General features: G+C 43.9%; 1 protein-coding gene across 1 annotated transcript; it reads left to right on the forward strand.

The window, feature by feature from the left end:
- Positions 1-23,822: 23,822 nt before the first annotated feature.
- RYBP (RING1 and YY1 binding protein) lies at positions 23,823-91,049 on the forward strand. The gene is made up of 5 exons (XM_065407894.1): positions 23,823-23,896; positions 25,000-25,125; positions 87,070-87,246; positions 87,389-87,487; positions 90,765-91,049. The coding sequence occupies exons 1-5, from the start codon at positions 23,865-23,867 to the stop codon at positions 91,015-91,017; spliced, it is 687 nt and encodes a 228-aa protein (XP_065263966.1). The 5' UTR covers positions 23,823-23,864; the 3' UTR covers positions 91,018-91,049.
- The last annotated feature ends 53,130 nt before the right edge of the window (positions 91,050-144,179 follow it).

A 144,179-nucleotide genomic window follows, 5' to 3' on the forward strand; every position in this document is an offset into this window, starting at 1 on the left:
TTAGAGCAGCTGGGGATAGATAAGATAGATGCAGATCTTGTATGGAATGTGTATATGCCTCATGCTCTGTAAACTCGCAGTGCTTCTCTCCCTTCTTAGTCATAGCTACAGGGCACAAAATCTTCAGAATCACAGTGTAAAGAGCAAGAGGACGAAGGAGGAGGAACCGGGTAAAGGACCTACAGCAGGAACTTGAATTGGTTGGTTTCTGTTTCTTTGTGCATTTATTCTATAACCTTGACATGGCAACAGCTGCTGCCTCCTCTTACTTCCCCTCCACTAGCCTACAGTTGGTTGGTTGGTACAGAGGGATTTCCTGTGTCTGCTGGAGGATGAATAGGGCATTAAATGAGGGTATCTGTGTGTGTCTAACGGGCACTCCCATATATGCTTGAAAGAAAGAACATTTTAAGAGGCCCACTTTTGGTTAATGCAACTACCAGGAATGCCACATTTCTGTAAAAGAACTTCTGCCTTGGAACATGAGTTGAAGGACTCTATGGAACATCAAAAGGCAATGACTGAGTTCTTACACCAAGAAAGGAACCTCTTCCAGCAGAACCTGTACAAAGAAAGCACTAAATTAGACATGTTCTCTTCTGCCAGGTAGACTTGACTGAGATAGATGCTAGAATGAGAAATCTAAACATCTCCTTATGAGCCATAAAAAGTCTTTACTGGTATCAGACTCTATCATGAACTCTCTCTACCTACTGTTGATGACTTAGAAAAAGCTATCTTCTTTGTAGGGTGACCAGATAGCAACTGTGAAAAAATGGAATGGGGGTGGGGGTAATAGTTGCCTATATAAGAAAAAGCCCCCCAAAACGGGACTGTCCCTTTAAAAACAGAACATCTGGTCACCCTATCTTCTTTGAGGATGTTGCGCAGGATGGGTTTGTGAACAAAGATAGTTGATATTCACCTCTCTTTACACTGGATGGTGGAGATATTCATGGACCTCCTATCAAATGGAGATGTAAATTTGCAAATTTAAGAGCAAACACTCAGACACTTTATGGACCATCCCAATTAAGTCTCCAGGAATTTCTGCAGATGCCAGTTTGAGACCTTTTCTTATAGACCCTCTTTATGTAGGAGGTAACAGTACCAAGTAGGATTCAGTAAATATGGGCTCTCTTAGCAATAAAAGAAAGGTGAGAGAGTTCTTTACATACACTAAAGGAAACACAAGAATTTAATCTTTACTTTAGAAACTTTAGAAACAACTTTCTACCCCCATAATATTACATGGTGTGAAAAAGCTATAGCTCAAGGCCTAGACTGGTGGATATAGCTCTATTGCACACTTACTCTTCATTTTAGTCCCATGCAATGAAGCTGTCTCAGACATATATTCAATCCTGCATCCATGTCTATTATAATATAAGGCCATGTCTGCACTAGAGAGATTATAGTGGCACAGCTGTAAGCTTGCTCGTGTAGCTGCTCTATGCCGACGGGAGAGAGCTCTCCTGTCGACATCATAAAACCACCTCCACGCGTGGCGGTAGCTGTGTTGGTGGGAGAAGCTCTCCCGCTGACATAGCGCTGTGCATACTACCACTTATGCTGATGAAACTTCTGTTGCTCAGGGGTGTGGTTTTTCACACTTCTGAGGCTACGTCTACACTATGGGGGGGGGATCGATTTCAGATACGCAAATTCAGCTACGGGAATAGCATAGCTGAATTCGATGCATCTGATCCGACTTACCTCGCTGTGAGGACGGCGGCAAATCGACCGCTGCGGCTCCCCCGTCGACGGCGCTTAGTCCTACCTGGGCTGGTGGAGTACGCGCGTCGATTCGGGGATCGATTATCGCGTCCCGACGAGACGCGATAAATCGATCCCCGAGAGATCGATTTTCTACCGCCGATCCGGGCGGGTAGTGAAGACCAGCCCTGAGCGACATAAGTTTTGCCGAAATAAGTGGTAGTGCAGACATGGCCTTAGTCTATCAATTCTTCTTTGATACTGGTATATGTAGCTACTCATGTAGCTGCCGTACTTTCTTTGACACATCAGAGATAGATGGAATATTCAGATAAGGCCTAAATATTTACACGGCCCATAAATGTGGGTTCACTCTTAGAAGTGAGATAGTCCGTGAAATTACTTTCTCTATATCTTGCCAGTTTTTGTTTTCTGCTATTGTCCATCACCTTCCTTTGCAGTTTTGAATAGTATCTTAATTATCTGCTGATCATTAGGAATCCAACTATCTTGAGTAACTGGATGGAAAATCATTAATCTCAACCAAGCCTTTATAAAATCATGTCGCCACACTAATTCTCTACACTTATCAAACCCCACTATGGTGTGAAAAATTGATATTTCTACTCTGGAGTGTCAACACCTGGCCTGTGCTCCATTTACTGTCCATCGGGGTTTGAACTGAGATGCTGAGCTAGGAAATGCTGCTTGGTTCTGAGCCCTCAAAATGAAATAGCTGCCACCCGGGCCCTCGAGCACCAAGCATAACAGGTGGATTATCTGCTCTCTATTACCTGATTAACCTTCAACAACTTGAAGTAAGTGGCCTGAATCCTGAGATTCTTACTCAGCCTTTATTCAGGCAAACTCATTGAACCAAGTGAAAACAGAATCAGGACCTCTGGTTTCTGCACCAGTGTATAAAATCTTCCTGTTAGCTGTGATCTCATTCTGTCTCACAGATGTAGGCTACTCAGGGTTGGGCTTGGTTAGTGCTTAGACTGCAGATGTCTAAGGAAAGCAGAGATGCTGCAAGAAATGTTTCCATAGGTGACGTGCTCGCTTCTAATTCACTAATGCCTCAGTATTGGGCTTGTGGGCAACATCTTTCTGGAGAAACTATCTGACGCCTGCATCCCAGACAAGGGGAAAATATTCATAGGGAAGGGTTGAAGACTAAGCAGGATGAACAAGCATCTCAAAGAGGTGATTAAGAGAAAGCAAAAAGCCTACAAGAAATGGAAGATGGGAAGGATCAGCAAGGAAAGCTACCTCTTGGAGGTCGGAAGGTGTAGGGAGAACGTGAGAACTGCTAAAAGTCAAGCAGAGTTGGACCTTGCAAAGGGAATTAAACCCAATAGTAAAAGATTCTATAGCCATATAAATTAGAAGAAAATAAGGAAAGAAGAAGAAGTGGGACCGCTAAGCACTGAGGATGGGGTGGAAATTAAAGATTATCTAGGCATGGCCCAAAACCTAAACAAATACTTAGCCTCATTAAAAACTGAGGCTAACAAAGAGTTTAGGGGTAGTGGCAGGGTGGCTAATAGGAACGAGGATATGGAGGTAGAAATTACCGCATCCAAAGTGGAAATCAAACTCCAACAGCTTAATGGGACTAAATTGGGGGGGCCCAGATAATCTCCATCCAAGAATATTAAAAGAACTGGTGCATGCAATTGCAAGCCCAATAGCAAGGATTTTTAATAAATCTGTAAACTCAGGAGTTGTACCCTGTGACTGGAGACAGACTAATATAGTACCTATTTTTAAGAAAGGGAAAAAATGTGATCTGGGAAATTACAGGCCTGTTAGTTTGACCTCAATTGCATATAAGGTCTTGGAACAAATGTTGAAAGAGAAAGTAGTTAAGGAGATAGAGGTGAATGGTAATTGGGATAAACTACATCATGGTTTATAAAAGGTAGATTGTGCCAGACCAACCTGATCTCCTCTGAGAAGATCACTGATTTTTCAGACAAAGGAAATGCAGATCTGATCTACCTGGATTTCAGTAAAGCATTTGATACAGTTCCACATGGGAAATTATTAGTTAAACTGAAGAAGTTGGGGATTAATATGAGAACTGAACGTGGATAAGGAACTGGTTGAAGGGGAGACTACAAGGGATTAAACAGAAAGGTGAACTGTCAGGCTGGAGGGAGGTTACTAGTGAACTTCCTGAGGGATCGGTCTTGGGACCAATCTTACTTAACATTTTTTTTACTAACCTTGGCACAAAAAGTGGGAGTGTGTGAATAACATTTGCGGATGATACAAAGTTAGGAGGCATTACCAATATAGAAGAGGGCAAAAATATCATACAACAAAATCTGGAGGTCCTTGTAAACTGGAGTAATAAAAATGGGATGAAATTTAATAGTGCAAAGTGCAAGATCATGCATTTAGGGACTAACAACAAGAATTTTTGCTATAAGCTGGGGACTTATCACTTGGAAGTGACAGAGGAGGAGAAAGACCTGGGTGTATTGGTTGATCACAGGATGACTGAGTCGCCAATGTGATGCAGCCATGAAAAAGGCTAATGCAGTCGTAGGATGCATCAGGCAAGGTATTTCCAGTAGAGACAGGGAAGCATTAGTATCATTATACAAGGCACTGGTGAGACTTCATCTGGAATACTATACGCAATTCTGGTCTCCCTTGTTTAAAAAAGATGAATTCAAACTGGAACAGGTGCTTGTGTAGCCTAACCAAAAGAAGGCTGAGGGGAGATATGATTGTTTTCTATAAATACATCAGAGGGATAAATACCAGGGAGGGAGAGGAATTATTTAAGTTAAGCGCCAATGTGGAGACAGGTTTCAGAGTAGCAGCCGTGTTAGTCTGTATCCGCAAAAAGAACAGGAGTACTTCTGGCACCCTAGAGACTAACAAATTTATTTGAGCATAAGCTTTCGTGGGCTACAGCCCACTTCATCGGATGCATAGACTGGAACATACAGCAAGAAGATATTTATACATACAGAGAACATGAAAAGGTGGTAGTAGCCATACCAACTGTAAGAGGCCAATCAATTGAACTTCCACCTTTTCATGTTCTCTGTATGTATAAATATCTTCTTGCTGTATGTTCCAGTCTATGCATCCGATGAAGTGGGCTGTAGCCCACGAAAGCTTATGCTCAAATAAATTTGTTAGTCTCTAATGTGAGACAAGAACAAATGGATATAAACTGCCTGTCAACAAATTTAGGCTTGAAAACTAGGCAAAGGTCTCTAACCATCAGTGGAGTGAGGGTCTGGAGCAGCCTTCCAAGGGGAGCAGTGGTGGCAAAACACCTAACTGGCTTCAAGACTGAGCTTGATAAGGTTATGGAGGGGATGGTATGATGAGACTGCCTACAATGGCATGACAGTATTTGGTCTAGACAGTATTTGGTCCTGCCATGCGGGCAGGGGACTGGACTCGATGACCTCTCGAGGTCCCTTCCAGTCCTAGAATCTATGAATCTATGAATGGCATGTAGTGCTCTGAGTCTGCTAGCAGCAAATATCTCCAAGGGACAGTGATGGGACAGTGGATGGGGGAGGGCTTTGTTCTCTCTCTCTCTCTCGTGTGTCCTGCTCCTTGCATTTTGTGTGTCTCACCCAGAGAGAAAAACAGCTCCACCAATCCAAGCCCTAGCCACTGCCTTTCAAACCCCTTGAGCCACATGGTCCAACTTCTACTCAAGCTTTTTCATGTGCATGTGTTTTGGGTGCTGTTGTTTCAGCCACTTTACATTTATCCTGAATGAAAGGCAGTGGTTCTGCCCAACCCATCACGTGCATAATCAGCACATGGTTGTGCACTTCAGCCTCCCACTGAAGACAAACGGAGGTGGGGTGGCACAAAGAACTCAGTGTGGGATGCCAGGGAGTAGAATTCTGAATGCAGGGATGTTCAGTGTTACTTACTACAAGTGTTTGCACGTGTCAGCACCGGAAATATTGCCATGCAGTCTGTCCAGGCCAACCCTCTGTTGTATTTTTATTGAGCCTGAATTCTGGATGTTCTTTGGCACAAGGTGATTTAATGGAGATAAATTTGAGGTGGGAATTCCTTTTTAATTAAATTTTTAATAATTTAACAAGCATCCTGGAGGACGACGACCAAGGTAAATATATATGGAGACCCGGGGACTTGTTGAACTATTAAAGAAATCAATATAAATCAGGAAGTAACCTTGACCGGGTATCTTTCTTATCACCTCTGAGACTCTATCTGCCTTTGTCTAACAACAATCTCAGTTAATTAGGTAATTAATCTAATTACTAATTAGGTGGAATTGCTATTGCTAATTAGGCCAGTTCTCTCTCTTTTGGCTAACCCTCCACCTTATCCCATGATTGAAACCAGACAGTGACAGAATTCATCACTCTTTGCTGCTTTAACCAAAACCACCTGGAAACACATTTCCACTCAGGCTTTCTTTGAATGAAAGCAAGGCGGCCAGTTGGAAAGTAGAAAGGGAGGCTCTCAGCACCAGATTAATTGTTAGCTCTGAATGCTGCAACCTGTTAGTTTTTAATTCATCCTCTTGGCATGAGATTAATTTTAGCTCTGAATGCGGCAATCTGTTATGTCTGAATTGATCCTAAGGAAACATTTTACTCATAGCCTAGAGAAAAAATCCACTAACTTTTTTGTCTGGACAAGTTTAACTAAATCATGACTTCAGCCCCGAAAGTAGATTCCTCTTCTAAAGAGGAAAGTATTATTGCCTGATTGTGACTATCCAGTCAGCTGTGTGGAAGAGTTGTGTGTAGCTGCACCACTGCAGAAGCAGACCAGAGACTGGACTATGACTCAGAGTCAGACTTCCTCTCCTGTTCCCCCAGCTAGTTCACCCCTTTCTGTGGAGTGTTTTCCTCCTTCCTGTGCCCCCGGCCCGGGATTAAGTGCTACAGCAGCAGGGCTTTTAGTCCTGCCACTTTCCACCCATCTCCACGCCTGCCATTTCCAATTGCTTGCGGCAGGGAGTACCAGGCCAGGGGCCCCTGCTTTCCCCATCACAGTTGGAGTCACTCCCAGTCTGAGCAAGGCTGGTGTGGGGCAGTAAGTGCTGTGATGTTCTAGCGTTTTCTAAATTAGCCCCCTGTAATTTGTGTTTGAAAATGGGGATGGGATTTGTGAACCCAATGTGCATGTTTAAGGAAAACTTCTATCCACCAAAGAAAATTAATAGAAGTAAAGTCTAAAGTAAAGATTTTTTTCAGGCACTCTTTGTCTCTCGGGGTCTTGGAAAAGGTGCTGCACTCTGTCCGTTAATTGTCTTTCTTTTCTGCCTCGTGATTGCTGCGGGACTCCGTGACTCTTAGGTTATCCTCCGCCCGTGCATGTTGGCCACCTCTGACTCTGTTGCCATGGTCGTGCTGTGATCCCAGGGCCTGCAGAATCACTGTGGATGGCTCAGCAGAGACAGTTATCCCTTCAGGATACGAAGCAGGCAGCTACCATGTCCTGGATAGACAGATTTTAAAAGGTGCCTATTTGGGACTCTAGGGTGCCTTTGACATGAGTTTCAAACCCAAACAAACTAGCAGTGGTCCCCACAACAGACAAAATTTGACCACCAAGGAATTCCCCACCTGCCACACAAATCTGAGTCCCATCAAACCCCACCCTCTTCAAAGGCCCAGATAAATAGAGAAGCGCTTCTCCAATATGCCTTGAAGGCCAACAAAGCTGGGCTATTTCAGATCAAAGCCGTGAATTGATTCCAAAGCTGAGGGCCCCTCATGGGGAATGCTATGCCACCAGCCATCTCTTTTTAACTCACAGGCCATCTGGTTCCAGTGCCTCCACTGATCACTGTTGTGGTACACAGTAATTGTTATTGTGCTAGAGGAAGTTAGGTATTACACCCCAGAAATCAGCATTACGTGCCACAGAATCGACGGAGCTGGCAGCAGGAGCAGATTTTAAAACACTGTGGAGCCTGGTTGTAGTTCACAGAAGGCAAAAATCCCTGCTCCTGCCAGGGTCCACCTGCAGGATCAGGACCACAGTCAACAGATGAATCTCATGGTGTTTTGTATATTACCTTTTCTCTTCTCTTTTTATTTATTTATTTTTTTAACCAAAGGGTTGTAAAACAACCCCTAAGCTTACCTGATGATTTTCCTCTGTAAAAAAATACTTTTGTTTTGTTTTTTTGGGGGGGCTGCTGGGAGCAAAGTTCCCGACCCCCAGTTTGAGAACCCCTACAGTAGAGGCTCATGCACTAAGTTCCAGAGGTCCCAGGTTCAATCCTGCCTGCCAACGACTGGGGTCTGTCGGCGTTACACTGGGTCACCTGCCACCTCTTGGGAAGGTGGAGTACCTACACTGATGGCACGTAGGTTGTGTCTTCACTGAAGTACTAGAGCAGCTGCAGCATTTTAAGTGTAGACAAGCCCAAAATAAACTACATTGAATTGAGGCCATTTAATTCTGAATAAGAGCATCCACACAGGGTTTTAATGAATGCACTAAAGTTAATTTGGATTAATTTTCCTGAGTGTCCCCATGTAGACAAGCCCTATTGTTTCTGGTGCAGCAGTGAAGTGCCTCCACTCCTCTGGGGCAGCAGAAAGCTTATCTGCAAAGATCATGTGCTCAAATCCTAGTGCCAGGAGAAGCTTCCCTTTGGACTTTCAGAGCCCTGCCTGGGGCACTCCCATTAAAGTCAATAGGAGTTCCATGAGTGGGGCTCCTGCAGGAACATTGTTCCATTGCTCTTGTTTCCAGGGCAGCAGGGACTGAATGTACTGCAGGGGACGGGCTTTAGACCTGGTCTACGCTTACAGTTCACACCCCTGAGCAGCGTAGTTAACCCAACCTACCCCCAGTGTAGATGGGGTTAGGTCAATGGAAGAATCCTTCCCTCAACCTAGCTATCCCCACTCAGGGAGGTGGATGACCTACATCCATGGAAAAACCCCTTCTGTCGATGCAGGAAGCGTTCATGCTATTGTGCTACCGTGGCACAGTTGCAGTAACGCTTGTCCTGTAGACATAGCCTCAGCCTTTGGTTAGAGGGAGGTGTCTTATGTTACACAGCGGCAGCTCCTTGGGCCAATTATTAAGGCTCAACTTTCTTCAGCCTGAAAGATTGTGCCATTGAAATGGGACTTAACGGGGTTGCCAACTCGCCAACAGAAATATTAAGGACAGCAGTAGTGCCAACTCCAAGCATTCAAAAATCATGCATTTGGCTTAAATTATTAGATTTTTTTTTTAAGTCTGAGGTTCTTTTTATTTGCCATTTGGTTATTGCGCTTGGGTTCACGTTTTCAAGCTCTGCAGCCATGAGAACTAGCAACTTATTTTATTTTATTTTTAAAATGAGGGTTGCCAGTTTTGGTTGGACATATTCCTGGAGGTTTCATCACATGACAAAATCGTTGATTAAAGATTCATCTTTAAGTCCTGGAGACTCCAGGACAATCCCGGACAGTTGGCAACCATAGCTCAGATTCTCACCTAGTAATAAGATTCCAAGAGCTGGGGCTTTAAGAACACCAAATATCATGAGACTCATGATAAAATCATGAGCGTTGGCAATACCAGGGCAGGTTGTAAGAATTCAAGTGCAAGGTGTTAAATGTAAATGAACAGTGATAGGATCCAGCCAGTTCCTATTTATCCCCACCCCCCTTGAATTACACTGCCCGCCCTGCCTTAACTTTAAAATGTAAAGCCCTCTAAAATTTGCAAAAATACATACAAGACTCAAAACACCTCTTTGCAGTTTGGTTTTAGGCTCATGCACAGGCTCATTGTTTTGGCTATGACCTGATGCTACTTTTTCAGGGGATTGTTTCATATGCCTATTAGTCACAAGACACTAGTGTTGACTGGGTCTGGAAATGCGCAAATTGGTTCCAAGAAAGCCAGACCCCTACCTCCACCACAGACCTTTTCTAGAACTGCACACCAATGGAATCTTTTGGTAAGATTCTGAAACCCATGGATAAGGCTTTTTCACTTCCACTTCTGGTCATAGCTTGAAATCTTGTAAGCACATCAGTCCTCACGAGCTCAAGCTTGCACACACAGGAAGTTTTGATAGTTCAGATAAGCATCCGTCATTTTGGTTGCTTTTCCGAACCAAACCTGAACCCCAGTGCTCGATGACACAGACCTTTGCAAAGATAGATTCCCCCTTTAGTTTGATCTCCATTTTCAAGGGGATTTCTGGCTCTCCGTTAGAAAGCTGAGAGCAAATCCTGCTGGCTTCAGTGCCACTGCTGATAAGAGTAGAACAAGCAGGATTTGACCTCTGATAAGAAGGCCATGTCATTGGTATTGTCTGATTGTGCTATAAAAGGGTATTTGCTGTTCATGCACCACAAGTCTGTAGCCAAGGTTGTAGATTCTAGATTTGCATTTATTAGCCCAGACAACCCTGCAAACAATTACTCCATCTTGAAAACATCCTTACTGATCCTATTGAAATCCTGACTACAGGATTGGCTCCATGTCACTAGCACGTCAACCTGTTAGCAGCATTTTGTACTGTGAACCTGGAGGTTTCGTGGGAATACTTCAGAATCCTGAAAATACATGAGACTTAGCTAGTGTGCATTCAGTTCTGTCTGCACTAGTGCTGTCAATTTGTTTCCACCAAACATATTTTGCTCAGCTGGTTGAATTGCAATGTTGGGTTCCCGAGGGCTCCATCATGCTCCCCTGCTTTTCAGTGTTTTAATATGGTATTTATTGTTTTCCAGCATTTTGCTGCTAGGTATCATTGCTATGCAGATGTTACACAGATCTATTTATCATTTTCCACTTATCCTGTTGTGGTAATCTCTTCCGTGCCTTAGTGTCTTTCCATATTGCAAGCTTGTATATTCAACAAATTGTTTAGAGCTGGTAGACAAAGGTGCTTTTTTGTGGGTTGCCAGTGTCTGGTGAGAGGGGGAAGATTCTGAGCGGTTGGGTTTTTCTATGGATAACAATCAATAAGACCCATTAGAAAGACAACTACATACATCACTAAACTTTGACCTATGCTCCCCAGAGCGGTCCCAAGATGCCTATTCATTCGCTAGTGACATCTAGATTATACTGTTGCAAAAAACCTCTTTGGTAGGGAAGGGATTAGAGATTTAAATTGCACGGACATCAGCCTCTGCAGAATACAGCAAGCAGGACGCTTTACCAGTGTCCCTGGTTTTAGCTGGCTTTCTCTTCAGTTCTACTCAGGTGAGATTCATATTTGACTCTGCCACACAAAGTATTTCAAGCATCTTTTTACCTATTCAGATTTTTTTTCTACTCCATTCTCTGTCTGTCAGTGGTTGGCAGCTTAAGGGTACGTAGACACTGTTTGTAGATTCATGGCACTGACTGGCTTGCATGTTACACCTCATCTTTCAGATCTCTTTTACATGGTGGTGTGCTTGCTGTAGGGTGTTTCTGATGGAAAGTTTTTGGCTCATTAATTTAAATTATTGATAGCAGGGATTTGATCATTTGCTAATTTGGTGCTAATTAGCTATTTTATTTATTGTTCCTAAAGAATCATGAAAGATAATCTAGAAATAGATTATTAAAAACTATTTTGTTTTTCTGGAAGACTTCAAATTAAGAAACTGAATTTAAAAAGAAGCCAAAAGCTTTGGGGCATTTCAATGTGCAAACTGCTTTTGTATCTAGGTACATATCACCATGAGGTCTCTCTTCCCTGCCCTCTAAATCCCTGTGCCTTGACACATAAATTGCAAATACCTATCAGTAGGAGCATCCCCTGAATCCCATTCACTAGGACTAAGTCCGAGAAATGTATTCAGTGAGGGAAAAGAAGGCTAGGGTTATAAAATAACATATATTGTTGCCCCCTTTCTGATTTGAGTGGCTAGTCAAAGTTCAGGGCCCAGGGGATGTTCCATTTGGGAGTAGAAATTGATGGAGTCTGGTATTTTGTTTGATGCAATCTTGTTTATTTACAAGGAATGTACGAAGTCCTGCTTCTCTGAACACAGGAGGAAGCAAGAACAAAAGGATGAGTTTCTTAACTTATAGCCCCAAGTCTCTTTAGCCAACAGACCCAAAGATCTGTCTAGTTTTTTCTAGGGTCACAGTGTGTTCAGTGGCTACTGCTTGGCTTTTTGCCTCTGCTTCCCTCTGTTCTGTCTATTCTCGGTTTCTGTGTGTTCTCCCTACACACACATAGGCTCGGGAACTTTGGGTGCGGGGGGTGCTGCAGCACCCCTGGGCTCCCAGCTGCCAGCCCTGCACCCAGGGTCCCACCTGCTGCCCTGCACACCCAGGACTCTGCTGCCACTCAGCGCCCGGGGCTTTGCTCCCAGCCTCAGCTCTGGGGGGAGGGAGGGGTGTGGACAGGGGCAAGGGGGCTGGCTTTCAGCACCCCCACTACTAAAAGTGTTCCAGCGCCACAGTAGACATACACACATTGCTCAGCAACACCGCCCACTCACTCCACACTCTGGGCAGGTTCACAACCTGCTTTTGTCTTAGGTGAGGGGCTTCTGATTAACTCATCCTGACAGTTATGTTAACTGAATTATGTGTTCACACCCAATCTCGGTGAGGTTTTTGATCAGTGCAGTCACCACTACCTCTCAGCATAACAATATTTAGGCCAGGTCTTCTACACTACAAATTTACATCGGTATAACTACCTTGCTCAGGGGTGTGAAAAATCCATGCTGCCGCCTCTCATGGAGGTGGATTAACTACGCCGAAGGGAGAAGCGCTCTCATTGGTGTAGTAACATTAAAGCGCTTCAGCAATGTGGGGCCGCTGAAGTACTGTATGTGTGGAAAAGCCCTGGACAAAAGAGGGGCCAGAGAGAGCAATTCAAAACTACAGCCCTTCCTACAAGTTAGAGAGACTCAAGAGCACTTTTGTCATTCATGATGAATTTCTCAGTCTGTTCTTCCTTTGCCACTTACTGTGCATTCATAGTTTCTATGAATGCTTCATCAACTATTTCCTGCTTCTCTCCTCAAGGGTTCTTTCTTGTGATTGTCACTACAGTTTCTTCAGGTCCCCTGCCCCAGCCCTGAGCTCCATCCCGCACCTCAAACCCCTCATCACCAGCCACACGCCAGAGCCCGCACCCCCAGCTGGAGCCCTCACCCTCCCGCATGCCAACCCTCAACCCCTGGCCCCAGCCCTGAGCCCGTACCCCGTCCTGCAACTCAAACCCCTGCCCCAGCCCGGTGAAAATGAGCGAGTGAGGGTGGGGGAGAGCGAGCGACAGAGGGAGGGGGAATGGAGTGAGTGAGGTTGGGGTCTCGGAGAAGGGGCAGGACCTCAGGGAAGGGGCAGGGCAAGGGTGTTCGGTTTTCTGCAATCAGAAAGTTGGCAACCCTACCAGATCCTCAAAGGTGTTTAGGCATCAATCTCAATGGGAGTTATGCTTTCTCTACACTACACAGCTTTTAGCGACATGGCTGTGTCACCACAGCCGTGCCGCTAAAACTCGTGCAGTGTAGCCACTGTATGTTGGCTCTCCTGCTGATAAAAAATTTCCACCCCCAATGAGCGGCATTTTGGTTGTCAGCAGGAGAGCACTCCTGCTGACAAGGTGCTGTTGGCACTGACATTTGTCGGGCCAAAACTTTTGTCTTTCGGGGGAGGGGGAAGGGTTTAACACCGCTGAAAGACAAAAGTTTTGACGTTCGATTGACTGTGTAGACATAGCCTTAGACTCATGTATACCTTTTAGGATCTGGGATCACGTGCCTAACTCTCACTGAAATCAACACCTGACAGCCAGTGTGGTTTAGTGCTATTTTTTAAGAGTATGTGACCATAAAAGAAGGTGAGGTCAGTTGGACAAACTTAACACATACTTTCTGTTCTGGTATTTGCTCTTGAGGTGGAGACTCTCAGGTTTCTGAGCATGTCTTCCTCACGGCCCCGGCCAAGGGAGTGATCACACAGCTACAGTATATGATGTTGGTCTGTGTGAGGTCCACAGGCTGTTACCAAACCATCCTCTTTTTTTCTAGAGGCGTGGCTGGGGTCATTTAGTGCACTGGATGAGGTACTCCACATGTTGTGATAGACGTGTAGGACCCAGCGATCTTGAAAGTAAACCCCCACACTCACCAAGAAATCTGTTATGTTCAGCCAGGCACTCAGATACCACAGGATATGCTCCAAGGATAAAGTCCAGAATATGTACCTTCACACACTCAAAACTGCCTTCCCCAAACAAGGATACTCCGCCAGAGAAGGAGATCTCATGATGTAACGGGCCACCCAAATACCCCGAGAGAACCTGCTCGCCATCCTGAAAGAAATCTTTCCCTAATCGCCTCTTCTGGCCTTCAAACAACCCCCAATCTCTCCAAGCTCATCATCAGAAGCAGGCTTCCCACAGACCAGGACACACCAACTCAAAGTGGCACCAGACCCTGACAGAACAACAGATGCAAAACCTGCAGATATAGCTTCACTGCTACAATGATCAACGCCCTCCACAACACAGCTTTGAAGATCCATGGGTCCTACACATGCCTATCACAACATATGGTGTACCTTATCAAATGCAATAAATCCCCCAATAACAACTAAGTGGATGAAACCAGACAATCACTACAATCTCAAATGAACTCTCACAGGAAAATGATAAAAGACAAAAACACTGTATTACCTGTGGGTGACTCCATATCTAACCTATCAGTCCTTATCCTCAAAGGAAACCTGCACAACACTTTCAAAAGACAAGCCTGGGAGCTTAAATTCATAACTTTGCTAGACACTAAAAATCCTAGTCTTAATAAAGACACTGGATTTATGGTTTATTACAACAGTCCCTAACCCACTGAGTCCCGCCCCACCCCTCCTTTTGTCCTATGACTACAGGGATGCTAACGGGCCACTTCACTTTGTATGGTCTCTTAGAATATGGGCTAACTACTTATGCTAAACTATCTGTTCAATCTTGTATTTAGCTGTGACACTCTGAGTACCTTTCCCAGATGTGAGGAAGAGCTCTGGGTAGCTCAAAAGCTTGTCTTTTTCTACAACAGAAGCTTGTCCAAAAAAAGATATTCCCTCACACACCTTGTCTCTGCTGTAGTATAGACATATCTTAATACAGACCCCCAAGTTCTGAGTTTGTTCCCAAATCCAGTGTAACAAATTATTTACTAAAATAAACCCACCACCAATAAACAAACAAATAAAAACAGCCATTTACAAGTGGTTAGGAACCAGGCTGCCATGCACAACAAATCTATTCTCAGAAATTGCACATATCTGACGTAAAATTTAAAAAATGCATATTTACCACATTGGTGGCTATTAAACTCGAGTTAATATTTATATTTGGCATCAAACCCTATACACAAATACTGACTTTGGCTCCTTGTGTTTCACACCAGTTTATTATTAAAACAGTTGATACTGACAGACTAGGTGCAGGAAAATAATCTCAGGATCTCTGCTCCCTGGGTTGGGGAAATCCACCCACGTTGCAGAAGCAATTAACTGGGTGCTGAGTTGGAGGGTGCAAATTGTTGGTGTGTTCACAGAGCATCCCTTGCCAGCTGCTCCATGGAGAAGCCTGGACAGTAGACTTGGACCATATCCCACTTTCTCAGCTGAAGCAAAGAAGCCAGCGCAGCTGCAGTTGCTTGCTACTGGGGATAAGAGATCATTCAATCAGGAGTTAAGTGGCTGCAGGGAGAGGGTTGGGAAGACAGAGTTAGGTGCATTGCTTAGATTTCTCTAGGGGGGATTCTTATATACTGGGGGTTGGGGGGCAATGCCCTTGCTAGCATTCCTCTCTCACATGGTCAACATGACCTTTGTGAACAAAAGTGCACAGAAAGTGGTTATCATTTGTTAAACCTATCTGCCCATTTGGCATTTCTAATGTGCTCATCACCTGGGTATCTAGGTTCTTCATCCAATGATTACCATAGAACAAAGATGGATCATTACTAACTGCAAACTGTTGGATCTTCCCAGATTAAGATGGTAATTTATGATTTGCATGTATTTATCTATATTTTGCATGTATGTATATCAATATTTTAGTAGCACTTTCTCCCCCCCACACATGACCCAAGAAATGACCTAATCCAGGGGTGGGCAAACTACGGCCCTCCAGCCGTTTTAATCCAGCCCTCAAGCTGCTGGGGAGTGGGGTCTGGGGCTTGCCCCACTCCAGTGCTCTAGCCGGGGAGCAGGGTCGGGGGCCACTCTACATGGCTCCCAGAAGCAGTGGCATAGTCCCCCTCCGGCTCCTATGCGTAGGGGCAGCCACTCTGCACACTGCCCGGACCCAAGTGCTGCCCCCACAGCTCCCATTAGCTGGGAACTGCGGCCAATGGGAGCTGCAGGGGCGGCACCTGCGGACTGGGTAGCGCTCAGAGCCACCTGGCCGCAGCTCCACGTAGGAGCCGGAGGGGGGACATGGCCTCTGCTTCCGGGAGCAACTTGAGGTAAGTGCCACCCGGAGCCTGCACCCCTGAGCCTCTTCCCACACCCCAAACACCTGCCCCAGCCCTGATCCCCCTCCCGCCCTCTGAACCCCTTGATCCCAGCCTGGGGAACCCTCCTACACCCCAAACTTATCATCCCCAACCCCACACCAGAGCCTGCACCCCCAGCCGGAGCCCTCACCCCCCCCCTCTCCTACCCCAGCCCAGAGCCCCCTCCTGCACCCTAAACTCCTTATTTCTGGCCCCACCCTGGAGCCCGCACCCCCAACCAGAGCCCTCACCTCCTCCTGCACCCCAATCCTAATTTCGTGAGCATTCATGGCCTGCCATACCATTTCTATTCCCAGATGTGGCCCTTGGGCCAAAAAGTTTGCCCCCCCCCCCCCGACCTAATCAGTGCTTTATTAACTACCAGGAATGCAAAGATCTGGTGTATTGTACAGCTATTTAGTGGACACTGATTTGGACATGAAGCCAGGCATGGGGGTGGACAGCCAGGAAAGCAAAAAGAGTTAGGATCACTAGGAATGGAGCAGCCAATGGAGTGGCTGGCTGAATTTGAATGGCACAAGTTTAACAATAACAACTGCAGTTGTACCCAGAGGGCCCTGGATGTGTGCAATAGGGAAGTGGCAAGCTGGCTAGTTGGGGAAGAGGGGTATAAAGACAGATCCAGGGGGAGGGAGAACAAGCTACAGAGGAGTCTTTCAAAGAAATGATACTAACATGGCAGAGGGCTGCAACTGTTTGATCTCAGAGCTGTTCCTAATATGCGGCTTTAATTACACAACAGAGCTACAGGTTAGAAATTCAGAGTGGGTGTGTCCCAAATTTTAGGGTCTGTGGGTGACTGCTGGGCAAAGCCACCCTAGATCTAACTGGCATTGTTTGGTTTTGAAATGGGTGCCATAGATTTCACATGTGAGCTAAGCAATCTACCGCTTTAGCTCTAAACATCGGTAGTGCTGGAGTTCATAAAAAGAAGATGCTAAGTGACTTGTCCAAGGCCACATAGTGAGTCAATAACAGAACCTGGACTACAATACAGGTCTCCTCATGCGCAGTCCTGTGCTCTAGCCACTGTTGCATTTCAGTGAATTCGGAGGCAGGCTTTAGGATAACTTTTTATTAAACTAATTTAAACAATTTATGAAATAAATACTGCACTAATGCTGACTATAGTCACAGTCTTATTCTCCACACCTGGTTCTTGTCTCTCTCTTTCTCTGTGTGTCAGAGGGTCTGTGTGGGTCAGCAGGAAATAGTGTCCTGTAAGATGTGGCAACATCAAGCTTCCCGCTGAAGAGTAACTATAGCACAACTACTAGACTATGCTGCTTCTCAGTGAACCATTGCAGCCTTTCCATCCAGTCTAGGAAGCTAGAATCTACTAATTGCCACTTGAAGAGCATTTAATAAACTGGGAATAATTACCTCCTGTTGTATATACATGATTAAATGAAGTCACACTATGGTTAGGTTGCCAAGCTTTCAACATGTGACTATGAAAACATTATTTGCTAAGCAAGGAAGGTTTCCAGGGCAATTTACATAACGGATGTTGTAGGTTTTAGAAAGAAAACAATTTTCGCTAAGAAAAAAAAAAACTTTTTGAGGAGATAAATTGCTTCCTATGATGTGCCATGGCTCCTTAATACCTCTCAACAATAACTTATTCTTTGTTTGCAAGAGACTGTCTTTTAGTATAGTACAGGCCCTCTGAATTAAATCTTTAGCAAAAAACTCAAGCAAACATGAGATTTTTCTGGTATTTCAGAATGTGAGCGTCAAATTCTGCTCCAATCAACAATTGAATCAAAGTTCTGAAGCTTTTCAATTCAGTGTATTCATTTCTGATTATCCACTGATGTTCCTCAAAGTACTCAATCACACACACAAAACCTTTGGTATGATAGTGTTCTGGTTGCAGTCACCCTTGGCCCAGATTCACTGAAATCAATGGAAGTTAGGTGTCTAAGGGTACATCTACACTACCCGGATCGGCGAGTAGTGATCGATCTATCGGGGATCGATTTATCGCGTCCGCTCTGCTGTCGACTCCGGAACTCCACCATGGCGAGAGGTGGAAGCGGAGTCGATGGGGGAGCAGCGGCCGTCAATCCTGCACCGCGAGGAGGCGAAGTAAGTGATTCTAAGTCGATCTAAAATACGTTGACTTCAGCTACGCTAATCTCGTAGCTGAAGTTGCATATCTTAGATCGATTCTCTCCCCCCCCAGTGTAGACCAGGCCTAAGGGTTTGTCTACACTTGAAATGCTACAGCAGCACAGAGGCAGAGCTTCAGCTGTGCTGCATAGTACTTTAGTGTAGACAGTACAGAACCCTTCCAATCAGTGTAGGTAATCCACCTCCCTGAAAGGTGGTAGCTAGGTTGACAGAATTCTTCCATTGACCTAGCACTGACAACACCGAGGGTTGGGTCGGCTTACTACGTCACTCAGTGAGGATTTTGCACAGCCCTGAATGCCGTAGCTGGGTCGACCTAACTTTTTAGTGTAGATCAGGCCTCTATATCTTTGAGGATCTGTGCCATTGCTATTACTGGCCAGGTCTACTCTACAGACCTATGGTGCTCAGGGGTGTGAAAAATCCACACCTGAGCGACATAGTTATACCAGTCTAACTCCCCATGTAGAGTGCGCTATGTTGACAGGAGAGTTTCTCCTACCAACATAGCTACCGCCTTTGGGGGAGGTGGATTAACTACGCCAATGGGAGAAGCTCTCCTGTTGGCGTAGTAGTGTCTTCACTAAGGTGCTACAGTGGCCCAGTTGCACTGGTGCAACTGCACTGCTGTAGTACTGTACGTGAAGACAACCTCACCATGTCCTTAGTGAATGTTGCAGTTACTGTTTCAACATAAATCCCTCACAAGAACATTAGCACTATGATATAGAGCAAACAGCAAATATTAGGAAAACAGGAATTAAGGTGACATTTTTCACATATAGCCACATAACCTTAACTTTGTCCTGGTAGGGATGTGAGCCTCCTGTTGTCTCAGTCCTTGGGGCTGGATGAACAGGGAATCGGTGATCTGTATAAAGTACAAGAAAGCAATTTTCGGAAATCCCCTAGTGTATTGTTAGCCTCTTTAATTGTAATTGCACAGCTGGAAACAAGGAGGAGTGGTAGCAGTCTGTCAATCAGTAGCAATTACTGTGCAGATCACTGCTACTACACAGGCTGTACAAATAGGAATCTTAATTTGAAGTTATGGTAGGTCCAGATAACATGGAACTTTTCAGTGTTGCTATCTCCACTGATTTTATCACAAATCTCATATCTGGTGGTTTTCTTTAAAGCCACAGCTCCTGGAGTCATGTGGTTACATGAGAATCCTAGCTTTCATTATTTTTTTTTAAAGTAATTTTCTAACCCTAAGGGTTGTGGAAAAAAACTTGAAAACATAATGCCTAAAGTCTCAAAAGCCAAATAAAAAGAACCCAACATTTATTACTTTGTAAAATTATCATGATTTTTAGGGGCCTGACTCATGGTTTTTGAACCCCTGGGGTTGGTAATTCTGCTTTGTGTTAAGGATAGGTAGGATACTGTGGTGTTCTGAGTTTCTCTTGACATCCCTGTGGGCAAAGGGTTTAGGTTGTGAAATTCTCATGTGTGGGAAGGGCTAACTTCTCCAGCCCTGCCTTCCTTTGTCACCCCCAAGCCCTGCCTTCTTGTTGACTGATCTTTTTCCCTTTGTATTGCTGGGTATGGCTCAGTGCGTGCCACTTAAACTCCCCTAGGTTAACACTACAGGCTGTATAGTGGCACAGGCATGGCACTGCCATTGTGTCGCTGTAGCGTCATAGTGTAGCTGTGTCCTACATCAACAGAAGGGGATTTTTCATTGCTATAGTTAATCCACTTCTCCGAGCGGCAAGAGCTAGGGCGATGGAAGAATGTTTCTGTCAATCTACTTGGTTAGGTCAGCTTAACTAAGTTGCTCAGGGTTAGTAGAGTAGACCCAACCCTCTAGACTATGTTGCATCCTGCGGTCTTGTCTGCACTACCAAATTTGGCAGCTGTAATTCTCCAGCAGTGGAGGCTGTTAATGTAGACATACATTTTTGCCAGTGCATCATCTAACCCTGGTAATGTGGTAAAAACACCTGTGTACACTACACAGCTTCCACTATTCAGCTATGTCAGTGCAGAAATATGGTTGTGGCTAATACCACTATAGATGCACTCGTTTGCGTGTGCATTAGGGGAAAGGGAGAGGATGCACAGCTCGTGCTGAATATACTACTCCCTATTTCCTTTTTGTTTTTAAAAAATGTCAAATGGTTCATGAGTCAATCATGAACAAATGTGAATGTCACTTTTGAAAAGCTAAGAAATTACAAATATGCCATAAAGGCAATAGTCAAGTATCTGTGTGGGTCTATGATTCACCACGAAGAGCAATGGAGAGAAGAAAGAAAGTAGGTAAAGTCTGGACATCTTCAGAGGTGGCTCATGTACTCTGAGGAGGGGGAAGTGGAGACTTGGGGCTCAAGTATGGATGCCTCTCCTAAGGAACTCACTACACTCTTTGCTTCTCTTTCCATGCTAAATTCCGCACTCCATTACATCAGGGAAAATTCCATTGAAGTCAGTGAAGTTGCATATGTGTGTGAGGACAGAGATTGGCCTCCTCTCTCCCCCGAGCTGGCTATGATGATACCCTTTGCAGGGTCTGAGGGAATGCGTGGCAGGGGAATGGGGATATACCTGCTTGGCTTTCCTCTTAATGTCCCTTGCCTCTGAGATACTCAACTTTGCTCCCATGGGAGTAGACTCTCCTTCCCTTGCCCTGGGACTTATTGCATCGTCCTTTGGGTGGGTACCTCCCCTCTCTCCTCCGGGCTCACTGAACCCTCCTTTTGGTGGATGGGAGACTGAGCAAATCTCCCACTGCCCTGGTGCACAAGTCCCCTTTTCACTGGGCTGACTGGGGGTGATGCTGGTCTTTCCTCAGTGCCCTCTCCCAAGATCTCCCATCGCTGGTCCCTATAGGGAAGGAATGGGAGTAGATATCCTCCATTTCTTGATCAGGACTCCTGTCTGCCTCTTTCCCCTGGGCTAGCTCTTGGCTTTCTGTGTGGGCTAGATATGGACACAGTCCCCCTTGCTTTCTCCCCATACTCTCTCTCCACTTGGCTGGACTCTTGGCTTTGGGGAAGGGGAGAGCTGTTAGAGGACACAGCGTTTCACTCTTCCCTGGACTCACTGTGGTCCCCTCTGGTTGCATTGGATGGAGGGGGGTTTGTGACCTTACTCTCTCTCAGGAAGCCCCTATCCTCCCGGCCATGGGCTGTAAAATCTCTTTGGGTTCAGTGGGGGAGGCCAACCCTTTCCTTCCCCTGGGCTGTTTTGTGCCCCTGATAGCGGAACTGGGTGGGGCATATTCACAGGTCTCTTCTCACAGGGGCTGAGATGGCTGTTGGGTGGTGTAGGCTGCTGGCCTGTTTCCCAGCCCAGGAAGGAGAGACTGCTGCACCTGTGACTTTCAGGGCCTTGCCCCAGGGCTTAGTTTTATTCTTTCAACAGAAAAATTTTAGGCAAAACCATCACAACACAGCAGTTGCAAAAAGAAGATACAGCCTTTCCTTCAACCCCCCTGCTTTAGGGCCTACTGCAGAGCCCCTCACCTTCTGGAGCTGCCCCCAACTAACCTCTCTGTCCTTTATAGAGAACAGAGCTGGCTGGCCCCAGGCATCCCGGCTCCTTAAAGGGGCAGGCCACCGTGTTACAGCTGGAAACAAGCTGCCGTGCTGTCCCCCACCATTCCCATGAGGTGGCTCTACCCTGCTTTGGGTCAAGTATCAGGGGGTAGCAGTGTTAGTCTGTATCTACAAAAAAAACAAGGAGTCTGGTGGCACCTTAAAGACTAACAGATTTATTTGGGCATAAGCTTTCGTGGGTAAAAACCTCACTTCTTCAGATGCATCTGAAGAAGTGAGGTTTTTACCCACGAAAGCTTATGCCCAAATAAATCTGTTAGTCTTTAAGGTGCCACCAGACTCCTTCCTGCTTTGGGTAGGTACAGACCCCATTGCACTGTCTTTCAAGAGCACCCCCTTCCCTGTTGGTTGGTTTAGCTTGTTGTTCTGTACCTGGTCTCAGGAGCTCCCTTTCTCCTCTTCCCTCTGCTGGGTTACCAGGGCTCACCTCTGGGGAGGTCGGGGCTGGCTGCGGGACACAGTTCCCTCTCTCCTGTGGGTGGTGACTGACTGGCTGGGGTGGGGAACACTTTCCCCTCTTCCCTGTGGCTGGCTGGCTGGCTGGCTGGTTGGGGGGGGAGCACATTACCCTCTCTCCTATGGGTGGGCAGCTGGCTGGGCTGGGGGGGGGGGTTGTTGGCTGGCTACATTCCCCTTTCCCCTTCAGGTGGGTGGGGGGCTGGTTGTGGGGTGGGGGCACATTCCCCCCTCCCCTGTGGGTGACTGGCTGGTGAAACATGTTCCTCTCTCCCCTGAGGGCAGGGAGGGACATTCCTCCACCCCCTGTGTGTGGGTGGCTGAGTGGTTGTCAGGGGCACGTTTCCCTCTGCCCTGTGGGTGAGTGGCTGGTTGTGGCTGTGGAGGCAGGTTCCCCTCTCCCCAGTGGGTGGCTGGTTGAGGGGGGGCACGTTCTCTGGGGGGGAGTGGCCGGTTCCTTTCTCCCCAGTGGGTGGCTGGTTGGGGTGGGGGGCACGTTCCCGGGGGGGTGGCTGGGGAGGCAGGTTCCTCTCTCCCTAGTGGGTGGCTGGTTGAGGGGGGGCACGTTCTCTGGGGGGGAGTGGCCGGTTCCTTTCTCCCCAGTGGGTGGCTGGTTGGGGTGGGGGGCACGTTCCCGGGGGGGTGGCTGGGGAGGCAGGTTCCTCTCTCCCTAGTGGGTGGCTGGTTGGGGGGGCACGTTCCCGGGGGGGGCAGGTTCCCCTCTCCCCAGTGGGTGGCTGGCTGGTTGGGGGGGTGGCACGTTCCCGGTGGGGGGCTGGGGTGGCAGGTTCCTCTCTCCCTAGTGGGTGGCTGGTTGGGGGGGCACGTTCCCCGGGGGGGGGGCTGGGGAGGCAGGTTCCCCTCTCCCCAGTGGGTTGCTGGCTGGTTGGGGGGGTGGCACGTTCCCGGTGGGGGGCTGGGGTGGCAGGTTCCTCTCTCCCTAGTGGGTGGCTGGTTGGGGGGGCACGTTCCCCGGGGGGGGGGCTGGGGAGGCAGGTTCCTCTCTCCCTAGTGGGTGGCTGGTTGGGGGGGCACGTTCCCCGGGGGGGGGGCAGGTTCCCCTCTCCCCAGTGGGTGGCTGGCTGGTTGGGGGGGGCACGTTCCCGGGGGGGGGCAGGTTCCTCTCTCCCCAGTGGGTGGCTGGTTGTGGAGGGGGGGCTGGCTACATTCCCCTCCGGGGGCACGTTCCTCTCTCCCCTGCCGGTGGGTGCTGCGGGGGGGGGGGCACATTCCCCTCCCCCCTGCGGGTGGTTAGCTGGGGGCGCATTCCCGTCCCTTCTCCCCTCCCCGGCGGAGCCCAAGGCCGGGCCGCCCGGATTGGCCGGGCCGGGTGGCGAGCTCCGCCCGCTGTCGCCGTGCTGTGGGTGGGAGGGAGCCGGGCTGCGCTGCTAGTCTGGAGCGGAGCCTGGCAGCGGCTGGAGCGTCGGCGGCGGCTGAGGAGCAGCCGGAGCCCGCTGGACCGAGTCAGCCCGGACCCGTCTCCTCTCCCTTCGCGCGCAGGGCAGGGGGGCCCCGATCCATGACCATGGGCGACAAGAAGAGCCCGACCAGGTACAGAACGAGCGGGCTCCCGGAGGTCCGGCCAGGGGAGGCCCAGGGGGTCGGCGGAGAGAGGCTCCTAAGATGGAGGGAGGGTGGCCGGCCGGGGTAGGGGAGGAGTGTGGGGCCTCCCCCAGCGGGCAGCTCCCCTCTTGTCTGGGTGCTGGGGGCGCCTAGGCCCTTGTGTGGCGCGGGGGGGGAGTGTGTGTGTGTGTGGGGGGGGGGGCTCCTAAGATGGAGGGAGGGGGGTGTTTGTGCCCCTCCAGCCAGGTACAGAAACTCCAGGTTCTCCGCGGTGTGCGAGGGGCTGTTGGCGAGCAGCGAGGCGCCTAAGATGGAGGGAGTGTGCGAGGGCAAGAGGAGGAGGGAGAAGGGCTTGTGTCTCCTTGCTGCTGGTGCCAGGGCTAAGCTGGTGTGAGAGCAGCTATGGCGGCTCCTCTCCCTCACACAACACACTCTCCTCCGCTCCTCACTTCTCCCAGACAAAGGGAGATTTAACAAGGTGGAGGAGACAGACAGACATGGGGGTGGGGGGAACACGCCTCCCAGCTTTTCAAGTCTCACCACCCACCCCTCTCCAAAAAAGGAGGGTGAGGGGGAGACGGGCTCCTCTTGTCTCTCCCCTCCCCTGCCCAAGTCTCGCCCTCCCAGGTTCACTGGGTAACCGCTGTTGTTTGTGTGAAAATCGATTGTCTGGGTTTAAAGATTGAGGGGAAACGCGCCCCCCCTCCCCAGTTTCTTTCCTTCCAGGGTGTGTGTGGGGTGGTGGTTAGGTAATGCAGGGTGTGTAGTGTGTGTGTGGGGGGGGGGGCGGGGGGAGTTGGGTAAAGCAGGGTGTGTGGACGGGGGTGGGGGCGCAGGCTAGTATAAGGCAAAGTGTGGGATTACTGCTTTATAATAGTGCCCCCCATAGCAGATATTTGATGACTCTTTAGGCAAGGAAGAGAAACGGAGTCTGGCGATGCAAGTTGAGAATTACAGAATGCACTGGATTTCACCGCTTGATAATATGGTTTCTAATGTGTGTGTTTTTCTTTTTCTCCTCCTCTCTTCCTCCTCCTCCTTTTTTCCTCCTCCCCATACACACATACGCACACGCACACTCTCTCCTCAAGGCCAAAAAGGCAAGCAAAACCTGCAGCAGACGAAGGCTTTTGGGATTGTAGTGTCTGCACCTTTAGGAACAGTGCTGAAGCCTTCAAATGCAGCATCTGCGATGTCAGGAAAGGCACCTCCACAAGGTATATATATACATTAAAATATGTAGCTTTGCTTTTTATTTCTTTGATCCATAATTATTCTGTTTTGTTGATTTTACCTGCTATCTTGAAGTGGGTTCTGTATTTTATTTCCTTTAGAGGAAATAATCTCCCCTGTCCTCCTCTTAATACTGTATGTTGTTTTAAATTCTGTTTCAATGCTTAAGTATACCTTGGACACAACTGTTTTGTAGGCATGGTACTGACATGATGTTTGTTTCTATATGTTCCATTTGATGATGTAAAAAAGGCTCACTTTTTTTTAACCTTTCAATTCTGATTTGGGTGGACATTTCTCTCTGCCATTTGGGGAAACAATTTTTGTTCTGTTGGAAATATTGTTATGCATTTTGGGGGATAAGGGAAGTGAAGAGAAATAGTTGAAACTAAAGATGCCACAGAAACAACTTTTTTTTTTTTTATTCCTCTTGTCTTGTTGATCTTTGAATTCCTATTGTCATTTGAAATTAGTTGGTTTTCCGCAGAATTTAATGTGGAAATTATGTGGATTTCTGAAATCTTTAACTGTTGGTTCTTTCTGCATGATGGAAGTTTTTTCAAGATGGTGAGACTGCCATACTCTAGTTAAATGAGTACACATAATCACCCTCCCGACCCCCACCCCTCCCACACACACACTTGGTTTTAGAAAGTTACTCTTGACAGTGTGAGTTAGGACTAGACTATGAACATGGAACTGCTTTTTTGTTTGCAAATCTCCTTTCAAATGCCTTTGACTCATTTTAATGTTTTTATATTTTGTACAAGTACATTCCTAAATTTGAGGAGTTCATATTTTTGTCTCTTTCTATTAAGGAAATATTATATTCTTATTTTTTTCAAAGTTTAGGACAGTGTTTTAAGTAAAGCTCTTTGCATGCTGAGAGACATTTTCGTGAGCAGACTGTTTCTTGAAGCCTTCTAGTGCTTTGAGTTGATTGACAAAGGAGGCTAAAAATGTATTCAATTAGTTTGTTTGTACAGTGCTTTGAACAAAAAAAAAATTCCTTATAAGTGCTAAGTATTTTTTTTAAATTTAGACCATGCTTTTGGGCCATTGAGCCTGTGGGTGACATGACCACTACAGCTATGTGTAGTATTATAGTACTCCACTAGGTAACTAGCATATTTTAATTATATTGCATGTTGATTAAAGTGTGTGTATGCTTTACAGTAGGGTATTCTGAAAAGTGTTGAGCTAAATTGTCTTATCTGAAATTGGCATATCATTAATTTAGATATAATATGAAGAATATAAAGCCATTTGCATGTGGACCTAAATCTTGTTCTGTTAGGCTCCAGTCCTGCAATTTAACCTGCACAGGTGGATCTCTGAGTTTGGGCAAAGTGCTATGGGCTTCTGTGGGATATCTTAATGGATCCATCTGCAGGGTTAAGGCCTGACTTTACTCCTATAAGTAGTCCTGTTTAAATCAGTGAGTGTAATCATGGTCATAAAGTCATAAAGTTGAGCATGTGTATAAGTGCTTGCAGGATGGGGGTCTAAATGAGACAAGGAATCCAAGTGTGGGTGGTGCATGGACTAACTTGGTGTATCTTATGAGATCTTTTCAATTTGAGCACAGTACTGATGTCCTTTTTGAGAAATGAAAATCCATATAAAACTTTTTTGAAAAGGATACATTTGAAAATATTTGTTCAGCCAGAACAATTACTCTTCCAGTTAAGAATGAAAAATTATTTTGTAAGAGACAACTTTAGGTTAAGAAATGCTACATAAATTTGCAAATGTGATCATTGGGTCTAGAACATCATAGAGCATTTTCCCATTAGCACTTTTTCTGGACTGCTTATTTTAATTTAGAATATATTAAGTTTTTGTGCATTTGAGTGCATTAAGTTTGTGTGCCACTGTTTGATTTATGTTGTAGAATTTGAAAGTATGTATGGTACAGGATACTCCCTAAAAAACCATAAAGTTTTGCTTCAATGTCATTTACGAATAGTCAACTGAAAGTAGTAGTCACTGTCTGTTGTGAGTGCACTTTTGTTTGTGTGCGTATGTACAAGACCTCAGAGGTCAGAGTTCTTTATTGTGGTTTGGCTTTGAGTGTTACTGTATGTGACGTATAAGTCAATAGCTGGGAAACTCTTCAGAATCTTTTTCATAAGTGACTAAGGAAATGTAGTGGTTTATGGCTGACGATCTATTACTCAGAATACTTCTGTTTGATGACGAAATCTGTTTGAGTGATTTTATATAAATTTTATCCAGATAAAACTGTGGTTAACCTGAGATATTGGATCAGAAATTTAAGATATAATTTGACAAATTGATGTCATTTAGCCATACTTAAAGTTAGTGAGTTTCATTAAAGTTTGAAGTATTTTGCTTTATATTTAAAAGTAATTTGGACAGATTTGTAATATTTTTCAGACATGAAGAGAAGCAAATGTCTTTCATCTTTAATTCTGTGCAGTTGAAGTGTGCCCAGTTTCAAAAGATTTACATGGACCCAAAGTGACATTTTTGTTATTTTTTAACCCCACAGTGAAGTCAGTGATTTGCTGTAGAATTTATTTTGGCAGATTAATGTTTTCTGATTTGTGAACTAGTTTAGACTTTAGCTAACTCTCATTGTGTACGTTTTTACAGACTTGATATAATCCTTGTCTGCTGTGTGGGAGGGGTGACTGGCTTCAGTGAGAAGTTTCACTTATTTTCTGATTTAATGTCCCTTCCCTAAAAAGGGAATTTTACATACAGATACAGTGACTTCCAAATTTGCTAATGAACAGGAAGAACCAAGATAGACTATTAATCTGTACCTGAACAGAGTTTTTTTTCAGTGGACCCCATGTAAATATTTAAGTTACAAAATAATATTTTTAAAATGTGTGGGGCCACATTCAGCCCGGGAGAATTCATAAATTTTATGGTTGGTTTAAACACATAACGATGTAAATTCTAGGGGGGTAGTCATAATATGCAACCATTTACTTTCACAACTTATCTTCTCACTTTTTAACTTCTAAAATTTTATCTCCCTCTACTTCAGTAAATTTATCTAGTATTGAGTGTTCTAAGGAATTTTCCGATAAACAGTAAAAGAAACAAAGGTGCAAATTACATACAATCCAACATTCATTTCAGTGAGGTGAAAACTTCAAAGCTGACTTGAGACTGAACAATAGTAACATCAAGCCAAGTAGGCTGAGGCTTTGTCTAAACTGGGGTTTTTGTACTGGTATAGCCACATCAATGTGAACTGCTAGTGTAGGTGTGGTGCACATGTGTAAACTTATGCTTATCTTGGTTTCAAACCAGGGAAAGTTGCACTAGGGCAAGTCTACTTGCATCTACTAAGGGGTTTGTGCTGGTATAGCTACATGGTACCTAAAAAGAGATTAGGGCTTAAATTAAAACTTCTACTATTGGGGAGGTTTGCTCAACACACACTACCCTTCCAGTATCCAATACTGCTTCAAAATGTAGAAGGAATATTTAATCTGGACATTTTAGGGCCAAATTTTGCCCCCATTGATATTAATATGAGTTGTTTATTTGAGGGCAGAGTTTAGTCCATTGTTTCCACCGAGTTCTCTTAAAGGTCCAGGCAGTCCTCTCCCTTTGTTTCTATTTTGGTGTGTGCACGCGTTGCATTCTCACCCAGCCCTCCCCTTCTCCTGGTCACTTCCTCCTCCAGCTGAGTGATCATACCTGAGAATCCTGCCTCTGTTCATAATTAGTTTCACACTGCTACTGGTACTCCCAGAAAAGTGGTATTTAGCAACAATATTGATCATTCTCTGGGATTTTCCTGCTCAGGTGACTGGGGAAAATGTGGGAGGGTGATGGAGAAAACACAGAATGTCTGATTGTTTTCCTAGCTTAACCCTTTAGGATAGGCTCCTTCTTTGCTTCTCTGCTCCCAAAGCAGGGCTTTTCCTATCAAGTTACAGAGATTGGAGTCTTCTCTGTACATGTGAAAAATGTGAGAGTGGAAATTTGCCATCTTATTCTTGAGAGTAAGTGACTTTTGAATAAAAGAGCAACAATTTGCCCCATAAATACCCTGAAGAGGGTATGTGGGTTATCACGAGTATTTGTAGACACAAGGTATGCACTTGGAGAGCTGATTGGATATCTTTGTTGTACTTGGGGTAATACATGTCTGATATTAGAATCTTGATCTTATCTCTCATTTCAGTATAGTATATTCATAAACCACAGATTTACAATGCTTCCCCTACATCCTTATTTGGAAACAACTGGTTATGGATCATACATAAAAGCATTTGATACAAAATTAATAATCTGTAGTTTGGGACAAAAATCTAAATTACCAGCCTCCCTCCTTTTCTCTCCCCCCCCCCCCCCCCGCGACTATTCCCCCCCCCCCCCTTTAGAATGCATGTGGCTTCCAAGCCATTTTTGAAGGACACAAATCTCCAGCCTACCTCATTTAAAAAAACGTTTCCCTCGTTCTGTATCCAGTACAAACACATGCATCACTGTGTGGCTCTTCTTATTGTCAGTCCTGAGCTCATCGTAATAGTTGCTAGGTAGCCCAGGTCTGTTCTGGGAACGAGGGACTGAACTCTAATTGCGTCCCATTCTTTTGACTTAACTGCTGGACCGTCCTTTCCTGAAGATTTTTGTTTCACTCTATAGTCATGAGGTAGTTAGAAGCAAGCTGCTTTCATTTAGCTCTAAGTTAAGTGTCTTTCACATGTATTAAAATTCATTTGATTTTTCTACATAAGTATACTTCTATACTCTTAATATGCTACAGCTGTACCCCTGTAAAAAGGTTCTTCCTATTTTTAGCTCCCCAACAACACTGGAGTTGGCAAACCCAGTGTGATTGGGGAGCTAAAATAGGAAGAACCTTCCACAGATCTGGCATTGTAAAGCAGAAAATATTGGATGTTCACAAACATGGCCTGAACCGCTCAGGGTTTTTCCCAGAGCTAAAAATCCAGCATCTCTGGGAAATAACTCTGAACAGGAAGTGTGTCTTAGTTATTGACATACAAATAAGCACACCAGGAGACACCCCACGCCCCCTCCCTGGATCTTTTTAGCTCCAAGCCTTGGGCATCTGCAATGCTACAGGTGATTAATACAGCAGGTGCCATCTGACTGGCAGAGATGTTTGTTTTCTACCTCCATTCCCTACTCCTCTCTTCCCATTTCTGAACACCTTATTCAAACAAAATAAATAGAGCTTTTGGGGTACATCTCCACTGGGAAAATGTTGAAGTTTTTTACTGTTAGCTGACATGGTAAAATCCTATTTTGGACATAGCAGTCTGTTTCACGTGTTAGCAGGATGAGGTAAACACTAGGGGGAAGCTTAAGGTGTAAAAGACATAACATTATTCCTAGTGAAAACAAGACCTTAGTGGCCCCCACGGGTTAGCCCCTGCCTCCTGCTACTCCAGCGTCAGATATACACACTATAGATGGCCCCCCTTCATCTTGGTTTGTCTCTCAAGCCCAAGTACTGAAACCAAAGCGTGCAAATAAATATATAGCTATATATAGATATCTATATATCTTTCCTCTCTTGTAAACAGGGCCTGCATCAGCTGGACACCAGCTCCCTCTGTGTGTCTATAGAGTCTTGTGCTGGAACTACGTGAAGGCAGAGGAATGCAAAGTCCCTTTCCGGGCATGCTTTCCTTAAACTGACTTGATTGTTTCACTTTCCTATGGGTTGGTCAAAAAACTGGAAAGCTGAGCAGATTTGAGAGTGACTTCTATGCAGTGCACCCTGAAAGATCTCTTATGTGGGCCCTTTAAATTACTGGAACCCAATCTCACGTGGACCTGAAATAGGCAGCAAGTGTACACTATACCAAGTAGTTAGGAAACTGCCAGATCCCGTCACCTCCTTAGAGCATGTCTTTTCTGCAGAATTAGCTTGGGCTCATACTTGATACTCATGCTGATAGTCCTCCAGTGCCTTCCCACAATTCCACCCTGTGTGCCCAGAAGGACAGACAAGTTCTACAATTCAGTAGGAAAGAATCCTAGAGCGGCTCAGCATATTGCAGCGCAAAGAATCACGGGATGTGCCATAGTGACACACACACACAGCTGAGTACAGCATCAGTGAGGACCTGGTAATGGGTATAGCTTTTCAATGTGGCTGCTTACACCCAGGTTAGGCTAACCTGGGTGCTTAGACCTTAGTGCCGAACACTTGAGTTAATTTCATAGTGAAGACCTACCCTAACTGTTCTCATTTGGTAATTTGCTCCTCTGCATGAAACACATAAATGTGTCACTACATATATGTTGTCAGTCATGTCACTTTCACAATGATTAAATACTCTTTTTTAAAGAGAGGAACCCAATGACCTACTTTGTGGGCATTCAGCTAGTTCTGTAGGTCAGTAGGTTTCCATTCCACAATGTAGGTCACCTGGAAGGTGTGCAGCGCTTCTATAATGAGTAGCTTTTGACCTGGAACAAAATTTACCCAGGCTATGCATGCAACTTTTTTTGTAGCAGTACTAGGTATAGCTTGGTATCTGTCTTTGTCCTGTTGTTCCTTTTCCTAAGGTACAGTAAAGAATTTGGGCTTTCCTGTATGGAAGCATTTTTACAAGAGGACTTGTGTGGATTTTTAAATTTTATTTTAAGTATGCATATTTTAGACAGATAGGGACAACCTGTACTTATTGCTGCCTGGTTTCTATTTAGTGCTCAGCAAAATCACAGAAACATCTATTTAATATTCTTTATATAATACACTAAGCAAATCTTCCGTATTCCAGAGGAAGGAGAAAATTGTGAAATTTTTGGCTTATCTCATCTACCTAAGTCCACTCTATGGCTGTATGTGCTTACTACATCTGTCAACCTTTTGTGCAAACAAAATATTTCTGTGAACACACAACCAGTGCTCTATTCACACATCTTTAGTGCATCTATAAGCACAGCCAATCCTTTCAGTTTATTTCCTAAACACAGCATCACCCCTTCCATAAAACAGGTGCCAATTAGAAGCACATTCTGGATATTGACATGCTAATAAGCTTGTCAACCATGTCAGTTTGCATTAGAATTCTTATATTCCCAATGTTCAATTAAGGACTGAGAAAGTGGGTCTGTTTTTCCTTGTTTTCACTTTGGACTCAGCAGTGGTATCTTCAGAAAATTCTGATAAATTTTGCTCCAGCCAGAGAAATCAGAACTGACAGAAACATGATAGAATTGGTTAAATACCTGCGTGCAACTCCCATTGTATCGTGGGGCATTTCCCTTTTGTCATGGGAGGTGTTGCCTATGTTTCTGAGGCAGTGTACACACTACAATGCTCCTTTTGCCAACAAAACTCTCCTGCTTTGCAGACAAGCGGCATAGAGCTTTTTGCGGCAAAGATATATCCACAAAGTGTCAGCGTAGACACTGCGCTTGGTTATGTTGCTGTAAAATGGCCCCCAGGAGGAGTCCCACAGTGCCCATTCTGGCCGCTCTGGTCAGCCGTTCGAACTCCCCTGGCCTGCAGCCAGGTACACAGGCATTTGCCCTCCCGCTTTAAAGGCCCATGAATTTTTGAAATTCCACATCCTGTTTGCTCGGTATGGAGAGCTCACGTTGCATCTTCCCAGCTGAGCATGGCGGCTCCATGTGGCAAACACTATTCCGCTTGAAGCACACCTGAGTCATTGGATTTACTGACACTGTGGGGAGAGGAGGCTGTGCAATCCCAGCTTCACTCCAGCCATAGGAACTTTGAAGTCTACGGGCAGGTTTCTCATGGCCTGTTGGATAAGGGCTATGAACATGACACGCAGCAGTGCTGTGAAAAGATAAAGGAGCTCAGGCAGGCGTACCAGATGGCAAGGGAGGCCAACCGTTGCTCTTGTGCTGCGCCGAAGACCTCCCACTTTTATAAGGAATTGGATGCCATCCCCTGTGGCAACTCCACTTCCACTGCAAAGAGCCCTGTGGATATTTTGGTGAGGCTGGAGGTGGTGGACAGTGAACCTAACCCCGAGGACAAAGTCATGGACGAGGAGGTCAAGTTAGAGGACGATGTGGATCACATGGCAGGGTCGTCTGGTGGCACGGCGAATCAGGAGCTCTTTTCCACTCTGGAGGGTCTAGCTAGTCCCAACCGTCTATCTCTGGCACGCATGATGCAGGAGAGGAGAACCCTGGTAAGTGATCTTTTTGAGCTGATGCTCGATTATATGAGATAGAACTGTCCTTTATATTCTAGAAGTGGGTGAAGGGACTGAAATGTACAAGACTAGCTGTGTTTGAGTGTGCTCCACATTCCTTTGTGCAACTAAGCAGCGCGGCAGAACAGCAGTCTGTTAATGCACACTGAGATTTCATGGGACTCCTCCAGAGAGATCTCTAGGAAACTTTCCTGGAGATACTCGCCAATCCTCTCCCGTAGGTTCCTTGGAAGAGCTGCTTTGTTCCTTTCCTCCATTGTAGGAAACTTTCTTGCGCCACTCAGCAATCACTTGTGCAGGGACCAAAGCAGCACACAGGCGAGCAGCATAGGGTCTGAAGCGGAAAGCGTGCAGGAGATGCATCCTTGCTTACCCTCAGGAGTGAGATATCGGCTTCAATGACTCCTGCATGTGGAAAATGGTGGCAGAATTTACAATATTGTCCCTAGTCGCCTGCACTGATGACCTTAAAAAAAACACCTAGACCCTTTGTCCCATCTTAAATGTCCAACTCCCACGCGAGCCGAACTCACCATGTTTAGGGCATTCATAGAGATGTGTGCTTGCAAAGGGACAGTGAGAAAGTGATTTGTATGTAAAAATATGTGTATTTTACTATAATGATTCAATGCTGTGCGTGAACTAACAATCATGCTTCTGTGTATTGTTTCTTGTGCTTCTGCAGATGTATAGGGTAGGGGTTCTCAAACTTCATTGCGCCACAACTCCCTTTTGATAATAAAAATTACTAGACAACCCCAGGAGGGGGGACCAAAGCCTTAGCCCCATCGCTCCGGGGGGCCAAAATCCGAGCCCAGCTGCCCTGGCAGGGAGGGCCAAAGCCCGAGCCCCATGACCCCGGGTTGGGGTGGGGGGCCCAAAGCCCAAGGGCTTCAGCCCTAGGAGAGGGGCTGTAACCTGAGCCCTGCCACCCAGAGCTGAAGGGCTTTGGCCCCAGGTCCCAGCAAGTCTAACACCAGCCGTGGTGACCCTATTAAAATGGGGTTGTGACCCACTTTGTGGTCCCAATCCACAGTTTAAGAACCACGTGTGTAGGGGGTTCAAAGGCCACACCGGCAGAACACCTCTGCCAGATAAGGAAATGACCAAAGCGGTGCAAGGAGGACATGTTCCGAGAGGTGTTCCAATCCTCAGAGGCCGAAAAAAGAGAATGCAGGGAGGAAAGACAGGACAGAAAGGAGAGAGAAGCGCATTGTTAAGGGCCGGGAGTGGATGATAAAAGTGATGGAGAAGCAAACAGAGATGTTGAAGTCCCTAATCATGCTCCACGGAGAACACATGTGCCCCCAATCCCCCTGGGGGCGATACCGAACTGCTTTCCATGCCCTTCCCAAACTCCTCCTTGCAACTTCCTGGACCATGTCAGTACTCCATTCACTCCACCCCTTCGGACAGTTTCCAAAATGATAGCTGGACTTACACACAGCTATGAGAGCCTATACTGCCCCTGACTGTTATCTCCCTTCCCATCAAACCTTGTGTGTGTGTGTGTGTGTGTGTGTGTTGTTAATTGTTATTTAATAAAAACAAACTCTGAAATATAACCAATCTTTGTCTCCTACACATGGTGATTTCTGATGGTAGTAATACATAGTATCAGTTCGATCATTTTCTGACTATAAATCCCGGTCAGGAATCCTCACAATTTTCATGCAAGGTGGCAAGTTAACAAAGCATGGCAGAGTGCTGTATAGAAAGATATGTTACTGGTGGTCATTATAAAAATGTTGTTTCAAAGCCTCCCTGATTCAAATTCAGCAGCCAGGCGATCCGCCTCCATGCTCCACAGCAGAGGAAACTTTTCACCCTTAGCCTCACAAATATTATGGAGCATGCAGCAGGCTGCTATGACGATGGGAATGTTTTCCTCATTTAGATCTAACCTGCCATAAAGGCAGCGCGAGCACGCTTTTAATCTTCCACTATCATTCTGCACCTACTCAGCCTATTGTTGAAGCGCTCCTTGCTGCTGTCCAGGTTTCCCATGTAAAACTTCATGAGCCATGGGAGTAATGGGTACTCTGGATCTCCCAGGATCACTATGGGCATTTCAACATCCTCCACAGGAATCTTCTGGTCTGGAAAGAAAGTCCCTGCTTGGAGCTTTCAGTAACAGCCAGTGTTCCTGAAGATGCGTGCATCATGCATCTTTCTGGACCACCCTGCGTTGATATCAGTGAAATGACCCCGGTGATCCACCAGTGCCTGCAGTACCATAGAGAAGTAGCCCTTTCTGTTGACGTATTCCATTGCAAGATGGTCTGGGGCCAAAATTGGGATATGTGTGCCATCTATCGCCCCTCTGCAGTTAGGGAATCCCACTGCTGCAAAGCCATCCTCTATTTCACGCACATTGCCCAGAGTCACTGTCCCTCATAGCAGGATGCCCTGCACACTTGCGTTACCGCAGCCCCAGCAGTTGATTTCCTGACTCCAAACTGATTTGTGACAGACCGGTAGCAGTCTGGAGTCGCCAGGTTCCACACAGTGATAACCACGCGCTTCTTCACTGCTAGGGGAATCTCTGTTTTTGGTGTCTTTGCACCGCAGTGCTGGGGCTAGGTCTGAACACAGTTCTAGGGAGGTGGCTTTCTGCATCCGGAAGTCCTGCAACCACTGCTTGTCATTCCAGACCTGCATAACAGTGCAATCCCACCGCTCAGTGTTTGTTTCCTGAGCCCAAAAGCAATGGTCCACTGTGTTCAGTTGCTCCATGAATGCCAAAAGTAATCTGGTGATGTTTTTTCCATGGCCGCAGCAGGTCAGGAACTCTGATTCCTGTTCAGATTGGGAACTCATGATATACTGCATGACCAACCGGGATGTTTTTGTAACTGTGACCACAACAGTAGAGAGCCGTGTGGATCCATCTTTTCAGACAGAGATGGCGAGCGCACAGTAAACAGGAGCCATTGAAAAATGCCGTGAAACATAGTTGGAAAACCATAGAATGCTGGGACAGAAAGAACTACATCATCGGATGTTGAACCTACACCCATGATGCACTATGATCCACTCTGCCTTCCCACAACTCCTAGCTGCAGAAGGTGGCAAGCAGCACAGTGGGATAGCTACCCACAGTGCACTGCTCTCACTGTCCGTGGTAGAGCACCAAGAGTAGATGTGCACCACCGACAGAAGGAGCATAGTGTGACCATGCACAAGTGGTGTAATTATACCGGTTTTTGATTGTCGGTTTAACTTGCGTCAACAAAACTCTGTAGTGTAGATAAGGCCTGAAAGTAGAAGTGGGCCCGGTGTGTCCATGGTCAGCATTCTTTTCACAAATGATTGTTGCTAGGAATACTTGAGATAAGGATATATCTACCGTAAAGGCAAGGAACTTGTGGTACTCAGGAGATGACCTGGGTTTGATCCCTGATTCTGCTAGGGCTTGTCTTCACATAAAGCGCTATAGCCGTGCAACTGCACCAGTGCAGCCACGCTGCTGTAGCACTTCGGTGAAGACGCTCCTACACCAACGGGATAGCTTCTCTTGTCGGCATAGTTAATCCCCCCCCGAGATAGCGCTGATTGAACCCCCTGAGTAGATGGTATAACTGTGTCGCTCAGGGGTGTGGATCTTTCACACCCCTGAGTGACGTAGTTATACTGATACAGGTCTGTAGTGTAGACCTGGCCCTAGTCTTCCTTCCTGCCTTTGCCTCTGTACAATGGTGATAACTGTCTGTGTTACGAGGGTGTTGAGGCTTAATATTTGTAATGCACTTTGAGATTCCCAGCTTGGAATTGCAATAGAAGCACAGGATTTTTTTAAATTTTTGAGCTGGTCACATTTCTGACAGATATGAATTTAGATTACTATGTATCTGATCAAAGTTTATAATTTATGGTGTTTTGATGGGAAGCCTCCACTTTTAGGTAAATGTAGCAATGTATTTTCTTTATCTCCTTTACTGCCATTCTTAATTTGAGATTATTGAAATCCCCAAGAATCCTTTTTACAACTTGGGTTCAAATATGCACACAAGTTTTAGCTGCTTTAAAGCCCATAGTATCCTTTTGGACTATCTTTTTTTTTTTTTTTTTTTTTTTTTTTTAAGCTTGCTCCATTTCTTGTAATGCACATAAGGTAGTTTGCATTCTACTTAGGGACAAACAATGAATAAATGCTTAGACTTGTGGGTCTTTCACCAAGCGGGACTATATTCTTCAGTATTTAAGAGTTATGATAGATTTCTTTGTAGCATGCAAAAGTGCTCAATGACGTGTATTATCTTGCCTATGATAAAACTGTCATCTTCAGATTTATAGTGGGTAAACATGTGACTGAGTAGAATCCGAAATACTGTTTATTTTCTGAACTAAGTTGGTGGCTTCATTTGTCTGGGGTTGACCTATATTGGGAGATGTTACATACAATATTCAGACATAACAGGCAGAGTAATTTAACCATTATTCATTCTAACAGATTTGGTTAGGAGATGTAGATGGACCAGGATTAATTTGTTTGAATTATTTTACAAAAGTTCTGCAGGTTTGGAAGTTGGGACCATCAGCTGCTCTATGTTGAGGGCAGACTAGAGGTCTAATCCTGCTCCTTGTTAAACCCGTGACAAAATTTGCAATGACTTTAGTGAGTGTAGGGTGGAGGACTACATGAATATAAAAATGTTCTATATGTGGTTAATAGTAAAGTAATATAAATTCTCCTACTTTTATATTTCCCTCTCAGTCCTATCTTTAGTGGCCATCAAGGTAATGTAATATCCAGTGCATTCTGAGCCTACGTGAAAAGAGCAGTTTAAAAATGTCAGGGGATCAACTAGTCTTTTCTTAATTATCCCCAATTTACCATTTGCTAATTAGTTGAGATCAGATGGGAAGGGTGAATATAATTCTATATAGATTAATTTATGTACAAAGAGTTTTACTCCCTGTTTGTAGCTGTGTAAAATCCAGATGCATGTGAGGGCACATAACTTTATTTATTCTTAGTTGAACAGTGCATTCACGTATGCTCAAGCTCTTGAAGCTGTGTTCTGAGATTCTGCTCAAATATTTGGATCTAATTATTTGAGCTGCTGTATCTGGCATTCGTATTCTGAAAATACATGCACTGTTTTTTTTTCTGAAGCAGCACTGAACACTTTCTCTTCCTGAGATTTCAACAGAAGAGGCAATATGTTGATGGATGATGGCCCTGTGATGGAGTCAATCAGCCAGCGTAGTCATTTGTCTCCTGGGGATACTGGGATGGAGCATGGCATTTGCTGTTGCGGGGAGGGGTGTTCCTCTGTGATGTTAATATAGTGTAGAAACTTTGCTATCCCTTTGCTGCTATTATGTGTTTCTGTAGGCCCTTTGGAAAAAAGTTTCATTTTCCTATTTTCATTTTTTAAATATAGTAAGAGTGGGTGTAGTGCTCAGTTTAATAACATATTTAATGAATCTTATTGAAATGCTCTTAAGTAGAGGCAAGACTATGTCACAAACAAATATTTCTAACAAATGCTTAAGTCCAAAAGTTGCAAACCTTCCTTTGTTTGTGACATGTGATGTCCAGGTTTTAAACTGCTTTTATACACTTAATTTAAGAATAAATTTGAGGATTCCAGACCGTTTTATATCAGAGGTAGAATGTAGAAGGAGGAAGGCTATTTTTAAAAATACTTTCAATATTTTATTTCAAGTATTAGCAGTTTTAGAATTTTTGGCCAGGTATTGCTATAAACGTAGAAAATAAAGCAGGAGTATTTGTCTCTTTAAAATATGTGACTACAGCTAACGGCTTGTCAATAAGTTGTATTTAACGTTTCAATGAAACATGCATTCTGCTTATATAGTAAAGTTATAGTATTCAAATTGTAAACATCCATATCAGAGAACAGCTGAGTCCCCATAAAGCTTTATTGTGTCACTAAGAATTGTTGACATGTAATGCTAGTAATCTAGTCCAGTAAGGAATTATTTTTAAACTGAGCATACTCAGATTGGTGGAAACTGAAACAGAAAAGAAATGGAATAAGGTCATATCTTTTAAAACTTCTCTCCCTCCCAACCTGCACCCACCCAAAAATGTATAATGTAAATTGCTTATTTAAAGCTTTTGAATATTCAGGTTTTTTTTCTTTATAAACCCAGCGTGGTTTATAAGCAACATTTTCCAAAGCAGTTTTACTGGCAAGTTAATTACAAATAGCTTAACGTTGGGTGTTGGACGTAAGGAAGGACATCACAAATTAACTGCACATTTTCCCGTTGAGACAAATCATATCAGTTTCATGGCGTGACAAAACTTTCTTCAAAGAACAAATAGGGGCATACAGCTGATGATTAAATCAGCCTTCTAGGTCAAAGAACTGCTATTATAATGGAGCCTGACAGAACTCGTTTTCAATCATGGTGGGTTAGAGCTGGAGAGTTTTCGTGGTGGATTCAGCTTATCACCCAAACTATTTACTGTCAGGTTCACATTTGCTGTAACAAAGCATACTAGAAAGCTTTGTAAGATGTGAGCTTGACTTATTGATTCATGACATTGCATTTATTTGTTTAAACTTCGTTGTTGTTTTATTTTCAAATCTTGTTTATCAACCTCTTGCACCTTGTACCATTACAAGATATTAGAGACTTGCTATGATTAAAGGTCTTGAGAACATGACCTGTGAAGGAAGGCTGAAAGCATTGGGTTTGTTTAGTTTGGAAAAGAGAAGACTGAGAGGGGACATGATAGCAGTTTTCAGGTATCTAAAAGGGTGTCATAAGGAGGAGGGAGAAAACTTGTTCACCTTAGCCTCTAAGGATAGAACAAGAAGCAATGGGCTTAAACTGCAGCAAGGGAGGTTTAGGTTGGACATTAGGAAAAAGTTCCTAACTGTCAGGGTGGTTAAATACTGGAATAAATTGCCTAGGGAGGTTGTGGAATCTCCATCTCTGGAGATATTTAAGAGTAGGTTAGATAAATGTCTATCAGGGATGGTCTAGACAGTATTTGGTCCTGCCATGCGGGCAGGGGACTGGACTCGATGACCTCTCGAGGTCCCTTCCAGTCCTAGAATCTATGAATATATTTTGGGTATATTCTGTTGGATATCATTCATCGGGGATTAGTGTAAAGGTAAACCCAACTGCCTCAAATGAAGAGCAGACCAAGGGGAGGAGTTTGTTTCCAAAGTATCTTGATGTCTTGGGGGAAGTCCTGCCTAAAAAGACAAGGGCTGAAAATTTTGCATGTGTGAGAAGGCCAACTATCCAAAGACCTCTGATTTTTGTGTATGTGCTTCCCTCCCCCCGTTTCTTCCTCCCCTGCTCTCCCTCCCCTACAGCAGGAGAGTATAAACACTGGCAAAAGAAGATAGGAGAGTTTAACAAGAGTATTAGTCGGATTAGTTGCTTGGTCTTAATGTTAATGAGCTACAGCTTGGGAGGCTCAAGAGCGGGATTGGTCAGAGCGAAGAGCTTGAAAGTAGGAGTCAAGAATGAATATTTCTGGATCTTCTATTAACTTGCTTTGACATTAGTCGATTGCCTAACTTCTTTTGTGCTTCAGTTTATCCATCTGCAAAACAAGTCACAAATGGCTGCTGTGTGGTTTGTTTAATGTTTGTAAAGTGCTTTGAGATCCTCGGTCTCCCCCCTCCTTCCCCCTGCCCCCCTCCCCATCCAAAATAAATGCAAGTAGGCCTAGACTTAGAAGCAACTTTTGGACCTTCCATTCCCCAACCTATACAAATACGCCTTTAAAGTTACTGGGACACCACCTAGGCTGCAAGAGGACTGGGGATGATCACCTACTAAATTATTCTTGGTGTGGCATGGCTAATAGTTTAAAGTGCGAGCTGGATTTATCCACTAGAATTTTGCTGTTGTATGGACTGCAGTGAAATTTCTCCAACATGTTACAGGAGTTTAAATTCAGACTCATTTGTATCATACTTACTTTTAAATAGGGATATGATTGGTAGGTGGAGGCTGTATGTTTTATGTCTTGGAGAGTGGAGTACACTTGCTTAAAGATGGTACTACAGTGTGTTATACTGGGAACAGTTAAGGATCATGACTTACAAATACAAATCATAAAATCACGTCTGGAAATAGATGGGGGAAGCCACACTTCATTCCTTTTAGAGCACCAAAAAACCTTAGACACATCAGCCCTGATTCTGTAAGCTGTTTCATGCAGGCAGACCCCTGCACCTTTAAGGTGCCTCAGCATCAGTGGGGTTCTGGGTGAGTGTAAGAGTCCATCCTTATGGTCCAGTTGGCAAGACCAGAGTCTGAACTATAGCCTTAATCCTGAGGTTCTGTTAGATAACTTTCTGCACAGTTACTTGACATGCACACTGGTAAGCAACAATACATTATCCAGACAGAGGTGCAACCTGATTAGCGCAAAGTAAAATTTCAAACAAAGCATGGCACTCTTCATATATTTGAAAGCTTTTTCTACATGGTTTCTGCAAATTAAAGAACTAGAGTACTTAAAAATGCCCCGAAACAGATTTCTTATTGCTGTATACTGTGACCAAAATTTTTAGGTTTGGGTGTCTTAACTGAAGAACTGATATCTGTATTTAGACATTTCCATTGACTTCAGTTGGAGTTGCAGATTCTTGGCATCTCTGAAAATCAGGCTAAGTATTTAAGTTCAAGAGTTTTGTTCTGAGTCTTATTTTGAATTCACAGCTAAAATATCTACAGTACTGTAAGAAATGTGTAAATGGGAGCCAGGCAGTGTTTTGTTGTGTAAATTGGTTTCTCCATATTCAAGAAATCAAATAAACTTATCCTTTAATGTTAAAAAATAGAAAGATTCAATATTGGTTCAAAGCTTCATTATGCTCCACTGAATGGCTGTTGAATAATAGTGATGGTCAGCACACAGGTTAGGATCTTGAGTCCATATGTCATGGCAGTCTCAAGAGTAGCTATTAAATGTATGAGGTCGCACCCTATAATTTTAATACATGGGGGAACATACTAATTCCCAAAGGTCTTGAATTTTGGTACACCCCTCACCATCTGTGCTTTAACAGCACCCCCTCACCAACTGTCAAGGTAAATCATAGAAAATGAACCATAACCAGGTATTTCTGGTAATTCTATACCAATAATTAAAATTCTGTGACTTACCTTGTACATGCAGTGGAAAAAAACACCTAGCTGTAGTTCCTTTTTCTCTTTGCTTCCATTCATTGCTAAGCCATTGCCTATCAGTTTCTCTTGTGTTGTAAATATGAAGTTTTCCCTTTGGTTTGTTGGTAACTTCTGATTCTTACCTAGAGGGTATTTGAAATATAATGATCCGACAGGCATTTCACAGATATAGAAAAACTACTTATTTTTCTTTTATAGCCATTTGGGTAATCTCCTGTGGACCTTGTCCAAAGTCCACTGAAGTCAGTGGAAGCCTTTCAGTTGTCATTGATGGATATTGGATCAGGCCCTTGATGGGTTTCTGCCACAAAAAAATAAAATAAAATTGAGTTTAATGCCAGTTTAATCTCCTCATTTTAAAGAGATACCTCTGACTGTTAATTCTAGGCCTGCTCTCTTTGCTTTAAAATAATTCAGTCTGTTGAATAAAAGTTTGTTTATTGTAACAATGGGATAAAAAGGTATGGGAATTTTTAATGTCGTATTAGTCTGGAGAAAGAATACTACTGCTGTTGTCTACCGAGGGCTGAAATTGATGTGAAATCGGGCATATAGCACTTCTACCAGTCTTGATGGTACTCTTCTTGTGTTTGCAAATCCTTAATAATGCAGACCATCTTGTACAAAATTATTTCTGTAGCAATCTTATAGATGGTGACATTTCATAGTTAAAATGCAGGAAAAATCTTTTTTGTTCCTTAAAAAAAAAAAAAAAGAAAAAAAAAGAGTAAAAGTGTAATTTTCATTCATTTTTGCATAGCTATAATTCTCTGATGAAGGGTGTAGACTTTGAACATTATCTTTTCTCTTAATCACTTTTCTGTGTAATATTCCATGTTTTTATTGCATTCAGTGAAGAACATGCTGGCCCTCCTTTGACTGACTAAATACCTGTATGTTATCTTGGGTCATAAGTAAGGCTGCGATTTAGTCACGGAGGTCACAGATGTCACGGAATCTGTGACTTCCAAAGACCTCCATGACTTCAGCCAGCACCGGCTGGGAGCTGCAGGGTCCCTTGCCGCCTGTCGAAGCAGGGAGCTGCAGGGTACCCCCGCCACCCCAGGCGGTGGGAGCCCCCTGCAGTTCCCGGCCACAGCAGGCAGACCCCCCTGTACCTTCCTGCCAGCGGGCAGCACGAGGCACCCCTGCAGTTTCCCACTGCTGCGGGTGACACAGGGCACCCCCGGAACTCCTTGCCGCTGCGGGTGGCACGGGGGACGCAGCGGGGGACCCCCACCTGCTCCCCGTTGTTATAGCGGCGGGGGGACCCCGCATCTGGGAGCCACTGTAGGAGGGGGACCCTGTAGCTCCAAGCCCCCATGCGTGGTGGGGGCCCCTGGAGTTCCCAGCCCACGGCAGATGCCCAGGCTCCCCATTTTGTAATGGATATTTTTAGTAAAAGTCAGGGCCCGGTCAGGAGCTTCTGTGAAGTTTTCATTATTGACCTGTCCGTGACTTTTCCAAAAATATCTATGACAAAATCTTAGCCTTAATCATAGGCAAAAGCTCCCAGCTGCAGAGAATCATGCCTGTGCAATCATGAGAGTGGGACAGAATAGAGTAGAAGTCTGAGTTCCATGCTACTGCCCCTGCCTGGTCAACTAAGAAGCACTGTATGCAGTAGCAGCAAAGCAATGATCTTCCTGTACAGAAAAATTTCTGGCTTGGGGCAAAGCGGGATATCCGTGTTCCCTTACCAAATTTGATCTCCTGGCTTTTGTTTTTAAATTCATATAGTTTGATATATAAAACTTCTAATGGAAAACACTAATTTTCTTTATCTTCATCTCATCACTATGTAGCAGGAAAGAGTATTCCTGGGGAAAGGAGACGGCTAACTTTTAAAATTGCATTTTTAAAAAATCATTGGGCTGTTTTAGAATGCAACTTCCATCACGTTAAGTTCTTGGATGAGACTGAATTTACTGGTTGATTAGAAGAGCACTTATTGTAGTCAACTGAATATTTGTCCTAGTAAAATATGCTGTTAAAGCAAGGATATATGCCTTGATTTTATTTATTCTTTGCTAATCAATAGAAATTTTATAGATATCTCACCTTTAACATATTTCAGTATTATGCTACATGAAGCCCTGTAAATCACAAAGAAGAATTTCATAACTTTCCTAACATTTCATTAGATGTTTTCAGGGTGGATTTGATTTAAATCAATCTATGATTTGATTTTAAACAATCATGATTTAAATCACTAGTCAGGAAGACTCAATTTAATCATGGTTTTCTACATAAAAGTGCATTCTTGTTGGTTGTTATAACCTTAATACTTATTCTTCACAACTCAGAGATAGATGTAGGTTTCATTTTTAGAAGGTACACATTATACATTTTTAACAGTGATTTATTTTGAAAAATTTTCAGATTAGTTTTACAGATATATTTACATTTATGTTTGTTTGGTTATTTCATTTACCAAAGGTAATTGAAGCCGATATTTATGAAGTCACTGGGAGGTGAACTATCTCCAGTTCAACAGGTTAATCATTAATATTTGGAGGATTTTCTTGCCAGCCTGTATTAGGAGGAGAACATCACCAGACAGACATTTAAATTGTTTTATTTAACTAAAACAACAATGTTACGTATTCTGGATTTTTTTCTTCAACAGCAAACATATAATATTTTAACAAAACAGGCATATGTCCCTCACTTCTCACATTTATCTCCAGACTTCTTCTCCTTGTCCAGATCTATTCTGCCCCCAACAATCTTCTATTCATTGAACTTTTTGAAACTTTGCAGTTTTAGAGAGAGGTAAGGGATTGACTCTGTGTACACAAATCTGTAGAGGGACAACAGGGTTGAGGTCTGTTATTTCTCACCTCTATATATTTATTTAAAAACATTTTTGCTGTTAACAAGCCATGTTACCTCTGGAGAGAAATCCACAGTTTGAGAACTGCAAAACTAAGCATCTCTGATGGTATCTTCTAGACTGAGCACTGAGTCCCACTGGGTAGATAGAAGGATTAACCTAAATAATCTATCCAGAAGCTTGTGGAACCCCATAAGATTGGGTCTCTAATCCATGAACTATTGGAACTCATTTACAAAACTTTTCTTAAACATTACATGAATATATTGTATACCATAGAATTAGAATTTATAATCCCTATTCCATGATAAGATATCTTTGAGCTATAATGTATCTTAATTAAACCTATCTTTAGATAGGTTTTTTCCTCAAAAAGCATTTTATCAAAAAAATCCGATTTAAATAAAAATAAATAAATCCAATTTTATTTATTTATTTATTTATTTATTGTAAACCATTGGTTTTTTTATCCACCCTGGATGTTTTGCAAAACCAGCTCATGCTCAGTGGTTATTGGTAGATGTGAAAATCTAAATAATGCATTAATTTTGGCTTTATTAAAAATACCATCTTTCATATTGGTATCCTCTTTTTAAAATTCACTTCTAACACTCTACTCCTAAACAAAGCATTTTAAATTTAACATTTTTTAAATATGATGGGGAAAAATACATTTTCTGTGCTCAAACTATGCATCAAAAGCAGTCCCAAGAAAATCGGGTAGAATAATAGAGCACACAAAATCTAATACAACTATTGCAAAGTATCACTGCAATATTTAAATAATTATCCCACTGCATGACTTAGCAGAACCAATAAATAATGCATATAGAATTGTGTTGGCGCTTGCAAGGGAAGACACATGCTGGCAGAGTGGATGAAAGAGAAAGGAAGATAGGGAGAAGGTACAGCGTGCACAGCCGGACACATCAGATCCTTTTCTTGGAAGCCACTGACTCAATTCAGTGCTTATGTTAAGTAAGATGCATTTTTCTATTACTTTTATTGGCTGTGAGGTAGCTTCCTTCCTAAAGGTTATCATTGCCATGTTAGCAAACCAATTGTCGTTGGTAGCACTACCATACTCTAAAAGTTGGCCTCACTTCGTTTTCACCAATACATTATTAAAACATAAATACATTAAAAAAATAAAACCTAGTCTGAGGTTTTGTTTGTAGCTGGCTTGTTGTTTAATTTCAGATTATATTGAGGATTTGTCCAGCCCTGCCTCTACTTTATTGTTGGAGAGCTCCTTCTGTCTGGGGCAGGGAGCTGACGAGACAGCACATGCTGAACTAGCTACTGTGCTGGGATGTTGGCAAGAGTGCTTCTCCCTAAAGAGCTCAGCTAGTTTTGGTGGGGATCCAGTTTTGGGGCTGGGCTGTGACGTGAATTATGCGGGAGGGAATGGGTTGATGGTAGTTTGGGAAGCTGATGTCCAGGAGTCATAGGAGAATAGGCAACCAAGTGGAGTTATCTGCAGCAGCTCTGCCTCCTTCTCCTGAGTCATGAGAGATCAGAGAGCTTGAGTAGGGAGCAACCCCTTCGTCCCCTGCATTGGCTCTGCTCTCAGGAGCAAATTCCTTCCTCTGCCTCTTGCCTCCAGATTGCAGGCTCCCCAAAACCTCCCCCACAGCCTATAGGACGTATGACTGAGGGTGTCTGCTGCTGTGGAACTCTTCAGGCTCTCTGCTTCCCCTTTGGCTCTATCTGGCCAGTTGCTTTTTCTCACAGCAGCTCCATCAGTTTCTATACACTTCACCTGCATTCTTTGTCTGCCATTCAGTTGGATTCATCCTTGTCTGCTGTTGTCTGGGCCTTTTGAGAGCAAAGAAGAGAGTGAAAATCATACACAGGCTTTGTCTATACTTCACAGTTTTGTCGACAAAAGTCAGATTTTGTTGATAAGAGTGGTGTATACACAACAATGCTCCCCCCGCCGATTTAATTCTCCTGCTACACCGACATAATACAACTATCTCGACGAGCGGCATAGAGCTTTTTGCAACAAAGTTAGAGTGACATAGTGTCAGTGTAGACACTGCTTACTTCTGTCACCCTAAGTGGCTCCAGGACATGTCCCACAATGCCTATCATGACTGCTCTGGTAAGCAGTTTCTACTCCACTGCCCTGCAGCCAGGTACACAGGCATTCGCTCCTCCCCCTTTAAAACCCTGGGAATTTTTGAAATTCTACTTCCTGTTTGCTCAGTGTGGACAGCTCACATTGCATCTTCCTAGCTGACCATGCCAGCTGTCCGCAGCAAACGTCTGTTGATGGAGTCTGGTGTTGCCGTATCTTTTTGGGTCTGTGGAGAGAGGGAGAAGGTGGTGATTCGTGTAGTGGGACCCACGGTGCACTGCTCTCTGTCAGTACTAATGCACCAACTGTGGATGTGGTCTACTGACACAAGGAGCGTTGTGTGAACATGCACAAGTGATGTAATTACAGCGGTTTATGATTGTGGATGTAACTTAACTCTGTAGTGTAGACGTGGCCTCAGAACACTTGCACAGCACTTTGCTCTCATCTTCTGCTCTGAATTCCATCAGAAGAGAATTTTTTCAAGCACATTTGAATGGCAAAATTAGGACTGCTATTTAATACTTTTAAAGATAGAAAAAACAAATACTCTTGGTCTGTAAAGAGAGAGAGAGGGAGCAACCCATGCATTCTGGATTAATGGAGGACTGGCAACGGTTTATGAATCTGTCACACTGTAAATGACTTTGAAAAATAGTATGAACTAATTACTAGTATGGGATGTACCAAAACTTCAGCATCATGAATAAGCACAGGAAAATAGAATACAGTTTGAAAAGCAGCTCACCTCTTCAAGGAAATTGTCTCAAAGCTGTGTGTAACTCTTATGTGTTAAAACCCATTGTCGCAGTGCAAGTACACCCTGTCCCCCTTTGGGGTGGGGAAAAGGCCTTTATAGCCCGTGGCTGAGCCCATGTGACCACCCTTAGTTTCATAGCAATATGGCCTAGTGTCCAGAGTCAATATGACTGCCCTCTTTAGTGGGGCTGCGTGTCTTAATGCCAGAGTCAATACAGTTGCCCTCCCTCACAAGGCTATGTGGCTTAGTGGCCAAAGTCAGTACAGCTGCCCTCTTTAGCAGGGCTGTGTAGCCTGAGGCCAGAGGGGGGTAGTGGCCGGGGCAGGGGGACCCGGTCTCTCCCTACTTCACCAGGTCACAGCCCAGGGCCCTGTCAGTGGCGAGTATATTCACCACTGGGTCAGTGGGGATCCAACTGAAACATGCTGATTTATTGTTCAGTTCTACAACCGGACCAATGGCTAGTTCCCTTGGGCTGCTTCCTACCCTGTCTTCCAGGGACATGGTCCATAGGTCTCCGGGGTCTTCGGCCTAGGAAGCTCCCGACAGTTCCGACGGGTCTCAGGCACCTGCAGGTAGCTGGGTACCTGCCTGGGTCTCGGCATGGCTGGCCTCCACAATCTGGGGCTCTGGCAGCTCGCGGATGGGAGATGCAATATGCGTCTTCTCTCCTCGGGGGTCAGCCCTGAGTGAGCTGGGCTGCTCCCTTTTATATTGCTGCTCCAGTTGGAGCATGCCCAGCAAGGGAGAGGGGGTGTGGCTTCTGCCCAGAGTATGGAATTAACCTCTCCTTGTCCAGTGCGGGGCAAGGACACTCTGTTGCACGTATATGTTTAAAAGAGCTATGCAAGAGCATTCCCAAGAATCATGCTTTCCTAGAAGGATGTGGTCCTACCAACATGATCTTTAGTCTCTGCAAACTCCAGGAATAGGCATGTGAACAAGACCAACCACTAGCCATGGCTTTTTACTGAGTTAACAGAGGCCTTTGGTGGTATTCATAGAGGCACTGTGGTAGCTCTTCAGGACACTCAGCTGCTTGGATAAGTTTGTACCATCATCTCTTATTCCACCAGGATAAATCTGGAAGAATCTTTTACAATTGTCTTTTAAAATGCCTTTCCAGTCGAAACAGGTGTCAAGCAGGGATGGATATTCTCACCTTGCTTGTTAAATCTGCTTTTTTGCTGATGCTATTGCTACAATTTCTAATTGCTGCCCCCACAAGCAGGATTCTGCATCCTCTTTGCAGAAAGTAAACCCTTCAGTTCATTACAATATGATCTACTTTTTCCTGCTGCTACTTGTGTTGCCTGTGTTGTTTAGGAGTTTTGAAGAAATTGTACAGCACCGTTCTTTAATGGAGCATTAATAAAATTTGGTCAACATTTTATCTACCTTGTGAATAATCTACTTTGTTCAGAGGTGCTGAAAATTAGCAAAGAAATGTCCGCCGTTTGACAAGCTCTAATGTCTGGAAAGACCATAGCCTCCATAGAGACACCAAGCTTTTGGTAGGTAGTGCTAACCATTCTGTATAGTTCTCAGATCTGAATTCTTAATAGGCATCAAACAAGTGGGTGGATGCCATCCATGTGTGTTCTCAAAGATTATTGTTGGTCAACAAAAATTATCAGATGTAGCTGTAGTTCTGAGGGAAGGGAGGAAAAGTAATTGAATGAGGTTAAACAGCTGCTTGAATGCCTCTGAACATCATCTTCTAAAGAGTCTTCTTCTGTAGTCAACTGAAGGAAGGTTTGTGCTGGCATACAAGCCCAATGCCTCTCTTTCAAAGGTGGATATTAATATATTTAATATTGCAGCTGATACTTGGTTTGATTAGATTTCAGAATTTTCCAACTGGAAGATCATTAGAAAAGGAATTGCTACGTTTCAAAAGAACTAACTTGAGAAACTTATACAGCTTTTTTCGGTGCTATGGCTTCAGGCAAACTAGTGTAATCCACTGTTCAGTGTGTGTTGCATGGACCTCTGTGCGTCCATAAGTGGGGGCTTGTCCAGGATTCAAACTGCTACGTGCCTTGGATGGTGAAGACGAAGTTTTTCTGTCTAGAGGAAATGTATAACCCTCTGGTCTGTGCGCGGTACATGTCTCTATTTGTGCTTGAGACATAGATGATACGAGTTATGTAACAGCCCCTCGTTGTTTTTAGCTCATGGTTGAAGCTGCGAGTCGGTCACGGAAGTCCCGGATTCTGTGACTTTCTGGGACCTCCATGACTTCCACAGCCGCACCGGGCAGCTGCTGGCCCTGGAGCTGCCTGAGCAGCAGCAGTCCCGAGGACAGCCCCAGAGCAGCGGCGCCTCAGGCAGCCCCCCACCCCCTCTGTCTGGAGCAACAGCGGACCCCTCCTTCCCTGGGGCAGCAGTGGTGCCGTGGGGCCCCAGGAGGAGCTAAGATTTAGTTGTGGTATTTATGGTAAAAGTCATGATAGGTCATGGGCAATAAACAAAAATTCATGGCCCGTGACGTATCCATGACTTTTACTAAAAATACCCATGACTAAATCTTAGCCTTACTCATGGTTTTAGCTCTGTAGGTCCCTAATGTTGGCCAGGATATCAGACATCACATCGCATCCCGCTTCCATTATTTGGTGCTCTATGATCTTGATAGAAGAAATTTTTCAATTTCACACCTTTATTTATTTGATTCACCTTAAATTTTCTGAATTCGTGTGTAGACAGTCCCTTAAATTGGAAGCTCTTCTGGGCGAGGACTGTATATTCTATTTGTTGGTAAAGCACTTAACACAGTGTAGCACTGATTATGGTTGGCATCCTTGGGTACTGCTACAGTGCAAGTAATTAATAGGTACGGTCTTTATTACTGAACCTGAAGTACAAACCGTAAACACAAAAATATGGGGTGTCCTTGGGGTGCCACCCAAGTTTTACAAACTTCTGAAACCAACACTTATTGACTGCAGACTTTGAAAAGCTTTGGGGGACAGGTTGTTTATTTTAGCCTTTTTGATAGGATCTCAGTTATTTGAAATGATGCATAGTCTTTGTTATTGAAATTATCACTGTCTATCTACTGTAGGTTTCACAACTTGTGTAATTGGTTTAATATAAAAATGTTAAATAGATTTTAAAAAAAAGTCAGGCAGCGACTGTCACTGACATTAAAGTTCTGCAGGGGAAAAACGTTGAACGGGGAAGGGCTTTAATGAAAGTGGTTCTTGATTTGCAGTGAGTGACACAGAACAGAGTGTGATATCAACTCTTTGAATTGTTCATGAAAAGGGGTGTAAACTCTTCTATTTCCCACCCTGTATCCTGCATTCTGAGAAACAAGTGAGGGGAAAGATGGTATTTAGAGTGGAAAACTTAACATAATCCTACTAAATGCTCAGTATATATTTTCTTATCTTTTTATGAAATTATGTGTGTATGTGTGTGTGTGTGTGTGTATATATATTTATATATATATTGTTTTGATTACTTATAGCATTTTAGGAATTAAATTATTTTCTTAAACTAGCATGGATCCCATCTTTATTCTTTTCAAAATGATGCATAATCTCAATCTTTCGGTTTTTATGAGATTGATGGCAAAAATGGAATACTTATTAAAGAACATTTCAAGCACCAAAAAAGGACTCTCTGAGCCACTTGTTCCCTTTGTGCTTTCCTGTTTGTGTATCTTAGCAAGAACCTGACCATGCCTATATATTCTCCGGTAAAAGAGAGAGCACTAAAAGTGATCAATATAATTTGTTCTGGCTGTTGAATTCACAAGTAGCTTGTTGGCTGAACTCAGCAGTTGAGTTGGCAGCTGTTGATCATCAGCTTTGCTCTGCCAGTAGAGTCTGGAGATCTTTTCAGGAGATGGTGATGGATAATCCACAGCAATACATGGGGCCACTACTTAGAATAAAATTAAACTGATGATACCTCTATAAAGTTAAACTGAAAATTGGATGCACATCTAAATTCTGGTTGTTAGGAAACAGATGTATTAGGAAGATTTGTTGCATGTTGTGTGGTTAAGAGTAAAAGATTTTTTGTTTCCAGACTAGAAAAGGATTAAAGTGAAGATATTTCTTGTCACAACTAGTACTTCCCAGGGGTGATTTATTTTCCCTCCTACATTTTGCTGCCACTTGAGAGCATTTTATACTTTGCCTCCCACATATGATAAGAGACACACCCTAATCTGTGCCTTCCTGAGTAAGGAAAACAATTGGATTACTGTTTTAAATAATTGACTCACTTCATGAAGAAGACAGGCACGCCTGATATTCATAGACTCTTCTGTCCTTCCATTGGTTTCCTGGAAGTACTTCACTCAAAATGACATGTACCCAAAGGACTGTTAGTTTGTGTACAGATTACTTAATATTACCAATATCTATCACAAGCGTTTAGAAAAGCCAGGGTTTTCCCCTTTCATTTCCCATGTAAGTAAATGTATTACTGTCCTTTTATGTGTTCACAACAGAGATTAGAAATGAAATGTGGTATAAAACAAGAAATATTAACAAGAGCCTAGAATCACTTATCAGTACAAGTACATCCACTCAAAGTGGATCCAGACTTCAGCGGAACTAAAAGATGGAACATTCCTCCGTCAATTTATATTCCAACTTTAAAAGCATGTGCTCCAGCATTGTTAACAGGTTGTTGTAACCCAAGTATTTTTAATGCCCCCAGCATTGTTTATATGTGAGCATCAGGTCCTGAGTAACCAAATAAAACATGGGGATACAAGGGTCCATCCAGCTCTCATTAAAGTCAAAGGAAAGACTAAAGGAGGAGTTAAATCAAGCACTTGGAGCCACATGTGACAGACTAACAATATTCTGAATGAACTTTATTGAATTAAGTTAAACCTTCTGAATTAGTTTTAACATCTTTGGAGTTCATTGTATTAAAATGCAAATATTTATGCACTATTGTGAAATTATATGGAATTTCTTTAGCAAGAAGCCAAGATTAATGCAATCTCTGGAAAGGATTGTAAGGATCTTCAAAGGACCTTTTGAAACAATGCGAATTTTTAAGATTAAGGGAGTTTCTCAAGGGGGAGGGGTTGTATGCTAATGTAGTTCTTCCAGTTGTCACCCTTTTAAGCCTTCTCCCCCCCCACCCCCCATCAACGGGGAGGTTTGCATATAGTAGTTCAAACAGGATTCTTTAGAAATCAACAGAAGAAAAGACTTTGGGATAAATAGCCTGAGACTCAGGGCCGCCTTCCTGAATCCCCATATCCCCCACCCCCACACACATTTGATAGATCCTCTAGTAGTCCACAGAGTGCCTCAATCCATAGGGACGGATTGGTGGGTTTTGACCTAATGGGGCACCATAAGACTGGGTGCCTGTTCTGAGCTGAAGCTGTGGTGTATTTGTAGCCACAAGGAAAACCCTAGGGTAGAGTGTTGAAAGACTGCTTTTGCCAGAAACGATGTTAGAGCTGGCATGAACTCTGGTAAGCTTATTAAGCACATGTGTAGGTTCTTATTATTGTTTTTAATGTTTTCTCTATAGTGCTTTTTATCTTAAGAATAAAATAGGCTTGCTTAGAAAGAACTGTGTGATGATTTATATCTGTAGCAATCACTCGATCACTCTGTTATCAGTCTCTGAAGAGAAAGCAAGTTGGTCTGTTTAGGCAGACTGTCTTTGCTGGGACTGACACAGTGAAGGCAGGGAACTGCTCAGCATGGACGTATCCTGGTCAGAAGGGAGTGAGATGTGCCTCCACCCAAGAGAGGCAACAGCTGGGGAGTTGAAAGCCAGAGACTGGGTTCCCTTGCTGAACCACTGGGGGGGAAATACTGGTACAATTGCCCTGAACTTGACACCACATTCTTTGTTCACTTTCTTAAAATCCATGATTAAAATTGGGGCCTGCCTAAGCAGTTGGATTGTCATAATTAGGACATAATGAGAGCTAAAAATCAGAGCTTAAAACTTTAAGATGGAGAACATACATCATTTTAAGTGGTTTTTGGCAAAGATTTGTGTTAGGACTATAACAGCATTTAAAAGAGAACTGGATAAATTCATGGAGGTTAAATCCATTAATGGCTATTAGCCAGGATGGGTAAGGAATGGTGTCCCTAGACTCTGTCAGAGGGTGGAAATGGATGGCAGGAGAGAGATCCCTTGATCATTACCTGTTAGGTTCACTCCCCCTGGGGCACCTGGCATCAGCCACTGTTGGTAGACAGGATACTGGGCTAGATGGACCTTTGGTCTGACCCAGTATGGCCGTTCTTATGTTCTTAACCATTTTAAACTGACTTAGAAATATCTTGTGAATATACACATTCACAAATTTCTGAATGCCACTTTGATAGCAAAGGTCTCCATCTTCAGCATGTATTACTTTGATAGAAAAATCCCCAGTCTTTATCTAAAACATACGTACAGGTTAACTTCCGTATGGTTTGTAAATCATTGCTGAGCAATCTCTTCCCAGTGAGCAGAATTGTTTGTGTATCTATTTAGTCTATTGGAGTGTATGGATACAGGGTTAAAATAGTTTAATCACACTGAGGAATTTGGCACATTGTTCCTTTAAGATCTGAAAAAACCCAACGCCATGATAATAGGAATAACTGTCTCACTGGAATGAGCTAAAAGAGAATAAATGATCCAAAGTTTTCAAGTTTGTAGCAAAGTTTTCAACTATCATTAATACACGATAGTAGTAATCAACTAATGTCCTTTGGGTATGTGTCATTTTGAGTGAAATACTTCTAGGGAATGAATGGAAGGATGGAAGAGTCTATGCATATTAGATGTTCCGGTCTGTCTCGTGAAGTACACCAGTTATTTAAAACAGTAATCCAATTGTTTTCCTTACTGGGGGAGGCATCGATTAGGGTGTATGTCTTCTCAAATCTGTGAGGCAAGCATCGGACAAACATGAATAAATTCTTAAAACTGGGAACCCAGTGTGATGCTTGTTGTTATGAAGTGGTGGATAACAGTGACTTTGTGAAAGACTTAGGTGCTGATCGTGCAATGAGCTCCATGTGGGCAGACTTCAGTTGTCCCGTGGAGTTAATTACAGTATTATTGAGGCATTTTGTAAAGGTGATCTCTAAAGTTTGTTCTTGCTATAAGTGTACTGTTTTAACTTTCAGATATTTCATGAAAATGCATAAGTCATTTGAAATTACCTTTAAGTTACACACCTATCTGACACCTTTCCCCCCCCCCCCCCAATCACTTATTCTGAGTAACACCCAAGATTTAGGCTACTTTATTGTGGATTTTGACTGCACTTGTATATACAGTAACTCCTCACTTAACGTAGTTATATTCCTGAAAAATGTGACTTTAAGTGAAACGATGTTAAGCGAATCCAATTTCCCCATAAGAATGAATGTAAATGGGGGGGGGGGGGGGAGGTTCCAGGGAAATTTTTTTTTGACGTACAATACAGTACTATAGTTGGGAGGTGCCCCTGCCTTACCCCACACAGGCACAGCCCACTGGCACTGGAGACAATGAGGCAGGTAAGGAGACTAAAGGTGCTGTAGGCTAGGAGAAGCATGTTGTGCAGCAGCAGCGGCAGCTTCCCCTACTCTTCAAGCACCAGGGACGGGGGGGTGGGGGGACTCAACCCTCGGCCCGCCCATGCCACCCCTTCCCCCACGCCCCCCATCCTCAACCCACCTCTTCTTCCTCCCCCTTTACTCCGCACGCCGCGTCCTCCCTCCTGCCCGCGGCAATCAGCTGGCTTACGGCGTTCAGGAGGCAGGCGGGAGGGGGAGCCTGTGTGCTGAGTCCTCGCTCCTCCCCCCTGCCTCCTGAACGCCGCAAGCCATCTGGAAGGTGCTGATCTGCGGGGTCTGCCAGTGGGCAGGAGGCGCTGTGGGGGCGTGTAGGGGAGCTGATAGGGGGGCTGCCAGCTGTGAACAAAGCAGACAGCCAAACGACGTTATAGCGAAGCATTGCACAACTTTAAATGGAGTATGTTCTGTAATTGAGCAGGGACGTAAGATTGAAACAACATTAAGCGAGAAGATGTTAAGTGGGGAGTTACTGTAGTCTGCTGCACTCTGCTGCTGCATGAAAGACTCACAAATTAGGGAGAGAGAAGCATCCAAGAATGTGGAATATATGATGGTAAAAGCACAAAAAACAGCATGGAGGACTCTGGTAGGTGTAACATGGAAAACTACTTTAACTAATTCTTTAAAATTGACTAGATTTCAAGTTACCTCTGTCCCTCCAATGCAGTGTTACTTCACTAATCCTTTTTTTTAGAATCCCCATGTGTTAATTCTGGCTTAGGCCAGAGGGGAACATGAGTTTGAGCTGCAACTATTTCAGCTTGTAATGGAATTGAAGCTGCTCTGAAATAATTTGAGCATAGCATGATGAGGGAAAAAATTTTTCCGCTTGCGGCGTTATTGTGATGTTTACTGTGTGCATGTTAGTTTAGTAATAGGGGGTTGTCAGGAATAACAAGCAGAAAGGGAAACAATGGCTCAAGGTATGCCATCCCTCAGTAAACACTTACAGGTTGTTAAGAGAGAATGCCCAAAATGTTGTTTTTGAAGATTCTACCACCTAGATCCAGCCCATTTACAGAACTGGTCTTGACAAGCAGGGTCAACGTGTGAGAACTTGAAAGTTTAAAGGAACTTTTGCTGGGTTAAAAGTAACTCTCTCAAGAGAGTGGAGAAGTTCTTCAGTAGAACTAAACTGACACACAGGCACTAGCTGGGGATATCTGAAGAAGATAGGCCTGCCTACATCTTCAACTCAGAATGGTAGGGCTTTAGGTAGAATAGGTGTGGGTTTGTTCCTACTTTTAAAATAAACAATAGTTTGGTTTTAAAAGCGGTCTAGTTACTGCATCTATCACTGCTCACAGATTCCCAAAGGGAAAAATTGCAGGTGCTGAGCTGAGTTGGATCTGCTGGGTAAGCGTGGCTGATACACAAGGTACTGTAGCTGAGGGCTCAATCTAAGAGTGGGAAACTGTGGAATTCTGCCCTAGGATAGGTAAAGCCGCAAGGCCTGACACCTGAGGGGATGCACTTAAAGTTGTTCTACAATAATGATCATCTGTGCATGGAAAGGCTACAGCATTAGAATAGCAATGATGTTGCATATTAGGAGTAATGCTCATTAGCCAAGCTACATCCGGACAAATTTGCAGTAACTGTTTTGGCTCTACCTAGCTTTTTTTTTACCTTACTCTCAATGTAAGCCCTGATCCTGCGAACACACAATTGTTTAAATATGAATAGCCCCACTGAAGTCAGTGGACCTACTCATGAATCAAGTTAAGTATATGGGTAAGTGTGTGCAGGATCGGGGTGTTACTGAGCACACACAACACATCACTGAGGTGTACTTTTCAATATCTGAAGAAATACAATTCATATCCAACATTTAGTTCATCTGAGAGCGAATAAAGGATCTCTGGGAAAATGTTTGCCAATGGTGTAAGGTTTTGTAATACTTAGAAGTCTTTTCCTGCTTTAAGTCTTGAATGCAGATTCAACTTCCTAAGTAGTATTTAAAGTTTAAATTCTATAGGTACAAGACTAATTCAGACTAAGCGCCGTGTGTGTCAGGGGAACGAAATTAAACAGAAGCTGTTAAAAAAAAATTTTTAGTTTGTATAATTGCACATTTTGAATTGAAAATAATTTGCCCTCTTCTCCTTAAAAAAACATTTGAACCTGTGAACATGGTCAAAGGGGAGTAGCTGCCTGAGTTTTAAAGCGTCTTGTGTGAGGTGAGCCCAATGGTATGGAGTGATCAATCCATTGAGAGTAGTACTTGTTTTTGGATAAAGCAATCTGCCTTGTGTTTCAGCTAGCAGTGTGGCTTCTTACTGCAACAGGGGAGGAAAGAGGCTGAATAAAAAGTGAAACTATGGAATAAACAGAAACAAAGTAAAACTTTGCTCCTACCTAGAGTGTGTTTATAAAATGCTTTGTTGTTTTTTATTAGGAATGATGTACAGAAAAAAGGATTTGAACTCTTGCATTTGTACCATAATATTGTTCATTTCCAGGCATTTTGCTTGTGTAGCTATATCACTTGCAGACTATTTTTCTCTTGAGGAAACTCATACGGAAAGTAAACTTTCCAATTGTACTTGAAAATTGGGCAATAATTACTAATTTACTTAAAGGGGTGCCACTAGCATGAAAATCACATTTGTATGAAAAAATTGTACCTGCAATTGTTAAAAAGGGCACCCAGATCATTAAAACTAAGAAGTTAGTGAGAACATGTTTTTCTAGTCTTTTCAGTTTATTTACTTTATGAATTTGTATGTTTATCCTGAAACTAGGACGAGACATGTAAATTGCTAAGAACTCCCCAATCTACCTGATGTTAGTACGAGCTAGGGCATGCAGTACCTCTTGGGAGGCGCTTAGTAGGTCACTGGATCAGATCCAATGTGATTCATTAATAAATAATACAGCAAGAACTTGTTACTGTTTCTAGACCATCACAATTTCCAGGAAGTTAGTAAAAATTAAGTGATTTGCTATCCAATCCCAGGAAGCAATTAATATAGGAAGCAACGTAAATAAGTTAAAAGAACAGGAGTAATTGTGGCACCTTAGAGACTATCAAATTTATTTGAACATAAGCTTTCGTGGGCTATAGCCCACTTCATCAGATGCATAGACTGGACATCTAGTAAGGATATATATGTATGTGTGTATGTGTATATATATATACACATACACACACATACAGAGAACATGAAAAGGTGTGAGTTGCCCTACCAACTCTAAGAGGCTAATTAATTAAGATGAGCAGTTATCAGCAAGAGGAAAAAAAACTTTTGTAGTGATAATCAAGATGGCCCATTTCAGACAGTTTGATAAGAAGGTGTGAGGATACTTAACATGGGGAAATAGATTCAATGTGTGTAATGGCTCAGCCATTCCCAGTCTCTATTCAAGCCTAAATTGATGGTATCTAGTTTGCATATTAATTCAAGTTCAGCAGTTTCTTGTTGGAGTCTGTTTTTGAAGCTTTTCTGTTGCAAGATTGCCATCTTTAAGTCTGTTACTGAGTGACCAGAGAGGTTAAAGTGTTCTCCTACTGGTTTTTGAATGTTATGATTCCTGATGTCAGATTTGTGTCCATTTATTCTTTTGCGTAGAGACTGTCCAGTTTGGCCAATGTACATGGCAGAGGGGCATTGCTGGCACATGATGGCATATATCACATTGGTAGATGTGCAGGTGAACGAGCCCCTGATGGCATGGCTGATGTGATTAGGTTCTATGATGATGTCACTTGAATAGATATGTGGACAGAGTTGGCATCGGGCTTTGTTGCAAGGATAGGTTCCTGGGTTAGTGTTTTTGTTCTGTGGTGTGTGGTTGCTGGTGAGTATTTGCTTCAGGTTGGGGAGGCTGTCTGTAAGCGAGGACAGGTCTGTCTCTGAAGATCTGTGAGAGTGAGGGATCATCTTTCAGAATAGGTTGTAGATCTTTGATGATGCGCTGGATGGAGAGTTTTAGTTGGGGGCTGAAGGTGATGGCTAGTGGCGTTCTGTTATTTTCTTTGTTGGGCCTGTCCTGTAGTAGGTGACTTCTCGGTATTCTTCTGGCTTGTCAATCTGTTTTTTCACTTCAGCAGGTGGGTATTGTAGTTTTAAGAATGCTTGATAGAGATCTTGTAGGTGCTTGTCTTGGACAGTTCAATTTAGAAAGAGATGACAAAGAAGGGGTTATGATAGAGGTTCATAAAATCATGAAAGGCGGAGAAAGTGAATAGGGAAGTATTATTCACTCCTTCACATAACACAAGAATCAGGGGGTCACCCAATGAAATTAATATGCAGCAGGTTTAAAACCAACAAAAGGATGCACTTCTTCACAAAACACACAGTTAACATGTGGAACGCCTTGCCAGGGGATGTTGTGAAGGCCAAAACTATAACTGGGCTAAAAAAAGAATTAGATTAATTCATGGAGGATAGATCCACCAGTGGCTACTAGCCAAGATGGTCAGGGATGTAAACCTATGCGCTGGGCATCCCTAAACCTCTGACTGCTAGAACCTGGGACTGGATAGATCATTCAAAATTGCCCTGTTCTCTTCATTCCTTCTGAAGCGTCTGGCACTGGCAGCTGTCAGAAGACAGGATAATGGGCTAAATGGACCATTGGTCTGACCTAGTATGGCTGTTCTTTTCAATTGTAAACTCTTAATGGCAGGGACCATGCCTATACTCAGAATTTTTGTGTCTGATTTCCGTCTCCTTCAGCCCCCAGTCAAATCATGAAGAACTTTTTAAAATAGCTACATCTTAATCCTGTTAGTGATAACTATTTCAGTCAGAATTCATTTTTGAGATCATCCCATTGAATCTTTTCTATAATTATACAATTAAGAAGATGAGTTGCATACAAAGTAATTTTAAAACAGAATTCTTACTTCCAAATTTTGAATCCTTTTCGCTGTTGGAAAGGAAATAAACAAATGAAAGTTGAATGCAGTATATTTGTGTTTACACGCTTTAAGTTACAGCAATATAAGGCTCAATGTTGTTCTTGATCTTATCAATCTATTTCATCTGTCCCATAAAACAAAGGGGAGAAAAAACCCAAATATTGATGCCCCTACCAGTATTTGAAACTTTAATAGTTGGAAGTTTTGGAAGCCTGAGGCTGTTACTAATCAGGCGTTGTTTAGTTCTACTTCAGTCTGAGACTCTCCAGATGACACATTGTATTGGGCTGACAATTCCACACGTGTTGTGGGTCAGGCACACTGCCAAGTGTTCAGCATTTAGCTAGCAGGGGAAAAAAGCATTAGGAATCCCAATAATCCACACATCAGTCTCTGTATACTCCTTGGTCAGTGGAGACTGAACAAGTGATCTGTGGAGAGATTGCGGGTATTAAGTGGGATGGGTAATGAAAGGCTATACTGGCATTGATGTGAGACTCTTTAAATGGAAAATGACTTTAAATGATGGTGCCAGAATGGTTGGAGTGATTTACAGCTGGCACAAGTTCACAGTTTAACTGTTAGTTCTCAACAAGTCTATCCACTTCAGAATGTAGCACCAGAAATGTACTTTTAGAATTAAAAAGAAAACAAACCTTCAATCTGAAATTTGCTGGCTTCCCCTCTTCTTTAGTGCGTGCACCAGAATGAAGGAGATTAAAAATGCTATACATTCATGTGCCATATGTATTTAAAATATTTGGCATACTAAGAGTGGCAAAGTAGTGGTGATAAGTAAAATATGCAAATATTTAATCTGCTGGACAAATACAACAGAATTAATGTTATACTTCTTAGGCTCACTTTAAGCAAGCAGTTTTTCCTAAAGATGATAATTTTGCATCTTGGACAAATACCTTGAATATAAGTCAGGAGTTGACTTCTGAGAGTGCTCAAAAATGCTGATACTTAAATTAATTATTCCTGGCTTTCTGTTGTGTAGGACTGTTCTTTGTTGTGCTAATTTTGTTTATAAAGTTATTTATAATTATGAAGATAGTTGTTTTTCCTTATTGGACAGTTTGTTTGGTACATGTGGACAATCAGGATTAGGACTCTGTACGTGAGGAATTGATTGTTTATGAAGTAAATCTCTTCTGATGTTCCCTAGTTAAAGGGCAGGAAGAGAGAAAGAGGAATGTTTTCAGCTGAGCATAGCAATGCGCTCTGTAGCTCCCTGTAAACTTTCAGCAAACATTGGGCCACATCCTCAAGCCCATTAAGAATAAAATTAGCAAGTAGGAATGCACGGTGTCCTGTATTTCTAATAGCTGTTCTAGCAGCACCTATATTGATAGTACTTAAATGTGTTGGTGCAAATTTGAAAATACAGGATACATAGGTATGCTATGCATTGTCTTCTGCTGATAAAGATAATTACAGGAATTCTTAATCTCACATTTCATTTTTGAAAGAAGCAAACTGACGTCTTGAGTGGTAAATTTTCCTCTTAAATTAACCATTGACAAACCAAATTTCCTTACAAATTGTGCCAGAAGTATGAGACATAAATTGCCTTTGTACTATAAACTGGAACTTTGTTCATAAAATTACTGTTATGTGAAGGACTGAAGCTTTGTTTTCATATCAAATGAAATCTATCGTTGATCCTCTCTTAAATAGATTTTCACTTGCTCTAAAGTCAAAACGCCCTTCATTTGAGTAAAACTTGTAGCATATGAAGTGGCTGGAGAAAACATCTTATTTATAGCTGGATTCTTACTTAGTTTTCAAATGGAATCCTAAGAGATGTAGGAAGTATAATAGGAAAACATGGTTTGGTGTATCTGTTTTTGAACAGATAGACATTCCAGTTTTACTTGTTTATGATAAATTCAGTGCTTAACAAGGAATGATAGGTTGAAGGCAGTGCTCCTTTGCATATCTATATGTGTAAGGTGTCCCAATATTTTGTGAGTGTAAAACTTTACTGTGATCTGCCAGTGCATCCCAGCTTGCCGTGTAGTATTACAGCACAAATCAATCTCCATGCTCATTTCTCTGTCATTTTAAGCAAGACCTACCCATTATTGAAGCAGGTGTATCTGTAGTGACATAATGATTTAAATATCTACATTGGAAGCAGAAATGTAAATATTTGAAATATCCATGCTTCTCCAAAGGGGGTGTGTGTGTGTGTGTGTGTGTATATAGATAGATAGATAGATAGATAGTAGAACGTCAGAGTTATGAACACCTTGGGAATTGAGGTTGTTTGTAACTCTGAAATGTTCGTAATTCTGAACAAAATGTTATGGTTGTTCTTTCACAAGTCTATGCAGAAGGAAAATGCTGCTTTTTAACCATCTACAGCAGGGGTCGGCAATGTTCGGCACGCGGCTCACCAGGGTAAGCACCCTAGCGGGCCGGGCCCGCTGACGCGGCAGGTTCGGCCAATCGCGACCCCCCACTCGCCGCGGTTCGCTGTCCTGGGCCAATGGGGGTGGTGGGAAGCGGCACGGGCCGAGGGATGTGCTGGCCGCGGCTTCCCGCTGCCCCCATTGGCCCGGGACGGCGAACCGCGGCCAGTGGGGGCCGCGATCGGCCGAACCTGCCGCGTCAGCAGGTAAATAAACTGGCCCGGCCCGCTAGGGTGCTTACCCTGGCAAGCCGCGTGCCGAGCGTTGCCGACCCCTGATCTACAGGTTCCTTACTTTGTCAAATCTTTTTTAAATTTTCCCTTTATTTTTTTTAGTAGTTCATGTTTAACACAGTACTATATTGTACAGTGTTTGCTTTTTTGGGTCTCTGTCTGAGTGCATAATTCCAGTTCCAAATGAGGTGTGTGGTTGACCGGTCAGTTCGTAACTCTGACGTTCTACTGTTATGTGTCCCTTTAACCATGGATCTCCCAAGAGTGACTGACCTGGATGGAACAGCCAGTTAATATTCCTGCCAGGGACCACCACTGACCGATTCAAAAGCTGTTTCAGACACAACTGACAGCATTGACTTCAGGCCAATATTTAAGAATGTGGATATGGGGAGAATTTAAAAAGTGGTCCCTTGGGTCAGGGTTGAGGCACATGGTTAGGGAAGTATGTGGGGAAGTTTGAGTTAATGTTGTACTTGACTTCATTGATCAAAAAGATTTCATTGTCTAGGAAAATAAATTCACCACATTTCGTAATTTGAATCCATCCTTAAATTTAGTAATAAAAGTGATGCATATCTGGAAAACATGTATATTATCAAAAGTGTCAAATTGTGGACCTAGTAACCTTGATAAAGTAATTTTGAAGGGATCATTCTAACTCCTTTAGAATCCCATCCAACATTTGTTATATTTATCCGGGCATGGTTGTCATGCTTTATTGCTTATCTGTTGGTTTTATAGACTATATCCTGTTAAATTGTCTTCACATCTTTTTTTGGGTAGGAGTAGTTCTCAAGGATCACAGCAGTACTACTTAATATGTTAAACACTGAAACTTGTATGTCATGTCATGTATGTTTTGACATGAGTAACCCAGGACCATACTTCTAAAACTTTTAAAAACACGGATTTTGTTTTGTGACATGTTTAATACAGGCTATGGAAATAAGGAAACATTTATGATGGGGAGTTTAGGGAAGAACACATCTTGCCCAAAAGTTGCTGTAACAAAACAATGTTTGCCATTCCCAACGTCCCTTCTCACTGCGCTCTGGCACAGTTATCAGCATTTATTCTTTTTCTCTCAGTAGTCTCTCTCTCCTCTGACCTTTTTCTTTTTCCCGTACAGTTTTTTCCTTTGGATGATAGTGTTGCCATCTTTTCCCTCTATTTCTCTTCCTCCTTCCTATCCCTTCAGCAGACAGCAACATGCTGTTTGTAGTGGGGACTTGGTACCATTCATTCATGGCTGGGCTGCATGTGCTCTAATGACTGAGATGAGCGCCGTGGGAGCAGAGAAAAGTTTGGCAGGCTGCTGCTGTCAGAGCCTGCAGCTTACATGTGAAATTCTTCAGCAGCCCACTGTAATAGGGACAGCTGTGGGATCATGGAGGGAAGCCAGGCAGCTTTCAAGCAGCCATCCACCGCTATACCCGAAGCCATGGGAGCACATTTGCAGTAGGAGATAAACATGAGAGCATGCAGCTTTTCCCATTCCTCTTTGGCATATGCTCCTCTCCCTGAACAAGTATGGGTCGCCCCTACCTCCAAAAGGGACAATCTGTCACCTTCCGAGGCTAGGCTGGCGAAACACTGAGCTGAAGCATTTTAAATTAGCTTGAACCTTCTTGTTTGAAGTGGCAGAAATCCTTGAGACAAATGCTTCCAGATGGGACAACTGTCCCGATAAATTAAGGTGTGATATAACCTTGACAATATCCCTTTGAAAACTTGAATTCGGAGTATAAAACATATTAGAAGTTGTTTTAAAGTATTTGTGTAAATCATGTTAATTCAAATATTACTCTACTTCAGATATGGTTAATGTTGTAACGGATCCCATCGGTACTTCAGTTCTGAGTTTGAGTTAAAACAATGACATATGGTGTTAGCCATTAGCAGTAGTTCTGCAAACTTCCATGAAACCTGTGTGATAAGGCAAGCTTGGTTTTGGACCCATTTGTACTCCATATTGTGGAATGCACACTGCTATAATTAGCATGTTCCGATTCTTGATTCAGAAGGTTCACTTAGCTTAACAAACAGTCATAAATTTGAGGAAATATTTAAAATAAATCTGTTACGTATTTGTATTGTAAATCTGAACATTTGATTATGGTCATCCCAGTTGCTGGTAGCTCCTCATTCTTTCACAGCCTTGCTGAATTCCACTGGCAAGAGCAACTTTTTTTTTTCTTTTAAACGGGCAAGTAAAATCTCATTAGTTTTGCATAATCATGGCAATAGCAGGCAAGTGAAATTTGTGTCCAGGCTAGTAAATTTTCATAGTGATTTTTTGAAAGACGACATAAATTATGAGCCTGCAGTAAAGTGCTGTGTTTTTGGGGGGGCTGTTAAATAATTCTCACCATTTACTTAATTGGAAGGCTTAAACAAAGTGAAAATAACCCAAGAAACCTCATCCTAATGTTTCCCCGTTCTTATGCAAAGTACCAATTTGGAGTTTCAGTACTAGATTTATAGCCCAAATAGTAGCTTATTGATTACATGATTGAGTTGAAGACGGTGGCAGAGAGTTTCAGATCCATTTTTGGAGTCTTGTATTCTTGTCTCTTCTTTTGAATATCACTCAAAGGGTTAGTTGAGCATGATGAGTGTGCAGGTGGGATATCAGTTAGCTCCTGCAGAATGGTAAATGATTCCTGACATACGGCTTAACATTTACCAATCCACTCATGTAAAACACATTTATACAAGAACCAAATAATTCTTACTCTTTTATACTTAAACGTTTCTGTGGAATGTTCCTGTGCTGCCTCATGAGTCTGAGCCTGTGCAAAGATTGCAGTTGTGCAGTTATTTCCTTGCGTTATGGGCAAAGTGCAGGCTGTTTTTAAATTACTATCTTTATTACAGAGAAATGTAAGTAATCCTGTAGTTGTGACACAAAAGTTTCTTAAAATATCAGTTTCTAAAAGAATGTTGTGTGCTTAATAAAACGATAGTGGTTCAGTATTTTAATTCTGGTGATGCTTTACAGGTGGTTTCATTTTCTATTGTGTTTTTCATCTGAGAAATCTAAAATAGCCCGTTTATTTATATATTTATTTATTGTTCAGTTCAGACATCATTTTTGGGGTTTATATTGAAGCCACTTGTCTTATCCCTCATCTTTCCCAAAAGACTTGGGTGTGGAACATATATGTTTGCACTTGTAAGACTTGTCTGTGTTGTAAGAAAACTCTTCTCTCTTTAGATACAATATAGAAGTTCTAGTCAACGGTATTTTCAATTCCTTTAAATCCTCAAGACTAATACTTTGACATGGGACTAATAATTAGAAGTAATACGGGAACACTTGTTACATGAAAAAAAACTCTGTAAAGTTTTTTTTTCTTGCCTAATCAAAACTTTCCTTAATTGCATGACCCGTTGGATGTTTCGAGGACATTGCAATATGAAATTAATACAGTCTGTAAATTACCGCACATTGCAGATTTAGGAGCCACATAAGGAAGGTGATTCTTTCCTTGTTACCTAGTTAGTTTCTGAATTCCTCTTTAACCCTGTTCGTATCCTAACCTGGATAGAGCATTTCTGTTTGTTTAAAACAGCAGAAAAAAATGTAAGTAACACTTCTGGAAAACTGATATCCTATTTGATTATAAACTACGATGTATCTTTTCATTTAGTTTTCATGTAGTGTGTGAACCACAGTAGTTTTGATATGAAGACTGCATTTTTAATGACATCACCAAGGGTTTCAGATCCCTTCTGTGTCTTTGGTTTTCTTTTAAGAGGTGAAAGACTGCGTTCAGTCTTTCTTCATTGAGAAGAGGATGGATATATTTGTGCTGTTATCTGATGCCCTAATTTAAATTTTTTTAAACTAAGTCAGTCTCTCTCTCTCTCTCTCTCTCTCTCTCTCCCCCCCCCCTTACTCTCAAGACCTGTGTAATTTTTGTATAGTGTACCAATTTCTTCTTACTGATTTCTTACACTTTATGCTCAGCAGTGTCCTAGTGGAGTATTCTAAGCTGTTACATAGGGAAAAGTGCTTTATCCTATATGTTTAACTAAAGATGAAATAGAAAGTGCTGATTTTTAACTATTCTTTCTGTCCTGTAGTAGATGTACTTAATTAACTGGAGGAAGTGTGAGTTAACTGTGAAATAATAAGAATAAGACTGAGACTTTTCAGCTTGGAAAAGAGAGGACTAAGGGGGGATATGATAAAGATCTATGAAATCATGACTGGTGTGGAGAAAGTAAATAAGGAAATGTTATTTACTCCTCATAATTCAGGAACTAGGGGTCACCAAATGAAATTAATAGGCAGCAGGTTTAAAACAAACAAAAGGAAGTATTTCTTCACAGAATGCACAGTCAACTTATGGAACTCTTTGCCAGAGGATGTTGTGAAAGCCAAGACTATAACAGGATTCAAAAAAGAACTACATAAGTTCATGGAGGATTGGTCCATCAATGGCTATTAGCCAGGATGGGCAGGGATGCAAACCCATGCTCTGAAGTGCCCCTAGTCTCTGTTTGCCAGAAACTGGGAATGGGTGATAGGGGATGGATCACCTGTTCTGTTCATTCCCTCTGAAGCACCTGGCATTGGCTACTGTCAGAAAACAGGGTATTGGGCTAGATGGACCATTGGTCTGACCCAGTCTAGCCGTTCTGATATTCTTATGAAATAATCTTGCACTGTATGTATATATCCTCATTCCGAAAGCATTCCGTACTTTACAAACTTTATATACAGGAGTTACTGAACTGGTCACAGAGAATTCTATTGCCGCACGTAAGCAACTCCCTACACAACCGCTTAGGACAAGAAGCGAAGACTGTTGAATAGAATTGCAACTGCGGGGGGAGGATGGGATATAGGTAGGCAGAATACAGTTCAATTGCTCAAATTGGAATTTGGCCAGGACACTAGACATGGCAAAGAAGGTGGATGCTTCTCCCTGCAATTGTTGAACAGTCACTTGGGCTTCCCCCAGCACTTTTGTTAGCAACTAGCGATTACATTTGGAAGTACAGCAGAACCTCAGAGTTACGAACACCTTGGGAATGGAGGTTGTTCGGAACTCTGTACAAAATGTTACGGTTCTTTCAAAAGATTACAACTGAACATTGACTTCACACAGCTTTGAAACTTACTATGCAGAAGAAAAATGCTAATCCTAACCCACTACCTAACTATCCTTCCCCCATTTCCACTGCCCTACCCCACCTCACTTGCCCTGCCCCACCGCTGGCATTCAGCGTTGTACAGGAAATAGGATGGTAGCCATGCAAGGCGCCCAGCACACACAGAAGGGGAAGATGATCCGCACTAGGATCCAGGAGGCAGTGTCCAGCTGCAGAGGCAGTGAGCCGGAGCAGCCACCCTCCCTCACCCAGCAGAAGAGGCTCTGTCCCACCCCCTCTGCTCCCCACCCGGGTGAACTGGAATCATGCCGGGGGGGTGAGGGAGGTGCAGCGTGGGAACAACAGGGCCCCCTTCCCCGGCAGGCTGAGTAGAGCAAACCCTGGGCAGCTCAGTGCTTGCAAAAATAAAGGGTGGGGGCAGTGACTCACGACCCCGCGTGACCCCCACACACACACCTTGCCTCCGCTTGGTCGGGCAGTGCCCCCCCCCCCCAGCCTCCCCAACTTACATCCATGTCAGTTCATAACTCTAGTGTTCGTATCTCTGAGGTTCTTCTGTATTCTCTTTGTGATCTGCTGTGCCCATCTCTCTAATGCTACAGAGTTGTCAGTCTCTCTGAGGGCTTAACCAGGAAAAAGTGCTGGGTGTTGCCTTTTTCAAAAACATGATGGCTAATATTTTAAAATCCTAATGTAGATGTGGGAAGTTGTAATTTCAATGTGTTAGATAGTTGAGGTGATCCTTGGTCTCCCCTATTTTTTTTTTTTAATCTATCATGGTTTTATTTTTTGAAAAGCAGAACTTCTCCTCCCCTCCCCCCCCCCCATATGTATTGGCATAGAACAGTGGTGGAGAATAACTATTGATTAACTATTGTTTCTAACCACGTTGAGCTGCTATGTGAAATATTTCATGAATGAAAGAAAATTTGGCTGCTCCTAGCCTTAAACCATGCTATTCTGAAAACAGACTTTGTAGTGCCTTTTGCTCTTGCCTTATGAGAATAATTGAAGCTCTCATTCCAATACAGGTAAGGCAGTGTGCAGTATTGTGAATTTTATTCACACTGATGAAAGGACTTCTGGAGAAAATTATGTGTAAGAATGTATAGAAGGTAAGCATAGTGAAAACTCCATATGACTTTCAGTCATGATTTAGAAGGGCAGATTTGTCATGGAATTTATCAAAATCATGGTAAATTTAGTAAAAGTCCCTATGGGGGAAAGTGACATGTAATCTCATGGGAGTGCCATTTAAAGTGGTGGAGCTATGCGGGAGGGGAGATACTGAGTCCTGACCCGGAGGTGGGAGACTCTGGGAGGGGCTGGAAAATGAGCCTGCCCTGCAGCGGCAGCTCCTGTCATGGTGGAGGAGTGGCTGGGCCAAACCTGAGCAGCGCTGCGACCCTCGGTGCCAGGTCGCAATACCTGGAATGGGAATCCAGGCACAGCCCCACAGGCCAGAAGCCAACACTGAAGGGTGAGTTTATTAAAATCATAGACACAAGAAAAAGGCACGGACAAACGTATGGTATCCGTGAGTTTTTTAATGCCGTGACAAACCTGCAGCCCTACTCGTGACTGTTTGGGGGTGGGGAGGTGGAATTAAAAGCACAAACTCATTTTAACGAACAGTTTACAACTTGCCTCATTTAACCTTTGTTGGTCTGTTGCCATTTCTTGCTCAAAATGGGAAAACGGACTCCTTTCATTTTGGATATGTACTGTAGCAGGTTTGTTCCTTTGAGGATAGATGATTCAGGTTTTTGAAAGTTTTCTTTTGGTTTGGAGACCATCTCAAATGAACAGACTGATTTGGTAAGGAGCAGTCTCTCCAGAGGCATGTCTGTTATGTCTTGCTTGATTTAATCCTTCTCTTAATTTAGTATTTGCATCTGGAATACACTCTGTATTGGAATTGCCTGCTGTTCGCTGACATAATTCATAGCCCCTGGATCCTGTTGGGATCCATCACTCCTCGTAGGAAGTAGCGGTGGTGCATAGTGCCTTTTTCCATTTGTGACTACCAAGAGGTTATGACCTTACTTCTTTAATGCAAGCCTCAGAATGGCATCCATGTCTTTGTTACCTCCAGCCATGATTACTGTAACATCCTTCTGTTAGGGCTACCCTTAAAGACTCCCTATTTGCATTTAAAGGTTGGCAGTGAATGCTGTGGGACCCAGCTATTTAAGGCCCTGAAAAGATTATGTTCATGTGCTTAACTTAGGTGTGGGTAGTTGTATTGAGTTTAGCAGATCCTCCTGGTCTACACTGAAAACTTATATTGGCATAGCTATGTGTCTCAGGGGTGTGAAACACACACACACTGTGTAGATGGGTCAATGGAAGGATTCTAGTTACCACATCTCGGTGAAGTGGATTAAGTGTAGGCATATACCCTAAGTGAGTGCCTCACACTAGTTATGCCATAAAGATAAAATCAACTGGGATGCTCTGACTCTGGGTCCTGGTGTCGAACTTTCCAGGACTGGCACTTGGGCTTTCTCAGTACAGGGCCTGAACTTTGGAACTCATTCCGATTGGCAGTCTACCAGAGCCTCAGTTTGGCAGCTTACTGAGGACGATGTAAGATGTTGTTTGTTTGATTTGGTTCTTACTTAATTGTTCTGCTTTGCTTTTATATTTAGACTTGTGAAAGTGCCTGTGCTACCAGTTGTGTACATGGTTTTGATTTGGTATCACAGTTTTAGGTGGGTTGTTTGTCTTGGCAAAATATCTCAATATTCATGGTATTATCTGATAATTTTAGTTTAAAGAAAAGTCATGTCACACAATCCTCTAATAAGCTGTTTTGATAGAAATTGTAAGAAGTCAAGTACTCATTCTTTAATATTATAAAAACTACAATATTGTATAAGAAAAACAAGGTTGAATGGGTAATATCTTTCCTAGACCTGAAGAACTCTTGTGTAGCTCAAAAACTTGTGTTTTTCCCCAACAGGATTTGGTCCAGTAAAATATATTACCTCACCCACCTTCTCTTTCTAATACCCTGAGACCAGTGTGCCTACACTGCAAACAACAATGTTGTGTAACATTTTTAAAAGGTATAAAAACATGAAATTTTACTATACTGAAAGGAGACCACATAGAGACAGATTTGTTAATTAATCATGGAATCTTGCTCAGTAGTAGGTTCGCTGAGTAGGATGACAAAGACTATGACTTTTAGGTCATTTCATAAAACATAAAAGACCCTAAGCATTGGTCATGAAAGTCATGTTACAAATATAGAGCCGTAATCCTGATACTTCGATACTGTGGTTATAAGTAAGGCTACATTTTAGTCATGGGTATTTTTAGTAAAAGTCACGGACAGGTTGCGCTGCAGAAGTCATGGAATCGGTGACTGCCGTGACAAATGCATCCTTAGTTATAAGCCTTAAATAAAACAAATGTGGATCCGTGGTGGCATGATGGTGTCCTGGATTCCTTAGGACACTCAGTACACTAATTATAAATAAATAGGCAGAATATGGCTAGCCCATTACCAGCAGATGCTTCCTTCCCTAATGCCTATGTTATATTGATTTAAATAGAGAAATGAAACCTTGCCCTTCATAATCGCTCTCCTACTGTCCTCGTTTAAAAAATCCTCTTATGAGGGGGAAAAAGCAGAGTTTTTACCCCTAAATGGAGGAGAGGCAGAGACTCTGTGAAGTCTAGTAGGAACTTCACTATTGCTATTGATTTTATAAGGAAGATGCTCATACTAGGGTGATGGGCAGCAATATAAAATTCTTCGATAGGAGTGAAGTTCAAAATATCATCTTCCTTTCTAAATCAGCTTTGTCATCCCAGCTGGGGATACCTGTTTGAAAACTGAAGACCCAATCCCTCCACGCACTCTTGAAAATGGTCCCTCCATGGCCTGGGAATTAAAAGCTGGTGTATTTTGTAAAAGGGAAGGAAAGGACTGAGAAAGGTGGGTGAACATGGAGAAGGAGGTTGGGTATCCAAGGAGCTTTGGTGGGTAAGGGACACAGATCAGGGAATGAAATGTAGAATCCAGAGTTGAGATTTCAAAACTGAATGATTCCTGTGGCACCAAGGGTCTACCAGGCTGTGAAGATGCTCGTGGGGAGGAGCCTGGGAGACCCTAGTCTTTCTGCCTGGTCTTTTCTAGAGGTGCTGCTGAGAGAAGAGAGGGAGCACCATGGAATGAGGTCTTAGGTCTCCTTCTGGCTCTTCCTCACTGACGCAGGGCCTCCATATGGAAAGGGGGAGGTCAGGTTGTTGGTCTCAATGTCAAAGGCAGCCTGTGCTAGATCTGAGGAAGAGAGAGGGGCCGGGGACGCCTTAGAATACGCCCCTTCTGCCATTAAGTTTTTGATTTATTGTGCCCAAATCTTTTAAGAGGCTCTGGATGCATATTGAACCTTTCATTAAATATACAGTACCTTCAAAATTAGCTGTCTGAATATGCAGTATTCATTGTGGATCTCTCCAGTCCACAGTATAAGGAAAATAAATTAAAATTTCTTCAGCAACTTCTTTGTAGGAGAAAGCTACTTCTGAAGAAAAACCTGCATGCTTATGTAGCTTAAATTTGGATGTTTTAAGAGAAGGTTTTGATTGTAACAGTTCTAGATCCTAGGCTTGAGATCATTTGAAAATCAGTTTTTGTGTTTCTTTTTTTAAATAGTTTTTTCCCTTAATTACTCTGCAGCCTGTTTGGGATTTAACTCCTATTTTAATATTTTCTGCTACCTAGTATAAATTATGCCTTAACTTCTTAGAAACATTGTTAGGTGGCCTCAAACTGTGCAAAGGTTTAAAAATTCTTGTGAACAGATTTCACTCAGTTTCTCAAGAATTCCTCCTGTAGTACAGATTTTCATCCAGTCCTGCAGCATACAGTTTTCAGGAACCAAGCACTTATGAGAACTATTATTTCCTTAATGCTGAAGCTTTGACCTGCATGCTGAAAAATTCCTACGGTCTTTAATTACATCACATACAGTATCTCTGCTGTATTCTAATGTTCTATCTCAAAATCAGAAGGAACTCTTAGATTTGGAAAGTGACTTCTTTTTATGTAATATTCCTTATGGAACAGAGTTAGGATTTTTAGTGAGTATATTAATGTAACTTGCTTCTTGTACCTCCTTAATGCTGGTAGGTTCATTCTCATAATGGTGAATCTACAGTTGTTTTCCCCTGTAATGCATATTTTGGTTGTAAACTATTTCTTCTGAGTTCTGTCAAGTTAAAAGTTTTATTGAATAAGCTCCTCAGTTGATCCATTAATACAACTTGGTGTATACATGTAACTATGAATGTGGTGATTTTATAATTTACTAAAAGGAACAGATGAGACAACATAAAAAAATTGAGGCCAGGGGAGTTGATTTCACAAAATCAGGTGTTCCAACTTAGTTGGTAGCAAAGAGTTAAAAGTTCCAATCAGTAAGTGGTGTATTGAAACCTTTCAGTAGTTTGTGTATGTTTAAATTTACCGTATATACTCGATCATAAGCCGGTTTGTTTATAAGCCGACTCTCTTACCCCCCACCCCCCACTCCCAGATGGATAAGCAAAAATGGAAAAAATTTATAACCCGTTCATAAGCCGACCCTATAATTCAGGGGTCAGCAAACTTTGGCTTCCAGACCATCAGGATAAGCCGCTGGTGGGCCGAGATGGTTTGTTTACCTTGAGCGTCCGCAGGCACGGAGGTAAACCTAAGTAAACAAAGTGTCCCGGCGCACCAGCTGCTTACCCTGACGGGCCGGGACAGCAGCTGGTGGGGAAATTTTTTTGGGGGGAGAAGCTGGGAGTCAGGGGAGTAACCTCTGTTATCCCCCCCCTCCCCCATGACCCCACCCCTAGCCCAGGACCCCCACACTCCCCATCCCATCCCTTCCCACCTTATCTGGGGAGGGCCGGGGAGGATGTCTCTGACCTGGCTGCAGCCTGCTCCGGCGGGCCAGACCAGGCGGCGCGACCGCAGCCTGCTCCGGCGGGCCAGACCGGGCAGCGCGACCGCAGCTGCTTCGGAGGTTGGGGGGAGAGCAGCGTGGCCAGCAGTGGAGAGACTCTGGCCCCGCCTCTTCCCTTCTGTCTCTGCTGGCTGTACTGCCTCTCCTTGCTCCCTCTGTTGGGGGTGGGGCTGTGTCCCATCTCTCCCTCTCTATACCTGTTCAAAGCCGACCCCCTTCTCTGGTGCTTCCCTTTTTTACTAAAAATATTGGGCTTATGAACGAGTATATATGTACTTAAGTTTGTTGGGGTTTTTTTTGTTTGAGGAGCAAAATTGCATATCTTGGCTTTTTGTCAAATGGATGATGATTTTCCTCTTTCACATTTCGTTAAATTTAGAAAATGTTATCAGTGATACTTAATCTTATATGCAGCTTTCCTCAGATAACTTTCCTGTATTTCCTTACATATTGCATCTTAGATTAATATCAATTCACTTTTTATTTTTTCACTTCTAAAGGATGCTCCATACTGATAGTATAAAGAACAACTAAAGCCCCATTTACACTGTGGTTATAATTTGTCAACTGGCTACAAGATAGTGAATGTCCCGTGGTCTTGTTAGTTTCATTAAAAACTGACGTATGGGTGAGACCACAACTGTTAAGTCCAATTATGGAACATTGTTATGGTTCCCATCTACGCTGCAAAGCGGAACTGTGCTTGAGCCAGATTCTATGTCTTGGTTATTACTGTAATGTAGACAGGGCCTTGGAGGTGGCTGTGTATACTGATGCACAGTATATTTCTTCACTTGAGAAGTCTATACTGTTCGAATTACTTAGATTAATTAACTATTTCTGGTTACTTGTCATCTAAGAGTAAAAGTCATTCATAGTAGTTTTTGTTTTACTTTTGGCTAATCGCATTTGAAACAATACTTCGGAAGAGTTTGGATTTTCTTGAAGTAATGGTTTGTGTGCTTTGATTTAATCACTCATGCTCTTTCTATTCCTGTTGGTGTGTTCTGTATTATCTTTTAGTGCTCTGTAGTCATCCAGTTGCCTTGTCCTTTTGGTGTATTGCTTAACATATACACTTGGGACTAAAATCTCCCCTCAGATGCATCTGAGCAACTTCCACTGAAGTCGTTAATGTTGTGCATGTTTATACAAGGAGAGTTTGTCCATTAATCTACACTCTTTCTGATCTCTGAAAATGACAGTGGGCTCACAACAAGTGAGTTTCATAATATGTATAAAAGCATGAATACTCTGATTCAGCAACCACATAGCTGGCTTAATATTTTCTAAAACTTTTACTGCTTTTAGATTTGAAAAAACCAAGGTTTTTTGAGAAAATAGAACTTGGTATTTGAAGTAATGTTTTGAAGGGTTATTGTCTACCCCTCTTCTTGCAGTGCATCTGTCTCAGAAGGGTGCTCCTTATTGTATTATGATCTTGGAACAGATTGTTTTATAAACAACTCTCACAAACTGCTTTGGACTCTTTCTTTGTTTAATGTGTAGTTGAACACTTGAGGATTCTTAAACTATTTGTGTACTTAGACTTCATGCTGCATTGCATATGAGACATATTTGCTTTCTTCGAAGAAATGGTGAGACCCCACTCGGAGGTTGGCATATTGCACCACTGTGTGAAATTATTCAAATCATCAGTACTTCATGTTATCATGAGGTTTTTTACTTGGTAAAATACCACTTGATGCTACTTTCACTCCTGCGGTAACATAGTTAGTGTAAAGGTAAAAGCAATTATAATTAGATCCACACTCCTGGGAATCGCACGAGTCCCCTAAGACTTTCTGTGCTTCCATGGGTGTTGAGCAGGCCATTGAGTCTACTCTGGAGGAGTCCATCGCCTCTGTCTTCAGGAGGTGGATGGCTTATGCCTTTCAAATCCTAGAGAAAGGGTCAAGGACTCTTGCGCAGGTACAGAATTTGGGAGCACATAGAAAATATTCTGTACCATGCGGTAAAGTGATTTTGCAAAATAATTTTACTTTATTTCCCAGTAAATAACTTGCACCAAGAGTATGCTGCTGGCTATTATTCCAATTAATTTGGCATTAACAGTAGTTGTGAATAAAAGGGCAGAACTAATGGATTTTAATACCCTGGACCTGATTCCAAAGGACAGATAATACTTTGGCAGGGAAACATTTTGTTGGAGAAAAGGAAGGAAATGTGTGTGAGGTATCTACAGAGACTTATCAGAGTCCCAAGAATGTGGATCAGTTACCACTCTTGGAAATTAGAGACATGTGCAATGAGACCCCTGTTGAGGGATCTTGTGCTACTGTGTCATTAAAATCAAACCAAACCAAACCCAAACTCCTCAACTCTCTATTTGGAGTTGGTGTGACCACTGCTGGAATATCGTTTCCAGTTCCGGTGCCCACAGTTCAAGAAGGATGTTGGTAAATTGGAGAGGGCTCAGGGAAGAGCCATGAGACTGATTAAAGGATTAGAAAACATTCCTTACAGTGATAGACTTAAACATGTCAATCTGTCTAGTTTAACAAGGAAAATATTTAGGGGTGACATAATTATGCTATATGTACCTACATGGGGAACAAATACTTAATAATGGGCTGTTCATTGTATCAGAGAAAGGTATAAAGTATCCAATGGCTAGACAAATTCAGACTGGAAGTAAGGGGTAAATTTTTAACAGTGAGAGTCATTGGCGATCCCTTGAGGACGAGGAAGATCTTTTACAGGTTTTATTTTTCATGGGTCCTTTGGTGACTGAGGAGTCTGATCGTTAAGCCGCAGGCTCGTTGGCAGACATTACAGGTGGTGTTGGAAGACAGGCTGGGATGCGATTGCTGCATGACAGTTGTCTTTCCTTTCTTTTCTGGCGTTTTTCTGCAACCAGGGCAAGGCAATTTTCCTCAAAAGTGGATGTTCCCTCTCTGATGAGTCTTCGCCAGTTATCCCTATTCTGGGCTGCAGTCTCCCAGTGTGTGGTGTCGATGCCACATCTCTTGATGTTTACCTTGAGAGTGTCTTTAAAGCGTTTCTTTTGGCCTCCCCGTTTCCTTTCTCCTTTGGTGAGTTGGGCATACAGCAGTTGTTTTGGTAAGCGTACATCAGACATGTGCACACAGTTTTTAACAGTGAGAGTAATTAACCATTGGAACAATTTACCAAGGGTCATGGTAGTTTCTCCATCACTAATCTTTAAATCAAGATTGGATGTTTTTCTAAAAGATATGCTCTAAGAATTACTTGGAAGAAATTGTATGGCCATACAGGAGGTCAGACTAGATAATTGTAAAGATCCTTTCTGGCCTTAGAATCTATGAATGTATGAAACTCAACTATTGCAGTGATTGGGTATCACTTTTTGGTAATAAAAATTTCAATTTGTAAGACCTAGGTGCCAAAACTGCTTTCTGGAGAGGTGTATGTATTTCAGCCTGTCGGTTCATGCCTCAATGTTGTCTTCCTACAAAGATTACTAATTGTATTTTATTTTGCAAATATCTGCTTTTGTGACATGAACTACAGCTTCCCAGAGACTGTCAAACTAATTTTAATTGGACTATTTTACCGCTCTCCAGTGATAATTTTCAAAACACAGATCGATTTGGTTTTGTTTTGTGACTTGTCTTAGAGGACAAAGGTAGGTATTATTTCTCTAGTTTACTTGCTTCTGAAATCATCTTGTATGTTGTTAGTCACATCAGGGTCAAATTTAATAGCTGAGCCCTTACCCAGGAAAACTGTCTCTTAAATAAGAGGGCATTTGGCCAAGTAAGGAATGACTAATTTTGGCAATTAATTGATCTTTGCCTATTAGCGGTAAATATGCCCAATGGCTTCTGATGGGATGTTAGATGGGGTGGGATCCGAGTTACTACAGAGAATTCTTTCCTGGGTGTCTGGCTGATGAGTCTTGCCCACATGCTCAGGGTTTAGCTGATCGCCATATTTGGGGTCGGGAAGAAATTTCCCCCCAGGGCAGATTGGCAGAGGCCGTGGGGGTTTTTTGCCTTTCTCTGTAGCGTGGGGCACGGGTCACTTGCTTGAGGATTCTCTGCACTTTGAAGTCTTTAAACCATGATTTGAGGACTTCAATGGCTCAGACATAGGTTAGGGGTTTGTTTCAGGAGTGGGTGGGTGAGATTCTGTGGCCTGCGTTGTGCAGGAGGTCAGACTAGATGATCATAATGGTCCCTTCTGACCTTAAAGTCTATGAGGCTGAGGCTGCCTAACTAGGCACCAGCTGAATCTCCTCTCGTATTCCAGAAATAATCATGGCACCAAGGTGATCCAAAGGAGAGAGGTGCAGACAGTCAGAACATAGGACGGCTCATACTTGTAGTGTAGCTCTTCGTAATCATTCGTAAAGATGAAAGTGAGGCTTCACCGCACAAAGTAGCGTCCGCATGCATCAGCCTTTCTGTTTGTACCACTTTGTGCTATTGCATTTTGTAACCTTCCTGCTTCGGCAGTTTAAACTCTCGTTATTGAGTTACTTTTAGTCTTAAGGAACTGTTCAGTTGAAGAGTGAAAGTGTAACAGCCTCCTTTTTTTTTTTTTTTATACAGGTAGGAACATATTTCCTATCTGTCTTTAGTTCAGTTTCCTTTGCTAGCCTAGTATAGTATTTACCGTCTCATTCCCATTGCTCTAAATAATCCCAGAGATAAAAAACCTGCTCTGTTTACTCCTCCTTTTCCTCTGGGCCTGAGTTTGCTAATCATTGTTCCAACCTGGGGTGTAACTTCTTGACTAAGACTTTTGCCTAGCATAAGACCTGGATTTGTGCCAGCTTGCTGCCTCTCTGGATTTCTGGCCATTATATTTGCCTTGCTCCAAGTCCACATGAATCAAGGATCTAAGTGTGGCTTGCTAGGCTGAGGAGAATGTCCCTGCCACATTAACTCTCTCCATAGCTGTAAGAATTGTCATATAATACTTAGCAGTTTCTTTGCCTTCACTTCCAATCACTTGTCTCACTAACATCAGACACCTTTAAAACATACTTGCCAAGCAAAGCCGGCTGCTGACATGTAGCAAATACCAGTTCACAGGAATCCAGACTCTGGCCAGATCCATTGGAATGATGTTGTGACCCAGAGATCCAGATTCTTGGGAACGATATTGACTGGCAGGCTGTTGTGTGAATATCCTTTGGATTTTACTCAGCTGTTTGAACATTAGTAAAACTTGGCTCTCACTTTTTTGTTTTTGGTCTGGTCTGTTACATCTCAGCGATCCTGGTCTGAAAACCACTAAACAGTGACTACAAATTAGAACCCATATTGGCCAATTATTTCTCACTGCCAGCTACTTGAAATAATATTTTTTGTAAAAAGTCACATCCATAAAAGTTGGGCTAATCTGTTGCAGGTGTCTGTCCCATAGGTAAACTTGGCAAAATTCAATTTTTATTTTTTTAGTATTTTGATGGATAATGATGTTTATTTTTAAGCATTTTTTCAATGTTTATTGATTTAAATTTTCACAGTGCAGGAAAAAATGAGGGGCCAGACTATCATTATTTAATGACCGATGTTGATATGCAAAAAGTTAAGCTTTATAACTGTTAAAACACAAATTGTCAACATCATATATGTAAAAATATATAAAATAAATAGCCTTAAATCAAACTCTAAGAAATTCTCAAGCAGCATTGTTCTTACTTAGTAAATTTTGATTATTATTGATGGAAATATTTCTTATTGGTTTGTGTATATGTGGTCAAGTTGATGTTTATCAACATTTACCAGTAAAAATCTAATCCTTCCAAGCCTACCCATAGTATTGAGAATTCGGTCACGTGGCGTTTACTGTCAAGCCTTCTTTGAGTGACCAAATTGCAATAGCCCTCAGCATGAATTCAAGTTGAGTGAAGAGATCCACTTCCTAACTAAACACGTCCCACTCTCTCAAATGGTCACCCAATGCTCTCTAAGGAGTATGGTCATCTGCTCCAAATGTCTACCAGCTTTTCTGCAAGAATCATCTTCAACTTGGATCCAGTGAAAGCAGGATGGAAAAGACCCCCTAGGAATCCTAAAACATGATGGCTGGGCAGTGCCAACAGACACCAGTTCCCCACCCCATAACACACCAGATTTGGCACAGGACAGAACATCATGGAGGCCCATAACACATTTGGTGACCTCTGTGTTGTCCAAGTGACAACATGAGAACTAACCAAACTACTAAGCTCACCACTGCTGAGGGGAAAATCCTCTGCAACAGATTGGTAGATGTTATTTAAAATGCATATCTTCTTGCTTGGGTGCTTTGGGAGGACTCTGATTAGGTTGCAAAAACAGGTAGGACATTGTAGTTACCACCATATTTAATGTGTGGCAGTTTCGTGTGAATGTAGCTTCATGAATTCCTGAAATGTCACTTCTGTTTAAAAGTTTTTCAGGGGGATATTGCGATTCATTAACTAACTCTGGCTCATGTATAGTGCTTGTTAATCTTAACATTCTTGCTAGTTCATGCAGTCTGTATTCATGCATTCATTGATGCAAGTGAGAAGCTTGTCTGAGGGCTTGTCTACACTTGCAACACTTCAGCTGCAGTGCTGCAGCTCCCCTCTGCATTTGTAATACACGTCCCTGAGAGGCAGTAGCTAAGTGAACGGAAGAATTATTTTATCAACCCAACACTGTCTACCCCCAGGGGTTAGGTCGGCTTAAATATGTCACTGGATGGGTGGATTTTTCACACCTCTGAGCGACCAGAGCTGGGTAACTTTTTAGTATAGATCAGGACTGAGTAAAAGACACTAAAATCACAATACAGTGACAGTCGAGCGGTTTCCTTGAGCACCTCTGTTTGACAGAAAGCTTAGAGTGCAGACTGCCTTGTGTTTTCGTTTTGGCACCCAAACAGGATCTCGGTATTTGAAATGCATTAAAGTTCAATTTCCTTTCTGTCTCAGCAGGATTTGGGCACAAAGCAGTTAATCTTCATTTTCGAGGTAATTTTTTTTTTCTTGCAACAAGTGTATGTTGGAGACAAGTTTCTGCTCAGGTCCCTCTGCTCTCATGCTAACTTGTTTAAAAAATGGGATATTTTTGTTTAAAGCAGTAGTCTGTTTTTTGCCAGCTCTCCAGTCATAAAATGGCAGATGAGAGCAAAATTGTGGCCAGAAATACTCAAGTGCAGTGTGGTGTTAAACTAGCACAGAGAGATCCTTCTATACTTTTAGTGACTCAGAACTCTGGAACAGATGCCTGAGCAGGTTAATTCATTCTATTCCAAATGGAAACGAGGCTTCAAATCACCATCTCCTTTTCATTTTAAAATATGAGCAGGAATTGTATCCCCCTGAATATACTGACTTTGTCTTACTTCTACCTTTCTGGAAAGCAAAGTAAGCTATTTTGTAGCCACAGCCAGTGAAGGATTCATGAGATTGTTATAGTGACGTCTTGTAACAAGTCCTGCTCCACCCTAAAATTGGAAAAACCTAAGCTATAAAATAGAGAAATATAGAAAAAAGGTTTCCATATCTCAGGAAAAGAATGGGATGTTTAAAAAAATAGTTGAGATGAAGGACGCTGTATGTGGACACATAATCAAAGGGATACCACACATTTTTATGTTGAGAGGGATTATTAACCATTTTAAAAAATTGAGTTTTCTCTGTGGAAAAGATCTCCTGTTTGAGAGAGAGTATGGCCCAGAGGCCAGGCAAGCAACTTACATATCTGGACACAGCAAAAGCATTACTTCTGCATCATGCCCTGTGGTTAAAAATGCATTGTGGTAGGTGCATGCTCGCTTGGCTTTTCTCCATGCAAAGGTCTTCTATCCAGTATAGTTTAATAATCATAGTTTTGTAAACTAGATCCTAAAATTGTGTTTTTTCTTTGATTTTCAGGGACTTGGGGTCCCCATAACTCACCCAGGCATTGTTTACTTTTCTCCTAAGTTTGATAGATATCTGAAGTAGATGACTAAATGTTTATTGAGGCCTTGTCTACGTGAACATTTAGTTCAGAGTGAGATATGAATCTATCCCACACTAGCTTCCCACACACTAACTGTCCATGTGGATCCTGGAAAATTGTAAAAGTTGCAAAATTTATTTAAAGTTTAAAAGATCAATAGGTTGCATTTCACAATCTCTGCTATTTAAGTAAGACTTTTGTGAGAATGGATTCATTAATCAGGTAAAATCTTCCTTCTACGTGCATAACCAAACTGTTCTGTTTGTCATGTTTATATCCACTAGCTGTTATGCAGTCACAGCTGTAGAATCCTTATTTAAAATGCAAGGATGCAAAACTGTCCCCAGTATTCCATTAAAAAAATCAGTAGATAGTCTCTTACCCTTAAATCCCCCCCAGAGGAATACTATTGATAAGATAAGTAGTCTGTTGATGTAATGGTATTTAGAATTGTTCATAACTTGGGCCTTGTGCATACTATAGGTCATATGAGCAATAATTGTACCAAAAAAGCTTTCTAGGATACATTTTTCAGTTTTACTGTTTAGTGAGGCCCTCTGTATGCACACTCTTGAGAAGTGTAAGCAAACCACATTATAAACTGAATTGGGCTGTGACTGTGTTGAAGATTCTAAATGCAACATGGGTGTTTCAGAACCTGGTTACAAATATTATTCCAATTTGTTGTGCAGACTGGACCATAATAGTATATTGTAATAAAGCTAAAGCCTTGTACAAACAGGACCATGTTTGTAGTACAGATATGGTCTTAATGGAAGCAGCTTTGGACCCACAAAACAACTGCCAGCAAAATCCCTTCTGTTGATATTGAGAGAAGTTTTTCGTTACATAGGCCTTCACATAATGGTGGCAGAAACTTTTGGGGATACTTCCATTGTTTTCATGGGAGACTTAAATGTTACATTTTTATCAACAAATAGTATTGTTCACCTTCATTTAAAAAAACATGAAACCGCTAAGCAGGTTTTAAACAAGCTCTCTCATCTAAATTTTGGTGTTTCTTATAACAGAAATGTCACAGGCAGTTCTTAGTGTGGTACTTCCTGTTAAAATAAGTTTATACAGCAGACTTCTTAGTCTGGAAAAGCAACTACCATCTATTTACAGTAGGTATCTTTAGCTGCCTTGTTTTTACTACTTGGTAATATCTAACATATATCTAACAGGCCCACAGAACTGTCATTCTGAAGAGCTGGCTAATCAGTGGTTCCGAATTTGGTGATCTCCAACGGTGATTTACATATTGCTAACTTGCAGAGAGAGGTTCATTTTGATCTTGTCACAGAGCCCTAACTTTTACAATTTAAATTATTGGGCTTACAAACTCCATCAACAGTCATAGAAAGACAAAAATACTGACACATGACCCAAAAAAAGTGAAAAATTGCTCCTATATTGCATGTGTGTATATCTAAGAAAGCAGATCCCAAACGAGTGAAGTATAGGATAGTGTTATGCAGAGTTGTTTTCACACTATTTCAGACACACGGCCTCCTACTAGTTTCTCCTATGTGACGACGTGGAACCAGAGGCCTTGTCTGCACTAACTAGGCAAATCTGTTTTTCAGAACCAGTGTAGATGCAGGAGTCCTGTTAATGGTCTGTTGGGTATAGGTGCTGACTCCATGGGTGCTCCGGGGCTGGAGCACCTACGGGGAAAAAATTGGTGCTCCCCGCCCCCCCGCCCCAGCTCACCTCCGCCTCTGTTCTACCTCCTCCCCTGAGCGTGCTGCGTCCCCTAGCTCCCAGCGCTTGCGCCATGAAGCAGGTGTTTTGCGTGGCAAGCGCTGGGAGGGAGGGTGGAGGAGGGGGAATGCAGCGCGCTCCGGGAAGAGACGGGGCTGGAGCAGGGATTTGGTGAAGGGGTCCAATAGGGGCAGGGAGGGGGTGGAGTTGGGGCGGGGACTTGGAGAAGGGGTTGGAATGGGGGCGGGACCAGGGGCGGCGGGTGCGAGCACCCACTGGCGCTGGGTAAAGTTGGTGCCTATGATGTTGGGCACATTTTTAACACTGTGTTATCTAACCATAGCATCATAGGGTTTTTTATTATTATTTTTTTAAAAGCCTGTGATGAGTCTACACTATACAACTGGTAGCACTGATGCAATTGCATTGCTGCTGAAAAATGACTGCAGATTTTTCTAGTGTAGAGGTAAATAGGACCTAATCCAAAGCCTGTGAAGTTGTGGGAGTATCTTTCCATTTAATTAATTTGATTTAAATGGGCTTTGGATCAGGCCCCTAAAGAGGTTTGGTTACACAGATTCTAGCCTAAAATAAAGGGACATTAATAGTTTAAATGGTGTGTAATTTATATGGGTTTTTATATTTAAAAAAAAAAAGTTTTCTTGCCTTTTAATAATGACATCCTAGATTAATAAAACTGGAAGCATCTTTAAAACGTATCTTTTACCCACTTGTGCTGTTTCATCTCCCTTTCATTCAGGTTGGACAGCAAAAATAGAGTAGTCAATTTCACTTTTAGTTTCTAGTAAGTTTCAATATCCAGTTCTGCTCTAGCATAGTATTTGGGAAATGTCTGAATCCCAAAAAGTTGTGTTCAGCAAATATTTTAATTGATTTTTTTTCTTGCAAAACTAGGGATTGTTTAGATTTGTTTTCATTTATTTATTTTAACTTTGGGACTAATGTTAACTGACCCTTTCTAAATTTTTCATTTAGTGCTGAGGTGCAATTTATGGAGTCCTTTTGTAAAGACATACAAGAGCAGTTCCACAAATGGACTGACCTGTGTAAAACTTTGTATGTATAGCAAAGAATGCATTGATTATGTTTGTGTCTCTGGTTCCCTGCAGAACATTTTGTACTATCTTTGGATCTTGTATGAAATGGGAACTTTGTGTGCCAGGAAAATCTGGCTGATTTCATTCTTGAGAGGAGTTATTTTGTAGTCCGTAGTGTTTTTGTTTTTGATTGAATCTAGCAGAACTAAAGATCCGTGCTGGATGAGTTTAAGCTATATTTAAATCTGCTTTAAAAAAAAAAGTAATTGAAAATGTGCAAATGTGTGTATATACTACAACTTTAATTTTATATAGTGTTTATAAAAGCACTGTCTCAGTATATCCAGAGTTAAACATTAGGACCAAGAGAGAGAAATGAAGAGGTATAAACAAGGTAGCAAACAGATGGGCCTTGTGAAGGAGGCTGTTAGGGATGGCTAGAGCTGCAGAGGTGAATGCTCTCTCTACAATCCAAAGAGTTTGCAGAGAGTGAGCAAAGGGTGGTGCTAGGTGAGGGAAGTAGAGAGGCAGTGAAGTTCACAGAGTAGGTCTGGTAAAATTTTCGAAAGCCCTTGAGTGATTTGGGAGCCTGAGTTCCATTGATTTTTAGTGAGACCAAGGATCCTAATCCATTTAGACACTTTGAAAAGTTTTGTCCTAGGAAGCATTCATAGAGATGTTTTATAAACCAGAACAATTTTGAACTTGAACCAGAAATAAAAATAGGGAGCCAATGGAGTTGTTTGACTATAGGGAGGATGTGTTAGTGGTGCTTTGAACACATGAGAAGGAAGTCAGCAGTTTGCACATGCTGGGCTTTGGAGAGGCCAGAGAGAAGGAAAATATACAGTTGTCAAGGTGAGAGGAGATGAAGGCAGGAATGAGGATTGTAGAAGGGATGAATGTATGAATTTCTACAGAGAGCACTCAGCACTGAATTGTTAACTATCTGGTGGGTTAGATTTCTGCTTGAAACATTTGAAATAAAAATCTGTCTAAAATGACAGAGTAATTTGTTTACCTCTTCTCTTCCCATTTCCCCTCCTTAATGTAACCTTTTCTCTCCTTTTCTGCCTGCACACTGCCTGCCCCCTTAATCACATTATCTCCCTCAAAAACCCAAACCTACTAGCCTTTAGTCACAGCAGAAACCAGCCATTTCACCTCAAGTTGTCTTTTTTGCCCCTCACCTGGACAGCAATAGACCATTTTAGAATTCTTGATCTCAGTTACAGCAAGTCAGCTAACTAGGGTCTTTGACTTAGGACCTCATATTCCAGAAAGAGCATCCTTCAATTTTTGTTGTCTTTTTTTTTTTTTTTTTTTTTTTTTTTTTTGTCTAAAGAACTATATACTTTGTAAAGATTACTGAATACTATTTGGAGTTTGTAAACAATTGTGTTGAGAGTGAGTGCTAGCTGGAGATTGGCACAGACAGACGTGACACTTAATGGTACAGTGAATGTCCCATTTGTTTTGTTGTTTGCAATGAATTACAATCTGAGCCTTTGGTGGGACACAGTAAATCTTAGTTGCTCTTTATCAGTAAACCTTCTGTTGCACTTCATCTGTTGTTCAGGCCAAGTCCACTGCTTCAGGGAACTAGAACTTATTCTGAAAAACTAAATGTGAATGACACCTTACTAATTTTTTTTTCTGTATTTAACATATTACCAATGTTTCTTTAATAAAATGAGATAGCACTTTAAGTCTCAGATGTTTGAAAGCTGTCTGTCCATGTAATTATGAAAGATTTAAGAGTGTAAATTTGTGAAGCATGTGGAAGAAGAATATTATATTTGTTAGAAATATTGAGAAGGGTTCCTGGACTGTGGATTAGTACCAATAAAATTCCAGTTTGTAGGGCTGTCAGATTTTTAGTTTGAAAGTTTCATACTTGCTGGTAGCTGGTAATACCTGATACTACGTAAGGAAATATACTCTGTACCTGAAAGTCAAATATCTTCCATAAACGATGAAACGGATCTTAATGGTGCTTCTGCTACATTTGAAATGACATGTCCTTTATTAAATCATTGATTGTGGGTCTTATTTTTTTCTCTTTATAGAAAACCTAGAATAAACTCTCAGCTGGTTGCTCAACAAGTTGCCCAGCAATATGCCACACCCCCGCCACCTAAAAAGGAGAAGAAAGAGAAAGTGGAAAAACAAGACAAAGAAAAGCCTGACAAAGAAAAAGAAATCAGTCCAAGTGTTACAAAGAAGATCACCAATAAAAAGACTAAGTAAGTTTCAGGGGGACACTAGTAAGGTGTACAGTTAGTTATTCATTATTTAAGCTTTATCAATGATTGGTTGTCTTGCCAAGCAATAGTGCATGTTAATCAGCAAGAAAACCTATTATAATTTTTTCCCCTGCTTTTACAGACCAAAGTCAGATATTGTAAAAGATCCTCCTAGTGAAGCAAACAGTATACAGTCTGGGAATACTACAACAAAGACCAGCGACTCAAATCACACTTCAAGGTAAGTTTAATATAGAATCAATTGATGTTCATTTAGTTAGATCTTGACATCTGAGAATTGAACTGAAGGGTCCAAATTAGTGGGGTTTTTAATTGGGTTGACAGCCCTAGAGACAGAAGACTCTGATTTATCCACAGAATTCGTATGGCATGAACATCAGTAGTATAAGCTTCCTCTGTGCCTGTGCATCTGAATGATTACCTGGAAAAGAATAGCTTCAAATAGTGGAAGCCGTTGACTCACTAGACACTCAGTCCTTGGCCTTCTGATAAAACTGTCATGTGTCAGTTGTGGGTGGTTTGTTGCTTTTAGGCAGTTAAACTGCTGTGTAGAAAATAGATATTAATCTCCTCAAAGGAGGGCACCTGTCAATTTTTTCTTACCTTTTCTCTATTTATACCCAATAACTGTGTAAAGAGTGGATATATTATATTTGCCTGTGCCCATGCCTCCAATTCAAGCACTATTTTGATTGTGTTCTTAGGGGACCACATGAAAGGCCTGAATTGTTTAATGAGACATTTACGAACTTTATTTTTGTCCAAGGATAAAACAGTTGATTGGAGTTGATATTTCAGATGGGCTTTTGCCTGTGTGTTAGAGTTAAGTCCTATCCTCAGCTGTGCTGACATTGCAGGTTTCTTTTGAAATAAAAGCTATTTCTCCTTACTTCTCCAATGCAGCAGGCCCAAATTCTGGTCTTCTTTACACCTTGAAGTCATGGAGGCAACAAGCAGAATTTGACCCCACAGTTTGACTACCTGTGTGAAAGTACCAAGGGGAAGAGAGTGCCTTTAAATTCCCTTTTGAGCGTCAACCAGATTTGTTGAGCCCTCCCAGACACTGAAGAATGAGCAAGGGGGTTAGTCCCAAGGGTGGATGGAAAGCCAGGGCTGTTACCACCTATCAGACTCCTGCAGTTCTCCCCTATTTTCTTGTCAGCATGTTCCAATGGAGTCATGTTGACAGGGTATTTCCGAGCTGCAGCTGTTCAGGAATCCCCCTGAAGTGGTTTGGTAGCATGGAGTTATTCTGGACAGAAGTTAATGTGGCTTGGGGCCATGTTAAGTAGACCATTGAGAGGGAGAAGTCTGCTCAGTGCACCTGTCACTGTTCCAGCTCCTGTCAAGTGACAGCAGAGAGGTGTACTCAATAGCAGAGAAGGGCACTGGCAGAGAGATCTGCACCAGGATCCCAGAGACAAGATCTGGGCCAGGATTTTTAGCTGTTTCTGAGTACGAGAGAAAACAAATGAGTCTGTAAAGTTACAGGAAGAACTGGGTTTCCTAAAGGAAATGGGGACTTGGGGGAGAAAAATAAACAAACCTACTACACTTCCTGGAATATTTACTGCAGATACAAAGGATCTATCAGTATCGGGTAGCCTTCGCCTACTAAGTCTGAAAGCTGACGAAATTGCCCAGATATGCTGAGCTAGTTGGCCTTTAGCACCCCTACAAGCCAGGCGACGTTAATCTTTTCATCTAAGTCTGTGGTTGCATGTTCAAATGCAACCTCTTGGGTGTGTAAATGAGTATATACATACATACGTGTATGTGTGGCTTCACATTAGAACTTACTGACACCACCTACGGTTTTGAAGAATCTAGTGACTAAGTGGAGGGGCAGTATTAAAAAGAAAATAGTTATTCAGTGTCAGGTTGTTATCCCAACATAGTTATAATTTAATATTTAAATGTGATTAAAATATTAATGTTTTTCCTGTTAAATTTGATGCAATTTTCTTTCTAGGTTACTTACAAAATACTGCTTTTAGAGTGAGAAATTTACAGCACACTTTATTGAAGGTTTAAATTCACAAGAATATCGTTCTTTTCCTTTTGAAACTATTTATCATCACTATTTCCCCCCACTTTAGATAACCCTCGTGTAGAACCTACATCTATTTCAGTGATTTTATAGGATAATCTTGGAAGGGGTAGCACTGGGATGATCATCTACAAATTCCCGACACTAATGGAGATGCATCAACAATATAAAATCGGGTCCACTTCCTCTTTTCTCACTATTCTGAGTTAGTCCAATATGACCCAAATGTAGAGGAGAGGATTATTTTCTGCTCAGTTGGAAAACTGGGGCCTGGTCTTGAAGAAAAACCTATCTGTCTCCTATTTCCATAAAAAAAGGCAATTTCTAGCGCTAGCAAGCTAGTTCTATCTGATGTCTGGAGAATGACCGCTCTAATTTCCCTAGTGGGGAAAGTTCTGCTGCATTAGTCTGACCCACGGTTGGAAGGGAAAAGAGTTGACTGTAAATCACAGGTAGTCACTGAAGCAGACGTGGCATCCGCCAACAGCTAGAGGACTGTCTCACATGGCCAGCAACAGCACACACCAGCAGAAGTTTGCCCTTAAATAAACTCATTGCATTGTATTTGTATCAGAATTTTGGACCAAGTCCTGCAAACACATGAATGTCAGCCTCTGTGCAGAGCACAGTCCTTTATTAGCTGGGTTACTAATTGCATGATAGCATAGAAACAAATTACTGAAATAATCCTGAGCTATAAAAACCAACGTGTTCGCTTTGTTTTGTCTCTTGACAGAGAAAAGCTAACACTGTGAGAAATGTCCTGGGTTTTACTTACAACAGCCTTCTGGAGGGAGCATTTTGAGCAATTTTATACTTGGATTGATTGGGCCTCTGATTTGTATAAACTCGAAATAGTTGAGAAGGGGAAGCCAAGTTGTCCCAGTGCCTGAGTTATATGCAGCTATAGTGTTCCCCACATGGGAATGAAGGTCCATGTTCAAATGCTTTCATGTGGTTTTGTATTGCAAAGTCACAGCCTTGTCTCAGAACATCAGGGCCCGTGATGTGACAAGATGGAGAATTCAGATAACAGAATTCTTTTATCTATCGCATGGGGGGAGTGGAGTGGGGTGGGGGGAAGATTCTGAAAATCTGTCTCCCAACCCCATAGGCCTGTTATCTTTGGTCCTTCTGGCTGAGTGGGGTTAAAGTTAATTCCCTACATCCAAGTAATCTCTGCTGTGCGTTGCAAGGCAGCCCTTTCCTCTAGGGACTGCTGCTGCAGCCCTCACAGCCTGTGCTGTTGTAGGGAGCAAAAGGTCACACGCCTGGGTCGTTTGCATGGTACTACACAGCATTAAGCACTGGGCTGGTACCAGACCTCACTTTCAAACTAATCTGATCTGTCCACGAGTGCTCAAAACATGTCACTTAGTAGAAAGTTTGTTTCTGAAATATGGTTCCTAATAATTTTTTGGCCTTTTTTCCCTCTCCTGTTCTTTAGGCCCAGACTGAAAAATGTGGACAGAAGTACCGCACAGCAGCTGGCAGTCACAGTGGGGAACGTCACAGTAATTATCACAGACTTTAAAGAAAAGACTCGCTCCTCTTCCACATCTTCATCTACAGTGACGTCCAGTGCAGGATCAGAACAGCAGAATCAGAGCAGCTCCGGCTCTGAGAGCACAGACAAAGGCTCGTCCCGTTCCTCCACGCCAAAGGGCGACATGTCAGCAGTTAACGATGAATCTTTCTGAAAATTGCACATGGAGTTGTGGAAAACTATGAATCAGGGTATGAAATTCAAACACTCCACCTGCCCATGGGGCTTCAATCCTGGAGAGCCTCATCTGTGCTTGAACACACACTTTCTTGGACATCACCCCCTTACTGATGCAACCAGGATAATTTCTGCTTGTCATGGGCATCTGGCCACCAAGGAATTTCGCACCCTGAGAATTACTCTTGACACTTTTATGTATTCCATTGTTTTATATAATTTTCCTAACAATCATTTATAATTGGATGTGCTCCTGAATCTACTTTTTTATAATATCTGCTGTGCACAATTTTCCATGAACATTACAACTTTTTGTTTTTTTGGAGTGTGTGGGGGGGAGGGGAACGGGACTTTATTTATTGCATTCACAAACTCCATCCTCCTTCAGCATATCCTTTAAATTCAGTTCTTTCTTCTTCCAGTTATACTGTGTACTATCAGTTTTGATATAAATTATATATAAATATATATATAAATAAATATATATAAAGGGTTATTTGAAACCAATACATGGAAACGCTGGTGCTTGAAACACTGTGAAGTGAAACAAAAATATTGAACAGTTAAAGATCTGGGACAGTCCCCTTTTGTGGAAGTGCTGATACTGAAATGGAACCAGGCTTAGATGAAAAGTGTGTTCCGGAAGGTTTAAACCTAGATGAGACCTGATTTCTCCCTCCCCCCTCCCCTGCCAACTTTTGGCTAAACAGTTCTGGACAAATAGTTTTTATTATACATTGTGATCTATAATGGGAAGACTCCTTCAGATAGCCTGCATTCCCAATAGAATAACTCAGAATGACAAATCACAAGTCCGTGTCCAATTGGAGTGTGCTTATTCAAAAGTAACTAAGCTGGTTTCAGAATGCCATGCATTAATGTATATGTTGTTTACTTGTTGACATGGCTATTTCTTTCATAGCCAATCACACAAAAATGTGTTATGCTGTAATTTTGATTAATTCCATCCATTTTCCAGACCTGCGTCAATGACTGAGGTGACATTAAATCTCTGTGGAGTGGCTGTTTGCTTTAGAATTCAAGGCAGAAGAGAGGCCTAAGGCTGGAAGCTTTTTTGAGCTGGTGAACCAAACCACTCCATGTTCACATCTGATGTGGCTTGGTTCTTTCTTGGTCAATTCTTTTCATTTCTGTCTCTTTCCATTCTGTTCTGGGGATTATTTTTGTGTTTAATTGAGTTGGGTTTGTTATTCCAAGAGCAATTTCTGAACAGCATATCATCCAATGATGACATATATAGGCTTGTTAATGTTTGGATACTTCTAGATATTCTGCTGTGGGAGCTACAGTTGAGAAAAAACTTTCATGCTGGCAAGTGAACGACAAGTGCTGCTTCTGTTGATGGTCCGTGTCTCTTTCATTCTTGCTCTCTATCTTTTCAGACTATAATCTTCTTTCCTGGTCTATTAGCATTGCTTTACAGTTTACCTTCTGTGCATTATCCTGCTAAAATAATAATCTGAAGAGGTGAAACAAACGTTTTTTTAAGATTCAAGCTCTATTTGTCTTTTTATCCTTAATTATGTGGCCCAGAGTGCTTTGCAGTAATTTCAGGCACAGAGTCTGTAGCTTTATTTAACATCAACAAGATAGCTTTTGGGTGTTACACTTGGAAAGAGGGCCACTTCTCGGTAACTTGGTGCATCTTACATTGAGAATTAGTTGCTTGGTCAAAATAATTTCTGTCTGTGGAGGCAACTGAATAAAATTCTATTTTGAAATCAGCTTGGTTTTGAGTAGCAGACATGTAGGTTCCTTTCAAACTGATGATAACATTATTCTGTGCTTAACTAATCAGCTCTGCTTGCATGTGTAGGGTGCAAAGCAGGGTCTTAACAGCTGCAGTTTTATTCTGAACATCTTAACATGGGCACCCCCTTTTAATTCTGTTTTATATCTGGGATATAAGCTATATTTACCTTTTTTAAACCGCATTTTTAAAGTATTTATTGAAAAAACCAAAGGAAATCAGATGCTACCTATGAGCATCAATATGTTATACATAGTTTTAATACTATGAATTTCTCAATCCACATTTTAATATTAGTGGAACATTGCAGACATTCCTTTTCAAGTTTTAATGTTCCTTTAAGGGTCTCAGGGAGGGTAAACTGGTCAGCCATATTTATTTATTTTACTGAGATGTATTGGAATAATTTTTTTAAAGAGAGATTTTTCTGAAGATGCCCCTGAACTTATATATTTTGCACTGCTTTATAAATGAACCCTAATCAGTTAGCTTGAATGCATTTGGCCTAAGCCAGCAAAGTATGTAAGCAGGAGTCTAGTCCCACTGACTTCAGTGGGGCCACACTGATGCTTAAAGTTACACACGTGCTTGTGCGCTTTGTTGGCTGTTGTACTTTGTGCAAAAAAGCATTGTATGTACCAGAAAATTACTTCATGTGAAATGAATGGACCCATAGATCATTTGAAAAAGCTTTAACACACAGTAATGAGCTACTCAGAGGCTACTGGTTAAGTCAGTGAAATCTTCTTTGGTGGTGGTTTATTTTGGGTGTGCCTCCTTGATACATTAGCTTATTGTAAGGATGGAGTGGAAAATTGCTTTGGTACAAGAGAACTGAAACTCTGCATTTAGTAGAAATTGCTAGCTAAGCATTTGAACCTAACCGGGCCACATCTTTAACTGTTGTGTTGTAGATTTGAAGGATAGTGTTTACTTTTACACTTAATTTCTGAAATTGAGAACACCCCTAAGGCATGTATCTGGAAATGGACTTCCCTTCACTTTCTGCATTTTCAGTTTACCCTGCTATCATTACGGTGCATGTTTTAAAAAAATAATAATAATAAGACACTAGTGTAAAGGAAAGACCAGAAATGCTTGGTATTCAGTGGCACAGAAAGCAGGTAAGAAAAGCACAGTGTTATGTTTGCAAGTTTCAACTTCTACACACAAACACAGCTTGCCTGACTTGCTCAGTTTGACATAGTCATGCAAAAGAAAAAGTAAAATAATTTTAACACAAACAGACTATTTATTTTAATCAAAACACTTTGGTCATTTCAAATTGGACAGATTTAAAATTTGGCAGTAGCTTCTGTGAGTTTATTTCCACTGAGATATTTTCACCTGCCTTATTAAGATCATTCTCAGTCTACTTTTTTAAGCTACAGTAAACTTAAATTATTGAAAATTTATTAATTGCTGACTATATAATAACCTTTGCTTGTATGTAACCGAAAAATGGTTTTAAGAGCCAACATTTAGAGTATGACAATGGAGCTGAACAGTTTTTAATGCGCAAGCAGTTCTGTTCTTGTGTATGACTTGTAACCTTAATTTACTGTGTAAAGATGGTTACATTATTTCCTTAGCTTTGTTTGTTGGAGACAAATATAGAATGCTTGTTTAAGTATGTCAAAACATAATCTTATCTTGTGGATTTTTATGTTAATGTATTATACGAGCTATATTTTTCATTTGCCCAGAAAGACAGCTTGTATAACGCTTTTGAAAGTTTCTCCGCTCTGTAAAGTCTTTAGAGCTGACAGTCCTGTTAGGTTTGTTTTGATCTTCATGCTAAAGTGTCAATGGTGGTTTTGTGAACTGGTCAGAAATTCACAGGTCTTAAATGTTTTCGGGAAATTTATATTGGACACTGCTCTTTGTCTAGCAAATAAAAGATGTTAATATATTCCTGTTACTGGCATGTGCACGACTGTTATTAGAAGCCACTTTATCATTTTCCTGCTTTAAATAGAAATGTCTATTTATGAATTCTGCTTGTAGTTTTTTTCACAAATAAAATAGTAAAATTTAATTAAATCTGAAAGCTCTCTTTTTTGGGAGATGCCAATATTCAGACAAGGTGAAGAGCTTGTATTATTGTAGCTGCTTTTCTGCAGAATGTACAGAATAATTATATATGGGAAACACAGTTGTTGTACCCCAATCCTGCAAACACTTAATGTACGTGGTGAACTTCACGCATGTGAGTAATACCATATTGTTCACTGGGACTAATCGCATGAGTAAAGTTGCAGATGTGTTTGCAGAATTTGGGTTATATTGCTTTGCAAATAACAGAAATAGACAATTTGTCCCCCTCCTCCTTCTGCAGCTATGGTGAAGCTTAGTGCAAAGAATTTTAGTGAGAGTCCCTGGATTATCTCAAGCTACCAAACTCTTATAAAATTTTACTCTTAGACTTTAATTGGAAATCTAGATATATTTTTGCATTGTAAAATACTGCTATTTTACAAGTAATATTTTCTTGCACTGTCTAGGAAACAAGATGGTATGAAAAACTGAACTCCTACCGGTTCTGGGTTGTTTTTTTAAGTGACTGAGTAATTCAATAGAACTGTACAAGTTAAATGCTAAATTGGAAGGCTTAGGACCAAACAGTACACACAATATAGGGGAAAAGAGTAGTATTCTTCTTTCCAGTCTACTAACCTTAAAATTCTTGCACTGAAACACATGGAGAGCTATCAAACTAAAAGGAGTTGGGATTCTTCTGTCTTATAACTAATGTAACTAGAAGTTGCTTTAAAAAAAACCTCACTATAGATGCAAACTGTTTAAATACATCTCTACCCCGATATAATCACGCGACCCGATATAACACAAATTCAGATAAAACGCGGTGAAAGCTCTCCAGGGGGGCGGGGCTGCACACTCCGGCGGATCAAAGCAAGTTCGATATAACGCGGTTTCACCTATAATGCGGTAAGATTTTTTGGCTCCCGAGGACAGCGTTATATCGGGGTAGAGGTGTATTTATCTCACTTGGAAATGTTTCAAAAGAATTGGTGCCAAAAATAAGTAGCAACAGGAAGGTAGTTTTAGAGAGCCCAGAAGCATTGCTTGGTGCATCACAGAAAAAAGTAAAGAAAACGGCCTTGCCTCAAAAAAATGAAAGTGTAAGGCCCTGACCCTTCAGGCAACCGGGCAGGCAGACCTCAGAGTCAGTGTAATCATTTGCAGGATTGAGGCCTCAGGCCAGCTTTGATAAGAGTGATAGAAAGGAGAAAGTGAGGATTGCAGTAATAGGATCACTTTTATTAAGAAACATACACAGCTTGAAAGATCCATTAAATTAGTGTTTTTAACCTGCTACTTGTAGGGAACAAGGCAAAAGCCAGATGTATTTGCATGCGGGAATCTAGTTCATAGCAGCTGTTCAACTTCTGCCCTAAAATGTCACTAATTCTAAAGTGTATATAGGTCATGGTTATAAAATAGTATCCTGCTATTTCATTATACAAAATAAAGGTGATAAAACTCATCAGCTTGTATGTCAGCTAATTTTAAAGCTTTTCTTTACTGGCTTTGTAGAGAAGAATAGGGATAGACACACCAAAGAGGCGCCAGCTGTAATAAGAATTAGTAGAAGTCTTTTAGTGCATGGTGTCACTTTCAACATCCATTGCAGATCCATGAACTCACTGGGTTAGTTTGGGCACACAGGCTGAACAGCCAAGAGCCATGTTTTGAAACTGTTGCCTATGCCCTAATATTCCATAACTTCACATTAATAAGATCAAATAATGTTTTTGTTAGGAAGGGCTAGATTACAACCAGTTTAAAAGATCCATGCAATCCTTTGAAAGACACAAGGCCATGTGAATTTCAGTCCAGGGCTATGGCGCCCAATTATCAGCTGCACCAACTAACAGTCTTTCTCTGACATAAAAATGAGTAGGAATCCTGATCTAGCTTTAGAATAACACAGTGAATAAGAGTGTGAGGGTGGCATTTGCTGTAAAAGAACTTGCCTTACTAATTAAATAGGAACAAAAAAGTCATAAAGAAGCTAACAGGATAATTAACACAGAAAGATACCCCTGAAGACTGGGTAAGAGTATTAGAAACCCACAGCAGGATTACTCTGTTTAACTACTAGACAGACACCCTCATAGTGATTAATTACATGTGCCTAGCATCACTTTTATTGCAGTGAAGTCACAACTGGAGTTTCTAGGGCTCAAGCTGAAAATTGTCTACAAAAGAGATGACAGATGTGACGAATGGCAGTTTCTGCCCCAGCTGTAGCAAGGTGTTGGATTACAGACCACTGAGTACCATGTCAAATCAGAAAAACACCAGGAGACAGGATTTGTGTTAGATCCAGAGTGTAGGCAAACCCTTCAGAATCCCATGGAGACACTGTTACATCAGAGAAGAAATGGCTGCTGCTTTTGTCATTAGGATTGTAGCTGCTTCCCATCCGTCCTTGCAAGGCTGACAAAATAACTCCAGTTTCTTTAATACCCATGTGCAAAGCGAGCAGAGACAGCAGCCTCTTTGGAACCACTGTGAAGATATCTTTGGTTGAGGTATGTGAACTCAAACAGCGCCGTGCAGTCTAATTAGAAAATACTTCTGTTCCACTTAATGCAAGAACAGCTTGCAGCAGGATGATGTGCCGCTCTTTTAATTCTGCTTTGAATGTACAATTCTCTTCTCCATGGCTTTGGGCTTGTTTCCATGCCAATAAGCTCAGCACTGTCCACTCTCAATCTCTTTATATAAACGTGTGGCTATCACTGACTGGCAGTGCTTGCTCCGTGTTAAATGTTAGTCTGGAGTGATCCCTTGGGTAACTCCATTCTTAGCCTCCTTCAGTGCAATGTTAAGATTTTCGAAAGTGACTAGTGAGGCTGGGTGCCTCTGTTTTTGTGTGCTCAATTTGAAAACATCTTGAAGGGGCTTGATCTTCCAGAGGATGGGTGCTCACACTTTCTTGAAAATCAGGCCCTTTTCCGGGAGTCCCAAGTTTGTACACTTTGGAATGAGTCACTTCTTGGGCATTGTTTAATGATGACCAGCTAAACTTCTAAATAAGTAGTCTGACCTTGGTATATTTGGTCTTGGAATGGGGTTTTGTGCGGTAGCCATGTGCTCAGGAACCTTATGATGACATGGCTGTCTCACCTAGGAGATCTGGAGTGCTAGCCCGGAAGAGTGGTCTCTAACTTGGTTATACCTGGTTAGAGTTCTTCTGTGATACGGCATTGAGCCCAGCAAGAGTTATCCAACTCTTGAGGCTGGTGGAAGGATTGTGTGGAAAGAGCCTGGGTTTCCATATAAGCAGCAAGGAAAGGAGGATTTGCAGCTCAGATTGCACAAATAATCCCTGGCAACTACTTGTGGAAAAGAAAGATGATCAGAAGGACACATCTGAGGAAAGATACTGTGATCTATGGGACTTCAAATCTGTTCATGCTGCTGTGCATAGCTGTTATAAAGCCTAGGAAATATTTATCTACAATGTTTTCCTTGTTTTTCTTGTGTATTGGTGGTTTCCTTCTATAATAGTTATATAATTGTTAATCCTATTTTTACTTCTATAATTGTTAAGCCAAATAATACAGATCTATTACTCTCCCTAACCTTGTGATGTTTGCTTTATATTGATAAGAAATCACTCTCCAGGGATGGATTGAATCTAACATCGATCCATCCTTTGAAACCTGCTATCCTGTTACCATTATATCTAATATAGAGAGATCAGCGAGACAAAGTTTGCCCTAAGTAGTACACTCACAAAAGGAAAGGTGTGTGTGTGCGCGCGCGTGCGCAAACCAGCAACAACAAACTTGAGAAATTCCAAAATGATTTTTTTTTTTTTAAATAAACACTTAGTTTCTAAGGCCCAACAATGCAGTCAGAGCCAAACGCATGATGGCAAGAAAATGAGCAGTAAAGAGCAATATCTATGAAGTTTTTTTTCTTTGCTTTGCTCTTTGGCTTTAACCAGAAAATATGGTAGCTGCAGTCTTGCCAACTCATGATGTTATCACAAGTCTCATAATATTTACTCCTTTGTTTAAGGTCCCAGCTCCTCCTGGTGCTGAGACTCTCAAGTTTCCTTTTATAAGAAAGAAAATAAAAGTTTCTAGCCCTCTTGCTTGCGGAGGGTTTAAATGTAACCTAAGTACCCCCTAAAGGATCTGAAACCAGAAGTCAAAATCCCCAAATTCATTATATTTAACAAAAAATCTATTTAGGGGTCTGATTCATGATGATTATTTTTTAACCATTTGGTGTTGGCAATGCTGCACCTGATGTGTCTGAAAGGGTGTTCCAGCATGCTTGTTTCCTGTTTGCTCACAAGTGTTTTCATTTTCAAAATCGAAAATTACACTTGAAGTGCTTGAAAGAGTCATGCTGTGAAAATCCACGTCCTGGATTATCTGGAGCTGCTGCTCTCCATTTCCTCCTGCCAGCAGGTGAGTCAGAAATGTTTGAAGCATGTAACCTGACAGTTCACTTAAATGCTATGAAATATCCTGTGTAATACACATTTGAAAATTGCGCATCAAAAGCTTTTAGGCTGTATTCATTGGTTATAGCTACTAGAGCGGGCCAGAAATCTAAAGGGCCTGAAAGGCTGTTGGAGGCTGTAGGTGAGTGGCGGAGAAAGCTAGCAGGGAAACAAAGAGTGAATTTTAGAATGGCCCAGGGGGATGGAGCATATATGCAATCAAACAGAGCTCCAGCATGCTGCAGAGGGACAGCATGTTGCACACAGCAGAAGAGGAGGGACCGATAATGCATCAAAACAGTTGTTTGCCTGGTGCCACACTGTGCCTTTCATCTGCTGTTTATGGGGCTTTCTGCTGTACGGCTTGCTTCAGATTGTCTGCCTGAAGAATGCGGCATTCAGACATGTGGTTTGTATTACCCTGCACGTCCTGTGCAACTCGCTGCTTTTAAATGTAAAGCCCAGAGCAGTACAGAACTGGTAGAGCCATTGAATTATTTTAATTACACCTTTCCCCTGCAAGTTAAAAAGCCCTGATTTAAAATGGAAACAGGCTCAGGGCTGCAGAGACATCCTCAGCGGCAGGTTAAATACAGAAAGGTGCGACTTCCAAATTTCTCTGTCTAATGTCTGCTCACCCACCTCTGCTGGCTCATCTTAGCACTAGTAAGAATTGGCAACGTATCACTGTGGATAAGAATCCCAACTATTCTGCGTAAAGCTTAGCCTGTTATCGCTGCATTGGAGCAGAAAGATTCAACCCACTTGCTCCTTAAGTCAGTTCTCAGAGAGGCTCCCAATGTAGTTTATATAAAATAATAAAACTTTAGCTACCTATTAGATTAAACTGATTTCTCTAGCATAGGGGTGTCCAGAAACATAAAATGCGACAGAGTCCTGTGGCACCTTATAGACTAACAGACGTATTGGAGCATGAGCTTTCGTGGGTGAATATCCGCTTTGTCGGTCATGCATCCGATGAAGTGGGTATTCACCCACGAAAGCTTATGCTCCAATACATCTGTTAGTCTATAAGGTGCCACAGGACTCTTATTCTGGATCTGTAAAAAGCGACAAACACGGCTACCCCTCCGACACTAGAAACATAAAGGGAGTAGACTTTTCTGACAGGAGAGATCTTGACTTCTGTAAGTGCCAGTAGATATGGACTCTGGTAGCTAAATGTAACCTTTCCAGGTTCAGGAAGGACAAAGATCTGCTCTCATAGCTGCAATAGTTAGATTCATGGCTGCTGACTGATCTTCTCTGGGAAGTTCAATGTAGCGATCGCAGGACAGAGTTTCCAGTTTAGAAGAAATGGTATTTTTCCATTGACCACATCCAGGGCTAATTCACAGCCACGCCAATTATGAATCCTACCATCCGCCACCGGTTTTTTTAGCGGGAGAAATGTGTAGCCCAGCAGTTCAAAAGCAGAAACAATTCCCCCCCCCCCATTTATCGTTTTACTCTGCTTTATTCCAGACAAGTTGAATAATGTAACATGGAGTTATGCTGCTTTTCTGTACACCTTAGCTGCTCAGCGGCCATTGTAACACTCCACTACCACCTTGTTTACTGCTGCTGTTTCATTCCTCAAAACAAACAGCTTTATATAACCTAGCACACCAGCCTTGCCCTGCAGCTGTAAGCCGGAGTGTGATGATACAGACAGCCCCTATGCTCATTATGCACGGCTGGGGCCCGGCTCCACTATGATCAGAGGCTAGGAGGAAAATCGGCATATGCTCTGGACAACCACCCCCAAAATGGCCCGCAGCCTGGCTGTGAGTGCTCTAGCAGTGCTGGCTATCAACCCCCAGATCTCATTCTCCTCGCTTGCTAGATCACTTTGTCCTTCAGCGGCACATTCTTTTTGGCGTTGGATTGGAGGCAGACAGCAACTGATTTCCAGGGCTGCTTTAGTGTCTGCTAAGCCAGTTACATGGGTGGGATTTTCAAGTGTTTGACAGAGTTGGCGCGTCCCTCTCCCTTAGGCATTTTTGAAAATCCCACCCATTATTTGCTAAGCAACCACAATGTGCTTCTGGGCTGAGCGCCAGTTGGAGGAGGATCAGAGACCGTCTGGGGAAAGATGCCCTACAGCCAGAGGGATGCAGATCAGAGCCTGCCATCTTCCTGGGAGCCATATTGGGCCATGCCAACATCCCTGACTGCAGATCCTTGTGGGACACCCAGCAGTGTGTCAGAAAGCTGGGAGCGGTTGTGTGTGCTCACAGCTGGTCATGGGGCATGCCTGAAGCTGAGGGATGTTTGTTAACAAAGCCCGAAGCTGTTTGCTGCAATCTCTTTTCATCAAACTGGCTTCAGGGGAGGTGGGGGTGGCCACCACAGTGCGTCCGGTCTCTGAAGAATTCTGCGTAGCTTGAAAGCTCGATCCGTCCACCAACAGCAGTTGGTCCAATTAAAATATTACCTCACCCACTCCGTGTCTCTCATATCCTGGGACCATCTAGGGTGACCAGATGTCCCGATTTTATAGGGACAGTCCCGATTTTTGGGGGCGTTTTCTTATATAGGCCCCTATTACCCACTACCCCCGTCCTGATTTTTTACATTTGCTGTCTGGTCACCCTAGGACCATCACAGTTTCTACAACACTGCAAAAAGCAGTTTGTATCCTTAATCCAGACGCTCCTGCCCTTGATTTCCACCAAGGAGAATGTGCAAGGCCTTTGAAATCTTCCCTGCAAAGGGCTTGGCTGGACAGAGGATTGTAGGTGCTCGGGCACTGATGGGCAGAATATAGCAGATAGGGGAAAAAACCCTCAGTGAGCCAAACAATATCCTCATGGGTTTGCTGCAGGGTTTGTTCTCCCTATCAGGGGCCGGTCGTGTAGTTAGCTGTTCCAATTGCTTCAATAGAAATGTTGTTGGTGTGAACTTAGCAATGTAAAAGCGGGGCTGGAGTTAAACCCATGGCCTGGATGTAGGGATAAGTGCTGCGCTGTGCTGGCAACCCCAGAGGGGTTTAATTGTTACTGCAGTGCTAAGCTTGATGGGTGTGTGACAGACTGTGACAAGGAGCTAATTGGGAGTCGCTGTAATACAATAGCAAGGAGAAAAATGACTGATGGGAAACCTGCATGACTGCAAATGATCATGAAATGTGATGACATTTTGAGGGGGGAGTGGGAGGCTGAGACAACTCAGAGGCAGTGGGTGCAAGGGGAGGCTGCTCTGGGAAGGTGCTAGGTTTGGGTGTTGTGTGATGACTGGCAGCTCTGACTCAGAACAGAGGAGTCTGTTGCCTGCAGCCACCTTCGCTCAGCTTCCAGGGAAGCACTGAAGTTTCCGGCTTGGAGGCTGCAGTGTGAAAGCAGCCAGAGTTCCATGAATCCACAGGGCGATCCTGACCGTCACTGGCAGGGGCAACACAGGCAGGCAATTCAGCCAAAGCCCGGTTTGCTTTAGAGCCCTGGGCAGGACTCCTCTTTAATCCTGCTCCTTCCATTATGGCAGCGGGTCCTCTGGGACCTGCGGGATCCCAGTCCCGCTGCAGGGCTCTGGTTTGCTTCCAGCTTGTCTGGGGGGAAGCGTGTGTGTGTGTGTGTGTGTGTGCGCACGCGTGCGCGCTGCTTGGCTAACAAGAGCAACTTGAGCAGACCTGTCCCTGTGCTGTATTTACCCTGCCAAGGAAAATCAGAGAACAGCAACATGAACAGGAGTGAACTGAGAAGGAAGCATGTCCTTCAATGTTCTCCTCCTTTAGGCCAGCCCCTGGGCCGACCAGACAAAAATGGAAGTGCTGCATTTTTTTTTATTTTTATTTTTTAGACCTTCCAACCGGCAAGAGTTCTCTTTAGCAGGGCATGTGCACGCATGCCCTCTTTGTGATCAGCCACTCTGCAGAGGAGGAATATGTTCCCAGCCAGAGAAAACAGGCCATTCTTTTAAAAAGATTTTGTGCTTAGCCCTCAGTTGCCATAAGCACCTGGAAAATGAATAGCACCCTGTGAGGTGGTGAAGTAGGTAGTATTTACTAATCCCATTTTACAGATGGGGAACTGAGGCACCGAGGACTTGTCTTCACTGCAAAAGTTAACTAGTGTCACGCCACTTGACCACATTGCTAAGCAACGCTGCAGCTGCACAGAGTGATCGGGTTAGCAGCCAATGGGCGGTGCTAGCTGGAGTCACATCACTAGTGCTCACACATCAACACCTCCTCTCCCGCAAGGGGGCAAGTAGCTGGAGTTTAAAGCACCACTTAATTCAAAATAGAGATTTTGTGTGTGAACGGGAGTCAGGTAAGGAGCAACTAAGGATCCACAGGGCTAGAACCTGCGGTTGTGAGGTCCTCCTGGAGGACCGACGCCTCCACATTGCCACAGGCAAAGGAGCATCTGAGAATTAGTGGTGGGTTAGGCACTGCAGAAAGTACCGCCTGGAGAGGCCAGAGTGACAGAACCCTGCGGCCACCCGCTCGGTCCACATCAACTTTTCAAACCAAGAAATTGTCTGAGCAACACCGCAGAACAGCTGGCTACTGTTCCAGATTTCGTCTTTCGCCCCATCTTGCTCCCGACTCCTGCCTTCAAACCTGGCCCAGCTTGGTGCCTGTCTGCTGATGTGGCTTGGTAACTTGTCTCAACTCCTCCCTTGGACGCCTTGTCCGGCTGCCTGCACCTCAACCATTATAGCATCATTCGAGTTACAGTTTGAGCTCACGCTACAGTGAAGACAAGACCTTAGTGACATGCCCAGGGTCAAACAGGGCAGTGAGCCCAGCTCTCTCAAGTCCTAGGCTAGTGCCCCAACCACTGGGCCAACCTGTCTCTTTACAACTCAACTATGAAACCTAAAATGATAAGGTAAATGTCACCATTGTTAATGATTCACAGCTGACTGCTTTAGCAGAGACATTTAGCTGCTGTACTTTGGGCCCGAGTTGTTAGCCAGTGTGCAGGGCCTTGATTGGTTGGTCGTTAGGAGGAGGAACTGATGATCCGAGCAAGGTATTTCTGTTTATTTACAAAGCACATACACAAAGTCCTGTGTTCCCTAGACACAAAAGGAACAAACGGTACCAGGCAGTTTCCTTGCTCACAATTTCCAAGCCTGCCTTTCCTGCCAGTCCTGTGCCCAACAAGCATCATCCCCCTGCTTCCTCCCAGGGCCATGCTCATGACTACTTCTCTTGCTGTCTGCTAGATAGTGCTGGCTTTCTACCTCTTGCACCCACCCACCCACACACACACAGGTTGCACAACTATCGCTTAGCCCCTTTGATTTCAAACAGTCCCAGAGACACCCCTCTGTCTCTACCAGAGTTAGTTCTTACTCACACCTTGCCATACACCCACTGCCTTGGGTGGAAGCTTCTATGGTTTTCAGCTATCACTGTGTAAAGGGGGCCTAATTGCTCCTTCCATTTAGCCTGAATGAAAGGTGATTAGCACACCCATTAGCTTTAAGCAGGTCTGTGATTGATGGCAGACATTAACACCTTCCAGCATAACAGTGCTTACTCTACAACTGCAGATCGCCTCCCACACTAAAATCCCAGCTGTCCAGAACTTCCAAACCCAGCTCCCAAAACTTCCAGCTTCTGTCCTGACAGCAGCTACCCTGTAGTTTTGTGTTGTCAGTACAGAGATCTGTGGCACACCGAAAAAGCTGGAGCAGGGCAAAAGAAACCGAATTCACTCTCACTACATTGCTGTCTGTCACAAACGAAGCAAATACCATACGTTCTATTGCAACTACAGGACGACATGGGGTTTAACAGCACTTGTCTCACAAGGGCCGTGGTCTTTAATGACCACAATTTGAGAGAGGGGGAGCATGGAGGGAAGTGTCCTCTGGCCAGAATCTCCCTGGCTCTGGCATTGACTAAGGGAGATTCTGTCGATTGGAAGACAGGTCACTCTGTGCTCTGGCTCTCTATTATTCTCCAATTCCTGATCTATTGTAATGGTCTTACTTGCCTATGCCAATGTAAAATGCAGCTCTCTAGCAGTGCCAGATCTGACAAACCCAGCTCAAATACGGCTATGAAATCCTTCAAAAACAGCATACGCTGCCTGGGATGTTTCAACATCTCCAGCAGCCAACAACATTCTGTAGAATAAAAGCACTGATGTGTCCTAACTCCCGCCCCACCTCTTTCCAGCTCACTCTCAGAAATTCCAAATGCTCCCACCTGGGCAACAATTAATTGACCTAGGCTGCCAGTGGCAGCATTGTCCTCTCATGTGGACTCTGAAACAAAAGCTGAACAGGCATCAATCAGGGGCTTTCCCCCCTGCAAGTATCTAGGAGCCAAGTCCGGAGAGAGAAACAGCACCTTTAATACCCACAGGTGTCATCAAGAATGGCAGCTGCAGTACTTCCTGTGATTTTTGTCTTATAGGAATAGCTCCAGCACCTAGTTCCCAATTGCTCCTACGAGACAAAAGCAACCACAGTTTTCAACCCGCCTGAAGTCTTAAAATCCCACCGCCATTTGCTCCAAAAACCGTGTAAATCAAACCAGTCAGTTAGTTGAAGAGGAGTGAGTTAGAATTGATGGGTGGAGGATCATGGGTTATGTGTCATTGGAGTAGGTGGGGAGAAGATCCTCTAGGGGAATGGATTGTTGTTTCGTCCAGACCAGTTTTCACGTGCGGTGGTCATAAGCGCTCTAACGAGCAGTGAGGTAGGCTTTACACTAGCATTTTTGTCGGCAAAACTTTTGTTGGTCAGGGATGTGACAAAAACGCCGGTGTGGACAGTGCTATGTTGCTCACCTGCGGACATATATATGTGGAGATATACCTATCTCATAGATCTGGAAGGGACCCCAAAAGGTCATTGAGTCCAGCCCCCTGCCTTCACTAGCAGGACTAAGTACTGATTTTGCCCCAGATCCCTAAATGGCCCCCTCAAGGGTTGAACTCACAGCGCTGGGTTTAGCAGGCTAATGCTCAAACCACTGAGCTATCCCTCCCCTATGGCCACTTGTTGGGGATGGTTTAATTATGCTGGCAGGAGAGCACGTGCCTGCTGGCATAAAGTGACTACACAGGAGACTTCTGCGTAGCTGCAGCGGTATAGCTGTAAGGTCCGTGGTGTAGGCACAGCCTTAGATACTACTAGCACCTTAAGCAGGTAGATTGTCACAGGTATGATTCCCGTAGCAGCTCTCACCCAGCTTTGACACAACCTGCTTTTAATGAGCAATGGCAAGTTAGCTAGGATCACTGGGTTTATCACATATTATTCAACTGATTTTTTGGCTTCCTGCTAGACCAGTGGCCCCCAAACTGTGAGGCACTCCTGCTCAGGGGGGCATGGAGGAATGTCCGGGGGGGACATGATAGGACCCAGGCCAGCCCCCACAGTGGGCAGGGAGGGAGGAAGTGCCATCTAGCCCCACCTTGCCCCCCAGCTCTGCTCCGGTCCCAGCCGCAGCTGCAGCTCCACTCCTGGCCTGGGGCGGGGGTGTGGGCACATTCCATTACTGGTAAGGGGGCGCAAGAGGAAAAGTTTGGGCACTCACTGAGCTAGACAGCTGGAAGAAGTGGGGAGATGTGACCCCTCTTTAGTTTCTGAGCTGAAGACGACACGGTTAAAGCTAGAAAGGGCGTGTGTGTGTGTGTGTGTACGATCCACAGATTGTGGCTGTGGAGCTTGTAGATTAAGGATCCTGGAGGGGGCAGAAGAGCTGGTTTCACAGAATCATAGAATATCAGGGTTGGAAGGGACCTCAGGAGGTATCCAGTCCAATCCCTGCTCAAAGCAGGAACAATCCCCAACTAAATCATCCCAGCCAAGGCTTTGTCAAGCCTGACCTTAAAAACCTCTAAGGAAGGAAATTCCACCACCTCCCTAGGTAACCCATTCCAGTGCTTCACCACCCTCCTAGAGAAAAAGTTTTTTCTAATATCCCTAAACCTCCCCCACTGCAACTTGAGACCATTACTCCTTGTTCTGTCATCTGCTACCACTGAGAACAGTCTAGATCCATCCTCTTTGGAACCCCCCTTCACGTAGTTGAAAGCAGCTATCAAATCCCCCCTCATTCTTCTCTTCTGCAGACTAAACAATCACAGTTCCCGCAGCCAAATGGATCTTGCCCATTCTCAGGCACTTTCTCCCCTGGTACATGTGAATCAGCAGGAATGACGCGTATCTTGTGTGTCACTTCGACACCACTTCCATTGTATTTATGTCCAGTAAAGTTAATAGAGGAAAGCTGCTGCATCTAGCTAGAACAACTAATTGTGCTCATCCTCTTACAGCTCCCATATCGAGGCTTCAGGGAAACCCACACTATTGTGCAGTCACACCATGCACGAATGCCCTGGTGCTACCCACACAAGAGCAGCAAGAGCCAATGTACGACACTAGTGCACTGATCAGAGGAGCAAAATGCTTTCAAAAACCAGGGACGCACGAGAGTCTAATTGCCGCATACAACAAAAGCCATTGCCATGCTCCCCACACCACTTCTTACGCACAAACTCGCAGTAAGTGACTCAGATCAGTGCAAGAGACACCACTCAGTATTTTCAAACACCTCCTAACAGACTGCCTGAACCAAGCTTGGCAGCTACACGTACACGGAACAAGGGATACTGGGCTAATTAACTAGATTTTTTTTTTTAAATCATCGGTGTTCCTTTAGCTTCAGGCCTTCTCATTAGCAGTGTGGTTTAATCCAGCAAAAGCTGTAAAGTCTCTTTATTACCCTCTTGTTCAAATCCAAATAAGAGTCCATATGGCAAAAGTTCTCTAGAATTGAATAGAACAGGGGTCGGCAACCTCTGGCACGTGGCTCGCCAGGGTAAGCACCCTGGCAGCCCAGGCCAGTTTGTTTACCTGCCGTGTCAGCAGGTTCGGCCGATCACAGCTCCCACTGGCTGCGGTTCGCCGTCCCAGGCCAATGGGGGTGGCCGGAAGCCGCGGCCAGCACATCCCTCGCCCGCGCCGCTTCCCACAGCCCCCATTGGGACAGCGAACCACAGCCAGTAGGAGCCGCGATCAGCCAAACCAGCTGACGTGGCAGGTAAACAAACTGGCCCGGCCTGCCAGGGTGCTTACCCTGGTGAGCCACGTGCCAGAGGTTGCCAACCCCTGGAATAGAACATAACCATTCTACTGGACCATCCTATACAATTTAGACTAAGAATATGAATTAGAAATCAAATTATAGACGATGGCTAAATCCGCCCCCCCCAACCAACAGAAAGGACTTAATCCTCTGAAGTTGTATAAGGGCCATATTCTGCTGTCTTTGTCATTATTAAATCGTACTTTATTCCACAAGCAATTCCACTGAAATCAACGGGGCTACTCAGAGAACTCAGTGAGAGTAAAGATCTCGGACTCTGGCCCAACTTGATTAAGGTAACTTTAGAAGAGCCCTTTTACATTTCCAAAGAAGGCTATTGTTTTTATTCCTATTAACCTCTCTACGCTATTTCCATGCGGGAAGCAGCATTCCACAGAAAGCTATTGTTTTTATCCCTGTTAAACTCTATAGGCTATTTCCATGTGGGAAGCAGCCCAGTGAATAGCAGAGCTTAAAATTGTTCGATACATTTCTTTCCCCTTCGTCTTTATAGTACTAATTGTATGAAACTCAAGCTCTAGCAAATAGCCTGATGCTGTATCTACTTTTAGATACTTAGGCCTGGTCTACACTACGACTTTAATTCGGATTTAGCTGCTTTAATTCGAATTAACGCTTGACCCGTCCACACAACGAAGCCATTTAATTCGAATTAAAGAGCCCTTTAATTCGATTTCTGTACTCCTCCTCGACGAGAGGAGTAGCATCAAAATCGGTATTGTTAATCCGAATTAAGGTTAGTGTGGCCGCAATTCGATGTTATTGGCAATTAGATGTTATTGGCTACCCACAATGCAACGCTCTGGAAATCGATGCTACTACGGTAGCTTGGACGCACACCACCGAATTAATGGTGCCTAGTGTGGCCGAATACATTCGAATTTATAAAATCGGTTTCCTAAATTCAAATTATATAAATTCGGATTAATCCCGTAGTGTAGACATACCCTTACGTGGCACCTGCTAGCATAGCATCCAAGCACCTCACAGTCTTTAATGTATTTCTCCTCACAACACTCCCACAAGGCCAGGAAGTACTTTCATCCCCATTTTACAGATGGGGAACTGAGGCACAGAGAGGGGAATTGGGTAAAATCCTGGCTTGATGTCAATGGGGCCAGAGGTCCTACAGGCAGTCTCTGGCATAGCATGCAATTGAACCTAGGTCAGTCGAGTCCCTGGTTAGCCCTAAGCACTGGGCCTTCCTCTTTCTACTTCCTAGTAGTGTTGCTAACAAACGGTTGCCTAAAAACCAAGGTCCCTGAACAAAACAAACGTTCCAGAATGCCGGAGAAAGGAGCTAGCTAAGTATGATTCCCCTGAAAATTTCCTTCTTGCACCCTAATAATTGTGCTTCTTGGGAGCCTATAAAAAAACTCCCAACGTCCTTGTATCCTTTTTACATTGCACTCATTTAAAAAGCCCCTAAAAATAATACAATGATTAAGGAACATTAATAGTCTGTCTTAAACCCACAAGCATGGAAGCAAACAGCAGGGGATAGTCTAATTACTGCTATGTTGACCCTGGCTCCCTGCTGCAGCTTGTTCGCATGTCATACTGATGGATGCTGCTGATCCAGCCCCGCTAGTAATGAGCCGACATCGCTGGGCTTTCTCAGCCACAGAGAAACAGCCAAGCCCAGGTGTTAAGGTCCGGTGTTGTCGTGACACCGCCAGCAAGGATTGATCTTGGAGCTGCTCCACCAGGTACCATCAGGGCAATTGCACATTTTACACAGTCAGGGCCTAATGCCTGTAAGCCCCTGGGATTCTGTGCACTGAATAAGTAAAACAATGGTGCTGGTGTTATAAATGGGGGTGTAGCCCCACTATTATTTGCCCTGTGGCGGGGACTAGAGGCCTGACGAAAGCAGGGAGATAGGCCCGACTGTGCTAGGTGCGGTACACTGCACTGCCCCCGCCAAAGAGCAACAGTTGAAATATTGGACTGCAGGTGGGCGCCCAAGGTAACAGCATGAGTGTAATAAACAGCTGCCTGGCCATTGGCGAGTACTGGGTAAGTATCAGAGCAGAGAAAGAGAAACCTCCAAGAGGGCAGAGACGTTAACCTTCCTCTGACGCATAGAGGAAATACACACACAGGCAAGTGTATCAAGGAAACCAAACCAAGCTGGGCCTTGAAACGAACTGGGACATATTCTGGGGGGAGGGCAGGGGCAATTCTTGACTTGTGCCTCCCACTCAGTCCCAGTGCTATTGCAAGCACAGAGGTGCCTCATTCAGGCAGGCACCTCGATCCCTGAGTCACATGTTTTCCCTTCCTGCCTCCCCTGCTGCTGGGGAAAACTCACCAAGCCCTGAGCAGCCCTTCCATTCCCCCCGGGAGAGCCCACCTGAGTGTAGGCCCGGGCCCCACAGGAGTGAGAGCGGCTGGGCGGCAGTATGAGCTCCAGTCACACATTGCACCTTCCTGAAGGCCCAGAGACAGTGACAATAATGTACAACACCAGGGGAGGGGCTGGTGAGTCTCTTTTCTGGCGTCATCCCTTTGGGCTGTTAAGTTTGAGCTCTAAAGTTAGAGTCATAGAATATCAGGGTTGGAAGGGACCTCAGGAGGTCATCTAGTCCAACCCCCTGCTCAAAGCAGGACCCATCCCCAGACAGATTTTTACCCCAGTTCCCTAAGTGGCCCCCCTCAAGGATTGAACTCACAACCCGGGGTTTAGCAGGCCAATGCGCAAACCACTGAGCTATCCCTCCCCCCAAAGTTGCAGGGGACAGAAGGAAACTAAGGCCCTTGACCTACAATTGAATCCATACAGGAAACTCTACTGCCCAATGGCACTCAGCCCTGGGTGCAGGGCTCCGTGCACATGGATTAGACTGCAGGATCAGGGCCCTAATGCAGGGCTTGCTTGCCCTAGCGTGCACTACATGTGCTGACGTCCTGCAACGCTCGCTATTGACTCATCCAGCCTAGCGCTGGGCAGGGCAAAAGCACCCTGCTTTGTTACAGCGGGAGAGCGAGTGAATTATTGTGCCAGGCTGCTGCCTGGGCGATAGGGACTCCATCAATCAATCAGATTCCAAACAAATGAATAAATATGCAGCAGGCAGGCTGGAGTGTGTGTCTGATTCCTATCAGCGGCAGTAATTTAAACCAGATGCTTACAGTTTCTTTGCTTCCACAGTCCCCGTTACCTGGGCAGCTAAAGTCATGTGAGTGAGAGCAAGAAAATTGCAGTGAGCTTTTACTATTGTTGCCAAAGAAACCATTCCACGTGTTTGGCAGCCCCCATTCAGTTTGTGGCTGCATCCCAAGGGGCAACGCGTGGGGCTAATGCTGGGGAAGGAGGCATGCAAAGGAAACCAGCGTCATTAAACAATCCTGTGCGGCTGGATCTAGGGAAGTGGGGCCATGCTCTGGAGGATCTTGGTTAGGCGGTGTTGAGTGCACACACGGAGATGAGTCGGGGGGGGTGTCTCTAGCCAGCAGCTTGGCCAAAGGGACGGCACCTTTCTAAGAATGTAAAAACAAGAAGTGGTATGCTCCTAGAACCTCACGGTCTACGCAAGGCTGCGCCTCAGCTGGGAAACATTTCAGAAGGTTTATCCAGGCGGGAAGAGCTGGCAGTGAGCATACATCTGAAAGAGCCCTTCAACCCCTAGCACTTGAAACACTTTGGTCTCCTCCTTTCAGCCCACACTGTCACTTTGGAGAGAAACTTCTGCGGTGTTTGATTGTCAGACTGCTTCTGCCTCCCACAGGCACCCAGCTCCGGAGTGCTCCCCTCCCTCAGCTGATTTGTTCCTAAAGGAGACAATAGGCACACAGCTAACATGCTATGCCCTGCCCTCGGTTATGCCCGGCACTGCCCTATCCCAATCATCTGCAGTTAAGGATAATAGGAAAAATATTCATTTTGTGCCTTCTGCCCTCACGGCGGGCAGAATTTGGCCCGATGAAAGAGAAAATTTGGCATGTCAATGTCCCCAAGACAAATAGTTGGAGTGGGGTTTGGTGTACATTTGCTTTTCATCACTAAATGGGGGACCGGCTGGTGCCAGAGACTGGTGATGGGTTATGAAGATGTTCCCTTGCTCGGATAGGTTTGGGTGGGTGGGTGGGACTGTAAACCAGGACAAAGTGAAATAAGCTATCAATTAAGTCCAGTTCTTAGTAGATTGGTGTCCTGGTTACAACACCCTCCCTCCCCTCCCCCCCAAGTTGGTGCCCATCTAGGCAGTCTCAGCAAGGCATTCCAAGATTGGTGCCGAGGGAATTTCTTTTCACTGGGGATAGGAATTCCTGAGCACTTTTAGTCAGAAGATTACAGAGGTGGGATTGGGGTTACTGCTTCAATTTATAAAGACACCTGCCAAATTTTCTATCTGTGAGTCATCTATTTGGATGTCACTGGAATGCAGGATTAAATCGTTCACATGTATGTGCTTCAGTATGACGCACTGAGCTACACATCCGTAGAGCTCAAAGTGCATTGTGAGGGAGCAGAGAAACTGCTGCCTGGCACTGCAGGGGTTAAAGAAAACCTTTGGGTTCAGATCACCCCGCCCCCGCTATACCTGCAACCAATGCCAGGCCTGGAGGGGGGGAGAAAAGAAAGGGAGGCTGGCTCAGTTGGGGGCTGATTGGTGAGGAGGCTGGACCTCTCTGTTTGCCTGCCCAAAGGGCTGGATCAGTGACCTGACAGCCAGCATGGCCACTGGAAGCAAGTAAGCCTTCCCCTGCCAAAGGGAGCCTGCATATAAGCCTCAACAGTAGGGTAACTGGACTAGTCTGGCCACGCCCCAAACTAAAGAGACTTGTATGAAGTAGCCACAGAAAATGGTGTTGACCCTGCCCCCGCCCCCAACCCCCGTCCTCTCCCTGCTGGGAGGGAGACCCGTCCCTCTGCCTATAGGTTGAACTACACATGGCCCTGGGCATCTGGGACCTGGTGGAGAGGGAGGACCAAGTCCCCCTACCACTCCCTTTAGCCTGATGAACCAGCAACCTAGCCACTAGGCCATCTAGCCATGAAGGCCCTATCACAGGCATTATAAAGATGCATGAGCAGTGTTGCCATTATCCCTAGACACTGATGGAAAACTAAGATTCCACTTTGGTGCTCAGTTCCACCAGTGTAAATCCCAAATAATTCCATGACTTCACTGAAGTCATTCCAGATTTACTGGTGTAAATTATTATTTACTGGTGTAAATGAGAGCAGGATCTGATTTAGCAGAGTTACTCCATATGTATGCTGATGTAAATGGGATCACAACCTGGACTAGAGAAGTTAAGTGACTTTCCCGAGATCACACACATCAGTAGCAGAGCTGGGAGTGGAACTTAGATTTCCTGATTCCTCTCCCTGGGTGAGAATTGATATGATGGACTGTAATGGGCTTCCTTCTGCGAGCTTTTCAGGATCTTTTATAAAGCCATATTTGTGACTCAAAAGATCATATAAAAAAAAATCAGCTAAATACATCCAGTTATGTGCACTAATGTTAATATACCATCCTGGGTCCGTCTGAATAAATACAATCTACAGCACAATTAAGCAGGTATGTTGATACAAATTTTAATGTTAAATATATGCATTATTTACCCATCAGAGCCTAGCGGCTGCATCTGTCAGGTTGAAGCATTATTTTGGTACAAAACTTACTAACCCTGACAATGCATCCCAGCTATAGACTATTGTGTAAACACTTCCTCATGCATCATTGGCCCAATAGGTCACAAAAGTTCCTTTATGGTCTGTCAAGGCAAGTTAGATGCTTAACATACACCCTAAGTCAGCATAGTAAAAACCTTTATGATCTTTTTAATGACAAGAGTTACTGCACATGGACAGCAACTAATGTTTAAAGCCTCAGTATTTCAACTACATTTCTTTTTTCCTAAGTTAGAAAAGCATTTAGACTAAGAAGTAGATATCTAAAGCGTGGCTCCCTAATCTATTTTCAAAACTACTGAGCTCCCAGTCGCTTCCACTGAAATTTACTTTTGAAAATCAGGCCACTTATTTAGGAACCTAATTGCTGTGGGGATGTAGAATTAAGCTCCTGTGTTTGAAAATGTTGGCCTCAAACTTGAGCATATTAGCATCAAATTACCTGTAACAAAAATTCTTGCCATTTTAAGTTCTAAAAATGGTCTCAAACTCTTGAATTTCTATTCTCTGCAATGAAAAACCAGCATGAGTTTGGGAATAGACCGGGGAGGAATGGCTTCCCTAGCAAAGTCTTTATATATCAAGTTCTAGCCAGGTGGAAGTTTTGACCTAGCAGCCCATCCTGTTGTAACATGCTATTATTCATAGCATCTATTACCGCTTTGGTGTAGCATGAAGTGTAGCAGACTCTGATTAACTATTTATTGTTTTGGAACCATATTGAAACTAGAGCAATCACTATAAAGAAATGAGACCAGCTAGAGTGAAATGCGTCGGACTGTTCCAACATTCTTTTGTCTCCGAGTGGCTCAGCCCTGCATTCTGATGCCAAAAGGGAAAGGCTGAAATAACAGGGAGTTGAAAGCAGTGGGCTGGGGACGGAGCATCATGTTTAGGGCTGCTGTTGGCCGGTATATTGTGAATTCTCCCAACTGTTCACAAGATAAAATTCCCAAGGTGATTTCAAAGCAAGGGATGCTAAGATAGAGTTCGGCAATGTAAATTGGCCATCAGTGTTTGTCTGAAACAGGGACCATTAGTAAGGATATGATTCTTTCACAGAGGTCACGGATTCTGTGATTTCCCCCCACCGCCACCTGGGACCTCTGATTTCTGGGACAGGGCTGAAGCAGCTCTCAGCCCCAGGGCTACTGGAGCAGCAAATGCCCAGCAGCCAGCCCTGAGCAGTGGTCAGGGGGTCGACAGAACAGCTGATCAATGGCCAGCCCTGGCCCGCTGGGTTGGGTGAGCCCCCCTGGGGCTGATGCAGCAGCAGTCAGCCCTGCCCCAGGAGCAGTACCAGGGCTTGAGCAGCTGCAAGCCCCAGCAGAGCTCTGGTTGTCACCTCACCCCAGGGTATTTTTAGTAAAAGTTAGGGACAGTTCCTGGGCTGCTGTGAATTTTTGTTTATTGCCCGCGACCTGTCCCTGACTTAATAAAAATACCCGTGACAGAATCTTAACCTGAACCATGAGTAATGTGAGGAGAGGGGGAAATGGACAGTTACTTAAAATACCCAACAGGTAACCATCTTGATCACAAGACCAACTGACCAATCAGGTGTAAGCCTCTACTGAGCTACCATTGTATAGAATGGTGGGGAGGGGAATTGTTTCACTGAGAGCAGGGTTCCCAAACTTCATCGCACTGTGACCCTCTTCTGACAACAAAAATTACTACCCAGGAGGGGGGACTGAAGCCTGAGCCCACCCAAACCCCACTGTCCCGGGCGAGGGGGCCAAAGCCCCAGGGCTACAGCCCCAGGCAGGGGGCCTGTAACCTGAGCCCTGCCTCCCAGGGCTGAAGCCCTCAGGCTTCTGCTTTGGACCTGGGCAATCAGGCTTGGGCTTTGGCCTTGGGCCCCAGCAAGCCTAAGTCAGCCCTGGCACTTTGGGGTCTCGACCCACAGTTTGAGAACTGCTGGCTTAGAGGGGGCCCCCCATGCAGCTCTCACCCCTCCCTCATGGAGCAGGGGAGGAGGGTCAGCGGCCTCTGTGGCATGGACACCCCCCATCCTCCCTTGACCTTGTGGAGCTCCCTGTCTGGAACCAGCACCCGGTGCATGAGGAGTGGACTGCAAGTAGGTCCAGGTGCATGAATCCCCCCAGCAACCAGTGGTACTGGATAGTACAGCTCCAATCTGTATTTCCCATTCTACATCTCTGGGACATCCAGGGACCTCCCCCACCCTTCTTGGGGAGGGGGGGGGGGAAGAACTGGCCAAGGAAGCCCTGGCTTGAAGCAATGATTGGCAGGGAGGCCGGGAGAGGTGTGAAGAACTTTGCAGCCAAAGCGAAGGTATGAGGGCTCTATGCAGAAGGCACAGGCTGCTGGCAGAGCTTGTGTGATCCATGAATAGGGTGACCAGATAGCAAGTGTGAAAAATCGGGACAGAATGTGGGGGGTAATAGGAGCCTATATAAGAAAAAGCCCCAAATATCAGGACTGTCCCTATAAAATCAGGACATCTGGTCACCCTATCCATGAAGTACAGGGGCCAGATCTACTGCTTCTTGCTGGGGTGGGAGAATGGATCAAACCCACCTCCTGAACAGGAGAATTTTGTGGAAACTTCACAGCAGGCACCTCACAGAATGTTCTTTCTGGTGGGACCACTCCCCTGGGTTTTACCATGAGGGAACATAGAATCTCAGGGTTGGAAGGGACCTCAGGAGGTCATCTAGTCTAACCCCCTGCTCAAAGCAGGACCAATCCCCAGACAGATTTTTGCCCCAGATCCCTAAATGGTCCCCTTAAGGATTGAACTCACAACCCTGGGTTTAGCAGGCCAATGCTCAAACCACTGAGCTATTCTCCCCCCCCCTCCATGAGCTGGGGCCTGGATTCTGTGCACAGTCTCCTTGGTGCCAGTTGGGTATTTATAACGCTCTTGTCACGGGATAGCATCTAAGTGCTGAAGTCAGTGAAGTGACTCTACCTTTGCGCTGAGAACAGAATTTGGCCCTCCCTATAATGGAAACAATGGCGATGTCTGAGCCGCAGTACAGCATTGTGCGCAGGCCGAGCTCGTGAATGCTCTGGGGAGCTGGAGGGAGGCACTGCAGCTGTCGATCTGTTAATTAAGATTAATGTGCTAGCTGATAAGGCGCTGACTGGTGTTCTGAGCCAAGAGCCTGCTCCGCAGCAAACAATACATCCTTATTCAGAGGCTGTGGGCCCGCGCCGTTCAGGGGCTGAGGTTTGCAGTGAAAAGCAACGTGCTGCATAGCGCTGAAATACCGTCAGCACTGAATGAGCTTGGGCCCCCGCTTTGCTAGCATAGTGCGTGCCAGCTAGCATGTTCACTAGCTTGTTAAAGGGAGGAGTTTTAGATTCTTAGAGAGGGAATTAAAGCAGCTACAAAAAAATCTCAGGCGATGTGGCTTACGTTTGCAAACCCAGAAGCCCTCCTTCCCACCCCGGAACACTTTTAAGGGGGGTGGGCACTCACACCGCTGTAATGTGCACAGTGTGCTGTGATGAAGTGACCACAGTCCCACATGATCTAAAGGACACTCCTACTTCACATGCCCCTGGCTAGAGCGCATGCATTGTCCTGGTGTGTATGTAAATCAGGCGCATGAAAAAGTGACTTCCTGGCATGGCTCTCCTGCACAAAGTTAGGCAAGTGCTTAAGTAACTTGCTGAATCATTCAGGGCCTTAGTGAACCCTGCCTCTTTTCCGCAGAACAACTAGGGAGTAGAGAGTCACTCAAATAACAGCTGTAATTTGCACAGTGCAGTGAAATGATCCAGGATTTTCATTGAAACCAATGGAACCACTGCACACTTAGAAGTTAGGCACATGGTTGGGACCATGTTGAATCCGGTTCTAAAGGAGGGTTTTACTGCACTGTGTCCCTGATCACCAACCTTCAGAGTTGTTCATTCTAGTCAGTGTTTTCCTTTCAGCTCACTGGCTCCTTGGAGAGGAACTTAACAGGTTTTAGATTCCTTTGGACATTGCTGATTATAAACTAGCTGAGGCTACTGGAAGAGCTCTCTTCTTTTCCTTGTTTTTTGTACCCTCTAGCAGAGGGAATCCGGAGTGGATGCTGGTGTAGTCGCTACCGGCTCCAAATAAAAACTGCACATGAGAGCCACTGAATCAGGACAAAAAGTAAAAATTTTGAAAACCGATCATTCAAAAAAAAAAAAATTGAATTGGGGCAACTGAAATATTTCATGTAGGTAGTTTTGCAATATTGTGTTTTCATCGTGACGTTTTTATTTTTGAACCGAAAGGGCATTTCAGACTGGAAAGCAAAATGTTTCACTTCAAAAAATGTGCAAATGGGATTTTTTTGATAAGTTTGAAACTGTTCTCCCCCCCCTAAAACATTTTTCAAATTGGGAGATCAATTGCAACCGACCCATTCTGGCAAACAGTTTCAGTTTTGACGAATCAGCATTTTCAGACAATAAAAAGGTTGTGTTGTGATGAGCTCTATTACACAGAGTCCAAAAGTCCCTCTTCCTGGGGTCTAGTTTTTATTAACAAAAAGGTAATTCCAAAATAACACTCCATGAACCAGTGTAAATCATCTTAGCTTTGGCTGCTTGAGCTCCTTCCCCCCTAACTCACTGCCCCAGCAGCAACCCTTGCATTCAGGGTGGAGTTTAACGAGCCACACCTGCCCCAAAGCATCAGCAGGAATTAACCTGCAGCAGGAACCAGCAGCTAAAAGGCGGTAAGGCCTGGAGAAAATCCTGCTCCCTGGTTGCTCAACCAGTGTTCCAAAATTGAGACTATCTGCCATTTTGAAGACAGGTATGTCAGAAATTTATACCAGCTCCCAGCCTGTAGTGGTAGAAAAAAAGATTCTGTTCAATAATAACACCTTGATGGGGAAAGGGTGGGACCACTTTCTCTGAGGGAAAAGCAGCTCATGTCACACTGAAGATGGAAACTTGCTTTTTAGGATTGGATTCAGAACCTTGCTGAACTCACAACCCACTCTGGTTTGCTTCATAACTTATCTCTCCAGACATCCCAACCGCAGTTTTGCTATGGAGGAACCTGCTGTACACCCCAGAGACTGACCCAAACACACTGAACTGAATGCCTATTTTCTGCTCTGTTTTTTGTGCAACTCCTACCTATGCAGCCTACTCCTTAATTAGGTCCTAAGCACCTAACAAGCCTTGACCTTCAAGGCTCAGCTCACTGTCAATTAAAACATACACAAATATATACAGGTCACATTCAGAATTAGGTAACCTTGTGACTGCACTCTGTACAAATCAGTAACTCTGTATGACTGTCAGTTTCTTTCAGCCAGGCACAATTGCTCAGCAACATGGCTCTGTCTCTCTGGATACAACCTAATTCAGTTTCTGGTCATCCATAACAAAACCTCATCAAGGCATCTGGCGAAGCAAGAGACAGAGAAGCCCCAGCCTATGGAAAAGGGCTAGCCAAAGCTGATAATTTTAGCAAAATCTGTGCTCTCAGACAGACAGCATTTCAGATGTTGATGAAGAGCCTGCCTATAAAATTCTTACTGGTTAGTCTTGTAGCAGTCTGTCCTCCTGCCCCAGTACACAGGTTGATTAGAGGGGAGGGGGAGGGGAAGAGGTGTTTGAATTAACGGGGGGGCAGTCAGGGCCGATGATGGGTGAGGCCAATGAGGGTGAAGATGGCCTGTACGGCACCATAGTAAAAACCGAAAAATGTTTCATGACCATTGTATTAGATTTAACTCGTGTTTTAAAACCATCACACAAATTAAAGTTAGCTACTCAAGCCTTCTATGAAGCACTACATCTACATCCTCCTTGGTTTCTTGTTATAATTTTGCACAACTCTGTTAATGAACTTCTTGAATGCAATGCGTTCATCTTTGGTGGCTTCTTGTGTGTCTGGTACTTCCATTTCTTCAATTGATATGCTCATTAGTTCAGTCACATGATCAGGCAGAAGGCGACTTCTTTCAGAACACAAAATTCTATTCAATGATGAAAAAGAATGCTCAACTGTAGCTGTTGTGACTGGGAGTAGCAAGAAATGAATTCCAGTTCTTTCATCCCAGGAAATATAGCATAAAGATCAGGTCGAGCCACTAGTGATGATAAAAACGAAGTTGAAGTCAAATCTGCATTCATTTGTCGTATGATATTCCACTCTGTGTTCAAATTCTCTATTCTGTCCTGAGCACATGACAGCCCCATTGCTGGTAGTGCTTCACTCCACTCAGCTGTCAGTGTTTTATAGGACAGGGATCTGTAAAAGCTACGTAGAGGTTGAGTAGAATCTAGAAGTCGCTGTTGTCGATTTTTAAGAATCAAGTCTATGTACTTTTTCAGTTATCTTAACAAACACTTCTTGTCCTCTTCATTTAAGGATTCAATATAAATGCCTTCATTAGTCAACTTCTGGACTAAAGTCTTTGCTTCTTCCAGTACTTTTTCAATGGATAGCTCTCTGACCCAAATGTAGCTTCTATTGCTGGACAAAGATCTACTACTGTTGTAGCAGATGCCTGGATGGCATTGTTTGTTGACCCAAGTGGTTTCAACAGTAGGCTTACAAGACAGAGAATGGCAGTAGTCTTCTCTGAATGTAGTAGCAAAAGTAATCCACCAGCCTCACTACTTAGATCCATCCCATCTTGGTAGATACTTTCCAAAGCCAGTAATAACAGCTGGAGTAATTTTAAGACAACAGCCAAGGATGGCTCATGAGAAAGCCAGAGGGTTTTCCTAGATTGGACTAATTTGAACTTCAGTCCCAGGGTATCTTCTATATTTTCCAAGATATTCAGTCTTTTTGGACTCTTGCTGAAAAAAGTATATAATGAAGACATTAAATTTATAGCTTTTTTAATGTCTTTTGAAGAGTCTGCATCATGTACTAGCGCTTGTTGGAGTAGATGGCCTCTGCAGTGTGTGTAGGAGAGATTAGGGTTACACTTTTCTCTGAGCAAAGCTTGTACTCCACCATGTCTTCCAGAGACGTTTGCAGCTCCATCAAATGCACAAGCAGCCATCTGTTTGGGGTCCAACCGACAAGCATTTAACTCTTCTAAGATGGAGGTTGTCACAGGTGCAGCCGATGTGTCTTTTCTATAACTTGAACATCTAGAAATGCATCTACTGGCCTACCACTGACTTCAAGATAACATACACAGTGACTTAATACTTGATGCCCATTTGCATTGGTGCATTCATCAGCCATGTATGCAAATCTTTTTGAATGTGGTGAGAGAGTTCTTCACTTTTTCAACTGTTGAGTCTTCCACTGTTGCACCACATGCTTCTAGCCAGTCAGTTGAGTTTCTTGCAGAAAGATAGTGAGCATTTGCTGGTCTTGTTCATCCTGAAGTTGAACACTGGTCCTGAACAAGTGACAATGCACTTAACATTGGCCTCCAGTTGGCAGTGTGTGGTATCTCTTGCTTAAATAGAAAGTATGATGCCACAGCCATGTTTGTTCGCATGAACTGTGTTGTGTCTCCAGCATTCTTAACAGCCTCATTAACACTTACCAGTGTTGTCCTTGGTCAGTGGAGACTCAGAGTTCAGAGGTTCTTTCACCGGGGCAAGAAGGCACCTTGCTCGTTCCTCCAGCTGCTCACTGTTCGCTCTGGCCACTGCTGTTCATTGTGCCACCATTTACTCCATCTCTCTGTTGCCAATGGCCCTGCGCCATCACCATCTGCTGCCACCTGCCACTGTGACCTCTGCGAGTTGGTCTCTTGAGGTTCCACCCAGCTCTCAGTGATTTCAGCTGAGCTCTCAGTGGGGGAACCTCACTGCTAGTGCAGACTGGACTGTCTCTTCCACAGATACATTATCCAACAGCAGGTCTAAGCACTTAGACCTGTGATTTCAGCTGTAGTGGTCACTTAACAAATCAAAAGACTATCTATGGAGCTTAATCAGCTCTGTCTTTAAACAGTGGAGAGGGGCAGGTCGAATTGTGACTCAGGCAGACCATCAAGCAAAACACCTGTCCCCACCCTCTCTCTTGATGCCCTCAATCAGCACAGGCTAAGTACAGTTCTACTGCCCTTTACTCATACAATAAGAATAACAACATTTCTTTACCCCCCCCCCCCGCATTTACCCCCCAGCCAAAATCTATCACTTGGGCAACACAGCTCTGTTTGCTGGATACTTAGGTAGATTAAGTGTGAATGTAAATACACATTTACATTCACACTGGTCCTGAAGCCTTCCCCCACCCCACCCCACCCCACCCCAGCTCATCACTAGCTGTCAGGGAGAGCTCATTTAGACTTCGCTTACAAATCATAATTTGAAATTATTAGGTTGGCCACCATCACTGAAAAGAATGCACTGACATTGTCATAAAAACAACAGCTGTATAAGGAAGCTAGTCTATGTTCATACTTTTCAAATCTATTCTACTTTTTCAGATACACATATTTTATCATACACTGTATGTGCTTTTAAAGTGTGTAGTAATGTTTCAATTTCAATTCAAATTTCCAAACAATCACTAAATTGGCAACACTGCATGTAACTAGTTCACAAAACTGGGGGGAGGTGGAGGTGTGTATGTTGGGAAATCCCTGATTAGAACTGGTCTTGAACCACAATGGAGTACACCTGGGGATCAAAGAGCATTCAGAAACTTACCCTTATACTTCCAAAACAAACCCCAACCACTGACATACAGAGTTATAAACCCACTGAACTTTCCCACAGGTCAAATAGGAATAGAACAGATGCTGGTACTCATGTAAGCTCCACCCACAATCCAAGCTCCACCCACAATACTGCCCATGACTTGTTCCCCCCCACATGGCATGTTATTGATTATTTACTTGTGTTACCGTAGCAACTAGCGGCCTCAGTCATGGACCTCACCCCATTGTGCTAGGTGCTGTACAAACACTGAACACAAAGAGGATCCCTGCTCCTGAGAGTCTACAATCCCCCCCCCTTCTTTATCATATCTCCCCATCCTGTGCCCCTGTTGGCCCCTGCACTATTTCTTGGTAAAAAGGAAGGAAAAAGAGGGTGGATGAGGGGAAAGGGAACAATAGGAAAGGGGAGAAGGCCTGGGGGAAGAGAAAGAAGACCCTTTGGCCAGAGGAAGTAGCATGTCTACCTTATCCAAGGTATATGGAATTTACCAGAGGCTGAGGGTAGAGTGGCAGCAATACCAAGTGGCCATATAGTTCTCCACTGTCAGATCCTGGTTGGCATGGAAAGTGTTTATTGAAGGGAATGGCTTGTGAGCCAAAGCCCATCACAAACATGCCACAGCCACCAGGGGCCAAGGGGTTCGGAGTGCGGGAGGGGGCTCAGGGCTGGGGCAGAGGCTTGGTGTGTGGGAGGAGGTGAGGGGTGCAGCTCCAGGAGGGAGTTTGGGTGCAGGAGGGGGCTCAAGGCTGGGGCACGGGGTTGGGGTGTGGGAGGGAGTGAGGGGTATGGGCTCTGGGCAGCGCTTACCTCAGGCGGCTCCCGGAAGTGGCCGACGTGTCCCTGCAGCCCCTAGGTGCCGGGGTGGTCTGGGGGCTCTGCACACTGTCCTTACCCGCAGGCACCGCCCCGCAGCTCACATTGGTTGTGGTCCCTGGCCAATGGGAGCTGTGGAGCCAGCGCTTGGGGCATGGGCAGCATGCAGAGCCTCCCTGGCCACCCCTGCGCCTAGGGACTGCAGGGACACGTCGGCCGCTTCTGGGAGCCGCGCGGAGCCAGGGCAGGCAGGGATCCTGCCAGCCCTGCTGCGCCATCAGCCGGACTTTTAATGGCCCAGTCAGCGGTGCTGACCGGAGCCACCAGGGTCCCTTTTTGACCAGGCGTTCCGGTTGAAAACTGGACACCTGGCAACCCTACCAGGCAGCTGAGCCCAGATGAGGTGATCTGTGCTGCAGTAACAGTGACAAATGAGCACAGGTGAGAGTGGGGCATGAGGCATGGAGATATTTGTCCCGTTCCAAAGATTTTCTCCAGGTTTCAGCCTGCAGTTGTTTCATGTACCATGCACTGGGTAATAGCAGGAGAGGACTCCAGGCTTCTAAAACTAAATGTGCTCTTTATTAAGTGACTTACTTACAGAGATGTTGCAATTACAGCTTGTGTTCCAGCCAGGTGCAAACAGATTGGCTTTGTGATACCTCCTCCAAACTCTGCTCCTGAGTTCCATGTGTCGGGTTACACATGCATGTTGCTAGCGCAGTGGATGCATTTCTTCAATGGATGGATATGAAATTCGAGCTCACTGTGGGTTAGGCTGCACCTTTAGAGACACTCCCTGAGCACAGAGCAGTGCATGTTGCATAACACAAGGAGCAGCCCTAGAATTGCAATTCTTACTCTCCTTGCTCCAGTGGAAGAGTAGCAATTTGTTGCTGGCCTATACCAGCAAAATTACTACACCCCTTGAGCCAATGAGTAAAGATGGCAGAACCAAGGCCTTGTTCAACTTGGTCAAAGGAGTAAGGGGACATGCAACATCCCCACATGTATCCAGACCCAAGGTCCAGGTAGCTTTCGTAAGATTATACCTGGGATTCTTGCTACCCTGCTCATGTGCATAGACTAAGCCTCAATTATAGAATCATAGAAATGTAGGGCTGGAAGGGATCTCAAGAGGCCATCTCATCCATCCCCCCATGCTGAGCCTTATCTATCTGTTATCTGCTGAAGACTAAAATGGGTGAAATTCTGAAGCAACACGGCAAGCCCCAGAGACATGTCAAACTAGGGGAAGTTCTACACTGATCAAAGCAGAACAGCCATCAGTGAATCAAAGTGTTTTCAAACATAACACTATTAAAGGAGGGTGATCAGACAGGTGCCAAGTTTAAAATGTACCATTCCTTAAACTGACTACCAAGCCCAGCTGTACAACACTCAGCCAGTCTGCCCCACAGGGGTCCATGTGAATATGTCCTTTGGGCTTCTAATTTTACCCCCTCCGCTGCAGTCTCACATCGAGTTTGAAAGTAGTTGTCTGGGTGACTGGTTTTGCACAGGAACCACAAACTCCACATGATTTTAATGCACGACCACAAGACTCAGGTTTATTTGAAAAGTCGGTGAACCTTTTGAATGAGGGTGTATTTTAAAAAAACAAACCAAGAACAAAACCCCCCAAACCAGGCAACTTTGAGGTGTTTTTATGTTTTATGGTGAACATGCACAACTTAGATCTGATTCTGTTCTCACTGACCCCTCTTTTATACTACTGTAGCCCCATTTGCTTCATTGGAGTCCCTCCCCATTTGATCTGCTGTAACTCTGATCAGAAGCATTTAATCACTTGGTCAGTTACGCAGGGCTTGTCTACACCACCCTGCCATCCGGGGATGTGAATAGCAGTGCGCACCGAAGTGCAGCGCTGTATCTCTCCCGTGCGGATGCTGCGGGCGCTAGCTAAAAAGTTCCCAGTTCCCATTAATGTAGTCCTCTTCAAACCGGATTCCATTAATGCAAACTAGGAGTCTTTTAGTTGGTGCACACAGCATCCACACAAGGGACTAACCGTGCAGCACTTTAGAGTGCGCTGCTACTACACACAAAATAGTCTTAGTTTGTAAGCACTTAGGGCAGGGACTGGCTCTTTGTTCTGTGTTTGTACAGTGCCTCACACAATGGGGGCGTGGCCTGTATGCTCTCTCACAATACAAATAATGCAGAACAAAGCCCCTTGACTAAGACCCTTTTTACTTTTCTGATTTTTTTTCTGTACTGTGTCTTGATGTTTTTGCTCTTTCCAGCCCTTTCTCTTTCACGCCTTGGGTTTTCCCCTTACAACTTACACTCCCCTTTCACTTCTTGCAGTGAAATCAGCAGCAGGGTTTTGCACTCTCTGTTATGACTCTCATCACATCAGATTGATTGCTGCAGTCTCAGGATCCTGCAGAAAATGTGGGCCAGGAAGAAAGTTGTTATTCAGGCAAAATTATCTCCAGTAGCAGCAGCAGGAACCCAGAATATGCCCAGCGGTGGCAACACCAACAGATATAATGACAAGGTAAGATTTGCGCATATTTTTTATCTAGCCACTGAGGACTTACAATAAAAGCCACTAGCAATAAAAGGTCAGTAACCAGGAGAAACGAAATCAAATACATGAAATTGGCAGGGTTGCCAATTTAGGTTGGATGTATTCCTGGAGGTTTCATCATATGACATAATCTTTAATGAACGATTAATTTTTAAAAAGCAACAGAGGGTCCTGTGGCACCTTTAAGACTAACAGAAGTATTGGGAGCATAAGCTTTCGTGGGTAAGAACCTCACTTCTTCAGATGCAAGTAATGGAAATCTCCAGAGGCAGGTATAAATCAGTATGGAGATAACGAGGTTAGTTCAATCAGGGAGGGTGAGGTACTCTGCTAGCAGTTGAGGTGTGAACACCAAGGGAGGAGAAACTGCTTCTGTAGTTGGATAGCCATTCACAGTCTTTGTTTAATCCTGATCTGATGGTGTCAAATTTGCAAATGAACTGGAGCTCAGCAGTTTCTCTTTGGAGTCTGGTCCTGAAGTTTTTTTGCTGTACGATGGCTACCTTTACATCTGCTATTGTGTGACCAGGGAGGTTGAAGTGTTCTCCTACAGGTTTTTGTATATTGCCATTCCTGATATCTGACTTGTGTCCATTTATCCTCTTGCGTAGTGACTGTCCAGTTTGGCCAATGTACATAGCAGAGGGGCATTGCTGGCATATGATGGCATATATAACATTGGTGGACATGCAGGTGAATGAGCCGGTGATGTTGTAGCTGATCTGGTTAGGTCCTGTGATGGTGTTGCTGGTGTAGATATGTGGGCAGAGTTGGCATCGAGGTTTGTTGCATGGGTTGGTTCCTGAGTTAGAGTTGTTATGGTGCGGTGCGTGGTTGCTGGTGAGAATATGCTTAAGGTTGGCGGGTTGTCTGTGGGCGAGGACTGGCCTGCCTCCCAAGATCTGTGAAAGTGAGGGATCATTGTCCAGGATGGGTTGTAGATCACTGATGATGCGTTGGAGAGGTTTAAGCTGAGGACTGTAGGTGATGGCCAGTGGAGTTCTGTTGGTTTCTTTTTGGGGCCTGTCTTGTAGCAGGAGGCTTCTGGGTACACGTCTGGCTCTGTTGATTTGTTTCTTTATTTCCTTGTGTGGGTATCGTAGTTTTGAGAATGCTTGGTGAAGATCTTGTAGGTGTTGGTCTCTGTCAGAGGGGTTGGAGCAGATGCGATTGTACCTCAGTGCTTGGCTGTAGACGATGGATCGTGTGGTGTGTCTGGGGTGGAAGCTGGAGGCATGAAGGTAGGCGTAGCGGTCGGTGGGTTTTCGGTATAGGGTGGTGTTAACGTGACCATCGCTTATTTGTACGGTGGTGTCTAGGAAGTGGACCTCCCGTGTAGACTGGTCCAGGCTGAGGTTGATGGTGGGGTGGAAGCTGTTGAAATCATGGTGGAATTCTTCCAGGGTCTCCTTCCCATGGGTCCAGATGATGAAGATGTCATCAATGTAGCGTAGGTAGAGAAGGGGCGTGAGTGGACGAGAGCTGAGGAAGCGTTGTTCCAGGTCAGCCATAAAAATGTTGGCATATTGTGGGGCCATGCGGGTGCCCATAGCGGTGCCACTGGTCTGGAGGTATATATTGTCACCAAATTTGAAATAATTGTGCGTGAGAATAAAGTCACAGAGCTCAGCAATAAGTTGTGCTGTGTCATCATCAGGGATACTGTTCCTGACAGCTTGTATTCCATCTGTGTGTGGGATGTTTGTGTAGAGAGCCTCTACATCCATGGTGGCTAGGATGGTGTTTTCTGGGAGGTCACCAATGCATTGTAGTTTTCTCAGGAAATCTGTGGTGTCACGGAGATAGCTGGGAGTGCTGGTGGCGTAGGGTCTGAGTAGGGAGTCCACATATCCAGACAGTCCTTCAGTGAGAGTGCCAATGCCCGAGATGATGGGGCGTCCAGGATTTCCAGGTTTGTGGATCTTGGGTAGTAGATAGAATAACCCCGGTCGGGGCTCTAAGGGTATGTTGATTTGTTCCTGTGTTAGTGTAGGGAGTGTCCTGAGTAGATGGTGCAGTTTCTTAGTGTATTCCTCAGTGGGATCTGAGGAAAGTGGCCTGTAGAATTTGGTATTGGAGAGTTGTCTGGCAGCCTCCTTCTGGTAGTCAGACCTGTTCATGATGACAACAGCACCTCCTTTATCAGCCTCTTTGATGATAATGTCAGGGTGGTTTCTGAGGCTGTGGATGGCATTGCGTTCTGCACGACTTAGGTTATGAGGCAAGCGATGTTGTTTTCCCACAATTTCTGCCTGTGCACGTCGGCGGAAGCATTCTATGTATAGGTCCAGACTGTCGTTTCGACCCTCAGGAGGAGTCCATGTGGAGTTCTTCTTCCTGTGTTGTTGGTGGGAGGGTATCTGTGTATCAGTGCGCTGTTCAGTGTTATCTTGAAAGTATTCTTTGAGTCGGAGGCGGCGAAAGTAGGCTTCCAGATCACCGCAGAACTGTATCATGTTCGTGGGGGTGCTGGGGCAAAAAGAGAGTCCCCGAGATAGGACAGACTCTTCTGCTGGGTTGAGTGTGTAGCTGGATAAATTGACGATATTGCTGGGTGGGTTAGGGGTACCCCTGTTGTGGCCCCATGTGGCAGGTAGGATTTTAGACAGCTTACGGTCCTTTTTCCTTTGTAGAGAGGTGAAGTGTGTAATGTAGATCTCCTGTCTTATTTTAGTAAAGTCCATTTGTGTGGAGGGTTGGTTATTTATGAAAGTCTCCAAGTTGGAGAGCTCTACTCCTTTTTAATTCCTGGAGACTCCAGGGCAACTCTGGAGGGTTGGCAACCCTAGAAACAGGACAAACTGATTGATGCAGAGAGTGGGAGAAGTGGCTGCAATGCCTGGAACAATCCTGAGCCGTACCCCCTCTCCGTGGGGCAGTGGTGCACCCTACGCTCATTACAGGAAAGGAGAGGGCTGACTCATAATACAAATTCAGGTCCAGTCCTGCTCTCATTGACGCTAATGGCAACAATTCCATTTGGCTTCCTGGGGTAGGAGATCAGGCTGGGACTTTTCCAAGTTTTTGGGTGATATCCTCCTAACCCCCGACTCTGGTCCCTTCATGGAATATAAAAGGACAGGAGCAGTGTAAAGAGGCTCACAAAGCCCTGTATGCAGGCAGGGGTGGATTCCTCTGTCGTGGGATCAGTGGAAGCCAGCTGTAAGTGGGGACCCTCTTGAAAGCCTTGGCAGAGGGGGTGCATAGTGGGCTGTGGAGATTCCAGGCAGAGCTTCAGTTCCTAGGACAGCCAGGAGAGGCTGTTGTTATTCACAGCAGCTCAGGTGGTTAAAATCATCTTGGGCCTGTGCCACCCACAGGCCGAGAGTTCTAGGCTCTCTCTCTCAGCGGCTCAGTACAGGATCTGACCCTTTGTCTTAAGCTACGGAAAGTTCCCAAATTCTAGAACATGAAACAGAGACAGCAGGAGAACAGTCACAAAACGGATCCCCAGTAGGAAAGTTAGAGATGGAGTTGGAGGCTCTTCACACTAAAAACAGAATGAACCTACAGCAGCATGAGCAGCGGGAGGTGCTCAGAACGAGCACAGATATGTCACCAAGAGCTGGAAATTACGCCCCAGCTTGAAGTGTAGCCATTCCTTAAGGCACGCTACATTGGTGACTTGCATGGGGGCTGGTTTCATTTATACGTCAGCACGTAAGTTACCCCCAGGAGCTCTGGAGCTGGTGTTAAAAAGTGGGATGGGGTCTATTCCCTACATTTGCAATTTTGAAATTTGCAATTTCGGAAGCTGCGAAATGTCACCCACTCTACAGCTGGTTAAAAAATGGGGGGGCGTTCCTGAAAAAGATCATCATTTTTCTTTTCTTTGCTTTTTTTAATTGAAAAACTTGGTTGGAATTTCATCAGAATCGCCCCAAATTTGAAAAATGTTGCCCAGCTCTAGCAGCCTTCTTTACACTCTCAATGGTGAAAGGATTTTTATATGTATGGTATTATTGCCATGGTGGATTTACAACAGAAACCATCAGCGTAGTGGGGGGAAAATAGTATCCCATAGAAAAGAAATCAAATACACAACAAATACAAGGCAATGAACATAAACCTAATGCAGGCAGTAGTGTTTGACGGATGGCTCATAAACGCTAGCCCCTGTATGATCATCTGGAGATGAACTTGAAATAGCATGGGGGTGGGAGTAGGTAGCTAATAGGTGACGAGGGAAGGGATAATCGTGTTGTTGTTTTAAAATCAATTTGCTAATGAGGGTGGCATGGGAGTTCCTTCTGCAGCTCTAAATAGGCAGAAGCTGAAGAACAGCAGCAGTCTGTTAGCCGGAGAATAGCACTGGATCCCATCAGCAATATTTTGCTAATACATCTGTCTCTTAGGGGTTTGTATGCTCATCGCTGTAGCATCTAAACTCTTTCTAGGTCTGTAAGAACAGCACAGTCAAATACCTAGTGGCCATCAAGGAGTCATCTCTTTTCCCTCCTTTTGTTAAAGGAGGATGTGCTGGGGGCAAATATGGAGGCAGTGTGGCTTAGTGGATAGTGCACTGGACTGGGACTCAGGAGACCCAGGCTCTGTTTCCACCTTGGGCCTGTGGGTGACCTTGGGCAACTCACTTCACTGCCCTGTGCTTCAGTTTCCTCCTTTGTAAAACAGGACTGATGATACTGTCCTCCTGTGTAAAGTGCTTTAGGATCTACTGCTGTAAAGCACTATAGCAGAGCTAATAGTAACTTCTACTTATTTAAGTGGAGCTGGTAACACTGCCTATATAGTTACGGTTGCCTGACTTTCCATTGTCATATAACTTTCCGTTATAACACCTTGTTTTCAGTTGCTCATAATTTTCCCAAACTTAACTATTTGGGCTAAAATGTCCCATGTGGGGTATCTGCCTCAGGCTGAAGTTTTGGGAGAAGTTTCAGCTAAAATGGTTCAGCCACTTCTGAAAGCAAGATTAGGGCAAAAGACATAGTTTTGCCCATGTTAAAAAAATTCTTCCAACCATTCCATTGAGAAGCTTTAGCACCTCCAAGCTTTGGATTAAAGGCTTTAAATTTGGTGGGAAAGTTGCCCTGTGGTCAGGGGTTTGCCTTTTGCCCTCCCTGGGAAAATCTGCCCAAATATGGCCTAGTTATGAGTAAGGCTAAGATTTAGTCATGGGTATTTTTAGTAAAAGTCATGGACAGGTCACGGGCAAAAAAAAAACAAAAAATCACGGCCTGTGATCTGTCCATGACTTATACCATAAATACCTGATTGAATCTTAAGGGGGAGGGAGCCCACAGCACCAGCTGTGGGGGGGGAGCCCTGGGGGGCCCACTGCTGCTCCAGCTGCAGTGGGAGGAGAGCCCTGGCGGGGCTCGCAGCACCAGTTGCGGGGGTGGGGGGAGCCCAGGGGGACCTGCTGCCACTCCAGCAGCGGTGGGCGGGGCGCCCAGGGGGCCTTTGGCACCAACTGCATGGTGGGGAGCCCCAGGGGGGGAATCCTGAGAGGCCCACTGGCACTGGTGGGGTGGGGAAGGAAGCCCCGGGCAGCCAGTGGCTGTTTCAGCCGTTGCCGGGGGTGGGGGGGAGCCCCAGGAGGCCCACTGCCACTCCGGCCGCCGCCGGGGCGGGGAGCCCCAGGGCCAGCCGCTGCGCCAACCACCCCGGGATCGCTGCTGGGAGCTCCTGAGCTGTGTCTGCTCCCGTCGCCCCCGGTACTGCTGATCAGGCGGTCCCCGGGGACAGCTGCATTTGCCACTGCCCGGGACCGCCAGAGCAATGAAATGGGCATGTTTATTTTAGGGATTTTCGTTGCACAGGCCAAACTATTATGAAAGCAAATGACCAAGTCTAAGCACTCTGTAGAAATCATGCAAGAACCAATGGCATTCAGCAGTTGGATGTTTCCTTGTTTACTTTACCTTCCACTCTACAGAATCTGTGACTTCCACGACCTCTGTGACAAACACGGAGCCTTAGTTACGAGTCTCTGAAAAATCTCATTTTGCAAGTGCTCAGTAGAGACTTGTTAGAGTTTGGCAACTAAATTCTCCTAAGATTCTGTCTGCATTAAGCATGCTCCATCCCCCCACAGCTCCTTAATTCTGGCATTTTCTAACTTCTGAGCGCTTGACTTTGCAACCTTAATGTTCTTTTCATGGAGGTGTTTTTAATGTAATAAATCTATAGTGAGAGCAATAAACTTTTTGGAAAGAAAGTAAATACTGACGTTCCTATAGAAAGGTTTTGTAAGAGCCAGCACATAATTCATCTTGACAATGCAGAAATTGAAAACCTTTGAGTGGAAAGAAAATAGATTCCACTTCAGGAGGAAAGAACGAATTTAGAAATGTAGGCTGTGATTGTCCAAGTTGTGATTTAGACTCATGATTCCCATTGAAGTGTGAAGGAGTTGTGCATCTGAATCCCCTAGAAAGCTTTGGAAATCTCAGCCCCTGGGTGTTTTTTATCCTGTAAATTGCCATGTGCTTCCTTATATGATGCGGAATGACCACCCTGCCCACTGAATGGAAGTTGAGGATACGAAGCATCTCGCAAGAGGTACTCGGAATCTCACAGGCTCAGGTCATTACAATTAAAATATAAAAGGAATTGCTGTGTTATCATATGGCTAACAGATTCCTGCCAGGGGTGGGCCTAAGCCATGGAGTTCAGATTCAGAGCTGAACTTTCCCCAGATTGCCCAGGTCCGGGGCTTTGGTTCAACTCTCCCATTCATCACCAGCTGCCAAGCTCAGCTCCAAATCTGTATCCAGATCCAAAGATTGGGAGTGTGGGGAGCCAAGCTCTGAGTTCAGGCAGAGGCAAGTCAAGGTGTCCTGGGGCCCTGAGCTGGAGCAAGTGAGAGGGCCCAGGGGGGGAGCAAGGCCCTGCCCCATCCCTTCTGCCTGCAACCCGGCCCCTTTCCACTCCTTCCGCCTGTGACCAGGCCCACGGCCCCATGCCGTTCCGCCCCTTGCCCCGTGGCCCTGTCTTTGTTCTGCCCACAGCCACGCCCTGTTATGCCCCTTCCCCCATTCCACCCACAGCATCGCCCCTGTTCTGCCCCTTCCCTGGCAGCCCTGCTCCCCGCTCACTCCTTTCTGCCCCCCACCCTTGCTGTGGCCCTGAGACTGGAGAAGCTCCGTGTCTCTTCCAGCCCTGGGGCCACAGCAGGGGGGGAAGATTTTTCTGGGGGCCCCAAATTGGTGGGGCCCCTGGGCATAGGCCCATCTCTAATCCAATCCAAGGCCCAGTTCTAATCCATAATCCAAACCTTCAATCAAAATTTCAACCAGCCCATGCTAGAGCTCTGTAATGCCCTCTCCCATTATCTGTAATTATTGGATATCTCTGGACCAGGCAGGAAAGTCCTCCACATGTATGAATTGCTTCCCAGAATCAGGCCTCTGTCAGTTTTCCAGAGCGCTGCAGGGGAGCATTATCTCACCATGTAACAGGAATGTACTGATCTGTACCTCTGAGGTTTGAATAATGTATGTAGCATTGCTACAATTGCGAAGCACCACTCAGCACGAAGAACTAGAGCAGTTGATTCTCTTTGTAGCCAGTTTTTATGCTGTCCCTGGATATTCCTGGAGCGGTTCAGAGAACAATAGGCCATTTTTAGATCTCACCATTACGCCCTCACATTCAAGAATTACTACTAGTATTATTTCCAAGGAAACAAGGACTCACGCTCATATCTTTTATGTGAATTCTCACATCCGGAGATTTCCATGTGACTGCTGCCTATTTTTAGCTCCTCAAACATAACTGCAGGGATAAGGGCTTTAAAAACACACAGAAAACTAATGAAATGGGCATGTTTATTTTAGGGATTTTCGTTGCACAGGCCAAACTATTATGAAAGCAAATGACCAAGTCTCAGCACTGGGTAGAAATCATGCAAGAACCAATGGCATTCAGCAGTTGGATGTTTCCTTGTTTACTTTACCTTCCACTCTACAAACAGAGAAGTGTTGTTCTAAAACGTTTGCATTTTACAACTGGATCCACCCATCAAGCATGTGAAAGTCCCCTACTTGTATCTTACAGCAGAAATGCAAATCTAGCAGGCTCTTGAGGGAGGGTTGGCTGGTTCAGAGGAGCTGTAAACAGTCTGCAAGAATTCTCATGGTGCAGATAGGCGAAGAAGCAGCCATAGGTGAACCTATGTGTGTGCCCCGCCCAAGCCCTGGTGCAAGAGGGCACCACAGGTGAAGCACAGTGGATGCCAGGTGGTAGTGGGGTGAGGAATTCTTAAAGCTACCTTTGCCCCCCGGCGGTACCTCAGCACAGAATTTCAGTCTTTATTCTTTAACAGAGCTGAACAAAATGCAGTGGGATTCAAATAGCAGGAGTGCAGCAAGCCTCACCTTGGTTTGCCACACGTTAGTGAAAAGAGGCTTAATTCTCCCTTGCCCTGCCCCTTGTCTTGTTGTTTACACCAGTGCAAAGTGAGTGTACAGTTCCACCAGATCACTAGCAGCGTCACACGCTCATTTTGCAGCAGAGGAAGTGACAGCGCAGGGTGCAGGATGGTAGAGAATCACACCTGGGGGGTTGATTCTGCTCTCATTTCCACCAGTGTATATCAGGAGTGACTTCCTAGAAGTCAGTGGTGCTAGCCCCGTGCAAAACAGGTGCCCGGGAGGGGAGAATTAGATGCAGGGGCCAGTCATTAAGGTCTGGATCCAAAGCCAACTTTACCAGACTTTGGTGGTGTCAGAGGCCTTGTCCGATTTCAGTTTGGGTAAGTCCATCCACCCCTGCCGTTCTGAATGTGAACCAAACGCCATTTCTAACGCTCTCCTGAAACAAACGGGGATCTGATGGAGCTGCTTGAGGTTTGTGGCCCATGTCGCTGTGCAACCATTTTGCCTTTGCTTTCTGGGCGCTGCACTTTCAAGTTTCTGAGACTCCTGCCTGCGGGCAGCGGCAGCAGCCATGTTGCTCTCAGAGCTGTTCTAGTGGGGGCTCACACACCCTCTGCTCTCTCAAGCAGGCTTGACTTTGCTTCTGTCCAATTGTTGTTTCCCTTCCCCTTAGAGTCATTTGAAACAGACAGAATGTGCTTTGCGCTTTGTGGCTGGAAACACAACAGGGATCCGGCTTATTCGATCATGCTTCCTTGTGTGCATAGGAAGACAGGCAATAGCATGTTGTGTACCTGAGAGCCTCAAGAGTTGGAGAGAGGACAGCTGGGGTGTGATTTCAGCCAAAGTCAAACATTTTTGGTCTGTAAAGCGTCATCTTTGTGAAAATGTTACATGTGCCCCTGTTTGTTCCAGGCACTGCAAGAATCTGTGTTCAGAAGAAAAAGAAGAGGACTAACTTGAGGAACATTTAAGGAAGACTGAAAAATGCTAGTGCAGGATTATTGTCCCCTTGCTAAAAGCAAAACATCTCTGCAGAGAGGCACTAGAGCGTACCGGAGGCGATGACTGCACTCCGTTGAATATACTGCTATGTGGTACGTGTTGCTAGACTTCAGCATATCTTTGGAGCACATGCTGCTAGGAACTCCATAACTCCCGCTAGCTGAGTTCAGAATTTGGCCCTAAAGCTTGAAATTTCAGAACGATTGTAATGAATAGTATAGATTGAAAATGTAAGTGTTGCATAATCCTGACACACCTGTAAACTGTCTGTGCACCTGTGCCCTGGCTTCAGACAGCTGCATGCGCTCAGTGACTTACAGTCCACCATGGGACTTAGCCACTAGGGGACTAAGCTTTAGTGCTTCGAAGATTGTTTCTGAAACGTTGCCATTGGGTCTGTCTACATTCTCATTGCCAGGGGGTAGCCTTGGGACTCATCAGTTCCTCTTTTGCTGAAGCTTTCTTGTTTCCAATTTAATACGCCACATGGTGAAAGAGCAACGGCTTTCCTGGAAACGGTGTTGCTTGGCTTTGGATGCCATATTTCCAAGGACTTTCCAATCCTCATTCCTCCTTCCAGGTCCAGCATTCATGGATCAGACAAATCAGTCTTCCTGGGCTTTGACTCCATTGTGTTCAGCCTGGTCCCCTGCAATTATTTCAGCAATTGCATTTTGCTCACATAGAGTGCCTGGGGGATATTGAACATAATCTTACGTCCACTTCCCTGGCACCTGCTGAATATAATCTAGTTAGCAAGCCCATGTGCCGTACCCAGAATCCTCTTGTCTTCCTCTCTTCCAGGCCCAATTCAGCAAGGTAGTTATATACAGGCCTAATTTTAAACCTCTGATCAGTCCCGATGGCTTCAGTAAATATATTCGCATACTTAGCTAGGCAAAGGTTTAATTAACTGGCTGAATCAGGACCCAGCAGTCCAAGAGCTTGAGATTTTAACACACAACTGACAGTAGGTATTAGCAGATGTACAATCCCATAGAGTTGTCCTGAATTAGGGGCTTCTTACACAACCTGAATATTAAGAATGTGTGAAGCAGCTTTCCAAAATTTAAGGTACCACCAGACTCCTTGACATTTAAGACTAACAGATTTATTTGGGCATAAGCTTTTGTGGGTAAAAATCCCACTATGCTTATGCCCAAATAAATCTGTTAGTCTTTAAGGTGCCACTGGACTCCTTGTTGTTTTTGTGGATACAGACTAGCACGGCTACCCCCTGAAAATTAAATGTGTCCTCCTCTCTCCTGCATGATACAGATTCTCAACTCCCTCCCTAGGATTTCCTGCCTTTCAGGATCCTTCAGGGCTGGCAGCTGCTTTTCCATTCCCCAGGTACCACTTTATGCCAGGCTTAGGCCCAAATGCTCTTTGGGTGCTACTGATCAGGATCCCCTGAGTGAGGGGAAGCTGAATGCAGAGGTTCTCAGGGGTGAGCAGAGGGGGATACCCGGTGTGCTGAATCCAAAGAAGCAGGAAAGAGCAAACCACCTTTTCCCTCTATTTTTGTCCTTTGAATTTGGCCTTTAAAGGTAAAGTCAAGGGCCTGAAACCACATGAACTGCAACTGACCAAAAACAGCTTGTAGAAGCCAGTGTGAACTGGAACAGGCAGTTTTTTCACAGCTCTGCTTACAACTCATTAAAAAGAACCACCACCAGGAAATTATAATGGACACGCTCAGGCAATTTGTACTGCAGCATCACAAACGAAACACTGTGAAAGAGGGCACTGAAGGCAGGTGAAAAACTCACGTGCTAGAACAAAGGTCCGAGGCTAGCTTTGAACCTGAGAATCTGCCTGCTTGCACTGACCTGCAACACTAGCAGCACACAAGTGGGCACTGTAAAAATGTGAAAGAAGGGGATTGATCGGCAGCAGCATGGCCTATAGCTGCCTCCAACACTGGCCTAGGAGACCTGGGTTCTCAGTCCCAGCTCTGCCACTTGTCTGGTGTGTGCGCTTGGGCAAGTCACTTCCCATGCCTGTGCCTCTGTTTTTCCTCCCAGGCTTTGTCGGTCTTCAGTATTCAGACTGTAAGTCTTTGGGGAAAGGGTTGTCTTTTACTGTGCCTAGCACAATGGGGCCCTGATCTTACTGGACCTGCAGGCACTGCTGTAATATAAATAATATTCATAGAGTTGTAGGGCTGGTAGGGACCTCAAAAGGTCAGCAAGTCCAGCCTCCTGCACTGAGGCAGGACCAAATAAACCTAGACCAGCCCTGACACAGGTGTTTGTCCAACCTGTTCTTAAAAACCTCCCGTGGTTGGGATTCCACAACCTTCCTTGGAAGCCTATTCCAGAGCTTCACCACCCTTATAGTTACAAAGATTTTCCTAATATCTAACCTAAATCTCCCTTGCTACAAATTAATCCCATTTCTTCTTGTCCTACCTTCAGTGGACATGGAGAACAACTGATCACCATCCTCTTTATAACAGCCCATAACATAGCTGAAGACTGTTATCAGGTGTATTTTTTTCTCAAGACTGAACAGGCCCAGGGTTTTAAACCTTCCCTCACAGGTCAGGCTAGAATTTTTCTTGATCTCCTCTGGACTCTCCAATTTGTCTTTCCTAAAGCGTGGCACCCAGAACTGGCCATAGTATGCCAGTAGAGCAGGACAGTTACCTCGCGTGTGTTACATGCACACGGTTGACTCCTATTCATTTTGTGATTTATTATAACCTCCAGATCCTTTTCAGCAGTAATACTGCATAGCCAGTTACTCCGCATAGTGTAGTTGTGCATTTGATTTTTCCTTCCAAAGTGAAGTGTTTTGCACTTCCCTTTATTGAATTTCATCTGATTGAAGAACTAGTCTGAATTCAGTTTGTCAAGGTCATTCTGAATTTTAATTCTGTCCTCCAAAATATCTGCAACCCCTCCCAGCTTGGTGTTATCTGCAAGTTTTATAAGCATATTCTACACTCCATTATCCAAGTCCTTAATGAAAATACTGAGAAGTTTTGGACCGAAGACTGACCTCTGCAGGACCTCACTAGACAAGGTCCTCCCAATTTGACACCAAACCATTGATAACTACTGTTTGAGTACAGCCTTTCAACCAGTTGTGCACCCACCTTATAGTAATTTCATCTAAACTGCATTTCCCTAGTTTGCTTATGAGAGAATACAGTAGAACCTCAGAGTTACGGACACCTCAGAAATGAAAATGGTGGTGGTGGGGGGGCGTTAGGGCTTCCGGGAGTGGGAGGGAGTTGGGGCTTCTGACCCTTGAGGCACCAGGGCTCTGGGTGGTGGGCTCGGGGCTTCTGCCCCACGGGAGCAATAGGGCTCACCCCTTTAGATCTGGGGGAAGCACTGGGGCTCGGGGTTTCGGTGCCGGGGCTCAGGGCTTCATCCCCAGAGCTCCATTCCTGGCTTCAGCCCATGGGGGGTGCCGGGGTTCAGGGCTCCTCATGGCTCAGCTCCCGGGTTCAGTGGGTGCGGGGGAGGAGGAGGGCACGCCAGGGCTCAGGGCTTTAGCTATAGGGGGAGCACTGGGGCTGAAATGGGCACTCCCCTCGTAGCTAAAGCCCCGATCCCTGGTGCCCCCCACCCCCACGGGGCTGAAGCTGGGAACAGAGCCATGGGGCTGAAGCCCGGAGCCCCAGCAACCCCCCCCTCCAGTCTAAAGCCCTGAGCCCCGGTGCTCCCTGAGGTCAGAAGCCCCAACCCCCCCCACACACACCCTGCAGCTGCACCCCCAACCCCCCATGGCTGAAGCCCCAAGCAGTATTTGCCTTTTTGTTTGTTTGTTTTGTCTGTGCTGCTGCCTGATTGAGGACTTCCGGAACCAAAGGGTATCCACAAAAAGAACGAGGAGTACTTGTGGCACCTTAGAGACAACATTCACATTACAACATTCACCGTTACCCCAGAATACTTTCATGCCATGAGGTCAGATGGTGACTAGAATGTGCTCACATGAAGCTCATGTACTGAACATTCTGTTCCCTTAGTGAAGGACGTGTATGTGGTGTCAACTACAAATGATAGGAAGATATAGATAATAGTTCCAAAATGGCCAGACAGGAAAGACAATCAAGGAAAGACTCCAAATAGCTCTTTATTGATTGACAATTGGCAGATCATACAAGTCTCACATGACTCTCTCTAAAATTGTTGGGCTATGACCCAAGAAATTAAATCCTCCCAAGAGAAATGATGCAGCACCATCAGCTTTAGAGAAGATGGCAACCAACTGTCCTCATAACATCCCTGTGAGGTAGGTGAATAAATATTACCCTCATTTTACAGAAGGGGAAACTGAGACAAGGTCACATCATTAGGGCCAGAAATTCCCAGTTCCTAGTCCTGTAATCAGCTCATGCCTTTTTTTTTTTTTTTTTTTTGCTTTTTTTTCCTGCCTCCATATAATTTTTTCAGAGGTAGCTTTAGAGACATGTAAGTAGGTGAGCATCACACCAGAAAGACCAGCTCTCAAAAGTAACCATGAGACTAAATCAACAGATTTTGCAGCAAACATCCCATGTACAAAACCAACATTTTGGGAAGTATAGAAGAGGACTAAAGCAGATGGAAGAAAGGTGAGAATATGGATGTTCCCCCTTCATGCCTCTCTGTATTGAGCTTATGTCTATAAGTAGAAGATAATTTCATCTATACATATGTAATTGAAAACAATCAATCAACAGTGCACAAATGTAACTGGTTAGAAGAGCTAGGGGGAAAAGGAGGAACATTGCTCACATTTTCACATACTTTTGATTTCCAGCATTTGTAAAAATTGAATTTTTGTCGATGTTTTCCAACCAGCTACACCAATTATCGTTATTTCAAATGGTTACATTTCAGAAAATGGAAAAGAAATGTCAGGACAGCAGACCCTAGCTCCCTAAGTACAGGAACTTTAAAAATGCACATAATTAATGATAGACAGTGCTCATTATTCATTACTCACCACAGCACAGGGACAGTGTTTAATGATTGAAATCTATTGTTAAAAGCAGATAAGATAATTCTTACCTCTTATATCTAAGTACTTAGGTGGCCCCTGTTACTGTAGGATAGGAATGCTGCAAAATCATTAATGGACTTTGTGCTCCCACACACCCCCCTCAGATCAGGAAACATTATTACTTAGATTGGGGCAAGGATAGTCCTTTTGTTCTGTGTTTGTACAGCACCTAGCACAAAAGGGGCTGTCTAGGCATCCTAGGCTCTATGGTAATACAACTAATAAAGGTTTCAGAGTAGCAGCCATGTTAGTCTCATCTCAATTAATTAGTCTCTTACTGTTGGTATGGCTACTTCCACCTTTTCATGTTCTCTGTATGTATATAGATTTCTTACTAGATGTTCCATTCTATGCATCCGATGAAGTGGGCTGTAGTCCACGAAAGCTTATGCTCAAATCAATTTGTTAGTCTCTAAGGTGCCACAAGGACTCCTGTTCTTTTTACAACTAATAAAATCCCTCTGGGGAAAACAAGGCACCGGGTGAATGAAGTGACTGGCCCAAACTCAGATAGGATAATCTGTGGATGAATTGGGAACTGAACCCAGGTCTTCGGCACAGTGGCCTGTCTCCAGGACAATCTTGCTACTTTAGACCTCAAAACACTCCCTGAAGGAGAGTACCCTTATTTCCATATTAGAGGTGGGGAAACTGAGACAGAAGTGAAATTACCTGTCCCAAGCCATCCAACACATTTGTGATAGGACTAAAACCCCAGTTTCCTTACTCTTACTTCTGAGCCCTAGCCACCAAACTGGGTAGTATCATGCCATGAGGCCACGTAGGAAACAAGGGCTAACTCTTTCTTAAATAGCTGTATGTCTTCAGCTGTGGGAAAGTTTGTACTTCTAAGGTAATTGGATGATTAAATGCTAATTGGTAGCAAATGGGGGGTGAGTTGGCAGGTGTGTAAAAGCCTAGCAAAAAAGCCAACTAGATAGAGATGCAGGAGGGGAAGTTTTGCCTGTAAAAAGGATGAGTTGAAAACCCTGGGCTAAGCTATTCCGGAAAAAGTGAACTAGGGAGCACAGCAGGAGCTAAAGAATTTGTGGGTATGTGAGGCCTTTTGGTCTTTGCTTTTTGTCTGAAACGCTAGGCTCTGATGTAGAGGATTTTTCATGATGAAACTCTACAGAAGGCCCTGAATCTCTGGGAAAGCAAGTTTTTTATGTACTTTTCTCTAGCATTTCATTAATGGTGCTGTAGTTACAGCCTGTTTTATTTCCAGGGGTTTTTCCACTGCCAACACTCACTCTTTTGGGTACAAGTAATTCCACTGAGGAGAGGGGTCTGCTGCTTTAGATCACTTTACCTTGGGGCTCTCTAGCACCCTTGCCATAGTTCCTAAGGCTCAGATCCTCAAAGGTATTGAAGTGCCTAACTCCCCTGTGAATTAGGTGTCTAAATACCCTCTGCCGCTCTGGCCCCAAGTGCTGAGTAAACCCCAAGATAGAGATGCCTTTTCTGGTCAGCTGCATTAATCACTACTGGCCCCTAACCCGGGAAAGTACTTAAGTGGGTGTGTAGCCCCTCTCATTTCAGTGAGCCTACTCGTGCTTAATGTGATGTGCAAGTTAAGGATAATAGGTTGGCTGTAACTTCTCAGGTTGTTTGCTTGCTTGAGATTTCAGCCTGAAATAGTGAAATTCTCACCAGCTTAACTGCTCTGAGACTTTTGTGGCTCTTGAACAGAAAACAGACTCCTTCCTCTTTTTTAGGTTTCAGAGTAGCAGCCGTGTTAGTCTGTATCCGCAAAAAGAACAGGAGTACTTGTGGCACCTTAGAGACTAACAAATTTATTTGAGCGTAGGCTTTTGTGGGCTACAGCCCACTTCATCAGATGCATAGAATGGAACATATAGTAACTGTGTGTGTGTATGTGTGTATATATATATACACACACTCTCACACACCATGAAAAACTGTGTGTGTGTGTGTGTGTGTGTGTAGCCATACCAACTGTAAGAGGCTAATTAATTAAGATGAGCTATTATCAGCAGGAGAAAAAAAACTTTTGTAGTGATAATCAAGATGGCCCATTTTAGACCGTTGACAAGAAGGTGTGAGGATACTTAACATGGGGGAAATAGATTCAATATGTGTAATGACCCAGCCACTCCCAGTCTCTATTCCTCTTTTTTGTATCTGTCCCAAGATCCTAAGGGTGAGTGCAGATCCAGGCATATAAATTCAAATACTGTATCCCTCCTGCTTCTCAAGTACAAAGGTATTAGGCCACAACTGAAGTACAGAATCCCATCTCCATCTAAAAGGGACAAGCCTTTTGGTGAGGAAGGCTTCTGCATAGCTCCTCTTCTGAGAGAGATCAAACCTCTTCCCAGAGAGGAGACAAGGTGTTTCCTGCATCAGCTGCTCTGAGTAAACATTCTAAGATGTCCCCTGCTGCCTTCATCTCTTCTTCCTTCCCCTGTCTAGCCGCCTCCCCACTTCTGATCACAGTAGCTGCATTCACCCTGAACGTTGACCTCATGCCACTCCCTTCCAGCGAAAGAGGAGAGTTGATCACATATGTTGCTCTGCAGATCTCTTCAGTCTTTGTGGCAAAGAAACAGAGCTGCGGTGTGACCCTGTGACCTGTTGTCACACGTTCCCCTGCAGAAGCAACAGAATTAATTGAGAGGTGACAGCACGTGAAAGTAAACTGTTTGCTTTGCTTTCTGTCAAAGAAAACAGAGCCAATTAACAGATGCAATAGCTGTTGTCCCTGTAACGTTCCTTTGGAGCACCTGTGAAGCATACTGGTCTACAGTTGTGCTCTGGGCAGAACAGGCTACTTAAGTGTGTGTCAAAAAGAACAGGAGTACTTGTGGCACTTTAGAGACTAACAGATTTATTTCAGCATAAGCTTTCGTGGGCTACAGCCCACTTCTTCAGCTGCATAGAATGGAACACACAGACAGAAGATATTTATACATACAGAGAACATGAAAAGGTGGAAGTATGCATACCAATTGTAAGAGGCCAATCAATTGAGATGAGCTATCAGTAGCAGCAGAAGAAAAAACTTTGAAGTGATAATCGAGATGACCCATAGAAGGTGTGAGGAGAACTTAACATGGGGGGGGGGGGGAAATTCAATTAGTGTAATGACCCAACCATTCCCAGTCTCTGTTTAGACCTAAGTTAATTGTCTAATTTGCATATTAATTCGAGTTCAGCAGTCTCTCAGATAAGCTGGAAACCAGGGCAGGTGAAGAGGCAACTTTTTACCAAATGCTGCAAAAGCACCTTCCTTTATGGCTCCTGGGGACCCTGAAAACAAACATGTTGCCCGTAGCATGTAACTAAAGTAACAAGCTCAGCTGGGAAAGGTCTCTGTTATGCATAGCACAGAGGTAGGGGCATCACTGAAGCAGGTAGAGGGGACAGTATGAGTGCGGGAGATTAATGGTTCTGAATCGCAGTGATAAACACCATCATACCTGAGGTAAATCGAAGGTGATGAGGCGAAATATTCATCTGATGTGAATGTGCCTGGACACTGCAGAGTGCCCTGTCTAATAGTGCTGCAAACACACTATTTCTTTTACATCCATGCATACCTATTATCTCAGAAATCTTGGGGGGAGGGGAACATGTCCTGACCGTGTGTGTGGGGGGGGGGTTAATACCTGGGCCATGTATTCTGCAGTATTCCCCACCCCCACCCTCCAAAAAAGGAGCAAGTCTCATGCATGGTATAAGCTTTCTGGGTCCTAAGTAGGGTTGCCAACTGTCTGATCATACAAACCAAAACACCCTTGCCCTGCCCCGCCTCCGCTCACACCATCTCCCCTCCTCTCCCCCGTCGTTCG

Source organism: Emys orbicularis, chromosome 7 (genome assembly GCF_028017835.1).
Source record: "Emys orbicularis isolate rEmyOrb1 chromosome 7, rEmyOrb1.hap1, whole genome shotgun sequence".
Taxonomy (NCBI): Eukaryota; Metazoa; Chordata; order Testudines; family Emydidae; genus Emys; species Emys orbicularis.

Coding starts and splice junctions, on each gene's coding strand:
- RYBP (XM_065407894.1), top strand. CDS start 23,865: ATGACCATGGGCGACAAGAAGAGCCCGACCAG. Junction 23,897..24,999: donor GACAAGAAGAGCCCGACCAG/GTACAGAACGAG, acceptor TCTCTCCTCAAG/GCCAAAAAGGCAAGCAAAAC. Junction 87,488..90,764: donor GACTCAAATCACACTTCAAG/GTAAGTTTAATA, acceptor CCTGTTCTTTAG/GCCCAGACTGAAAAATGTGG.